General features: G+C 38.0%; 15 protein-coding genes and 1 pseudogene across 28 annotated transcripts in view; 9 read left to right on the top strand and 7 right to left on the bottom strand.

The window, feature by feature from the left end:
* LOC126603803 (uncharacterized) overlaps window positions 1-1,088 on the bottom strand; it is a 4,500-nt gene extending 3,412 nt beyond the window's left edge. Inside the window, exons 1-2 of the mRNA XM_050270763.1 lie at window positions 656-1,088; window positions 1-99 (exon numbers count right to left, since the gene is read on the bottom strand). The exon at window positions 1-99 is cut by the window's left edge and continues 204 nt beyond it. Of these exons, the coding sequence (XP_050126720.1) occupies window positions 1-99; window positions 656-823 (267 nt within the window). The 5' untranslated portion in view covers window positions 824-1,088. The remainder of the gene's footprint in view (window positions 100-655) is intronic.
* Window positions 1,089-10,460: 9,372 nt separating this feature from the next.
* On the bottom strand, window positions 10,461-13,283 carry LOC126611596 (pentatricopeptide repeat-containing protein At5g18950-like). Of its 2 annotated transcripts, none has more exons than XM_050279911.1 (2): window positions 11,169-13,283; window positions 10,461-11,081 (listed from the first exon to the last, which is right to left on the bottom strand). In XM_050279911.1, exon 1 carries the CDS (start codon window positions 12,961-12,963, stop codon window positions 11,206-11,208), a length of 1,758 nt encoding a protein of 585 aa, XP_050135868.1. In that variant the 5' UTR covers window positions 12,964-13,283; the 3' UTR covers window positions 10,461-11,081; window positions 11,169-11,205. The 2 variants fall into 2 exon arrangements, with proteins under 2 accessions (XP_050135868.1, XP_050135861.1); XM_050279904.1 differs by having other exon boundaries at window positions 10,461-11,054.
* Window positions 13,284-18,690: 5,407 nt separating this feature from the next.
* On the top strand, window positions 18,691-19,712 carry LOC126603256 (putative disease resistance RPP13-like protein 1; annotated as a pseudogene).
* A 2,734-nt stretch (window positions 19,713-22,446) lies between these two features.
* On the top strand, window positions 22,447-27,333 carry LOC126611742 (putative disease resistance RPP13-like protein 1). 2 transcript variants are annotated; one of them, XM_050280121.1, is made up of 3 exons: window positions 22,447-25,265; window positions 25,795-26,236; window positions 26,748-27,333. In XM_050280121.1, the coding sequence occupies exons 1-2, from the start codon at window positions 22,505-22,507 to the stop codon at window positions 25,818-25,820; spliced, it is 2,787 nt and encodes a 928-aa protein (XP_050136078.1). In that variant the 5' UTR covers window positions 22,447-22,504; the 3' UTR covers window positions 25,821-26,236; window positions 26,748-27,333. The 2 variants fall into 2 exon arrangements, with proteins under 2 accessions (XP_050136078.1, XP_050136076.1); XM_050280119.1 differs by having other exon boundaries at window positions 26,735-27,333.
* A 5,438-nt stretch (window positions 27,334-32,771) lies between these two features.
* On the top strand, window positions 32,772-36,899 carry LOC126611735 (putative disease resistance RPP13-like protein 1). Its single transcript, XM_050280114.1, has one exon. The coding sequence runs from the start codon at window positions 32,992-32,994 to the stop codon at window positions 36,733-36,735; it is 3,744 nt and encodes a 1,247-aa protein (XP_050136071.1). The 5' UTR covers window positions 32,772-32,991; the 3' UTR covers window positions 36,736-36,899.
* Window positions 36,900-62,834: 25,935 nt separating this feature from the next.
* Window positions 62,835-65,562, top strand: LOC126586638 (uncharacterized). Its single transcript, XM_050251552.1, has 3 exons — window positions 62,835-63,423; window positions 64,318-64,425; window positions 64,547-65,562. The coding sequence occupies exons 1-3, from the start codon at window positions 62,971-62,973 to the stop codon at window positions 65,021-65,023; spliced, it is 1,038 nt and encodes a 345-aa protein (XP_050107509.1). The 5' UTR covers window positions 62,835-62,970; the 3' UTR covers window positions 65,024-65,562.
* Window positions 65,563-65,741: 179 nt separating this feature from the next.
* On the bottom strand, window positions 65,742-68,790 carry LOC126586661 (uncharacterized). 2 transcript variants are annotated; one of them, XM_050251586.1, is made up of 6 exons: window positions 68,668-68,790; window positions 68,207-68,277; window positions 68,083-68,114; window positions 67,069-67,310; window positions 66,089-66,325; window positions 65,742-65,990 (listed from the first exon to the last, which is right to left on the bottom strand). In XM_050251586.1, exons 2-6 carry the CDS (start codon window positions 68,257-68,259, stop codon window positions 65,982-65,984), a joined length of 573 nt encoding a protein of 190 aa, XP_050107543.1. In that variant the 5' UTR covers window positions 68,260-68,277; window positions 68,668-68,790; the 3' UTR covers window positions 65,742-65,981. The 2 variants fall into 2 exon arrangements, with proteins under 2 accessions (XP_050107543.1, XP_050107547.1); XM_050251590.1 differs by having other exon boundaries at window positions 68,653-68,774.
* A 109-nt stretch (window positions 68,791-68,899) lies between these two features.
* On the top strand, window positions 68,900-71,372 carry LOC126586621 (pentatricopeptide repeat-containing protein At2g33680). Its single transcript, XM_050251531.1, has one exon. It carries the CDS (start codon window positions 68,964-68,966, stop codon window positions 71,088-71,090), a length of 2,127 nt encoding a protein of 708 aa, XP_050107488.1. The 5' UTR covers window positions 68,900-68,963; the 3' UTR covers window positions 71,091-71,372.
* A 2,493-nt stretch (window positions 71,373-73,865) lies between these two features.
* LOC126586630 (protein LNK3-like) lies at window positions 73,866-78,297 on the top strand. The gene is made up of 6 exons (XM_050251542.1): window positions 73,866-74,103; window positions 74,843-75,211; window positions 75,578-75,851; window positions 76,642-76,752; window positions 76,855-77,006; window positions 77,599-78,297. The coding sequence occupies exons 2-6, from the start codon at window positions 74,853-74,855 to the stop codon at window positions 77,954-77,956; spliced, it is 1,254 nt and encodes a 417-aa protein (XP_050107499.1). The 5' UTR covers window positions 73,866-74,103; window positions 74,843-74,852; the 3' UTR covers window positions 77,957-78,297.
* Window positions 78,298-82,888: 4,591 nt separating this feature from the next.
* LOC126586653 (protein MIZU-KUSSEI 1-like) lies at window positions 82,889-84,114 on the top strand. The gene has a single exon (XM_050251576.1). The coding sequence runs from the start codon at window positions 83,046-83,048 to the stop codon at window positions 83,790-83,792; it is 747 nt and encodes a 248-aa protein (XP_050107533.1). The 5' UTR covers window positions 82,889-83,045; the 3' UTR covers window positions 83,793-84,114.
* A 4,946-nt stretch (window positions 84,115-89,060) lies between these two features.
* On the bottom strand, window positions 89,061-90,272 carry LOC126586645 (cytosolic sulfotransferase 15-like). The gene has a single exon (XM_050251563.1). It carries the CDS (start codon window positions 90,236-90,238, stop codon window positions 89,249-89,251), a length of 990 nt encoding a protein of 329 aa, XP_050107520.1. The 5' UTR covers window positions 90,239-90,272; the 3' UTR covers window positions 89,061-89,248.
* Window positions 90,273-98,441: 8,169 nt separating this feature from the next.
* On the bottom strand, window positions 98,442-106,374 carry LOC126583059 (uncharacterized). Of its 3 annotated transcripts, XM_050247361.1 has the most exons (12): window positions 106,223-106,374; window positions 105,200-105,301; window positions 104,942-105,085; window positions 103,253-104,149; window positions 102,906-102,993; window positions 102,712-102,785; window positions 100,573-101,680; window positions 100,193-100,476; window positions 99,977-100,083; window positions 99,528-99,672; window positions 98,945-99,097; window positions 98,442-98,838 (listed from the first exon to the last, which is right to left on the bottom strand). In XM_050247361.1, the coding sequence occupies exons 1-12, from the start codon at window positions 106,271-106,273 to the stop codon at window positions 98,707-98,709; spliced, it is 3,285 nt and encodes a 1,094-aa protein (XP_050103318.1). In that variant the 5' UTR covers window positions 106,274-106,374; the 3' UTR covers window positions 98,442-98,706. The 3 variants fall into 3 exon arrangements, 1 of the variants encoding a protein (XP_050103318.1); XR_007609657.1 differs by lacking the exon at window positions 99,528-99,672 and having other exon boundaries at window positions 98,691-98,838; XR_007609656.1 differs by lacking the exon at window positions 98,442-98,838 and having other exon boundaries at window positions 98,955-99,097; window positions 99,528-99,640.
* A 955-nt stretch (window positions 106,375-107,329) lies between these two features.
* On the bottom strand, window positions 107,330-110,305 carry LOC126613830 (protein MAINTENANCE OF PSII UNDER HIGH LIGHT 1-like). The gene is made up of 3 exons (XM_050281439.1): window positions 109,975-110,305; window positions 108,795-108,929; window positions 107,330-107,843 (listed from the first exon to the last, which is right to left on the bottom strand). Exons 1-3 carry the CDS (start codon window positions 110,152-110,154, stop codon window positions 107,499-107,501), a joined length of 660 nt encoding a protein of 219 aa, XP_050137396.1. The 5' UTR covers window positions 110,155-110,305; the 3' UTR covers window positions 107,330-107,498.
* Window positions 110,306-111,824: 1,519 nt separating this feature from the next.
* LOC126613727 (probable choline kinase 2) lies at window positions 111,825-117,501 on the bottom strand. Of its 5 annotated transcripts, XR_007620177.1 has the most exons (10): window positions 117,227-117,500; window positions 116,009-116,373; window positions 115,382-115,503; window positions 115,043-115,238; window positions 114,364-114,481; window positions 114,221-114,268; window positions 114,016-114,116; window positions 113,559-113,682; window positions 112,413-112,496; window positions 112,099-112,273 (listed from the first exon to the last, which is right to left on the bottom strand). XR_007620177.1 is itself a non-coding variant. In XM_050281310.1 (9 exons), exons 2-9 carry the CDS (start codon window positions 116,357-116,359, stop codon window positions 112,208-112,210), a joined length of 1,089 nt encoding a protein of 362 aa, XP_050137267.1. In that variant the 5' UTR covers window positions 116,360-116,373; window positions 117,227-117,501; the 3' UTR covers window positions 111,825-112,207. The 5 variants fall into 5 exon arrangements, 4 of the variants coding, with proteins under 4 accessions (XP_050137267.1, XP_050137265.1, XP_050137266.1 ...); XM_050281310.1 differs by lacking the exon at window positions 112,413-112,496 and having other exon boundaries at window positions 111,825-112,236; window positions 117,227-117,501; XM_050281308.1 differs by lacking the exon at window positions 112,099-112,273 and having other exon boundaries at window positions 112,409-112,496; window positions 116,009-116,427; window positions 117,227-117,501.
* A 1,017-nt stretch (window positions 117,502-118,518) lies between these two features.
* LOC126585985 (putative RING-H2 finger protein ATL69) lies at window positions 118,519-122,997 on the top strand. 5 transcript variants are annotated; one of them, XM_050250643.1, is made up of 2 exons: window positions 118,519-119,269; window positions 122,868-122,997. In XM_050250643.1, exons 1-2 carry the CDS (start codon window positions 118,749-118,751, stop codon window positions 122,980-122,982), a joined length of 636 nt encoding a protein of 211 aa, XP_050106600.1. In that variant the 5' UTR covers window positions 118,519-118,748; the 3' UTR covers window positions 122,983-122,997. The 5 variants fall into 5 exon arrangements, with proteins under 5 accessions (XP_050106600.1, XP_050106593.1, XP_050106603.1 ...); XM_050250636.1 differs by lacking the exon at window positions 122,868-122,997 and adding an exon at window positions 119,355-119,630; XM_050250646.1 differs by lacking the exon at window positions 122,868-122,997 and adding an exon at window positions 121,464-121,521 and having other exon boundaries at window positions 118,520-119,269.
* Window positions 122,998-140,947: 17,950 nt separating this feature from the next.
* The window catches only part of LOC126584644 (probable carboxylesterase 17), a 1,216-nt gene continuing 270 nt past the window's right edge, over window positions 140,948-141,893 (top strand). The window contains exon 1 of the mRNA XM_050248983.1: window positions 140,948-141,893. This exon is cut by the window's right edge and continues 270 nt beyond it. Coding sequence (XP_050104940.1) covers window positions 141,033-141,893 — 861 coding nt within the window. The 5' untranslated portion in view covers window positions 140,948-141,032.

Raw genomic sequence — 141,893 nt, 5'->3', positions numbered from 1 at the left:
AGTGTCCTCGTGGTACCAATACAGTCCCACGCGACCCTCTCTTACTTCAGTCGGCAAGACTGAGAAGTCATTAATCATCCTTGTATAATCTCCTAAAGCCTGAAAAGATCATCAAGGCACACACATAAGGAAACCAGAAGCAGGGAAGAATCAAGAAAGTGCAAAAAAGTTAATGCATCCCACTTATAACAAATTACAAGGGAGCAGGCACTGAATAATGTATCTGCTAAATTATGTAAAGCTAGATTTTTTTCACAATAAACAGATACATCGACAATGAACAAAAATTTAAGAAAGCGTGCAAGGGCAAATGCATGCCACTTAAACTTCTATGAAAAACTCATCGAATAAAACACAAATCATGCAGTCAAGAAGCTCATTACATCCAAAGGCAAAAGAACCCAATATGCACCACAATGATAAGTCAATAAATACCAAGAGAATTCAACCCGAACAGGCAAATCGAATGCGAAACAGCTCAGAAACACATAATCCTACAAAAATGGACAAATTTTTCCAGCTTCTGCGTGTATCAAAGTTCTCGCAAAGAAAATTCACATATCAAAAACCGACAATTATGGTTTGAAGTTTCATCACAAAATCCTAAGCTAAAAAGTAAGAATCTTTAACCCAAGATCAGAGAACAATACAGCACCTTGGTGATAAAAATGACGCCGGACTCGGTCTTGCAGATGCAGCACCGGCGATCGTTGCAGATAAAGCGGAGACGAACGACGCAAGTGGAGCAGACTTCGCGATGTCCACAGGCACCGTAGGCAACCCATTCCAGAGTATCGGCACACACCGCACAGCTGTCGTCCATGGCTATCGTTCAAGCTCTGTGCGTGCCTCTGGGATTGGAGAGCGGAAACCCTAATTCGGAGGTTGATTGAAGGTGGAGGAGGGTTAGGGGATCTAGGGTTTTAATACAATTGATCGGAATTAAATTTTGGGAATGTTGTGAAATTGGTTCAGGGAAGCAAAAATTGAGTCGGTTGAGGATGAATTTGCAAAGGTTTTTGTTGAAGCCTGATGTTTTACAACTCCGCAAGAAGATGGGAAGAAGTCTTGCTCCTGCCCCCTCAAGGAAAAAACAGAGGGGGGCAAATCCGTAAGGGAAAATAATTTATTTTTAATTTTTTACTTTCCCACTTTTATTAACACATAAATTCGTAAATGTAGATAAAATTTACAAACTAAATAATATGTCTTAATATAAATGAGCATGTTTATTAATGTTTAATTAATCATCCAATTATGAGCTTCCATGTCATTTAGTTTATAAAATTTTATCTGCAAATTTAAGCTCTCTAACATTACCCTTCAAGAAAACTTGCAAAATAAAAAAAAAATTGAAAGATCAATTGAAAACATTGATGTGTTGTTTGCCAATGGGATCCGATGCTGAGAGAAATTGTGATTAGGAGTAGTGGCGGAACTATAATTTTAGCTTAGAAGGCCCAAAAGTTTTCAATCTGAAATGCTTCACTATCTAACATAAGTTACCGTGTCAATTGATAAGCAACCAATTACCGTGGTTTGGGTCTGGTATAAAGTCATGCTCATCATCATTTTCCATAAACCTAAACTCCAAGTCTCTTTGACTTTCTTCCTTTCGCTTTCCATTGATTCCCTTACCATAATCCTCTTCAAAGCTCACAAGCAAATGATTGTTTGAACTCAATAGGAGCCACCAACCTCAAATCATACCCGACGAACGAAATTAAAGTAAAAATGTCGATTTGGGTCTTGAACCTACAAAAAACCTAAAAAATTATAAGCATAACATTAAACTTTCCTGTATGAAAAAATGTCAAGATCATCTTGATCTTTTCGTGGATCCACCTTTGATTACCAATTTTTTGTATGACTTGTTAATTTATATGGAAGAAGTCCCTAAGTTGGTGTGCTAAACTAGAGCAAGGCACACCGACAGGTGAGCAGTCCACTAACCGGTGGAGAAGTATTCCTTTGGGTTCTACACGGGTTTTTGTGAGAGTCCAAGTAAATCTTTACGATCCCGAAAGAGCTTGATCAGATAAGATCCAGCAGAATCTTTAAGGATAACGAGTACGACCATTTAGAATTGCGAAGGCAGGGAGTTGAAGTTTCTTTTTCTTTTTTGGGTGGGAAGAAAACTTTGTTGACAAAAGTGGGGCAAATCTTCAATAGTTTTGGCTATTAGACGGTTCAACTTTATATTTATTAGATTGTCAAGTATAAATCATTACAGTTCATTTTTCGTGCTTTTGGATAATTGGGATCGTTTATTAAAGTAAAAGTGTGCCACTTTTTAACTAAAGAAAAATGAAAGAAAAAGAAGTTCCTTGAACCTTACGCATCTTGAAAACCCATGCCTCATATGCAAGTTTTCCTTTAATTCAAAGATGATCAACTTGTGCAAAAGATCGTGTATTTTTTTTAACAAGCGATATTATTTACTCAAGAGAGAGAATGTGGGTTTAGCCTCATAATGGGCTAGTAATAATGTGGTTCAAATTCGCCTTTAGCGAGAATCGAACTTAAAAACTTACTTACAAATAAAAAAAAATACTACTAGATCGTAGTACCAAGTGGCAAAACACCATGCATTTCGATATGAGTTTTCTTCCAAATCCTCAAATATCCCAAATTTTCTTGACCACAAAAAGAAAAAAATAAAATAAATCCCAAAATTGGGGAAGTAGTAGCACATATTTAAATGCTCTAACTGGTTTATGGATTTCATTGTTCTTTAAATGACAAGTATTTTTCATTTCTCTCAATTTGAGAAGGAGAATTTGAGATGCAACTTCAATTAACTTAATTCAAAGTCAACGAAAATATTAATGTAATCAAATTCTCTTGATTAATGATGATTAACAAGGGAAGGTTCCTGCCAGTGCAGGAGCGGGACAATATGTGTATGTAACACCCCATGTATGTGTATGTAACACCCCGTATATGTTTTCTTTGTCTATAACTTACAAACATTAGCTATTCGAATTGCAGTTTTAATACCTCATCATTTTGATTAGTTTTCCAAACGAGCTTTAAATCTTATCACATAAAATTTGAACTTGATCTTTTGTAAGATTTGTGCTTCTTCTCTATCTCATATTTCTCGACAATAGATTAGAGTGGGGATGACAATTCTAACCGTTAAACCCGATAATCGTGGATAAGCGCCCAAATGGATTGGATTTGGGTATGAAAATTCGGGTATATTTTAGGTATGGGAAAAAACCGTAAATATTATTCGGTTATGATTTTGGATATGGTTATAGGGGTTCCAAATCCATATCTGTACCCAAACCCGAACCAAATAATATATAATATTATTATATAATATGTGTATGTGTATATATATATATATATATATATATATATATATATTCATTATTCACCGAATCTTACTTTGAGAATACAAAAATTGCATTGTGTGAGTTGCACTTTGTGGCAAAGTTCAAAAGTTTTGATATGAATCAAAATCTATAAAAATTCAATGGTACTTACGGGAGATATCAAAGATCAACCAACATTATCAATGTTTAACTTTAATTTTTATACTCCACAAGATCTATTAATAAATCATTTTATACATCAAATATTTAATGATGAAATTAATATTACTAAATTATCATGCGTCAATTGGGCGAATATATTTTTTGTATTGACAAAGATGGATATAACCGTTAACCAATAGGGAATCTGTTATCCGGTGGGTATGGTTATGGATAATATCCGATGATTAATTTGCGGTTATGAATATAATTAATTTTTGTGGTTATGTGGATGAATATAGCATTTCCGTTCCATTGCCATCAGCCACCTCTAGAACTCCCTATTTTCATGTTGGATTTTGGTTCATGCATTTATTTCAATATTTTGTCTTCCTGATTTATATGTATGGTAGCAAAAATCCGTCGTCTTTAGTCTTGATGAATTTGTACCTATAAAACAATCAACAACTTTGATAAAAGATCAAAGCCTCACATGCCCATGAGGTGAATGGTTTGCCAAATAGATCTCTGATGCCTAAGTCAGTAACTCAAAGATCAAAGCCTCACATGCCCATGAGGTGAATGGTTTGCCAAATAGATCTCTGATGCCTAAGTCAGTAACTCTGAAAAAAGTGAGGGGTTTAGGGCTTGTGTGAGTAGCGAAAGTTTATGTATACATAAAGCTTCCTGGAAAATTTGGTTTCAATATTTGTCTTCCTGATTTATATGCAGATACGAATGCTAGACTGTGATGTTGTATGCTGAGTTACACTAGGCTTGAAGAGTGTACATTGCTCGAGAATTCCAGCATGCTAGTGAATTCTGGGTACTAAACTGAAATTAACTGTAAAAGGGAAATGCTGCTGAGGATTGAGGATGTACCAGTATGGAGAGACGAGGATTGAGGAAGTACTAAACTGAAATTAACCGTAGCGTTGAGGATCGAGGAAGTACCAGTTTGGAGAGACGAGGATTGAGGAAGTAATAAACTGAACGTAACTGTATAAGGAAAACTCTGTGTATGTGCTTCATGTATGCAATTAGCTCTCGAGTTGTTGAGAGTATCCGACGTTAGAGAGGAAAATCTTCCATACAGTGATACATGCTCACATTTTAACAGTTGCACCCTCATGGAAATCCTATCGATTCCAACAATTGGTTCAGCGGTCAAGATGAGAGATGGATAGGTCACATTCACACACACAACACACAAGATGTATTTGGTTTAGCAGGCTGACTAACGAGACGCTTAATCATCTTCAGTTTCGGCTAAAAATATTGAAAATATATATGTTTACCTAAGGGTTGTTTGGTAACTACTATCAAAAACTAAAAACTACCGGTTCAAACAAAGTAGAAACTGAAGATCAAAAACCAAAAATTGAAAATTAAAAACGAAATAGCTACCAAGTGGTTCCTTAGCAGCTTCCATTTGAACTGCCATGTTCTACATGCAAGGAAGTTCTGTATATTTGCATATAACATGTACAAACTGATGTCACATCTGCTAGCTCTTAAGACAAAGGAGAGGAATCGACACAATCTTAAGGAAATAGTAAATGATGAATTAATAAATGAAATTGTAAACCTAGATGGATCAATGTTAAAATGCAATATGCAGGATTGGTATGTGATTCAATCCTGGTTCTTCTCAACACAAATCAAAACACAACAAATTGAGAAAATAAACGAAGACAAGAGTATTTGTACGAAATCTCGCACGAGGAAAAAACCCTCCACACAGGAGAGAAAAACCTCAAGGCACACATCCAATTTCACTAAAAAAACTTAAGGACTTATACAAGACTCAATCGATACTTTCTTACACCACAAAAAGAAGCTTGATCAAATACTCTTGTCTTGTAGAACACGCCCTCTTCACCTTCTCTTGGATGAACACCGATTCACGGAGGTTGATGATCTTCCTCATAGGCAAAGCTTACACAAAGTTCCATGATGAATGAATGATGTGTTGTGCTCTCAGACTATCACCTAGATAAATAAAAGAACCTAATAGCCTTTTGTCTCTCCCCCTTGACCTTATAAAACAATCTCATGATTTTGATTAGAGTGCAAAAGGTGTCGTGTAAAACTCCAAGCACAACCCTTTATATACTGGGTTAACTCTTTTACCTAATAAACAAAGAGATTGGCCATATTTAAACCTCTTCCTTATTTAAGACTTTATGCAGATTTGTATAGACATCTAGAATCCCACACCAAATCAATCCTTAATAGGGAAACAAATCCTATATGAATGCAAATGATTCTTACTAGAAAAGAGCTTTGTCATGTAACATTAGTCAATCATGCTCCTCATTTAACACAAGCTCCAACCTTTGATGTTACAATTAATCCTAAGACTATGAATAACCAACTTACAGACTCTTTACATTTGCTAGGAAGTAGCCAACTTAATTACACTTTTAATCTCCCCCTTTGGCATTTCCTAGACAAAATCCCCAATAAAAAAAAACAACCGTTCCAAAGGACTTCATTTATCTGCACAAGCACAAACTACCGGTGAAGCACAAAAGATATATTTGCAGAAGATAGTAGAAGATTGACAGAACATATTCTCCCCCTGAATCTAACAAACATAAAACATATTACTACTCCACCTTTTTGTCAAGGGAAATCCAAAGAAAGGGAGAAAAAACATGGACGAGAAACAAAAATAACCAATCAACAGAGATCAAATGCAGCGGATCAGTAATCACATAGCTAAGGTATGCCATGCCAATAAATGGTAATGCAAATTGCCAATAAGGAGATAAAGAGAGAGATATGCATGAGATAAATAGAAATAAAAATGCCAATCTCAAAGTGCAGTACTAGTTCCTCTTAGGCACAACATACAAGATAGTCCATTTAGTTTAACTAAAACCACAGGAGATAAGATGAAATTTAAAAGCTAGAAAACCAATGGAAGAGTATGGGAATTTTAAACAGCTTGTGTGAGGTAGTGTAAGTGAGTCTCAAGAGTGTGGGATTAAGGAATCATAGTCAACGCCCCTTACGAACCAAAAGAGCCCATACAAACCAACTGTTTTGTCCAAACTCTGGGCATTGTAAATTTCTATTAAAGCAATGAAACGAAAGTACCAAACTAATTTACACAGATGCTATCAGTTGTCACAACGTTTAGACGTTTGCATATCCTCATTGTATGCCTTGCATTGTTTATTTGAGACACATTATTGCTAGCGATTGTCACAACAGTGAGACGTTTACATGTCTTCTTTGTGTGGCTTGCATCGTTTATTTGAGACACATTATTGCTAGCGGTTGTCACAACAGTGAGACGTTTACATATCTTCATTAATTGCCTTGCAACAATGAACTTTCTACCGCATGTCTAAGACAAGAGACCAATTGAATATTATTGTAATTGCAGTACATGCACTTTTTTTTTTTTTTGAGCAAAGTGCTTATGAACCAAAGGGGGAAAAAACAAACACTAGCGTAAGTGCCCCATTAATTAGAAATGTATGATTGATCATGAATTCATACCCTCACAAACACTTGAGATAGTGAAAAACTTGGACACAAAAAAACAAACAAAATAGGAAAAAACAATATCAGGTTCTCGATAGTCCAAATACCACCTTATATCTAATGGAGCAGTGAAAACAAAATAGAAATCCAATCCAAGATCAAAAGAATCGTAGCAACACAGAGGGATTGAAACAAAAAAACTCACAATTTCTACAGCGCTCCTTTCACTAGCCATGTCAACCACGGCTCTCTCCAAGCTTCCCTTCCATAAAGTGCATGCTTTGTTGATAACCTTCCACCGATAGTAAGCACCACCACCTTTCCTCCCACCGGCGTTACAGGATTCATGGAACTTATCAACGATTTTATCCCACAAAACCTTTTTATTTTGATTCGTGCCAATTACACCATCTTCGCTAATAGAAACCCTAGCCAAGCATAAAGCAACATCTTCCTCATAGGTTCAATTACGACCTCTAATATGCTCTCTTGCCATCTTGAAAAATTTGGAAATGGGAAGAAATGGTAGAAAGAAAAATTGGAAAAATTGTAGGAGAAAAATGAGTTTTGTGTGGATGTTTGAACAAATACATAAGTATTTATAGAGTTTTTGGGGTGAATTTTGAGTTAAATAATTTTTTAAATTATTTTAGCCGTTGGATTTAAATTTCAACCATTAGATCTTTTTTTTAACCATTAGATTTGATTATATTTGATCTCAGTCATTGGATTCAATGTATTTTAAAATTACATTTTTTAATTAAACAAAATTTGAATCTGGATCGTTGGATCAACCAACAGTCCAAATATATTAGCCGTTGGATGAACAAAAGAGTCATTGGGCTCCTGATGGTGGCTGACAGTGGGCCCCCCTGTCGGGTGCTGAAGGCTTTAGCCCGCGTGGGGCATGTGGTTGTGCCGAGACTGGGTTGGGTTTGGGCGAGTCTACGCGCATCTGGGCTAAATCCTGGATGGAATTTGACTTTTGTTTGAGTTTTAGCTTTTAGTCCACTCATTTAGGTTGCGTTGGGTTGGATTTTGGAGGGGGGAATAAAACCTAAAATTTGGCATTTAGCCCAATGTTGGGTTTGGTCTTACTAGACAAACTTTCCAATGAAATGCCATATTAATATATTATGCCAACTAAGCATCTGCTAATGGTTAGGATATGAGGACATTATGTTAATAAACTAACCAAAGTTTGAGTCTTATCAATTAATTTAAAACTCTAGAGCATTTGCTCTTGCATCGATATTTTGTGTTCAAATCTTTCTTCATTCAAATCTTTCTTCATGTAGTTTAATATAATCTATCGTATCGTTAAAATAATAATAATAATTCAAAACTCCATCAAATCATATACATGCATAAGCCAGCATAATTATTTCGTAAACATCAATTTATTAAAAAGATTGTGGATTTATTAAAAAGAATATTCCTCTTGTGTGTAGGATTCGTAAATCAGTTGGTTGTTGATTGCAGAAAAAGGTTTTTATTAGTGTTACTGTGCTATTCACACACTTACTTTTGACACATTTCTCTTAATATTCAACCATCAAATCAAACGAATTGAATAAATATAGTGCTTCTTTTGGGATCGAATTTGCAGACAAGGGTTATGATTTGTGTGTTCATTTGTGTCAAGTTAAAGGTTCAGATGGGTCCCACTCCCCGCTCACCTAAAATCCCTTTGAGTTTGAGCGCACGGATCCAATCTCTGTCAAAGAGTGTTTTGGGCAGCAACTAAGCCTAAAAAGCCGTGGCTTTTAGTTTTAGTTAAGTAAGGTTGCATTTGATCGTTATTGGCTCTAAATTTGGTTCCTTTTAGTTAATTACACGTACATAGAAAAATTTCTCAAGCTGAGCGGTTTTTGGTTTATTTGGAACACCGCTATGTGATGTTAATAATTCACAAAATCATGTTACGTGTATTTATTCTCTATTAATCCACTAAATCATGTTATGTGATTTTCAGTTTATTTGAAACACCTCCAAGTGATGATACTAGGCCACCGTAGTCTATAGCTGTATTCCAAACCAATCAAGTAGTTGCAGTGCTTGATTGTTTCGGGATACCGCCACAGCTGCATCAAGTCATAGGTCATCTCTCCATAATAGTGGAGTAAAGTGGAAGCAACATTTTAGAATAGGGTACTGATTGAGTCTGCTGTTTTTGGGTAGATTTCAGGTTCAAAGTCCTGGGTGTTGAATGAGTCCTATGGATTAGGTTAGATGCTAGAGTAAGATAATTTGGCTGTGCTAGGAAGACATATTTTAGACAACTTGATCAAATTCTCCTACCTAAGACATAAAATTGAAAGTTGGAAACTATCAACCAAATCAACTCAAACACATAAAATTGAATCTTCAATTCAGACTGCCTATACTATATAGAATAGTAGCAATAGTCACTAACATACGGAAAAAAACAGATAGCGGCATATACCAATGTTCTCAGGCATTTTCAGAACAAACAGAATACAGCAAAAACAAGCAACACTAAGCACTTCAGGTCCCTCCCTTTGCCAAATTCCAGCTCAAAGTAGAAAAAAGCTATAGGATGGCTAGAGGAAGTCAATGTCAGCACACGACAGCGAGCGCTTAATCAATAAGAATTCAAGACAAAGAAAGAGATGACAACGGGGTAGGATTGAATTATGAACTTAACCACTTAAACATCATCATGAAACATAGCAGTCCATACATTGCAAAATATAAAATTAAACGTATGATGCAAAATCTAATTCTGGACCATCGCTACCTGACCAAGAAAACCCAAACGGTGAGCAGGTTGGTTATGAATTGGGAAAATTATGTAGCCCAAAAGCAGAAACTATTTAAAAATAGGAACCTTATGCATGTTTAACAAGCCTAGCTACAACACAACAGATCCATGTCCAATGGCTACCAGATTAACTAACAGCCTTCACATAACGACGCGGTAAATATTTGCATCCTTCAAGTGACAAACAAAACCAGATAATTCTGTGAACCAGTTGAGCAGAAGATATCTGATAGCAGTTTAACGGCCATAAATGATATCTGATAGCAAGGAGACCGAAAACAGATTTCATTCTAAACATGCAAAGCTAACACAGGTTGATTTCTCTAATTCACCTGTTTAGATGTCCGGCTAATATACCAAGACAGGACTTCTGTAAACGTCGGCTAACAGACAAGTCAGTTGTTACAAACCTATCTTAAACCAGCAAAAGAGCAAAGCCAGCGTGAAGTGAAGCATTTTGGTTCAGTACGGAGCAGATTGGTTATCAAAGGGTTGTACAGCAAGAAAAGGAATGTCACTTCTTATAGCTTATCTCGTAACGAACTCATTTTACTAAAGGTTCGTGCCCCAAACATCTCCAATGAAACTGAATATTTCCTACCTTCCATTAATTAGTGCATCAAATTCGACCATATCTAACACTGTATGCCCAAGGATCATTAGTGTGGATACATGCTTAATACAGATAACTCTCATAAAGATAATAGCTTGCTTCCAATTTCTTGAACAACACACATTGTGATTCTGTGAACTGCAACTACTTAAAGCAGTTGATTTTCCTTGGTCCTAAATTTCACATTCAAATTGTTACAAAATAAACAACTTCCTATAAAACCAGTAGAACTTGGATCATTGCGTGCATTCTTCCACACACGAAACTAGTCCATTCAAATTCAACAGTTTATAACTAAAATTAAACTCGTAAAACACAAATTCGACCTGCTACCACATTTACCTCCACAGCTATATCACATAACTCTTCTGCTGCACCTTAGCTTTCTCCGCGTCGATAGTGGACTCCACCAACTTAACCGCATTGTCCAACCTCCCCTCCGCATTCACCACCACATAATCGAAATTCTTAACATGCTTCACCTCCTCCCTAGCTTGGCCTCACTCTCCGCCATCAAAAATATGAAAACAGCCGAATTCCCAAGAACCTTCCTCAGTGTTTGAGCACCCTGGATGTCAACTCTCAAAACAATGTCGTACCCTTTCCCCAATTCATCCCTAATCTGCTGTTTGGGAATCCCCAGTATCCATTAACTCAAACTTTCATTTGAGCTTTTCTGTCATAAACAAACATACAAAACAAGCTGCAAAATAATTATCAGCCGTAAAACAATTGAAAGAAAGCCACAAATCAACTTACAGAAGTTTCTAGTAAAAAAGAAGTAACTTACAGAAGTTGCAAGGAACATATCAAGATGACTTGGAACATCACTTTCCTTCTAAGATCTCCCCTAGACATGTTTCAACGAAATGGTTGTTCTCCCCGCCAAGCTTATTGACCAGAGAATAACATATGTGTTCTTCCAGTGTATAACCTGCCCTAAACATAAAGTCTAAAACAAGTAAAGAATCATCCAACCTGTCTCTTTGTGAAAGACATTCAACTAGTTTCCCAAAAGTTTTCCGCTTTGGTTTAAGCTTACTCTTTAACATGTCTAAGAACCATTCCATTCCCTCTGCAGCATCTCCTTGATCACACAATCCAATGATGATATAATCTTGAGTGCCGAAAGTTGGTTCCAAACCTCTATTCTTCATATCATTCCACAAACTTTTTGCTTCTTGTACAGCTCCAACCTGACAAAGCTTTTCAATAAGTGGGGTGTAGGAGTAAGTTGATGGTTGTAAGCCTTGAGTCAGGAGCTCTCGGAATAAGTTTGTACTTTCTACTATCTTGCCTTCCTTACAGAAACCTTGGATTAGAGTGTTGTATGTAATCAAATCACGAACAATACCCTTATGGGGCATTTCAGTGAATAATCCATATGCCTCATCGGTCCTTCCATGTAAACATAGTCCTCTCATCATTGTGTTGTAACTGACTGTGGTTTCTTTATAACCTCTATCACACATCTCCTTGTATAAGATCTTGGCCTCTTCAAAACTACCAATCTTACAGAACCCCAGAATCATTGTATTGTATGTGTACTCATTTGGACGATATCCCTCCTCAATCATCTCAAACCACAGCTTCCTAGCTTCCCCAATATAATCCATTGTGCAAAGACCATGAATCATGGTAGTATACATGACAATATCTGGGGCATAGCCCCTATCCTTAAGATCATTGAAAACCCGTAAACCCTCACGCCCCTTTCCTTTCTTACACAGCCAATTGATTACCTCCTGATACGTATAATTATCCGGGTCACGGTTCTTTGAAATCATGATGTGGAGGAGTTCGGACACTCGAGTATAATTCTTCTCCTTACAAAACCCAGAAATCAATTTATTGAAAGCAGCATTTCCAGGGACTAGTCCATCTACCAAAACCTGCCGAAGAAGCTCATATCCTTTCAAAACATTGTTATCAACACATAATGCTTGAATGAGATACCCAACAGTCTCAACATCAGCTACAACACCACATTCTATCATTTCTTGATACAATATCCAAATAATATCAGTCCTCCCCACTTTAAGGCAACCTGACAAAGCCGCATTCCAAGTCATTATAGACAGGCACACTCCAGCCCCTTTCAACCTATAAAACACATCAACCGCCTCCTGAACATATCCACCCTCGCAAAGACACCCAATATAACTTTCTAATGAAGCAGGATCAGGGCTAAAACCGGTATGTCCAAGAAGCAATTTTGCAGCATTGCAGGCCTTAGCCTCCACGAGCGCAGTGAAAAGCGCATTACATGAAACGGGGTTGGGCGAAAACCCATTCTGAGAGCTCAACCAGAAGAAAAACCGAAGCGAGAAAAACACATTCCTTTGGTGCTTCAAAAGCTCAGTGAAAAATTGGGGGTCAGTGAAATTAAAAGAAGGGTAATCGGATGGCAGAGTCTGCTCCCATCTGGGTTTTGTTCTAATAATCTGACAAATCTGTTGAGAAATTTCTGTAAAGTCAGAGTCTTTGGTTTCGGTTGTGAGGTATCTGATTTGGGTATTTGGGTTTTGCCGGGCACGGTGGTTGTGGCGGAGGAAGCTTAGGATTGACGACGGAGCTCTGGCCATGAACTATTAGCTCTGTCTCTCTCTCTCTCTCTCTAGGTAAGAATTGAATAAAAAACTCTGTGTTGATGTGGAATGAAGCTCGAAATTATTGCACAAATGGTGGAAAAAGAAAGTTCGAGTGTGAAGTTTCACTTACTGGTAGATGGGTTTTGAAACAGAGTTGTGCAGACTGTAGAAAAAATCCATGGCGGCAGTAAGAGAATCAACGAAGTTCGAAGAGGACCTGCTTTGAATCTATCGTCTCCGTCTCTGTCTCGCTCGATTGCCCAGGATGGGGGCTGACGAGTTTTCGAGGGGTTTTTGTTTCGGTTTTGTTTTTGGACGATGGGTCGTTCGGCAGCTTACACTTTTACATACGACGCATCGTATTTCGAAATTGGGCACGTCTATTTTTTTATATATTTTAAACTGTTTTTAATTTTCAATAGAAAACTATTTTAATATTTTTTTTAACAAACATAATACACTACCAGTATGTTTGGATGAAAGAAATAAACTTGTAATTTGGATAAAAGTCAGAATTTATAAATTGACATGCACCAATTCCCTTGTTTAGATTTATAAACATAGAAATATAGAATTTCTGCATGAAAAAAAACTTGGAATTTGGAGCCTCCAATTCCTAAGTTTAAATTCCATGTAAATAGGTGTCATTTCTCAATTTATATGATTGAAAGTTTAAAATTAACAAATTCGATTCTCAATTCCATTGTTCTTTTAGATTAACCAAACAAGAAAATTCACAAATTCTAGAAAATAAAATCCCGTCATTTCAATTTCCGTCATTTTAAAATTCCTTAGTTATCTTAAATTTCTTCATCCAAACATAGTGTAAGGGAGTGAGCGAGTGGCTAAGCCTCACAATGGGTGTGGTTCAAATTCACTGTTAGTGAGAATCGAAATTAACACATCTCACTTATAGGTGAAGAAGAATATGCTACTAAATTTAAATAGAAGGATTTCTTCTCATTTTTGGTGAAGTAAGTGAGTTATTTATTTTATTTTTTAGTAGAGAGATGGTGTTAATTGTTTGGGAAGGAGAATTGGTGGGAAAAACCGTATCAGGATAAATAGGCACAATTGTTTTCTATTATTGTTATATAACGTCATTTGCGCAAAGTTAGTGAGTTGTTATCTAAGAAAATGAATCTCATGGTAGTATCGTAGATCACAATATTGAATTCAAAGTTTATCAAAACATCATATTTTAACCGTAAGTGAATTTTCTAAAATAACATGAAGTGGTGAAATTCGTAGTGAAAAAGACAGAGAGCGTATACCGATACAATTACTAAATTAATGATGGTTTTTGTTGTGAAGCTAAATAGGAAGTTGGTGTCAAGTTAAAGGTTGACATCGAAATCACTAGTGTCAGCTTAGCCATGAGTACATATACGAGGATGTTGGTACTTGTCTTGGCTAGTCCCAGAATAATCGTTGACACACATCGTCGCGCAAAGTCACTTTGCGTAACGAAACTCTAAACTACGTCACGCAAAGTCACTTTGCGTTACGATTTTGTCGCGCAAAATCACTTTGCGCGACGAAAATTTAAACTTCGTCACGCAAAGTCCTTACAAAAATAAATAAAATAAAAATTTTATTTTTTAAAATCTTTGCGCGACGTAATTCAAATATTTCGTCGCCTAAACCAATTTTTTTTCGTTTTTTATTTTGTACGCATAACACTTAAGAAATTGAACGGTATATATATATTTATTAAGTAACTTTAAATTTATTATTGTAGTTCGGATCGGGCTTTTGTTAGAAAAATATATTATTGTAGTTCGGATCGAATTTTTGTTAGAAAAATATATTTTTAATTGACGATAAAATTAGTTCATTGTATTCATATAAGGTCAAGGAGTGTAACTGTAAAAAATCACCAAAATCGGAGTTGAAATAACTGTTAAATAATGATTTTTCGTTTATAACTGTTGAAAGTTTTGTCCCGTTAGCTGATATCTGAATGTTTGTTTTTTGTGATTTTTGGTGTATATGATCTCGAAGTATATACAAACAAGTTTGACGGTTGGATCGTTGAAACTAGTTTCGTAGAATGCATATTCCATCAAAACAATAGATTCACTAACACTTAAAGAGTTTATTTATATTTTCATTAAGTATAACTAGTGTAAATATTTTAAATTGAAGATCGAATTCAGTCATTGTATTCATATAGGGTCAAGGAGTGTAGCTGTAAAAAAATCATCAAAATCGGAGTTAAAATAACTATTAAATCGTGATTTTTCTTTTATAACCGTCGAAAAGTTTTGTCCCGTTAGTTGATCTCTGAATGTTTGTTTTTTGTGATTTTTGGTGTATATGATCTCGAAGTATATACAAACAAGTTTGACGGTTGGATCGTTGAAACTAGTTTCGTAGAATGCATATCCCATCAAAACAATAGATTCACTAACACTTAAAATAGTTTATTTATATTTTCATTAAGTATAACTAGTGTAAATATTTTAAATTGAAGATCAAATTTAGTCATTGTATTCATATAGGGTCAAGGAGTGTAGCTGTAAAAAATCATCAAAATCGGAGTTAAAATAACCATTAAATCATGATTTTTCGTTTATAATCGTCGAAAAGTTTTGTCCCGTTAGTTGATCTTTGAATGTTTGTTTTTTGTGATTTTTGGTGTATATGATCTTGAAGTATATACAAACAAGTTTGACGGTTGGATCGTTGAAACTAGTTTCGTAGAATGCATATCCAATCAAAACAATAGATTCATTAACACTTAAAAGAGTTTATTTATATTTTCATTTCTAGTGTAAATATTTTAAATTGAAAATCGAATTCAGTCATTGTATTCATATAGGTTCAAGGAGTGTAAGGGTAAAAAATCATCAAAACCAGAGTTGAAATAACTGTTAAATCGTGATTTTTCGTTTATAACCGTCGAAAAGTGTTGTCCCGTTAGTTGATCTCTGAATGTTTGTTTTTTACGATTTTTGGCGTGTGCGATCTTGAAATATATACAAACATGTTTGACGGTTGGATCGTTGAAACCAATTTCGTAGAATGCATATCTCATCAAAACAATAGATTCACTAACACTTATAGTTTATTTATACTTTCATCAAGTATAACATAAGATTTTGTGGTATCCACTAGTGTAAATAATTTAAATTGAAGATCGAATTTATTCATATAGGATCAAGGAGTGTAGTTGTAAAAATTCATCAAAATCGAAGTTAAAATAACTGTTAAATCGTGATTTTTCGTTTATAACCGTCGAAAAGTTTTGTCCCGTTAGTTGATCTCTGAATAATTTTTTTTGCACATATATATATATATATATATATATATATTAAATAGCTTTAAAATTATTTATTTTGTACATATAACACTTAAGAAATTGAATGGTTTATATATTTATTAAGTAGCTTTAAATATTATTGTAGTGTGGATCGGGTTTTTGTTAGAAAATATATTATTGTGAGTTTTATGTAAAAAAAAAAAAATTGAATTTGAAGGGAGTAAAGTCAAAATTTCAGTAAATTTTATTATTTATAAAAATTATTTTTATAAATTTTGCACAACGAACCAATAATTTGTCGTGCAAAATCCTTAAATTTGGACGGAGCCAAAAATGGGACGCAAGAATTGTTTTTAAAACTTTGCGCGACCAACACTTTGTCACGCAAAACTCTAAAAATTTGGGCGGGCACCAAAAATGGGCCGCGGGAATTAAAAATTTTTTTTTTAAGACTTTGTGCGACCAATACTTCGTCGTGCAAAACTTTGTGTGACCAACACTTCGTCGCGCAAAACTCTAAAAATTTGGGCAGGAAAAAAAATGGGACACGGGAACTAAAATTTTTTTTTTTTAAGACTTTGCTCGACCAATATTTCGTCGCGCAAACTCGTATCATTCGTCGTGCAAAGTGATACGGTTTTTAAAACCAAAATAACTCCTCCACAATTTTCTCAATGTTTTTGTCTACTCTTTACTCCTCTTTCTTTCCTTCTCCCCAAATCCAACCCTCTCTCTCACACTCGCTCCTCTCACTTAATCTCTCTTTTCTCTCTTCACTATCTCTCACTCTCATTCACTCTCTTATCTCTCTCTCACTATCTCCTTTAATTCTCTCACACTCACTCCTCCCTCTCATTCTCACTCACTCTCCATCTTGCCAAAATGTATATTCTCCCCAAATTTTAATTTTTTTCATTAATATGTGTTTTTGGAGTTAGTTTTGAGTTTGGTGCGGGGTTTGGGGTCGAGTATAGGATGAGGAGTGGAGTTTGGGGTCGGATTTGGGGTATACCAATTTTAGGGAAGATTATGCCAATTTTTTGTTATTATTTTGTTATTTGACCATATATATATATTTTTGTAGGGAATTGTCGAGACTTTGACAGCTAAAGTTGAGGATTAGGACGCTATCGAAACATATCCCCCGCCACTACCACCACAATAGACTTGTATTAGGATTTTATTATTGTACTTTGTTAATTTATGTGTACATTTTGAATATATTATATATATTGGATATTTGATCACTATTTTTCATATGTAATTTTATTTTGAATATGTCAATTTAAATTAAAGTAATTAAAAAATAAAATCATACAATTAAATTAAATTAAAAAAGTAAAAATTCGAAAATCTTGCGCTACCAAATATTTCGTTGTCTAAACAATTAATATAATTAAATTAATATAAGAGAAATAATAAAACAAAAAGTAAAAAAACCTTGCGTGACAAAATATTCCGTCGTGCAAAATATTAAATTAAATTATTTTAATTAAAAAAATTTAAAACAAAATTTTAAAATTTAAAATATTTCGTCTCGCAAAGCTTTGCGCGACGTTATCTTTGTCGCGCAAAGTATCTTTGCGCGACAAACTAATTCGTACGAAGATTAATTTTCGTCGCGCAAACCCTATTAACTGAGAAAATAAACCAGGATTAAAACTCCTAGCACAACCCTTTATATACTAGGTTAACTCTTTTACCTAATAAACAAAGAGATTGGCCTTATTTAAACATCTTCCTTATTTAAGACTATGCAGATTTGTATAGACTTCTAGAATCCCACACCAAATCAATATTTAATAGGGAAAACAAATCCTATATGAATGCAAATGGTTCTTACTAGAAAAGTGCTTTGCCATGTAACATTAGTCAATCATGCTCCTCATTTAACGCAAAATCCAACCTTTGCATGTTACAATTAATCCTAAGACTAGGAATAACCAACTTACAAACTTTTTACATTTGCTAGGAAATAGCCAACTTAATTACACTTTCAATAAATAAATAAATAAAAAGTCAAAAAAGGAATAAAGGGAGGGCATGAGTCATGACTGATAGGGGTACCGACCTTTTTACTTAGAAAATTAGGACTTTATCATTGCAACTTTTGTGTTAACTAGGTCGCTGAATCAATAACTAACTCGCTCTAGGTCTAGTGGACTTTGTTATTGCAATCTTTGTGTTAAACAACTCGTCAACTGAATAACCAACTCACTTTGAGTCTAGTGGTACTTCTCTTCTCAAAGTTGAAAGAGATTCCAAGTAGAGATCCCCCTTCCTAAAGATAATGGAAGAAATATAGATTTCAAACGTTTTTCATGTCTAAAATACAGCGTCTCCCACATCCAACCAACCTAAAAGGAAGTTTCCAATCATTACAACCGTCGCGTTCACGGCATTACAATGACAATGTCCACATTTACATTTCATTGAAATCCTTTGCAAAAGGAGGAATGGCTGCAGCTCTAATTGGAGAGGCTTTTCTCTCTGCTTCCATCAAGGTTTTGTGTGACGGAATTACTTCAACTGAGTTCATCGACTTATTTCGATGCAAGAAACTCGATGAATCACTCCTCGTGAAACTGAAGATAACACTGCTCGCTCTTTATGCAGTGCTTAGTGATGCAGAAGAGAAGCAGATCGTGAACCCTGCTGTCAGAAACTGGCTTGATGAGCTCAAACATGCGGTCTTTGACGCGGAGGATTTACTGGATGAGATCGATACTGAAGCTTTGCGATGCAAGGTGGAAGGTGAAGATCAAAGCGACAAATTAACTAGTAAGGTGTGGAACTTCTTCTCTACTTCTCATAATTCTTTTTATCTAAACATGAATGGTAGGATAAAAGAGTTATTTCAAAGACTAGAACAGCTTGCAACAGAGAAAGATGTTTTTGGTCTGAGAGAAGTTCATGGGGTTAAGGTTTCAATAGAACTCCAACAACCTCCTTGGTTGATGAGTGTCGTGTATATGGTAGGGATGACGATAAAAAATATTTATTGACAGTGTTATTGTCCGATGATGCCAGCGATAATGATGTATGTGTCCCTGCCATAGTTGGAATAGGCGGGGTTGGTAAGACTGCCCTTGCTCAAATCCTTTATAACGATGATAAGGTGAAAGAGCATTTTGCTCTTCGAGCTTGGGCTTGTGTTTATGAAGATTATGATGCTATTAAGGTAACTAAAACCCTTCTCGAGTCAGTTACTTCAAAACCTTGTAATCTGACAGATATGAATTTGCTTTAACTTGAACTAAAGGAACAAATTAGGGGGAAAAAGTTTTTATTTGTGTTGGATGACCTTTGGAATGTGAAATATCTTGACTGGGAGTGCTTCCGAATTCCTTTCACTTCAGGGGCAAGGAGAAGTAAGGTCATTGTAACATCACGAAGCACAAATGTAGCATCTATAAAGCAAAATGTTCCTATTCACAAATTGAAACCCTTGTTCAATGAAGGTACCACGGCGAGTTAGCCATTTTCCGGCCAAACCACGGTGAGTTAGCCGTCAAAAAATGTACCATTCTCTTTGTCTCGTCGAGAAGTATGATTTTCGTTTTTGAATCACTTTATTTCGTTGAGTATTGAAGAAGTTATGAAGATTTAAAGTTTACCCAGTTTCCGGCGAGTTTTCAAGTTTTCACTCGGACTAGTCAACTTTGAGGCTATTTTTCGACAATCTCCGGCAACCATTGGGCTTCGAAATAGGTATAATCTTATTTTACACTTTCCTATCTTCATTTTGATATATTATGAGTCGAATTTGGTTAAGAAACGATTGAGTTACGAAGCTTTGAAAATTGCCCAAACTTCTGGTCAAGAGCTCCGGGACACTTAACGGAGTTTTTTAACGGAAGGACCAAAATGATGGACGGTGGACAATCTCAGCGACCATTTTGGCGATTTACCCAAAACTGAAAACTGAAAATTAGAAACGAAATGGTTACCAAGTGGTGCCTTAGCTGCTTCCATTTGAAACTGGCATGTTCTACATGCAAGGAAGTTCTGTAGATTTGCATATAACCTGTACAAATTGATGTTACTTCTGCTACTCTTAAGATAAAGGAGAGGAATCGACACAATCTTAAAGAAATAGTAAATGATAAATAAATAAATAAATAAATGGTTTTTTAGCCAAAATGGTCTCTGAGATTTACATAACTCCTTACTTTGATCATTGAGATTTGAAATCAATAGTGAAGAGAATGGTATTTGAAAATTTATAATTAGGCTATGTTTTGGAGAAATAATATGTTTATCTATTTCTATTTGAAATGATACAAGAAACTCTTTATATAGGAGTACTGGAGTCTCACAGGCAATAAAGGCAGCATCTCCCAACTACATCCAACTACATGTAATAAAAGTTAGGCTATACAACAATGAGTGCCTATACAATAGACCCTTGACTTTGTAATCACAAAGTATGATTTTGCTTGACTTTGTATCCACAATTGAAAACTTGCTTAATTGTTATCTCCATCATTCTTATCTTCATCAAATAGAAGTGTCCATCATCAATCATTTTGGTCATTCCTTAAAAAACTTCCATTAAATAAGGATAAAATAACTAAAATACCCTCAATTTTTGTCAAATCATTTTTGCCCATTGTTTATTAAATTGAGGGTATTTTTTTCATTTAGTCATTATTTAACATAGTTTTTCAAGGAATGATCAAAATGATTGATGATGGACAAATTTCTATTGATTTCAAATCTCAGGGACCAAAGTGATAAGTTATGCAAATCTCAGAGACAATTTTGGCTAAAAAGCCTAAATAAATAAAAAGTCAAAAAAGGAATAAATGGAGGGCATGACTCATGACTGATAGGGGTACCGACCTTTTTACTAAGAAAATTAGGACTTTATCATTGCAACTTTTGTGTTAACTAGATCGTCGAATCAATAACCAACTCGTTCTGGGTCTAGTGAACTTTGTCATTGCAATCTTTGTGTTAACCGACTTGTCGACTCAACAACTAACTCGCTCTGGGTCTAATGGTACTTCTCTTTTCAAAGTTGAAAGAGATTCCAATTTCAAATCCTCCATAATGGAAGAAATTTAGACTCCAAATGTTTTTCATGTCTAAAATCCAGCGTCTCCCACGTCCAACCAACCTAAAAGGAAGCTTCCAATAATTTACACTAGCATTTGGCTACACACTTTGTGTGTATGAACACATTTTATTAGAAAATGAGAAGGAGAGAGGTTTTTGTTTTTGGTTTTTGGTTTTTTTTATTATTTTTATTTTTAATTTTAAATATTAGAGATATTTTAATATCACCTGTAGGTGAGTCTTCAATAAAAAACAGTAAAATTTAGACCTGTGAAATTACATTATTGCCCATCATTTTTTGTGTGATAGAAGACTAAGTTGTCTTTTCACCATATTTTGATTGACAAAGATATTTTTATTAATTAATAGAGATAAGTACAACTACCACGTTCAAGGCATTACAAAGACAATGTCCAAACACAATTTATAGCCAAAGTCAATGACATTGAGATATATATATATATATATATATATATACACACACACACATATGAAGCCTTTAAGGAAAGGGATCCCTATTTTTCAAAAAAATTGGGGATATCCTCTTGATCGTTAAATTTGGTTTTAATGAAATTCTGTGGCCTATGATTTAATCTTAACCACAGAATTTCATTAAAGCCAGATCTAATGGTCAAGAGAGTGTCTCCATTTTTATTTTTTGAAAAATAGGGATTCCTTCCCTTAAAGGGCCTGTATATATATATATATATATATATATTTTTATTTTTATTTTTTTTTTTATTTTTTTTGTTATAAATACGCAAATGTTAGAGAGATAACCTTTGTTAGAGACATGAATGAAGCGGATGCAAAATATCATACTATTTAGTTTTGTAACTATAACACAAAAGGATTGTAGATGAGAAGAAGAAGGGAGGGATACTGATATTAGTGCTTTCAGTTCTTTTTTTTCCTCTGTTGTGTGTGTTGATTACACACGGAGTGCTTTATTTATAAAGCCACATCCGTGACAAACAAAAGAAGGAAATCATTAGTTTCCAAAAAAAAGAAAAAAGAGGAAATCATTCCTCCTTTTGAAAACACCACACCACCACTATTAATCTACTATTATAAGGTCTTCTCTCCATTTGCCAAAAACGTGTGGGCATTGACCAGAGATATAGTTCATTACCAGAATTTGACAAATTTTTTCCAACTTCAAACAACTGCAAAAGTTACATTTCATTGAAATCCTTTGCAAAAGGAGGAATGGCTGCCGCTCTAATTGGAGAGGCTTTTCTCTCTGCTTCCATCAAGGTGTTGTGTGACAGAATTACTTCAACTGAGTTCATCGACTTTTTTCAGCGCAAGAAACTCGATGAATCACTCCTCATGAAACTGAAGATAACACTGCTCGCTCTTTACGCAGTGCTTAGTGATGCAGAAGAGAAGCAGATCGTGAACCCTGCTGTCAGAAACTGGCTTGATGAACTCAAACATGCTGTTTTTGACGCGGAGGATTTACTGGATGAGATCGACACTGAAGCTTTGCGATGCAAGGTGGAAGGTGAAGGTCAAAACGACAAGTTAACTAGTAAGGCGTGGAACTTCTTTTTTACTTCTCGTAATTCTTTTTATCTAAACATGAATGGTAGGATAAAAGAGTTATTTCAAAGATTAAAACAGCTTGCAAAAGAGAAAGATGTCATTGGTCTGAGAGAAGTTCATGGGGTTAAGGTTTCACATAGAACTCCAACAACTTCCTTGGTTGATGATTCTCGTGTATATGGTAGGGATGACGATAAAAAATATTTATCGACAGTGTTATTGTCCGATGATGCCAGCGATAATGATGTATGTGTCCTTGCCATAGTTGGAATGGGCGGGGTTGGTAAGACTCCCCTTGCTCAAATCCTTTACAACGATGATAATGTGAAAGAGCATTTTGCTCTTCGAGCTTGGGCATGTGTTTCTGAAGATTATGATGCTATTAGGGTAACTAAAACCCTTCTCGAGTCAGTTACTTCAAAACCTTGTAATTTGACAGATCTGAATTTGCTTCAACTTGAACTAAAGAAACAAATTAGGGGGAAAAAGTTTTTATTTGTGTTGGATGACCTTTGGAATGAGAAATATGTTGACTGGGATCACTTCCGAATTCCTTTCACTTCAGGGGCAAGGGGCAGTAAGGTCATGGTCACAACACGGAGCACAAATGTAGCGTCTATCATGCGAAATGTTCCTATTCACGAATTGAAACCCTTGTCCAATGAAGATTGCTGGTTTCTACTTGCACAACATGCATTTGGAAATCAAACCCATGGTTCACGCCCAAAGTTGGAAGAAATTGGCAAGCAAATTGCGGTCAAGTGCAATGGTTTGCCTCTAGCTGCAAAAACAATTGGGGGTTTGTTACGTTGCAAGATAGATGCTGAGGAATGGAATAGTGTCTTAAATAGCAATATTTGGGAGCTACCTTATGAGAGAAGTAATATCCTTCCAGCTCTATGGTTGAGTTACCATTATCTCCCAGCTCAATTAAAACAATGCTTTGTTTATTGTTCAATTTTTCCGAAGGGATATAGATTCAAAAGGGAAGAAGTGGTTTTGCTTTGGGTTGCAGAAGGTTTGATTGTGCAAGTTGAGAATATGAAAGTGGAAGAGGTGGCTGAAAAGTATTTTGATGAACTGTTATCTCGATCGTTGTTTCAAAAGTCACGGAAAATGAGTTTTAAAATGCATGATCTCATTCGTGGCTTGGCTATGTTCATGGCCAGGGGGTTTTGCTACAGCTTGGAAGGGAATGAATCACATGAAGTTCCTAAAATAGTTCGTCACTTTTCGTATGTGAAAGAAGAGTTTGATGCTGCATCAAGATTTGGGCCATTGTATGGTATGAAGTGTTTGCGGACCTTCCTACCTATGGCTTTAAGATTAGAAATGAAGTTTTATGTGAGTAACAGGATTCTGCAAGATTTGTTGCCTACTCTAACACGTTTGCGGGTGTTATCATTATCGAAATACAAAAATATCACTGAAGTACCTGATTCTATTGGCCACCTCATACACTTGCGCTATATGGACGTCTCCTATACGTCAATTGAAAGGTTACCTGATATAGTCTGCACTCTCTACAATTTGCAGACATTATTGTTATCAAATTGTTCCTCTCTTACAAAATTGCCTGCTGGAATCCCAAAATTGATTAATCTGCACCATCTTAATTTTAAAGGAACAAATATTGGAGAGATGCCATCGGAAATGGGTCGACTAAAAGGTTTGAGGACATTGACTACTTTTATTGTGGGGAAATCTACTGGTTCATGCATTAAACAGTTGAGGGAGCTTTCACATCTTCGAGGGAAACTTTCTATTTTGAAGCTGCGGAATGTACTAGACCTTGAGGATGCTGTGCGGGCCAATTTGAAGAATAAGAAGGATCTCAAGGAGTTAGAGCTGGCATGGGGTGATGAGGACACCAATGATTCCGAAAAGGAGAGACATGTACTTGACAAGCTCCAGCCTTCCGTGAATTTGGAGAAACTGGCCATCAGCTTTTATGGTGGAATCAGCTTTCCGAATTGGTTGGGAAACTCTAATTCCTTATCTAACATTCAGTTCATGCGTCTCAGTGATTGTAGTCATTGTTTATCCTTGCCAAGTTTCGGGCAGCTACCCACTCTTAAAGTACTCTACATCGAAAGGATGAAATCTGTTATGACAGTTGGCATTGAGTTCTATGGTGGAAATGGAACTCCTGTAATAAAGCCATTTCAATCTTTGGAGAAGCTAGCGTTTAAGAAGATGCCAGAGTGGGAGGAATGGCAACCAAGTTCAAGTGGAGGCCAACAACCAGACTTTCCTCGTCTCCAGGAGTTGATTTTAGACAACTGTCCGAAGCTGAGAGGCTTGCCTTATCATCTTCCTTGCTTGAAAAAACTTTCCGCGTCTGAGTGCGGGGTTCTACAAGGGGGAACGGCTACTTTCACAATCGATTGCTTAAAGCAATTGAGGATAAATGAATGCCCAGGTGTGTTAACTTTACTAGACACAAAATCCCTGTCCTTGCTTCAATTTCTTAATATTCAAAATGTAGTTGGTGTAAAGTGCTTGCCCAAGAAAATGGTGCACAGCCTAAATTTCCTTCACCATTTGGGTCTCTATAACTGTCCATCCCTGGAGTCGTTCCCTGGAGTACGTACATGCCACGACTTTAGTTTCGTTAAATTGCTTGTTCTTGAACTTAAATCAAGTATTACTTTATTCCTTCTTATTTGCCGGGGGTTTTGTAAAAGCTGTCATGGCATCTATCTTCTGATATTTCTCTTTAAGCCTGTTGTAGTTTTAACACAAGAAATCAAATAATATCCAGGCTTTAGTCTCGGGAGGCTTCTTTAATTGTTCCCTTTCGGCCTAACTTTGTGCAGTTCGAAACTTGTTAATTAGTTTAAATTATTGTAAAAACATGCAGCCATTAGGTACCGTAGATGATATTCAAATCTGTTTGCTTGTGTTCCAAGATAATATGTAGAGTCTAATCCCTTCATCTTCACATGCAGCGGCATCATGTAGAGCAGAGATGTGAAAAGAAAACACTTCCAGTTGACATTTACAGTGAATAAATATGAAGAGAAACATGCTCTTTGCAATTTGATGTGAAATCCAAGTTTAAGGAAAAGCATCAAGGTCTTTGCCTCTAACTTCGGAAGGACTCTGAATGCATTAAGCAATTGGGAGACAGTAACCCCGTTGAAGATTCAAACATTAAAGAAACTGATAGGAAACTGGACTGCGAAGTGCAATGGTTTGCCTTTAATTGCCCGAGCACTAGGGGGTCTCTTACGGGGCACAATTTCTGGCTTTGAGGAATGGCATCACATATTAAATAGCAATACTTGGGAGCTACCCTCAATTGCTCGCATACTCCCAATTTGTTTACTACAACAATTAAGGCAGAAGGGCAGAGAATCACATTAAGTACGCCACTCTGCTAGGACAGAGGTAATCCAACTTCAGTTGTTAACCAATATTTTGTTTTGCTGCATATACTATACTTTTCGTTCTTCCAATTTGAACCGTGTTCCACTTCTTTCGCTACAGTTTCTATTTAGCAATCATATCATACCTATATAGTTGATTAATGATCATAATTTTGTCCGAAATCCCATCTCCGTCAAATTTATTGATGAAAATACCATTTAGGCATTGATCAAGTGAAACTACATGTTAGTGATTTTGCTTACGGACTTCAGAATTTTCTTCGAGTTTATTACTTTTGGTGGCAATGTTTCTGTCAAACTATGTGGAGAAAATGTGATTTCGGACACAATTGCAATCCCTATCAATTGCATGGTATGACTGAGAAAACTGAAACTGGAGAGATTAAAGTGGACTCAATTTAAATTTGAGTGACAAAAATACAGTTTCGCATTTTCATTTGCACAGTTCTTGCTAGATCTCTCAAGTTTTAGATGAATTCATGACTAATTTCTTATGTAGGGATACTCAGCAGAGTGGCTCTTTCTTGTCAGTAGCCTTCGCATGGAATTTTGTCAGCCGCTTGTGTTCAGGTTTCTCCTCAAGTAGGCATCGGTATGCGTTGTTCGATGTGCTCTTGGCTATTGCAGCTCTACTCGCATATGGGAGCTGATTTACAAACGTAGGTAAAACTGTTGCGTAGAGGAAGAGGGGGTGTTACATGCTTTTTGGTTCCGTCATTGAAATTTATGGGTTAGTCGGAGCCTTCGCTCAATGTGTTTGCTCGATAATTCAATACGTATACTACATTCGGCGTGCTGATACTACTATCAAACTGTCCCTTTTGCCTGCCATCTTTCTCATGTGTTTGATTGCTACAAGATTAAGTAGGAAACGAATGCAGACCAAAGACTGTTCTAAACAATCGTATTTCCAGATTGGAAGAAGCTTTTAATTGCGGTGGCATACAAGAAATTATAGTGTGGTACAGTAATACCACGTCACTTGTGGTACCCCATTTAAAATCTGACATGTGTTCCTATTTTGGAGAAATTTTTCATTGTAACGGAAACACGAGGGGTACATTACATGTTTTTATGCAAGTAGTGAGAAATTTTATTTTTTAAGTTATTAAAATTTTAACACACATCCTACTATTTGTATAGTGACACGTGATGTACCACACCGTGTTCCGGTCACATTGAAATAATTAAATAACCTAAAAATTAAAAATTGTGAAAACCGAAGAATGAAATTTAAATAAGATAAACGGGGAGAGAGAGGGAGCAGGAAATGGGAAAATGATCCCCTCCGGATTCTTTTAGCGAGGATCGGTAATAAATCAATTATGTCCGTTTATTGTATATCGTGCGGTAAGTTTTCATTAGGTACTATTTATATTCAATTTTAAATTTAAAATTTTAAATGATTTTTAACCACATGATGTAAGATAAACGGATATGCTTAATTGATCTCCCGAATGCCACAAAGAGGATCTAAAAAGGATCATTTTCCCAGGAAATGAGACAGGAAGCAAAAGAAATCCTGGTTTATTTTTTATTTTTTATTTTTTTACCGAATATGGGCAAGAAAAGAGGTCAGGGGAAAGCCCAGAGGAGGATAATTGTTTGCCAAACTGAAGTTTGGGTCATGTTTTGCAGAAAGACACAATCTTTGAGAGACCCAAAGGAGGGGAAGAGACAGAGATCGAAATCATGGGTTGCTTTCTTGCATGTTTTGGTTCTTCCAAAAACAAAAAAAACGCAGGAGTAATAGGATGTACTCTGTGAGTATGTTCTTGCATCTTTGAGAGACCCAGAGGAGGGAAAGATAGAGATCGAAATCATGGGAAGGATGAATACGATATCCTCCTTTCTGTTTTATCATTTTTTAGATTTATTTAAAAAGTAAAAATGATATTAAATTCCACCTGTGTAAAAATAATGACCCATCGTGTTTCTCAGAACAACACGTTTCTTTAATAAAAGTATAGTCCACCAATATATATAGATTTCATCTCTATTAAAAAGATAATACAAATATTTAGTTATTTTTTTAAAGGAGGTGAAATGAATACACTGAATAGTACGTAAAACTTTTTAAATGACCATTCTACCCTCCCTTCTCTCCCTCCTAAGATCAAATCCAATTTTCTCGACTCAGTCTATTATGCATTTGTAGCCTTCGAATCTCCAATACCCAATTATTTGGACAAGATGGGATTGATTTCAATGATGAGTTTAATTTGAATTGGAATGATCGATGGATGTAAAGAGATGGGGGCAAGAGAGAAGAGGGAGTTGGTTTAATTCTAAGGTGTGTTTTATAGTAATGGAAAGATAAATTCCTTACGTCAATAAGATTACAATTCCAATATGATAATATATAGTAAAATCACTTTCTTTTGAGTGTATAAATACTCAAACAAAACGTTGCACTAAGCCTTTGATTCTCAAAGTCCTATGTTGTCTAGGACTCGGCCACGCCACTAGCAATTCATTACTGGGCCAAGACTCACAATCTCCTTTCTAAGTTGTCAACCTACATGGCCTAGTCCCTGGATTTCAGGCCAAACAACTCTACTGACTTACGAGTCTGGATAGGGGTGACCCCATGGCTCTCCTAAAGGGTATTTATCAAATATAGCAAAAAATTAGTCATTCGTTTTAAAAATATCAGTTTTTATAAAAACTTTTAAATATATTCAAAATCTTACTTAAATAAGCATAAATATCCTCAAATTTGATAACAAGATGAATTAAAGATTTTTTAACTAAATTGGTCATGAGATTGACATAACTCCTCAATTTGGTCCATAATCAAAATTATTCTGTTAGTGTGATGATCGTCGCGTGGGTCCCAAATATTTTTTTCTTCTGTTTTTTAAGATTTAAAACCAAAAATAATAATTTAAAAATAAAAACTTCATCATCTTAATCTAAGTGATGAAGACCAGATATCATCGCTTCCTTCCAATCAAAATCTTCAAATTCTACCACCACCGCCGCCTCAAGCTATCCAACTTCACGTTTCCTTCTACCCTCCACCACCATAATCTCATCCCCTTCGACCCCCTCATCACCGACATTGAGCGCCGTCGCGATTACCGCAAATTGGGAGCAGCATAATTTTAATCATGCCTTCAACGCCTTCTCTTCTTCCCACGACCCAAGTCTCTGCTCCATCGCCAATTCATGAACACATAAACTTTTTCCGAATCACATCAATTCTCTATAATCTTAGAAATAACACTAAATTTATCTCAGGGGTGTGGAAATTTGGATCGAAAGGTTGAGGATTTGGATTGCTAGAGAATGATGGTTTAGGTAGGTTAGGGTTTTTGATTTGGGCATGTCTTTTGGATTTACCCACCAAATGAAGAAGGTGACGACTTCTTCTTTTTTAATTTTTAATTTTATAAGTTTTATTTTTCTTACTATTATCTTTTTAGTTTTAAATATAAAGAAATAGGTTTTAAAGTTCATTCACATGTCACACTAACAGAGCATTAAAATATTTTTTATGGAATGACTAAAATGATTCAGAATAGACAAATTTAAGGACTACTACTATCGATTTTCATTGTTAAGGATCAGACTAAGGAGTTATACCAATCTCACGAACTATTTTAGCTAAAAAGTCTTTAATTTATTTGGTTATTAAATTTGAAGGTATTTTTATCTATTTAAATAGAATTTTGGATGTATTTGAGAGGTTGTGTAAAAATTGACATTTTTAAAATTAAAAGTTAATTTTTGGCTATGTTTGATAAATTCTCTCTCCCAGGTGCAGTTATTAATTAGATCAAGAGGAGGTTTGATAATGGATGTTTGTTCAGGTATGGATTTATTTAGTTTTCAATTATTTTTATTGAATTAAGCTAATTTTTTACTGTTTGTATTATTTAGTAATATCCTTTTTCTCTCTTTTATTTTTACCTCTTATTTTGAACAGTAGTTACAATTGACTCTGATAGAATATGTTTTCAAAATTGACTTCTTAGGAAGATGTAATCTGGAGCATTTTTTCTCATGACCATAAACTATGGTGTATGCTCACCATACACCTAATCATCTATCATGTTTCCTTTTACCTAACCTTGATTAATTTTTTTTCAAAATTGAAAAAGTAACATTTAATGTGAAAGTTAACTAGACCTAAGTGAAATGCTACGTAATAAATGATTAGATTTATGATGAGCATACACCATAGTTTATGATGACGAGCAAAAATGCTTCCTTTCATCTTCTTTCTCTTCTACTTTGGTCAAATGTGCAGATAGCCTGCTGGTATAACGACATCTATATTTGGTGTTTTTAGTCTTCTGGAATGTTAAGATAGTTTAATCATTACGTATTTTTGAGTTTGAATTGGTGCAGTGGTTGTATTCAGCACTTTATGGTTGTAAGCTAGTCGATATGTAATTTTCAATTTCTATCCCTGTGTTGTTTTTCCCTGTTTCTTTAGTAAAGGGACTATGTAATTTAATGGCAGTCCAAGTTTATTTTTTTTGGCAAATAATGGCGGTCCAAGTTTATCAAGCTTGCAAATGTAGTTTTCAATTTCAATCCCTGTGTTGTTTTCCCCTGTGTCTTTAGTAAAGAGAGTATGTAATTTAATGGCAGTACAAGTTTATTATTTTACACTTTTGGTTTATTCAGTTTTTTAAATTTTAAATTAGATTGTAAATACACAAATTACTCTGTCCCATTGTTTTTAGAGTTTTGAATGAGATCTTGGTTTCATCTACTTGGTAAAAAGAACTAACGAAAAGTTCAAAAAAATTTTAGTTTTAATGACAAATGACAAATAAATGTGTAATGAATAGTACCAAAAAAGGTAAAAATAAGATTTTTTTTATTAAAAATGAACAGTACTAAGAGTATTTCGTTAAAACTCCATAATTAGTATCGTAATTTTTTCTTCGGGAAACTTTGATTCCAGTCCACTAATTCGTATCCGTACCCATATAATGATCCATAATATAAATGGGATTGAAAAAGAAATAATTGGGCTTAAAAGACCATTAGTAAGATTGGGTTTAAAAGAAAATTGAAGAAATGGGATTCGTCTAGTCCAGAGCTTGCTTTGTTGTGACGTAAAAGGTGACCATGAATGCAGTGAGACCCAAAAATGGTCCCAACCCAACAAATAAAATCAAGAGGTTGTGAGGTGGTAGATGTTTCTGTTTGGAATATGCTATTTCCGTGGTCTCGTGTCATTGTGAATATTCATGGCATAGTATATACGACTAGTATTTCCCCGTTATATCCGTATCCGTATGTCTTTGCCTCTTATATTTTCTTACCTTATTTTTGCCATTATCCTAGGTGATATGCTTGGTCACGAAGAACTCCAAAGAGACTATTCTTCTTTCTTAAGATCTTTATTATCGTTAGTCAGAAATTCCTTAACTTTTTATACGAAAACAGGTCCAATGGATTTTTAATTTTTTTCTCAAATTTGAATATTATGAAATCTAAATAGATTTTTTATTTAAAAAAAATGTCTACAGGTAAATTATAGTAAAAAAAAAAGAAAATATTTTACATTAGAAAAGGGTAAATTTCACATAAAAAAATTGATACATTTTACATAACAAAGTAGTACATTTTTTTTTATGAAAAATGGGTACATTATAAATAAATTATCGACAAAAATTAAAAATTAAAAATAATTATGAGTACAAATAAAAGTTTTAAAATATGGGCACTAAAAGAAATTAAATATACGGGTACAAAAACTAGAAAGAAAATTAGCACAAATTTACAACATTGGTTGCAAGCAAGTGGCCATTTACCATAATGGTAAAAAAATGTTGAGTCTTTACATGATGGTGTGGATTTGAACCTCGTTAGTGGCTAATTTAACACCTAATCTAATAAAATCAATCGTTTGACAAAGAAAAAAAAAAGGTTGCAAATTGAAAATAGGTACAAATTAAAAATAAAAGTGTATGACACAAATTTTATCCATAAATATAAATATGCCAAAACACTAAATGGATATATTTATTTCGGTTGATCGATGAAATGAAAAGTTAGTTTTACAGTTTTCAACAAGAATATATTATACGTACAAATGAATGCTTTCACTACTAATATCAAGACTTTTTATGATAAAATTAACCTTGGTTTATTAAATTGTGAAAGTAATTAAGTTGAGACGATAACTTCACAAACACTCAATTTTATCTTTCACACATCAAAATTGATGTTTTGCTCAAAAAGACGCTCCTAATTAGAGTTTACGTCGTCGATACCCCTGAAAACCATGAAAAAGAACAAAAATTGTTTTGATGTATTCTAAAATTGCAAGAATAAAACTTGCACAAATTCGACCAAAAAAAAAACTTGCACAAATAATTACGTCTTGGTTAAGCTCCTCTTTATATTCGGAAATTTCCATATCCAAGTGATTAAACCTGCGGTTCTTAATCTCAGAAATAATGGGTTTCTGGGTCAATTTTCTTGTTTTTCATTGGATTACATTGGCTCCGGAAGGAGCTCTTTATATTACAAACTATACAACTAATATCTAATACCATTAACTTCATGTTCCCACCTCACCTGAAAACATTTAATGTGAGGAGTAATTAACATTGACAATTGCCATGTCCATGTTGACAGACAGCAGCTTCTTTTGTTGACACTTAACGTGTGTGGACCACTGCATTATTGATCAAAACAAGATCTAGTAGTTCCTTACTTCAATTTCTGTGATTCAAGAATTTCAAATCACTAGTTTCCAGAAAAGAAAAAGAGAAAGAAGAGAGAAAAATGGATGCAGAGGCCTTTCTCTCTGCTTCAATCCAGAGGCTCCGCAACAAGCTTGCTTCTACCGAGTTCATGGACTTGTTCCGTGGCCTAAAACTTGATCATTCACTCCTGGGGGAACTGCAGCTGTCTTTTTTGACCCTTGATGCAGTGCTTGATGATGCAGAGGAGAAGCAGATTGAGAACTATACTGTGAGAGCGTGGCTTAGAGAGCTTAGACATGCAGTCTTCGATGCAGAGGACCTAGTGGATGAGATTGATGCTGAAGGTTTGCGTCGCAAGGTGGAAGCTGAATACCAAACTAAGAAAACCCATGTGTGGAATTTTCTTTCTGATTCTCTTAGTCCTTCTTATCGAGGAGTGAATGGTAGGATTCAAAAGACTTATGAGAGATTAGATTTCCTTGCAAAACAGAAAGATGTTCTCAGTTTGAAAGAACGTGCTGTTAGAGGGAGTGTTTCGTCACAGAGTCCAACAACTCCCTTTGTTGTCGAGGATATTTTTGGTAGGGATGAAGACAAAGAGGAGTTGAAAACACTGTTGCTATCTGATGATGCAAGTAGCGGTGATATATCTGTAATCCCCATAGTTGGGATGGGCGGTGTCGGCAAGACAACCCTTGCTGAGCTTCTTTACAATGATGAAAAAATAAAAGAGTATTTTGATGTCAAAGCTTGGGCCTGTGTTTCTGAAGATTTTGATGCTGTTAGGGTAACTAAAAACCTTCTCGGGTCAATTACTTCAGAACCTCGCGAGATTTTAGATATGAGCTTGCTTCAAGTTGAACTTAGCGAACAAGTGAGGGGGAAAAAGTTTCTATTTGTGTTGGATGACCTTTGGAATGAGAACTCTAATGATTGGGATCTTGTACGGGCTCCTTTTACTTTTGGGGCGAGGGGAAGTAAGGTCATAGTGACAACAAGGTACGCAAATGTCGCATCCATTGTGCATACTGTTCCTATTCACTACATGAAACCTTGGTCAGATAAAGATTGTTGGTTGTTACTTGCAAAACATGCATTTAGAAATGAAAATTCTCGTGTGCATCCAGACTTGGAAGAAATTGGTAAGCAAATTGCAAGCAAGTGCAATGGTCTTCCTTTAGCTGCAAAAGCACTTGGGGGTCTCTTAGGTTTTAAAGTAGGTTACAAGGAATGGAGTCACATATTGAACAACAATCTTTGGATGAGATCCTATAATTTTGATTTGGAGCAGAAGACATTTGAGATAATAGATCACCTTGCAAAACAGAAAGATGTCCTTGGTTTGAAAGAAAGTGTTGTTAGAGGGAATATTTCACTACGAACTCCAACAGCTCGCTCTGCTGAGGATATTTATGGCAGGGATGAAGACAAAGAGAAGTTGAAAACACTGTTGCTAACTGATGATGCAAGTAGCGGTGATATATCTGTAATCCCCATAGTTGGGATGGACGGTGTTGGCAAGACAACCCTTGCTCAGCTCCTTTACAATGACAACAGAGTGAAAGAGTATTTTGATGTTAGAGCTTGGGTACGTGTTTCCCAAGATTTTGATCCTGTTAGGGTAACAAAAACCCTTTTCGAGTCAATTGCTTCAAAACCTGTTGGAAATTTAGATATGATATTGCTTCAAGAAGAATTTAGGGAACAAGTAAGGGGGAAAAAGTTTCTATTTGTGTTGGATGACCTTCAGAATGGCAACTATAATGATTGGAATTTTCTCCAAGCTCCTTTCACTTATGGGGCAAGGGGAAGTAGGGTCATTGTGACAACAAGGAGCACAATTGTGGCGTCCCTCGTGCACACCGTATCTATTTACCACTTACCACAACTGTCAAAAGAATGTTGTTGGTTGTTACTTGCAAAACATGCATTTGGAAATGAAAACCCCAATTCATATCCAGAATTGGAAGGAATAGGTAAGCAACTTGCACTTAAGTGCTTCGGTATGCCTTCAGCTGCAAGAACACTAGGTGGCCTCTTGCAATGCAGTACAGATGTTAACGAATGGAACCGCATATTAAATAGCTTGCAGCTAATCCACGACGATAATCTCGTGGCTCTTAGATTGAGCTACCATTATCTCCCAACTCATTTAAAGCAGTGCTTTGCTTATTGTTCAATCTTTCCACGCGATTACGAGTTCAAAAAGGAAGATGTGGCTTTACTTTGGATGGCAGAAGGTTTAATTCCTCAATCTGGAGATGGGAAAAGAATGGAAGAGGTGGCTATGCAATATTTTGATGAGCTATTATCCCGATGCCTGTTTCAAAGGTCAGGAATTAAGTCGTCAGTTTTCAGAATGCATGATCTCATTAATGATTTGTCTATGTTCGTGTCAAAAGAAATTTGCTACAGACTAGAAGCGGAGGAATCAAAGGAAGTTCCTGAACGAGTTCGTCATATTTCTTATATTAAAGAAGAATTTGATATTGCCCCGAAATTTGAGTCATTAAACAGAGCTAAGTGTTTGCGGACCTTCCTACCTTTGGAATCATATAGGCATCGGCAAAATTTTATCAGTGAAAGGATTCCACAAGATTTGTTGCCAGCAATAAGAAGTTTGCGGGTGTTATCATTGTCAGGTTATAAAAATGTCACTAAGTTGCCGAAGTCAATTGGTAATCTCATAAGTTTGCGTTATATCAATCTCTCCCACACTGGAATCAGAAGGCTACCTGATAGAATATGCACTCTCTACAATCTGCAGACTTTACTGTTATCGCACTGTTCCTCTCTCATTGAATTGCCTGCAGATATGCAAAAGTTGATTAATCTGCGACATGTTGATATTAGTGGAACTAACATAAAGGACATGCCATTGCGGATGGGTAGATTAAAAAGTCTGAGAAAATTGACCACTTTCGTTGTGGGTAAATCTACTGGGTCAAGCATCAGAGAATTGGGGGAGCTTCCATATATTGAGGGAAAACTTTCTATTTTGAAGCTACAAGATGGTGTCGATGCTGAGGATGCTTTGCAGGCCAATTTGAAGGATAAGAAAGGTCTCAAGGAGTTAACATTGGGGTGGAGAGATGATGCCCGAATTTGTAAGGAGTACCACAATGACAAAGATGTACTTGACAAGCTCCAGCCGCCCATAAATTTGGAAAAACTAACCATCAAATTCTATGTTAGAAACCGCTTCCCCAGTTGGTTGGGAGACTCGTCATTCTCTCATGTACAATTCATGCGTCTTAGTCAATGTAGTTGTCTGTCCTTGCCATCACTTGGGCAGCTGCCAGCTCTCAGAGGGCTCTTTATAGGGGGGATGAATTTTCTTGCAACAGTAGGTCCTCAGTTCTATGGCGACGGATCTTCTCTAATTCAACCATTCCAGAGTCTGGAGAAGTTGATCTTTATGGAGATGCCGGAGTGGGAGGACTGGCTACCAAGTGGAGGACAGAGTTCAGTCTTTCCTCATCTCAAGGAGCTGGTTTTAAAAAAGTGTCCCAAGCTGAGAGGAAACTTGCCTAATCATCTTCCTTCCTTGAGAAAACTATGTGTGTCCGGCTGTGGGGTTTTACATGAAAGGGCCACCACTACCTTTAATGTGGAGTTGCAACAATTTTTTGAAGAATTAACTCTAGATGGGTGCCCATTTCTGTTATCATTACTGGGTAAAGAGTTCCTGACCTCACTTCAGAAACTTGAGATTGGAAATATTGTCAATTTAGAGGGTTTGCTCAATAACATGGTGCACAACAGCAATCATCTTCAAAAGTTGGAGTATTTGGAATTGTCCATTCTTGACGTTGTTTCCTAGTGATAGGCTACCCACAACATTGACAACACTTCATTTACAAGAGTGTCCATCCCTGTTGTCGTTCCCGAGAGATGGTCTACCCAGTATGTTGAAATTACTTGAAATAACAAATTGCAGGAAATTAGAATTTCTAACCCATAAGAAGATGATACCGAAATTTGCCTACCTTGAAACTCTAAATATATCTTGTAGCTGTGATTCACTAACGTCCTTCCCGTTGGGCCTTTTTCCCCAACTGAAGAATCTTTCAATCTGGAGCTGTGTGAATCTTGAATCTCTTTCCTTTGAAGCAGTTGAAGGAGAAATCAGCCATCTCAAATCCCTTGCAGTCTTCGGATGCAAAAATTTGAAGTCATTGCCCAAACAACTTCACGCCTTCAATGACCTTCGGGAATTGAGAATATCCGCTCTTCCAAACCTTGAGTCAGTTGCAGAAGAGGGTTTGCCTCTCAATTTAGAAGTCTTTGAAGTCTGTTATTGTGATAAACTCAAGCCTTCAGCAAAGTGGAGATTGGAAGAAAGCTTTCTTCGACAGTTTTCAATTGGTGGGAGGGGAAGCGAGGATCTCTTCCAGACGTTGCTGAAGGAAAAGCTGCTCCCTACTACTCTTGAAAATCTCTACATCTATGGACTACCTAGTCTTAAATCTTTTGACGGGAAGGGACTTCAGCACCTTACTTCTCTAAAGAGGCTACAAATTCATTGTTGTGATAATCTTGAATTCCTTCCAGAAGAGGGGCTGCCAATATCTCTTTCTTTTCTAAGCATTGAACGGTGTCCTTCCCTGAAGAAAAGGTATCGGAATAAAAGAGGGGACGACTGGTCCAAGATAGCTGGCATTCCTTGCATAAAGATTGATGAGAAAGTGATCACATGAGCTTCTGGAGTACGTTTTGGTTCTCATTCTGCAAATCAAAGTCAGGTATGTAGCCTCACTTATTTAATTTTGTTGTTCAAGTGCCTATTCTTGAGCTACCTATGGAAATTTATAAATTATGTAATCCAATACTTGTATTAGATAATTTCGGTGTATGATGAAATAAAGCCTACTAAATGATCTTTAATGTATCGATTTGTTAGTTGGACATACGTGTTTCATATTCATGAAGCGTAACATTATTAGCTAAGCAACCTTTGACTCTCTGTTAGCTAAAACAAGACTCATATAGCTGAAAATCGAACTTCAGACTTCCTTGTCATTATTATTTATTACTCAGTTGAATCAACTATGGTTTCTTCAGTTTGAATTGGCATTATTGAGGCTTTTGTAGATTATGCAATATGTATCTGCAGAAATTTCACCTTGACTATTTAGACCTTAGTCACCTTACCAATATTATTATCAGTCATATTAACACTGCAATTTCAACTACTCTATCCCTTCATACATCTTTCCCTCCATTTTTCACTAAGATTCGTGACAATCTCCTGGGACTTATTTATGTGCGGGATTCATTTGTGCAGAGAACCGTGAAACTATGCAAAGATAGGTCTATCCAAGGGCAGTTGTTGTTGACATAGTGGTCCTTGAATGGTGCTCAGGCATGAATATGATTGGCCGGCCTGCATGGGAAGAGTTAACCCGGTCCCTCGATGTTATTTTTCCTCATACTGCTGTTCTTTGAATGCGGCGGCGTGCTTTCTCATCATTCTTCAATGTCACGTAGCCACTGTCATTTTCTGGTTGGTGTTGGTGTAGACATGTTTTTTCTGCAAACCTAACAGTTGAAGATTGCACCTCGCCACCTCGGCAAGTTTAATTTACATGTTGTTTTCCTTTTTCATCATTATTTAAATCGCTTTGTTGAGCGTGTGAATCCCACAGTAGGAATTAAAACCTTGCATAATATTAGGGCAGGCTATTTTTGTGTTTGGCTTGAGTGATGCCACGCGTGAAGAGGCAATTGGTTTTTGGTTGATGCCTCCCATTTTAGTAACACATAAATTTGCATTCCCTTTTAAGACATGCAACAAGTCTTCTTGTACAGTCTAGTCGGAATTTAGTTTAAAAAGCTGCAACAACTTGGTGGAAAATTCCTTTAGCAACCGGAATCACGTTTAGCTCTTTAGCATTTTGGTTGGTTGTCGTAAAACTATTATAAAACTAATGTGAATACTGGAACTGCGATGTCGAGCGGTCTGAAACTTTGACTGAACGGATTTGCTTCTGACGTGAAGGAAGCTCCATCAACCTTCTTATCGATTTCCTATGTGAGGTTCTCTGGAGGAATACATATGCATTCAGCAGGTAGGAGCTTGGAGGTCCTTTGTAAAATTCCTATGTTATTAAGAATTTAGACAGAATCATCTGATTAAAAAACATAAGTTGGAGCTTGGAGGCTTCTTTGTAATGTTGTGTACAATCATATTGAAAACGTGGGAAACAATCATTCAATGATTGTATAATATATAAATATTTGTCCATCTATATATTTAAAAAAATATACAATTGTTCAAGGATACATAAATTGTAAAATAAAACGACATAAATATAAAATATTTGAACATATTGAAAACGTGAGAAACAATCATTCAATGAGTGTTCATCCAAGTATTTAACAAGTTTTTTTACAATTTATTGAAAAAATAAAATGCAAACAATGAAAGTTATCTATTTTCTATTTAAATAAGAGTCGCGATCTAAGCGTGTGTAGACCGTACTTAGGCGCCTTTTCTTGTTTTTCAAACGGTTATAGAATAATCAGGGTGATGACCAACCGCTTAGTGCCTAGGCGGAAATTTTTAGAACAATGAATTATATACACATTTAACTCCTAAGTTCAGTAAATCTAACAATTTCACATTTTTGGTTAAAACTATTGTACAATTTGTTTAGTAAGTAAGTTGGACTACTCTTCATATTGCCAATTTGAAGTTCAATGGCACACGTGCGCCACGTCATTCGATTTGAGTTGTCCATGTGTTAAGCTTGAATTTTGCCATGTGAGGCCCATGTTGTGAGTATAAATCTCATTGGAGAAAGAATTTTTTTTTTTGCATGTGATCCAATATCCTAGTGAATAGAGTGTTGAGTTTCTACATATGTGTCTTTGGTTCGAAACTCCTCTCGCTTTGATTATTATAATAATTTAGAACCCTATTCCATCTCCTTAATAATAATAATAATAATAATAATAATAATAATAATAATAATTTATAAAAAATGTAATCCCTTGGATGCTCACCAAAAATGATGATGCTTAGATGCTCATCCTCAAATTTATCACTCTCCTCTCAAAGTGAGTACAAATAATTTGCAGATGGCTCCCACTAAGTTAGAGCAAGTCCAGCCCTAGTTTTTAGGCTGGTTCACAGCTCCCTTTTTGGCCTGGCACCCAGCCAATTCCTTCCAGCTCAGCCTAATAAGCTGGCACCTAGCCTAAGCTGGCCTATAGGCCGGCCTAGAATGTGCTGAGGCAAGGCCCAACCTATGTGATGTCATGCTGATGCTAGAGTGACGTCACATGCCGTTTTAATTTTTTTTGCACTAGGCGTGTGGGAAACACTTGCAAGTGGGCGCACGTCCTTGCCAAGATCTGGCAGTGGCGCCCGCATGCGTAGGCGCACTAAGGGTCCAAATGGAGAAGCCACATGGCTCATTCTGAGCTATTGGATTTCCAACGGCTAGTTTTCTAGACCATTGGATTTCCAATGGTAAAAAAAATTTGAATTTGAAAACCAACGACTAGTGATGTGGCGTGATCTGGGTCGTCCGATCTACAGATCAACGGTCCACATTTTTCCCAAAAAAAAAGGCACAACGGTCAGAATTATGACCATTGGCCATGTGGCTTCTCCTGGGTTGTTGGATTTGAAAAAGATTCAAATCTAACGGTCCAGATTAATTTACGTAATAAAAAATAATAAAAATTGTTAAAAATACATAAACAAATTTAAAACTTTTTTTATTTTTTCCTATAAATACCTAACCATTCATCTTCCACCTTACACCACATTTCAATATTTTCAACACTTTCTACCAAAACTTTCATATACTTTTTGTGTTAAAAAAATGGCTACGTGGAAACTCATCGAAGATGTTACATTGTGTGAATGCTGGGTTCAAATTACTCATGACCCGATTACGGGTAATGAGATGGAGTTGAGAGAAATGTGGAGTAGAATTACGGAAGCGTTTTGCGCTAGGCTTGGAAAAGACGCCAGAAGTAGTCAAGGTTTTCAAGGTCGTTGGAAAAAACTCAACATATCCTTCACTTGTTGGAAAAAACGCTCTCTCGATTGCTTCCTCTAATTTGCATAGTGGGACAAGTTTAGCGGATCAAGTGACAATATATTTATTTATTTATATGTATTCAACCCACATCAATATTTTAATTTATTCATTTGTGTTACACCCGCATTTTATAATATTGTCTTATCCCAAATTTTGTAGACACTACAAGCACAAGCATTCTACAATTCAAAGAACCACAACAAATCATTTACCAAATGGGAATGTTGGGAAATTGTCAAAGATTGTCCCAGATACAAAATTGTGCCAACAGGTTCAGCAGTTGTCATGTGCGGCGTCCCTCCACACAGTTCGCTAGAACCAGACACGACCGCACAGAAAGAAGACACATTTGACGAAGTGTCGAAAGGGACGCCAGAAGAAGTACCGGAGACCTAGCCGACTTGTCGATCTCTAAGGCCTCAGGGTAAAAATGCGGCAAAGAAAAAAAGTTCTTCCAAAAATGACTACACAAAATATATGGACGAGCTTGCTCTCCAAGGTGAAGTGAACATGGTGTGTGAAGCGGCTATAGATGAGGAAAAAGCTGCTACTATGGCAACAATATTAGAAGCTTCTGAGAGACGTGATGCGGCGGCTGAGAGACAAAGAGAAATAGTTAATCGAGAAAACGAGATGATTAGAGAAGCACTTCATCGAGAAAACCAAATGCTTAGAGAAGAAGGGATGGCTTAAGCAGATTGTGACACTATGAACAAGCCTCTAGTAGGACTGTCTTCAAATTCAAAATATTTTTGGACATCGGAAAAAAGAGACGTGGTGCGAAAAAGGCGTGCAAGAGACACGGAAACAAGTGGATGAGGTTTTAGCTACGCAAATCCTAGCAACGAAGATCCTAGCACCACATACCCTAGCTCCACAGACTTTGTATAATTTCATATTTATTTGTAGTACTTTATGTAATTTCTTATTTATTTTTAGCACTTTATGTAATTTCGTCTTTATTTGTACCTTATGTAATTTCTTATTTATTTATAGTACTTTATGTAATTTCTTATTTATTTCATCTTAATTTTTAGTACTTTTAGTAATAGATGTAATTTCTTAAATATTTGTAGTACTTTATTTAAACACACCAAATAAAATTACATAAACTCACCAAATAAACTTACATAAATTCACAAATAAACTTTACAAAACACACTAAATAAAATTACATAAAACGTCCATCCCGTTCCAATGACTCGTGTTGCACGGAATCTTTTGTGTGCTCATGAGCACAATAGATGTGTGTTCTTGAGTTGTTCATCGTGTTCGGCCCATATTCATCGACGACATCATAATCATACTCATATTCCACAATCATGTTGTGAAGGATGATACACGTTGTTGATGCACAAAACCGGAGGGGTCTTGGAACAACGTAAATTCGACCGTGAATCTGCAAGAAAGTAAAGAACACAAGATGTATCGTGGTTCACCCCAATGTTTGGGCTACGTCCATACTGATGTCCATTGTATTTCTCTATAACTGTATGTATGGATTACAAGTGTGAGGGGGAGTCCCCTAGAGAAAGAGAGAGTTTGAGAGAGCTTTGCTCTGAATATGAGAGCCTCTGTTTGGGGATGTCAGGCTTGAGGATTGTGAGGGTGAGGAGTCCCTTTTATAGACTAAAGGCTCCTCCCATTTTACATAGATCATGGGCTCAATGTTAGGAAGCCCATGTAACGAGACCCAATATAATATGGTACTAACACACGTCATCATAATGGATCGAAGATCCTAGACAACAAATATTCTGGTAGCAGCCCTGATAGTCGCCTAATGAGCTTGCAGCATACCAAAACAACGCTCCATATCATTCCTACACCCCTCTTGACATTGTGCGAAGTGTTTTTCTTTTTCACTTTGTGGATGTGGCACTGTTTTGACAAACGTTGTTCACCTTGAGTAAATGTCGTTTGCAAGGTAGCACGCTCATTCGTACATATGGTCATTGACCCAATATGTGACTTTGGGTGCTTTTCCTTGCAGCACTTCTTGGAAGACTAGAGATTGGGCAAGGACATTTAGGTCATTCTAAGCTTCTGGAACACCAAAAAATGCATGCCAAATCCATGTATCAAAAGAAGCCACCTCTTCTAAAATGATACTTTTGGCTCATTTTCTGTTGTCATAAGCTCCTTGCCACGCACTTGGACAGTTTTTCTAGGTCCAGTGCATGCAGTCAATGCTTCTAATCATGTCAGAGAAGCCTCACATCTCACCCTTCCTCAGCAGCCTTCGTAGGTCACTTGCCGTGGGTTTCCGGAGGTACTAATTGGTATAGAGGGTTTCGATTGCAGAGAAAAACAGCATCAGGGATTCTAGAACAGTTGATTTTCCCATCCTCATTATCTCATCCACTTGATCTACAGATGTTCCATATATAAGCATCCAAAAGGTAGCAGTAATTTTTTGCTCAAGAATAAGACCTAGAACATGAAAAGCATCATTTTTTTTTGCACAAAGTATGGATCGTGGTTGCAAATAGCAGTCATGATTTTTCCGAACAAACTTCGTTGCATTCTAAAACGACGTCTAAAAACATGATCAGGGAATACACAGTTGGGCATAAAATAATCTTCCAAGAGACCTTTACCTCGTCTTTCCCTCTTTCTATCCAAGTTTGCAGCACGTCTGGTTTAGGATATTTGACCCACAACTTCCATGACACGACAGGAATGTGAGGCCCTCTGCCTTCTATGTTCATCATCATCATCCTCCTCCATTGCGAAAGCCTCATCTCCACCTTCCTCGAGATTGCACAATTCTTCCTATTGTGACAACAATCTTTTCTTTTGCTCCTCAAACTGTTTCGACAATCTCCTTGAAGAAGACATTGTAAGAACTCAAGATTTAAAAACGATGAAGAAGAATTTTGAGCTAAAAAGAAGGATTGAGTTTGGTGTGTGAATGATGATGGATGTAGGGATGTAGGGTTTATATGGACAAAAAAAGAAAGGATGAGGTTCTGGACAATGCCACATGGCACTACGTGATTGGTTGAAAATTTTATCGAAATCTTGGCTAAATTATTGTAAATAGATAGTGACACGTAGCACGTCGGGATTGGTTGAAAATCTAATTGGAAATCTATCCAAAAAATAGTACATTCGAATAATGACACGTGACATGACGAGATTGATTGAAAATCTTATCGAAATCTTGGCTAAATTATTGTAAACAGATAGTGACACATGGCGCGTTGGGATTGGTTGAAAATCTTAGCGAAAATCTATTCACAAAATAGTACGTTCGGATAATGACACTTGGCGTGACGAGATTGGTTAAAAATTCTATCCGAAATTAAAACTAAATTTAAATTTTATTATTTTATAATAAAAAAATTAATAATATTTTAAATGAGCTGGGTGCCAGCCCATTTTGTAAGGGTGGAGATCGTTTGTGCCAACATATTTTTAAACTTTGTGCCAGCGCATTTTTTAGGGGTGGAGAAACATTTGGCCAATTTACTGTTCATGGGGTCTATCACTGTTTACTGAATGAATTAAATGGGCTAAGTACCAGTGCATTTTTTTAGGGGTGGACTTGCTCTTAAAGAAAGCAATTCATGGGCGCCACACGACGCACCTTGATTTGGTTTGTTACGACATAGTTCTCGCCGTCCGCTGAATTAAAGAAAGCAATTATACTCGTGTTATTCAACAGAAAACAACTTATATATAACGTTATTGATTCCTGTCAAAACGAAACAATTTGAGTATGAGTAAATGTCACATCCCGGCCCAGGCCGGATCACTTCCGGGCTCGCTCCACCACCGTAGCACGATATTGTTCGCTTTAGGCCCTGACCACGCCCTCACGGTTTTGTTTCTGGGAACTCACGAGCAACTTCCCAGTGGGTCACCCATCCTGGGAGTGCTCTGGCCCCCTTCTCGCTTAACTTCGGAGTTCCTACGGAACTCGAAGCCAGTGAGCTCCCTTTTGGGCGATGTGGGATGTTACAATCCACCCCCCTTAGGGGCCCAACGACCTCTTCGGCATATCACGACCAGGGTTAGGCTCTGATACCATTTTTCACATCCCGGTCCGGGACGGATCACTTCCCGGGCCCGTTCCACCACACTATAACACAATATTGTCTGTTTTGGGCCTTGACCACGACCTCACGGTTTTGTTTCTGGGAACTCACGAGCAACTTCCCAGTGGGTCACCCATCCTGGGAGTGCTCTGGCCCCCTTCTTGCTTAACTTCGGAGTTCCTACGGAACTCGAAGCCAATGAGCTCCCAAAAGGCATCGTGCTAGGTAGGGATGAAAATATACATTTAAGGATCACTCCCATGAACGATGTGGGATGTTACAGTAAAAGGTTTTCATTTTTATTTTATAGCAAGTCTACCCCTAAAATCATGCAAAGTTTGTACCATATAAGGATTTCTAATTTTTTTCTTTCTCAAATTTGAATATTGTGGAATCTGATTAGATATTTTTTTTTCAAAAAATAAAGCTTTATGGGTACATTATAGTTAAAAATATAATATATTTTACATTAAAAGAAAGGAAAGGGTACATTTTACATTAAAAATTGGTAAATTTTACATAACAAAGTGGTGCATTTTTTTGTATGAAAATGGGTACATTATAAATAAATTATGGGTACAAATAAAAATTATTGAAAAATTATGAGTACAAATAAAAGTTTAAAATATGGATACGAATTAAAATTAGAAAGAAAATTTGCACAAATTAGAAAAAAAAATGGTTGCAAATTGAAATGGGTATAAATTGAAAATAGAAATATATGACACTAATTTTTAGCCATAAATATGAATATACCAATGTAATGTTTTTAACATTAAATAAATATATTTAGAAAATAAATTTAAATATGTTGACATGTAAATATTTATTATGGAAATAATGACTTAGATAAAGATCAAATAATCTTGATAAACATTAAAAATAAATAAGGTTTCAATTAATAAAATAGAAAAATAAGGGATAATAACCTAATATATCTAGCAAAATCATAAGCATAATCTAATTGTGTAGACAGTGATTACGTATCGTAGATATACCAAACATGATCACCTCTAAAATGCGGATGGTTCCCATTTGTAGAGATTTATGTATCCAAGTAATTAAACCTACCTACTTACTCATTGAGTCCGACAACTTATAATATAACTCCAATCTATTAATTAACCAGGTCTAATTGCCGTTTACATGCATGATTAACATGTGGGGTCCACTGAAAGTCACCTAAATTGTTGACTTTAGGGAATAAGAAACTACTAAGAAATTGCCAGTTAAATTATACTGAATGACACTATGATTCACGCAAGGGGTTCACTACATTATTGACAAAAAAATATATCAAGTCGTCTCCTTCTAAAACGAAATTAAGCTTATACAATAAGGTGGGATATCCACACATCTTTTTTTATTTCTCACACACCTTTTATTAATTTTTGTCATTTCATATTTTTCAACTCATTTGATTCGACGATTTGAAATTAAGGTGTATGAGAAGTAAAAAGTGGGGTGTGCTATACAATAAATCTATACTAAGGAGGTGAGAGAGTGGATTAAGTCTCACAATGAGTTAACAATAATATGATTCAAATTCGCCTTTGACGAGGATCGAACATAAAATTTCTCACTTATAAGTGAAGAGAAATACCATTAAACCGTAGTACTGAATGCAAGGTTCTAAAAGTCGCTAGGCGCTAGTCGGGCGGCGGGCTAGGGTCTAGTGCCTAGGCGGCTAGGCGGGGCCTAGGCCGGCGCCTAGGCGGACTAGGCGGATTTAAGTAAATCTATTATATTTCAGGTAAATAAGTGTCTGCTTCTACTTGAAATATATATAATTTCATCATAAACTATAAAATAGAATGCATATATATCATGAAGTATTGGAACATAATGAAAACATGTGTAATAAGGATATAACGTTTGTTCGTTCAAGTATGCAACAAGTCTCTTACAATTTATTGGAAAAAAACAAAATGCAAAATGAAAGTTATGTATTTTCTATCTAAGTGAGTTGCAACCTAGGCGGGTGCCTAGGTGGTCTAGGAGGTGGGCTGGGGCCTAGGCATTAATCAGGGCGGTGGGCTGGGGCCTAGCGCCTAGGCGGTGATAGGCGGGGATTTTTAGAACAGTGACTGAATGAAACCTCAACACTTAATTGAAAGAAAGGATGTTTCAATTAAATTACTTCAATTTCCACTTAATATGCAACTGAACCGTCGAGCAGCTCAGACTGACTTGTCATTCTTATTTCTTACTCAGTTTAATCAGCTATGATTGCTTCAGTTTAAGTTTGGCATTTTTGAGGCTTTTTTAGATTATGGCATATGTATATGCAGAAATTTCCTGTGTGATTGGTAGCAAGAGTTCTCAAGAGATGTGGGTTCGTCTTCAAAACCAGTTTTTCTTACCAAGTACAAAAACCAGTATAATCAAATTATAGACTGATCTTTACAACATTAAGAAGGGATCAAATTAAATTTCCCAGTATCTTCAAAGAATTAAAGAAGCAAAGGATGGACTTTCTATTCTTGGTGTCACATTTGCTGATGAAGACTTTGTGATCATTGCGTTGAATGGACTCCCTCCAAAATACAACACATTTAAATGTGTACTCAAAGGGCGTGAGAGTATCATTTCACTCAAGGACTTTCGTGCACAATTGCTCGCTGAGGAAGACATTGTGGATTGTGCTATTGTTGAATGTGAGACAAAAGGTTCTTTATTTCCTCTCTTTAGCTCTCAATTTCATGTTGGCTTCAATGGTGGTTATCATGCTCAATCCAATTTTAGTTTGCCAATCAAGCTATGGTAATAATGTTAATAGTTATAATGAAATTCTTGGCTCACCACCATCTCCATATCTTAATTCTCTACCACCTGAATTTCCTACACATCAAATTTGTTCACAGAAATATCATTTTGATGCTGATTGTTATCACATACATAATGCTCAATCTTCAGTTTCAACCCTTGAATCATGTCAAAGCACATTGGATTAACAACTCAAACTAGTGTGTCCAGTCATCCTGCAAAATCATGACACCTTTACAGAGCAATTCTAATGTTAACATTCATACAGCTTATGATCACAAGTTTGGTTCTCTCTCTCACTTCATTGTTTCAAAAGATGAAATGTTTTTAGCTGATGCAGAAAAACAAGTTTTGGAATGTATTGACAAGGAAAGTGCAAACTCTCAGTTGATTTCAGTGGGTTTACAACCGTGTATTCAAGTCACATTTCCAGTTCTCAACTCTGACAACAAGGAGAAAATTGGTGTTCCTACTCAAACTGTTGTACATATGTTCCGAGGATTTTATATACTTCGGTTATGCAATGGTGAAACTATATTTGATATTCAGTTAGGCTACCATATGATAATTTTTGATAAGGTTGGGGGCACCAAGTTTACGATGATTTGGGTAATATGGTATACACGATATAATGGTGGTAAAATACAAGCTCCAGATGCTAGGAGGTTTTGTTATTGCAGATTATGTGTGCAACAATGACCAGGTACTCCACTCTCCAATTGCAAGGAATACTATCAAAAAAGAGTTTAGATTGCCAAAGCTCATGGTTCATGCTAAAAGCCATATTTGTTTTAAGTTTCTACTAGTGGCTGGAATAACAACAACAGATCTTCATCAACGAGTTGTCTACACTCTGCATTGATTTTTTTTGACAACCTGAATGCTTCAACCTCATGATTGGGTGCCCCAATCTTGAGTTTGAGAGGGGATGTTAGGAGTGTGGATGCAAATTTCCGCCTTCTTCTTCTTAGACAAAATTGCACCTACAAAACAATTAACACCTTAGGTCAAGGCCAAAAGCCTCACGCGCCTACGATGAATTGGGGGAGGCTTTGACCGAAGAACCTCTGATGCCAAAGTTAGAATTTAGAGAGAAAAATATTTGGAGAGTTTTTGGGAGTTTTGCAAGAGTGTGGACTTAGCTTTTTAGAAGAAATAGGGTCATATATATAGGGAATGGGGTATGGCTGACCTTTAAGTGTGTTTTGGGGTGTTATTTTGGTGATTCAATTAGTAATTAATATATTAATTAGGTATAAATATATTAATTGGCTAATTATCATAATAAAAGAAATATTTTGGGAGGTTTTTGGAGGTTATGGAATGAGGATGGATGAGACAAATTTGAACTTGTTACCTATTTTGGGTACTCCTGATTTGGTTGATGGATGATTCTCCACTGCTCGTGTGTAGGAAACCCGGTATGCCTCGAGGGTAAATTTGTCATCTTCACCCAAAAATCCATGTGTCGCTTTGTGATTATTTTTGGCTCCACAAATGCCCCCACACCTACTGGGCTACTCATAGGAAAGTGCAGCAGGTGTAGAGATCTTCTTGCTCTAGGAAACTTAGGACTGCTTCTTGTTTTGATGTAAATTCCCTCTTTAATATGAAATTAGATCCTTCTAGGAAAAGGAAATAAATTTCTCTCAAAGCCTTTTTAAGTTTACCTTAAGTGGGTTATTAAATCAACTTTGGAGAGTGATGTATTCTACCCTACAAGAGAAAGAGAGTTTAGAGGATATTTCTTCCCCTTCCTCTAGCAATCTTCCACATCTTGCCCGTGCAAAAGACCGTCTTTCGTAGCTTTCTTCTTATTCTCCGTGCCACACCAATGTAATAAAAGCTTAATTTCTTCTTGTCTTCTTCTTAGGTGGTGCTGCCACGGGGCAGTCGTTGGGGTGGTGCGGCACGTTGGCTGGCAGGGGCCAGGAGTCGGCTTGTCATGGGCCAATGAGGTGGTGTGGCAGGGGCCATTGCTTGTGCTGCTCGGCTTGATTGAAGCCAAAGATTAGCTCAGCATGGGCCGAGGAAGTAGCGTGGCATGGGCAACGGTTTAGGCTTCCATGTCTGGGCTGCTTGCCAAAAATGAGGAAACTGCTTGAGTTTGATTTCTCAGCTACCATAGATGGATCAGTCAAGGATAAAGCTGCCAAGATCGGAGTTGTTGAAGATGAAGTGTCGGATGAGTGAACTGTTAAGTGCAAAAGTGGCTGTTACCCCTGACCATTTGCTGCCTAGTTGATCTTCAAACATTCGATCTTTTAAGCTATATGGCCTTCTCGCACTGGAGAGCTTACCCAGATGGGTGTTGGGGAATTAGTTTACCCTCTCACACTGGAGAGCAATTAGTTTATCCTCTCGCACTAGAGAGTAGACTCATATGGGTGTCGGGGAATTGGTTTACCCTCTCGCACTGGAGAGCAATTAGTTTATCCTCTCGCACTGGAAAGTAGACCCATACAGGTGTCGAGGAATTAGTTTACCCTCTCGCATTGGAGAACAATTAGTTTATCCTCTCGCACTGGAGAGTAGACCCATATGGGTGTCGGGGAATTGGTTTACCATCTCGCACTGGAGAGCAATTAGTTTATCCTCTCGCACTGGAGAGCAAACCCATATGGTTGTCGGGGAATTAGTTTACCCTCTCGCACTGGAGAACAATTAGTTTATCCTCTCGCACTGGAGAGCAAACCCAGAAAAGGTTTTTAGCAGTTGTTGTGGGTAGCAGTTGAGCAAGGCTTACGAGTAATTTCTTGAATCTTCATTGAAAATAAAGAAATAAATCAATTGTGCTGGAAGGTAGAAACTGCACAACAAACTGGATAATCTTTGGCTTACGAAGCCTTGTTCGTTGAGCTGCTTGAGACTTCGAACTTATTTGGAAAAGCCCAAATGGGGTTTAGGGGGTGATGGAGACTTCCCCTGCTTGTGTAGGCTGTTTCGTTGACCTATCAAGACACTCATCGCATCGACCCTCATTTGTCAGTTTCTCAAGGTACTGCTTCCACTTTAGGTAGCCGTTGGTAGTGTGGCCTGGTCCTTGATGGAATGCGCAATACTTTGTATGATCCAGCCTGGTAAGATTGCATTTCATGGGTGGCGGCAGTTCGAACCAAGGTTCGTTCTTGAGTTTGCGGAGAATTTGGCCGATTGGAACTATGAACTTGGTGAATGTTTCAGGTCCTGAGTCTTTTTTGGTCGAGAAACGTTCCATATGCTTCTTTTCTTACTCGTTTCTGTTAGACTGCTTGGCCTCGTCCCATAATGCATGCTTTTCTGCCAAAGCATATGAAGCTGCTAGGGTCAGTTCTTCTCCCATGATTAGTTTTCCGAATAAAGGATGTTCGGTTGGAAGTCCATTTCTGAATTCTGCCGTTGCTATGTCTTCGTTGCAACTAACAATCTTGGCCTTCCCCGCTTTGAATCTCTTGACATAGTCGCGAATTGTCTCCCAATGGTCTTTTACAATGTTGAAGAAATGGTCGGATGTCATTTTGATTGAGCGGTTAGACGAATACTCCTTAGTCAAAACAAAGGAAAGTTCGTTAAAACTCCGGATCAATTGCGGCAGATGAGTGTGAAACAAGTAGTGTACCCACGATAGTGCTTGAAATGTGGCAAAAAATTTGTATAAATATATTAATTAGGTATAAATATATTAATTGGCTAATTATCATAATAAAAGAAATGTTTTGGGAGGTTTTTGGAGCTTATGAAATGAGGATGGATGAGACAAATTTGAACTTGTTACCTATTTTGGGTACTCCTGATTTGGTTGATGGATGATTCTCCATTGCTTGTGTGTAGGAGACCCGGTATGCCTCGAGGGTAAATTTGTCATCTTCACCCAAAAATCCACTTGTCGCTTTGTGATTATTTTTTGCTCCATAAGGAGTATAATGAAAAATGTGATGTATTGGGTTGTTAACACTTGTCACAATTTAGTTAGTTAGCTATGTTTGTACCATACTTGACCAATCCCGAAACTACCGAGCACCGGTCAACGTTATACCGTCAAGGACACAGAAGAGTCTCCCTCCAACCAGGAGGCCAATCACAGAGCGACATGTGTTGACATCAGAAGCCAATCATAGCGCGACACGTGTCAACATCGAAAGCCAATCATAACACGACACGTGTAAATGTCAGAACAAAGCTAGAAACTCTCTTCTATAAAAGGAGATCATTCTCCCACAATATTGACTAATGTCATTTGTACTAAATCATTCACTAGTACTCACTAAAGGAGAGCTTGAACCTATGTACTTGTGTAAACCCTTCACAATTAATGAGAACTCATCTACTCCGTGGACGTAGCCAATCTGGGTGAACCAAGTACATCTTGTGTTTGCTTCCCTGTCCCTATCCATTTACATACTTATTCACACTAGTGACCGAAGCAATCTAGTGAAGGTCACAAACTTAACATTTTCTGTTGTACCAAAGTCCTCACTGATTTTGTGCATCAACATTTGGCGCCGTCTGTGGGAACGACACTTATTCCCACACTTTTCATCTTTGCCAAGCTGATTTCCACCATTTGTACACTCTCTTTTGACCAGGCATCCCTCTCCAACATGGGGAGCAAAGGAAGCCACATCACACAGAATGACACCCCTCTTGCACCTAGTGCGAAACAACGAAAGAATGAAGGAAAAAGAGTTGCTCTTCAAGCTAAAGTTGATGAGCTAGAAGCTCAGAACAACAAGATAGCAATGAAGAATGAGGTTCTCCAACAGCAGTATGAGAAACTCTTTGAGACGCTCCACGAAACTAGGCGTACTCAAACACGCGAGCTCGTTGCCCCTGTGGACATCAACCATCATCTGGGTGCCCCTTAACACGGAGGGTCACCTCCATTCGACATGGGTATCCCTGATGAGGAGCGAGCTAATCATCAAAACATTGATCAATATAAGACTTCTCTCAACCCAGATGTTTCAACCCGAAGTAGAAGAAGTGAAGGAAGACACCTCATTGCAGAAGGGTTGGAAGAATCGAAAGTCATTTATCGTGATTGCCGATACTTCCTAAAGCAACTTCAAGTGAATCCCTTCCACATATGCTCGAAGATCAATGACTCAAGGGTTTCTGAAAGACTCGGTCCCCTACCACGACCCATGCCAGCTACCAATCTAGGGAAGGAACGACAGGTCCCAAAGGAACATGAAGGTACGGGAGACTCTGAGGTATTCCGACAGACTCGCCCTAGAAGTCAGTACAGTGAGTCCAAGAAAAAACTACACGCCCTTGCTCAAACTTTCATACTTCCAACAGGCGATGAAGACTTACGAAAGAAAATTCCAGTGGTATATGACTCCACTCAAGACCCCCTTGTCCCACAGCTCCTTGAGGAAGTAAACAAGTTGAAGGCCGAACGTCAGGCCGAGATACCTGACTGGAACCAACCCAGGTTTGGCCCTCTCACAAGAAAGATCATCGACACCCCCATTTAAGCGGAAAAAAAAAACAAAAGTTTGGTTTACAACTCTATACTGGAAGAGAGGACCCAATTGAACACCTTAACCTCTTTGAGTCCACCATGGCATATCGGATGCACACCGACGAAGAGCGATGTCTTCTTTTCCCCTCCACCCTCTCTGGCGGAGCTCTAAACTGGTATTGCTGTCTTCCACCTGAGACAATAGACTCATTTGAGGAATTGAGGAAATTGTTTGTCTCTCAACACATCTTCCAGACCGATCACTTACATTCTGCAGATGACTTGTACACTATTCGCCAGAAGTCGGATGAGTCACTACGAGAGTATTCCGGTCGCTTCAGCCATGAGTATTCTCGTTGCGCTGAGGCAGATGACAAGATAGCCTTCAAGGCCTTCACGGCAGGCCTACATGATTGTTTCTTCAAGTACATGATCAATGCCAACACTTAGAAAACTTACTATAAGGTGATGGCACATGCTTACAACCACGCCTCCGCCGAAGCAAGGATATACCAAGGGAACCCCTATATGGTTAACTCTTATCAACAAATGGGAAGTGGAAGTCAAGTTCTACCAAGTGAGGAGATATTGGCCATTCAGACACCAATTGCATCATCTCCTACCTCATTTAGCTACTCGCTAAGTCACTAAACGTATATGTCTCTTGGTAAGAGGAAGGATTTTTACTCTCAGCAAGCCCATTACAACAAGAGGGATAAAAGTTCGTATCAAGACAAACAGGGGTGAACGTACCATCGACTATTATGACTATGGGGCCAAGCCTCACTCTTTCAAATAGGAGGACTAGGTACTGAAGGAAATGCTATTATAAGAAGGCATACACATTACAAATGTTTTGACTCTCAACCGCTTGAGATCTTTTGTCACACAAGCCATTCGGCAAATATTTAAAGAAGATGGAATAACTTCTTCTGAGTCTTTTGCATTCCTAGCACTGGAACATTTGGTCTACGCTGACCTACCCTTATACTCCAACTCAGAGCTTCAACATGCGTACTTTGACACAAAGTATGTGATACTAAGTGTTACAACCAACATGGTTCACATATCAAAAACATGGATCCCTTCATGCATAGTAAAACATTTATAAGCATCACTCATATCAATCAACATAAACATTATACATTCCAACACATTTATACATAAACATCATACATTCCAACACATTCATACATAAACATCATACATTCCAACACATCCATACATAAGCCAATTGTGCTTCGAAAGGGTTCAACATACTTTGTGTCTTCGACACTTGCTACAATATGCCTCGACACCTTTACCCTTATTCTCACCAACCAGGTGATGAAATGTGAAGAAAGAACTCATCTTCATGCCACCAACCAGGTGATGAAATGTACAACCCGTACTCTAATATCATTTGGCAACTCACCACTCATGCCACCAACCAGGTGATGAAATGTACAACCCGTACTCTCCTTCATGCCACCAACCAGGTGATGAAATGTACAATCCGTACTCTAATATCATTTGGCAACTTGCCACTCATGCCACCAACCAAGTGAAAAAGTACTTTAATATCATTTGGCAACTTGCCACTCATGCGACCAACCAGGTGATGAAATGTACAACCCGTACTTTAATATCATTTGGCAACTTGCCACTCATGCGACCAACCAGGTGAAGAAGGAACTCATCTTCATGCCACCAACCAGGTGATGAAATGTACAACCCGTACTCTCCTTCATGCCACCAACCAGGTGATGAAATGTACAACCAGTACTCTAATATCATTTGGTAACTTGCCAATCATGCCACAAACCAGGTGAAGAAGGAACTCATCTTCATGCCACCAACCAAGTGATGAAATGTACAACCCGTACTCTAATATCATTTGGCAACTCGCCATTCATGCCACCAACCAGGTAAATAAGAAACTCATCCTCGTGCCACCAACCAAGTGATGAAAGGTGATGAAGGAACTCACCTTCGTACCACCAACCAAGTGATGAAAACAACTCACCATTCATTCTACCTACCAGAAGACGAGTGGTACAACTTGTACATGTGAACTCTTAACATTCACAGATAATAAAAAACCCTTAAGCTTGACAACTAAACTAGGGGAGCACTTATGCCCAACAAGAGTTATAGTCATCAACAAAGTCTTATTGCAAGCGAACAACAACTTCAGTGCATGACGTACGAAGATCAAGCTATTCAGCCCTCTTGCATCTGCTTCAGACATTTCCCCTCTATAACGATGCAAACACTATAACTCGTAGAAAACTTCACACTCTTGATCAAAACAGTGTGAAGCAAAACTAATTTATGATGCCAACAAGAGCTTCATCAATGGAGGGCAACCACAATTCTCAAAAGCTTCACACACTCTTAATCAAGATAGTGTGAAGCAAAACCAATTTATGGTGCCAACAAAAGCTTTATCAAAGGAGTTCAACCACAATTCTCAAAAGCTTCACACACTCTTGATCAAGACAGTGTGAAGCAAAACCAATTTATGGTGCCAACAAAAGCTTCATCAAAGGAGTTCAACCACAATTCTCAAAACCTTCACACACTCTTGATCAAGACTGTGTGAAGCAAAACCAATTTATGGTGCCAACAAGAGCTTCATCAATGGAGGGCAACCACAATTCTCAAAAGCTTCACACACTCTTAATCAAGACAGTGTGAAGCAAAACCAATTTATGGTGCCAACAAGAGCTTCATCAATGGATGGCAACCACAATTCTCAAAATCTTCACACATTCTTAATCAAGACAGTGTGAAGCAAAACCAACTTATGGTGCCAACAAGAGCTTCATCAATGGAGGGCAACCACAATTCTCAAAAGCTTTACACACTCTTGATCAAGACAGTGTAAATCAAAACCAATTTATAGTGCCAACAAAAGCTTCATCAAAGAAGTTCAACCACAATTCTCAAAAGCTTCATACACTCTTAATCAAGACAGTGTGAAGCAAAACCAATTTATGGTGCCAACAAGAGCTTCATCAATGGAGGGCAACCACAATTCTCAAAAGCTTCACACACTCTTGATCAAGACAGTGTGAAGCAAAACAAATTTATGGTGCTAACAAAAGCTTCATCAATGGAGGGCAACTACAATTCTCAAACCTTCGAGGCAAATTCAAGATTGTTCGAAGCAAATTCAATTTATATGGTTCATCCAAACCTTCGACTACTACAAGGTGTGGCTTGCATCACAATCTCTTACTCAACAGTGTGGAAGCAAAATTTGTATATGTTGTCTCTCCCACATTTTCAAAATTCTAGTTTCCCAAAAAAAAAAAAAACGGAACTTCAACAAAGCTTCATCAATGGAGGACAACTACAAATTCTCAAAAGCTTCACACTATCTTGATCAAGATAGTGTGAAGCAAAATCAATTCATGGTACCCAACAAAACTTCACCACAAAAGCTTCACCAACAAAAACTTCATCAATGGAAGACAACCACAAATTCTCAAAAGCTTCACACTATCTTGATCAAGATAGTGTGAAGCAAAATCAATTCATGGTACCCAACAAAAGCTTCAACTCCAAAGCTTCACCTACAAAGCTTCAACTCCAAAGCTTCACCCACCACAAAAGCTTCACCTACAATAGCTTCACCCACAATAGCTTCACCTACAAAAGCTTCAACTCCAAAGCTTCACCTACAAAAGCTTCACCCACAATAGCTTCACCTACAAAAACTTCACCCATAAAAGCTTCACCAACAAAAGCTTCAACTCCAAAGCTTCACCTACAAAGCTTCACCTACAAAAGCTTTACCCACAATAGCTTCACCCACAATAGCTTCACCCATAAAAGCTTCACGAACAAAAACTTCACCCACAAAAGCTTCACCCACCACAAAAGCTTCACCTACAAAAACTTCACCAACAAAAGCTTAACCCACAAAAGCTTCCCCCACCATAAAAGCCTTCACCCACAAAAGCTTCCCCCACCACAAAAGCTTCACACTATCTTGATCAAGATAGTGTGAAGCAAAATCAATTTATGGTACCCAACAAAGCTTCAACCTCAAAGCTTCACCTACAAAGCTTCAACACCAAAGCTTCACCTACAAAGCTTTAATATATATATATATATATATATATATATATTTTTTTTTTTTTGTTTCGGAAATTCGAAAATTCGAAGAAAAAAAAATTGCCTAGGCCTCCTCTTATTTGGGCCTAACAACTTTCATAACAAACATATATGAAGAAGGAGTTTTGGGCTACCACTTATAAAGGAAATGCCTCATTTGTCAACTTCCTCGACCGGAGACTTGGGGGACTCCTACCATATGCTACTGCACCTTGATACTCGAAAGTCTTATGACCACTCAGTGACTTGGATTTTTCAAGTCTCCAAACAAGAAGTTTTCCTCACTCGGGAAATTAAGGGAGCACTACCTCAACTTACATGCTTCACTCACAAAGCTTCAACATACAAGCTTCAACAAAAGGAAAAATTCAAACAACTTAGTGAAGAAGGCCTTGGTGTATTTAACACAATACGTTGAAATGAAGCAAAGCTTGTTTATTGATATCTCTGATAAGTTACAAATATGTACATATACATGAATCAAAATAAACAAACAAGAGGGAGCCTTCACAAAGGTTGCTCAGGAGAAGTCTCAGCAGTCGGCAGAGCCCCAGAAAGAGGAGGCACCAGAGGGTGATTATTCGGAGCCTCAATACTAGGCAGAACCCTAGAAGGAGGAGGCACCGAAGGTTGATCATTTGGAGCTTCATTACGTGGTACAACCCCATAAGACGAAGGCAATAAATGCCTTTAGAACAAACCCACAAACCTCTGATGATCAAGTAAAATCTGACCATTAGATTCCTGCAGCTGGTTGAGTTTCCTCTTCATGTTTGTAGCATAGTCATGTGCGAGCCTGTGCAATTGTTTATTCTCATGCTTGAGCCCTCTGATCTTCTGTTTGAGACTTATCATTTCAGCCGCCAATGATTCAACTTGGCGGGTTCGAGCAAATAGGCGTTGGGCCATATTAGACATAGACCCTGCACACTGAACACTGAGAGCCAGAGAATTCTTAACAGCCAACTTATCAGACCGTTTGGAAAGTAATCTGTTATCTTTGGGAGTGAGAAGGTTCCTGGCTACCACCGCAGCGGTCATATCATTCTTCATCACAGAGTCCCTAACGGTAAGAGAACCAGTAGAGGATAAGAATGATGGGTGCCATATGTTATCTTGAGAAGGCATGGCTGCCTCCTTCATCAAAGTTTAAGTCAAAACGACGGTCGGATGGGCCAGACATTCTCATAAATGATGAAGGAGAAATGAGGTGCAATAAATCTCTGAAGTAAGGGAAAAATTCGTACAAGCAATAACTCTCTGAATATACTTCTTGCACACAATTGGTGCCCTTATAAAAGAAAGGGCAACATGGTCGTTGGTTCAAAAATCGAAGAGGCACCACTCTCCGGATTCTGAAGAAGCACCACTTTCCACACGCAACATCAGCTCCTCGGGTGCCAAAGATCTATGACAAAGGTTAGACACATAAATTTTGAAGGTCTAGCTACCCTACTATTACCCACAAGAGTAAAGGAACAACACTACTGCTTGATAACTAGAAAGTCCCAATATGTGTCAACCTCTGTGCTCCGTGGCAAAGCAGACTGGCAAAAATGCCCAACCTTTACTCACATTCGAGAAAACACTCCCAACATGATTACGTGCTAAAAAATTGAAGAGGCACCGCCCTCCGAATCTCGAGAGCCAGACTCCCAACAGGATTACTTTCTCAAAAATCGAAGAGACACTACTCTCCGAATCTCAAGAGTCAGACTCCCAACAGGATTGCTTTCTAAAAAATCAAAGAGGCACCGCTATCCGAATCTCGAGAGCCAGACACCTAATAGGATTACGTGCTCAAAAATCGAAGAGGCACCGCCCTCCGAATCTCGAGAGCCAAACTCCCAACGGGATTACTTTCCCAAAAATCGAAGAGACACTGCTCTTCGAATATCAAGAGTCAGACTCCTAACATGATTGCTTTCTCAAAAATCGAAGAGGCACCGTTCTCTGAATCTCGAGAGCCAGATCCCCGACAAGATTGCTTGTTCGAAAACCGAAGAGGCATCGCTCTTCGAACTTCGAGAGCTAGATTTTCTTGGATAAAGCTTGTCTGCAATCTTCATACGTAACATCAGCTTTCCAGATACCACATACCACTTTTTCAAAGTGCTCTGACAAAGTTAAAACACGTGAAACTTGCAGCTCTCACTACATTGCTATGACCAAGAAGGGTAAAAGAATAACACTACTACTTGTTGTTAAGGAGACTCCTATATATGTCGACCTCCATCCTCCACAGCCAGGCAGACCCGCAAAATAAATAAAAAATGCTCAACTTTTCTTCACATCCGAGAGGGCACTCTCAGCAGAGTCTCTGGAAATACTCAACTTCTTTTCCTCCCGATAATACCTCTGCAAACAAGCCACACCAGAGCAAGAGTATCTCATATCATCAGGGTTAAAAGCAAGAGTATCACATATCATGCTTTTTCCCTATCTTTTTTTTTGGCCTTATTCTTATCTACAAGACAAGGAGAAAGAGAGCAATCAGTCAACACTTGGAATCAAGCTTCCAGTCAGGAATTAACTGCCTGGAACCCCTTGCCTGATTACTTACCTAGCATTGCTCTCGAGTACTCATCTTCAACATTTTATGCTTCCAGAGAAGATACCACATCTGCTTGAGGAACAGATAGGGTAAGTGAGAATGATACAAGGAAGCATGTAGAGACGTAACAGAACACGTGCCGATACATCCACTATTTTGTCAACATCAAAAGTATCTCATATCATCAGGGTCGAATGTACTCTAGATTTGATGAACTTGTTTTGACCCTCAAATTCTTGAGTCGCCCTTATACTCTGGAGGAAACCAGAAAACCCTCCAGCCCAATTCAAGAATAAACCTGTGGAAAGTTACTTCTTCAAAAACAAAAGTATCTCATATCTATATCATCTCTTCTCCATTTGCTTCTCCTTATCCTTGTTGCTGTTTACGACATAAAGAGAAGGAGAACAATCAAGCGGAAGCCGAAGTCGAACCTCCGCTCCAGGTTGCTTGCTTGGAAGTCTGATTGCTTACCTTGTCTGTTACCTCCTTCGACAAATCTCCTAGCTCGGCGACTTGGGGGACTCCTACTATAGGGTTTGTATCGCACTTGACCAAGCCCGAAACTACAAGTAAGCTTCAAGTGAAATTGATACATTACCTTGTGCATATTCATCGGTTAAAGATACCACCCTTAGATGGAGGAAAAGTACTTCCAGAGAAGATGCCACATCTACATATGAGACAGATAAGGCAAGTGAAGATGATACCACACTTCGGTACTTAGAAGTTTCATGATTACTCAGCGGTTTGGATCTTACAAGTCCCCAACTGAGGAGCTTCCCTCATTCGGGAACTTAGGGGAGAACTATTTGTACCATACTTGACCAATCTAGAAACTACTGTGCACCGGTTAACGTTATACCGTCAAGGACCCAGAAGAGTTTCCCTCCAAACAGGAGGCCAATCACGGAGCGACACGTGTCGACATCAGAAGCCAATCATAGTGCGACACGTGTCAATATCAGAAGCCAATCACAACACGACATGTGTCAATGTCAGAACAAGGCTAGAAACTCTCTTCTATAAAAGGAGATCATTCTCCCACAATATTGCCTAATGTCATTTGTACTAAATCATTCACTAGTACTCACTAAAGGAGAGCTTAAACCTATGTACTTGTGTAAACCCTTCACAATTAATGAGAACTCCTCTACTCCGTGGATGTAGCCAATTTGGGTGAACCATGTACATCTTGTGTTTGCTTCCCTGTCTCTATCCATTTACATACTTATTCAAACTAGTGACCGAAGCAATCTTGTGAAGGTCACAAACTTAACATTTTCTGTTGTACCAAAGTCCTCACTGATTTTGTGCATCAACAAGCTATATTGATTAGATTGATGAGATTGGGGTATTGAGATATAAAACTGAAGTTGTATAGCAGAGTGCTCGTTATTCAGAAATAGGAATAACAAAATATAGATTGTTCTCTCTCCCCCTCATTTCTTTCTCGTTTCTATCTTCTTCTTCAACTATCTTAACACTATCCACGGGCAGCTGTTGACGTAGTGGTCCTTAAATGGTGCTCAGGCATGAATATGATTCTCCAGCTTGCATGGGAAGAGTAAACATGGTCCTTCGATGTGACTTCCCTCATACTGTTGTTATTTGAATGTTGCGGCATGCTTTCTCATCCTTCTTCAATGTCACAGTAGCCACTATCATTTTCTGGTTGGTGTTGGTGTAGACATGTTTTTCTGCAAACCTAACAGTTGAAGATTGCACCCCGCCACGTCGGCATGTTCAATTTACATTTTGTTTTTTTTTTATCATTATTTAAAAGGAAAACTAATGAAAATTGCTTGAAATTTTGAGTTTTAACGATAAAGACAAAATAAAGGGTAAGGTGAATAGTACCAGAATTGACTTTTTAGTGTAAAAATATGGTTTTTCATTAAAGTGAACAGTATCGGGAACTTTTCGTTAAAGTTCCCTTATTTAAATCGCTTTGTTTGAGCATGTGAATCTCACATTAGGAATTAAAACCTTGTATAATGGTTTAAATGATATTGGACCTCTCCACTTATTGCTAATTGGTTTGGAGTTGGATGTTTGCATTGTATCAGAGCAGGTTATTATTGTATTTGGCTTGAGTGATGTCAATGTGAAGTTCAATGGCCACATTGCTCCACGTTATCCGATTTGTGTTGTTCATGCGTTAGGCTTGAAATTCGCCACACGAGTATGAATCTCGCATTGGAGAAAGAAGAAAATATACACATCTAATATCTTGGTGAATATGATGTTGAGTTTTTACTCATAAATCTTTAGTTTGAAACTCCATTTCTCCTTAATTATTTGTAATAGTTTCGAATCCTTTTCATCTTTTTAATAATAATAAATAAATAAAAAATAAGTTGAGATGCAAGAGTAATTTACATTTTCATTGGATGCTCACCAAAAATAAAGGTACCCAGATGGTCATCCTCAAATTTATATTTATGCCTCCTCTCAAAGTTGAGTACAAATCATTTGCAGATGTCTCCCACTAGGTTAAATAAAGCAATTTATGGGGCCAAACTACGCGTATTGATTTGGTTTGGTATGATTTAGTTCTCGTCGTCCAATGAATTAAAGAAAGTAATTATACTTGTGCCATTCGATGGGGGAAAACTTATATAAAACGTATTTATTGTTTCAAAACATTTTGATTTAGGGAACTTCAACGAAAATCTCTTGATACTGTGTATTTTAACGAAAAATCATATTTTTACATTAAAAAATCAATACTAGTACTATTTACTTTACCCTTTATTTTGTCGTTAAAACTCAAAGTTTTCAAATCATTTTCTTTAATTTTTCTTTTGATTCTAATGATATAATAATATTATTAAACAAAAACATCGTCAAAATGTAAATCCTCACCCATCCAACCAACGCTCCCACGACTTCAAGTTAGTTGACCATAAAACCAAATGAATTAAATTTAAAACCAAAAAGCACGACTACAAGTCTTCAAGTCGTCAAGTCGGTCAATTATACTGACACTATATACAAATCTCAAAAGAACGGATTTTTTTTTTTTTTGGTCGAATCAAAGGAAAGGATTTAGAGTTCACCTGAATCCTTTGCAAAGAAAACAGAAATGGCTGGATCTTTTATGGGACAAGATTTTCTCTCCGCATCCGTCCAGGTGTTGTGTGACCGGATGGCTTCAAGGGAGTTGCGCGACTTATTCTCCCAAGGGGATCTTGACTACGATTCACTTGACAGATTGAGGGGGAAGCTGTCGACTCTTTGTGCAGTCCTCAACTACGTAAAACAACAGCAAGTGACAAACCCTGCCGTGAGAGACTGGCTTGGAAAGCTTCGAGACGTCGTCTTTGATGTGGAGGACCTACTGGGTGAGATCAACAGTACTAGTACTGCACAAGTTTTACAACGACCAACTGATGGATTAACGACAAAGGTGTTGAACTTCCTCTCTACTTCTTTCAAACTTTGTGGTAATAATCGAGGCGTGAATTGTAGGATTGAAGAGCTATTACAAATCTTAGAACATCTTGCAGAACAGAAAGATGGCTTGTACGACGAAATGGTTAGAGCTCTATATTTATATGTCTTTAATTATATAAATATTATACATATTATATATATATTGATATTGTGGGCTAGGGAGCTTTGATTGTTTGGTGTTGCAGTCCAGAGATTAGAGTAATATGCGATGGAAATGATAACCACACATATTTGTTTTTGCTTCTTACGCATCGCTGTTTAATTACGTTAGTTGTTTCTGTTTGATTTATAATTTCTTTGATAAGTCAACCGATAGCAAAACCACTTTTTAGTTCTTGTAGTTCTCACAAAGTAAGTGTAACTTTCGTCCCTATATTTTGAATTTGATCGTTTTGGTCCATGTGCTTTCCAATCAGTTTCATTCCCTCATTTTCTTGTCCCGCGCGCTTCCATTCCCTCATTTTCTCTCCCCACACCAACTTTTCCTCCGAAGAGTCAAAGAGACCATTGCTGCAGAGTGTAGCCACCTCCTCCACCTTCTTGTGTGTGCGTTATAGTGAGCTACAAGCCGATAACTTGCGCTTATTATTCCTTTTAGTGAAACTTAATTCACCATTTTCTACTTCTGAAGCCTGCGCGAGGGACTTCCGAGACCCAATGAACATTTCGAATGCATGCACGACGGATTTTAAAATCACTAATTGGAGAAGTCATTAACAAATCCCTCATACATGCCTTCACAACAAAAATTTGCAACTTCAAGCCAAATTCCCTCCCCAAACCTCTCGCTTGAAGAAGTACATATCCTTTGACCAGCTCCCTTCTGCAACTTCAATGCAGATTCATCTTGCTTGAAAAATAAGAAACATCATACCTTCATTTGTCTAATTTTTAGCCACTATTGCAACACTGAGATCACACACACACACACACACACACACAATACTAATTCCATCTCTGTATTTACCAAATGTAGCCGGATCTTTGGGATGAGAGACCTGCAAGCTCTTTTCTCTTTGGTGTCGACTACGGATCAGGATCTTCACCCAACAATGAAATTTACGAGCTTAGACACGGGAAAAAGGTAATGAACACAATTGATCACTAGTCATATCTTTAAAAGAAAAGTAACCATATATAATTTCCTTTACATATTCTTGCTAGATTTTAACATTGGTTATACTTATTACTCATTTCTTTTGTAGGCTGCTTCAGCAGAATGGCCCTTTTTATTCATTAGCCTCTGCCTAGAGATTTTGTCCGTTGCGTGCGATCAGGCTTCCTCTCCAAGTAAGCCCCGGTATGCATTATTTGGTATGTTGCTGGCTATTGTGGGGGTACTCATTTGCGTCTTGGAGTTCATTTACAAAGGTATAAAAGGAAGAGTTGAACTGAGGAGGTGGGGAAAGCTATGGTGGTTTTATTATCCTCCGCCTCCCTGTTACAAGCCTCTTGGTACCGTCGTTGAAATTTCTGGATTAATCGGTGGCATTGCTCAGTGTGTTACGTCTATAATTCAATATGTCTACTTCTCTCAGCATTTGGATAGTCCTTTCAAAGTCTCCCTTTACCCTGCCATTCTTGTCATATGTTTGATTGCTTCAAGATTAAGTAAAGATCGAAGGTGGATTAGAGAAGGGGCAGGTGCCTATAAACTTACAAAGTCCAAAATGGTTGATTAAATTGTTGCACCAATTTATACTTGTGCGCTTCTCCCAGATCCCTTAAAATGCTGGAAACTGATGCAGTCAAGAGCACTGTGGATGGGAGAAGGGGCAGGTGCCTGTAAAATTTACTTTTAGCAGTGGAGTTGGCTCATCTGAAAGAGGCTCCCAACTGCGTGCATTATATATGCTTGAGCAAGACAATAAACTGGACGTATTGCTTTCATTTCATTCTTCTCAATGATTATACGGCATCTGATAAAACTCTTCATGTTCATAACTTTACCTGTCATTCCAGAGCTTTCAGCTTGCAGGGATTTCTTCGTCTGTCATTGCACGAGGAGGGTTTGCAATTTTACAGTACTATTTCTTTCATCAGTTATGTAAATGTGTAGACAAATCCTGTAATATCTGTTAGAAGGTTGATTTCATGGTCCAAAACCGAGAGCATTCGTTCTTCTCAAGAACACAACAGTTGACAATTGTAATGTGGTAATAGAACTATCGATGAACATTGCAGATGAACTGTTATTAACATATTGTTCTTTTCATCATCATTATTTCCGAAAATTTGAAGGGCCCTCCCTTCTGTTATACTGTTCTCGCTGTATCACCTCGAGGCCCAAATTTAAGAGGGAGCATGCAGAAGGTGAAAAATTGTGCAGAAATCACTTTTGGGTGCAAGGTGTAAAGCGACACTGAAATCCAAGCGGCGAACTGAGACATAAGGGGGGAATAAAACACGAAGCGGAACAACAAGTATACCATATTCAAATCAACACTAACAACAGTACTATAGGCACCATGAGTTTTCTAAAATTTAGTTACAACATTGTGTAGCAGATAAGTTCTTTAACAAAATAAGTTCGAAAAAGGGACCGGAAATAAACAAATCAAGCACATCCACAAAATTACAATCTGAAGAAGTCTCAAAATCCAGCTTCAATGGGTTCGATCCCTCCTTTGTTGCATCATATCATGCTTTCTGTGAAGCACAAACATTACAAGCAATGAGTGGACATCGAATGACATGGTACAGAACCATAATTACAGGCATTAGAAGACTGGATCAATCTAAATTACCTGCATTGGGAGGTACAACTTAAACTCAGGAGGAAGTTCCTCTTCGGAGTACAAACGGTCAGAGAAATATATCCTCCTCAGGCGGCAATTTGCATGAACCTGAACTCGCAGTGTCTCCACATAGTTTGTTCCATAGGCTCTCCTGGTAAAATCAGCCAGATTAAACTGGATTTGATTCCAGCCATCATCCATCCTCAGCGGCATAGTGCAGATATACGGCTTCACTCGAGTTACAGCCTACAAAACAAAAATAAATACATAACCTCTTGTATCTTTTATCATTTCGACATTTCTACAGAAGCACGATCACTCCAGTGCGGAGCATTATTAGTCACCGCGTTATAAATTCAAATCAGAAATCCTTCAGCAGTCAAACTAATAGCATGTAAACGTTCACCAGAACTCCTACTAGTCCAAAACTTTACATACCATTTTCAGTCATAAATCCCAAAAGACAGAATACAACACACACACACACACACACACACTATACTAAGAATCACTAAGCAACAATCTACTAGGTGACCAATGAGTTTGTATCCTCCATTGCTCAACTCGAAATAGCGGGCAATCTCCAAGGAAGCATATCAATGAGATTTTATACTCCCAGTTAGTCAACCCTGTCAATGCCACATTTATTCGCCATATTACTCTCCCACCTTGGACTGAACCTCGGGACATGATTTTCCCCAACATATTCATGACACGAATGCAACACACCAGACATTGTGGATAATATTAACAAAGAAATCAGAATGAAATATGACCAATTTTATGCCAAATGAATCTTAAAAGACAACCATAAACGCTTTAGACTTGTTTGCGAAATATAGATATCTTTGAGACAGACATAAGAAGCATTACGGTGTACCAGAATATTCCCTGAAATACCAAATGGAAAAAAGTAGAAGACAGAGAACAAGAAGATCAACCCATTACGCAGTTGATAAACATCAATAAACATGGGCAAACTTACACACTTGAAAATTGGAAGCTCGAAAACGTCGCCTGACATTCTTGTCATCCAGAATTTGAATCTCAAATGTGAAATATTTCTTCAGATTCTTCACAATCATAATCAGGAATGGAAGCTTTATACTCAGTGTAGCTGATGGGTCTGCCGGGCAGGTAATGTATGTGGACTGGATATTCGACCCAACTATTTCAAGAACATTGGATTGTATGTCTTCATCCTGTGGTCTTTTTATATGCCCATCAACAACTGCTCAACAAAACAAACACATAATATCAACCCAGGCACAAGTTACTCCATCATCATGTTGATACCTCAAAGGCATACACCTACCAATAACGCCTGAAGTAGAAAAATAGTTGTTTTCACTATAGCATAAGAAATGCCCCACAAGTCCAATACAAACATAAATCTACATACATTCCAATATGCACATGCCTCATTATTTCCTTTGTCAGGAACACACTTAAGAAACTCTCAAATTTAATTGTATATCAAAGTGTTAAGGGATCCATCCATCTGTCGATTTTTGTAGCTAATGCTCCTATCAGAAGATTAGGTGCTCAGCAGTCACCAATGTTAACAGAAATACATGGCGGAACATGGATGTAGCATCCCGAGCATAAAGACAATAAATCTCCATACTTAACTGGATTAACACAATATTAACTCAATCAGGAAACAAGGTCTTGGCCTACACATTCAAACAGAAAAGACAAACTCCTTTGACGATAAGAGAGATCGATAGCAATGACGGAGACAATATTGAACCATGATTAAGCACTTTCAGGTACCAAACTATTAAAAGCATACAAGCCATGTTGTCATTGTACTACCACTTCAAAAGTGTGATTAAGATTACTTCGTCAACTCAGCTCACAATTTAGGAGAAAAAAAATGCGAAAGACGTAAACAACACTGAAGAGTCATAATGCATCATCACACATTGATATTTGTAACAGGTTGAATTTCACAAGAATTTCAAAATTTAATCAACATGTTTAGAGTTAAAACCACTAACCTTCTTTATCCCAAATCTGCAAAGGTTTACTCCTGAATATTCAAAACAATGCACAGCTTAACATCAATGTTACAACTGCAAGGATAAGAAAACATTCCAAATACGAGAGAAAAAGACATCATACCCGAGGCTGTATAGAATGGATAGAAATCCGGATTGAAACGTATTCTTGAACATTTTTACTCCTAAGTCGAGCTGCAACCAAAGAACAACCATCTTACATTATAAATTAAAATCAAAACATTGGAATCCCACTAATTTGAGCTACACAATCAATAACTTATACAATGAAACAGAATATTAAGTATTTTCTATGCACTAAAATTACTCAAAGCGCAACTAAAGCATGATTAAACAAAGTTAATTACTTCAAAGCTAATCAATATGATTAAACTAAATTTCGAGGACGAAGACACGAACTCGGGTGCAGAGAGCTGTAGCCAGTATTCTATCAATCATAGAATATGAACCCTAGTTATTCATTCTTGCAAAGAATTTGTACACAAATCTAGAAGCTGTCTATAACCCTAAATTAGATTAGCACTACGAGAAAAAAAATTGAAGTCGGACCCAATTGCAATTTACCCGGGAAACAGTCCTCCTTTCAACACCGACGGGAATTGCAGGACTTTGCGAGCCTCTCAAAAGCCCTAACGCTCGCTCATACACCGACTGCAAATTCCTCTCCTCTCCTTCTCTTTAATCCTTTTTATAGTTTATTTCGTAAAGACTATAATACCCTTGTTGTCGACGTCCTAGTTCAAGCAATATTGAAGGACAAAATGGGAAAATTGGCTCTAGAGAAAGCCATTTTTTCAAATTTCACGAGAAAAAGACTCGTAGTAAAAACAGGACCGCCGCTCTGCCTCCGTCGGCGGTTGATGAGTCTGATTTCGCAGCTTCCATCTCAGTACCGGCCCCTGTTCGCCGCCGTCACCCAATACGCCCGCCAAAAGGACCTCCAAAAGGGCAAGTCCCTCCACGCTCATTTAATCAAAGCCGGTCCCATATCTTGCGTATACATCGCCAACGCCGTCGTCAACCTCTACGCCAAATGCGGCGACTTGCCCGGAGCCCATCTTGTGTTTGACGCTATTCCCGACAAGGACGTCGTCTCCTGGAACTCCCTCATCAATGGCTACTCCCAGCAGGGTCTCCGAGCCTCCTCCCTCGTCGTCGTCGAGCTTTTTCGGCGCATGAGGACGGAGAACACGTTTCCTAATGCCCACACTTTTTCCGGCGTCTTCACGGCGGCGTCCAATGTGTTGGACGTTTCTTGCGGCCGGCAAGTTCACGCGCTTGCTACCAAAGCTGCCAGCTTTTATGATGTGTTTGTTGGGAGTTCTCTTTTGAATATGTACTGTAAAGCAGGTCTTGTGTCGGATGCACGTAAGGTGTTTGATAGAATGCTCGAGAGGAATTCAGTTTCTTGGGCGACTATGATTTCTGGGTATGCAATACAGCGGATGGCTGGTGATGCGTTGGCGCTTTTCGGGAAGATGCGTAGGGATGTGGAGAATGAAGAAGAGAGTGAATTTGTTTTGACGAGTGTTCTTAGTGCCTTGGCGCTTCCTGAGTTTGTTGATACCGGTAAGCAAATTCATTGTCTTTCAGTGAAAGACGGGTTGATAGGTTTCGTTTCTGTTGAGAATGCGCTTGTAACCATGTATGCGAAATGTGGGAGCTTAGATGATGCACTTAGAACTTTTAAGTTGTCTGGTGATAAGAATTCTATCACATGGTCAGCAATGATAACTGGTTTTGCACAAAGTGGGGATTCCCAAAAGGCTCTGGACTTGTTTTCACATATGCATTTTGCTGGGGTTATCCCGAGTGAGTTCACTTTTGTTGGAGTCATCAATGCTTGTAGTGACATCGGTGCTCTTGAAGAAGGAAGACAAGTTCATAGCTATTCATTAAAGATGGGTTTCGAATTCCAAATATATATAATGACAGCTTTGGTTGATATGTATGCCAAATGTGGTAGCGTTAGTGATGCCCGTAAGGGGTTTGATTATTTGAAAGAACCTGATATTGTTCTTTGGACTTCAATGATTGGAGGGTATGTGCAAAATGGGGAGAATGAAGCTGCTTTGAGTTTGTATTGCAGAATGCAAAGGGAGGGAATGATGCCCAATGAACTAACTATGGCTAGTGTCCTCAAAGCATGTTCAAGTCTAAGTGCTTTTGAACAAGGGAAGCAAATCCATGCCCGTACTGTCAAGTATGGGTTCAGTCTTGAAGTACCAATTGGAAGTGCTCTTTCAACCATGTATGCAAAGTGTGGGAATTTGGAAGACGGCAATCTGGTGTTTAGGAGGATGCCAATGAGGGATGCAGTAACTTGGAACGCAATGATATCAGGGCTTTCACAAAATGGGAGGGGCATCGAGGCTCTACAGCTCTTTGAGGAGATGCGGTTGGAGGATGCAAAACCGGATTATGTTACATTTGTGAATGTTCTTTCTGCTTGCAGCCATATGGGATCCGTCGAGAGAGGGTGGATATATTTTAAGATGATGTCTAATGAATTTGGCATAGCCCCAAGGGTGGAACATTATGCTTGCATGGTTGACATATTAAGCCGTGCTGGGAAGTTAGATGAAGCCAAAGAGTTTATAGAATCGGCAACTATTGATCATGGTATGTGTTTATGGCGTATTCTATTAAGTGCTTCTCGGAACTATCGTAATTACGAATTGGGAGCCTATGCTGGCGAGAAGTTAATGGAGTTGGGCTCACAAGAATCATCAGCTTATGTGTTGTTGTCAAGCATATATACTTCCTTGGGTAGGAGGGAAGATGTTGAGCGGGTAAGGAGCCTAATGAAACTCAGAGGAGTGAGTAAGGAGCCTGGGTGTAGCTGGATTGAACTGAAGAGTCAGGTTCATGTGTTTGTTGTTGGTGATGAAAAGCATCCACAAATTGAAAATATACGTCATGTGATCCAAAGGCTACTCAGGCATATGAAGGATGAAGATGACCAACTTTCGTCTACCATCTTCTGAAGCTCATGATAACTATAAGTTATTCAGCAGGTTCCTGCATCCATTGCTCTTCAGGATTTTTGTTTTATTCTTTTTCCTGGAAATTAAATTTGAGGATAACAGGTAGCCATCTCTTTATTCCTTTTTGACTTGGAATCATAAAGAATAGAATTAGAACATGATTCAAGAAATTTCATTACAAGATGCAACTAGAGATGATTTTTCTTGCGTATCTTGACTTGTTGTGGCATTATCAAAGTCTTGATCATTATTTATGAACAGATCTGTGTGGTTATTGCAAAATCTTGATCATTATTTATTGTCAGGCATCTAAGTGAGTTTTAAGTTATAGCACAGAATGTTGAATCATGAGCCTTTTTCTCAGAAGTTCTAAACCATGGAATTATTATGATATTGGTATTAGAATCCCCAGGCTTCTCTTGTTTTGGGGGAAGTCTTATCGTGATCAAGATGATGATGATACTACTAGCGTGGACCAAGATGATATAGGTTAGTGGAGATTATATGGAGTTTTTTGCCCTTCATTGTTGTCGATATTTGGAAATTCATCATGGCATATCCTTGTCCTCTTGTAGTCTCACTCTATTTGGTTGTTTTTTGTCGTGATAGTGGACGTGATTTTTGAATTTTGTATAAAATGATTATGATGATATGAGTTTGGTGGGATCTGTCTAAATCTGCATTTTGGGTTTGGTAAGTTGGGTGGGTTTGATGTGTACTCATAATATAATATGAAGTTATTAGTTTATTAAGGTGGTTCATTTGAAATTGGTGATTGAATAAGACATTGGAATGTGAATTTTCATGCATTTTGTAATTCTAATTTGATTGTAGGAAGGGAGAGATTAAGGAAGCCAGTGGGGAGGGAGACTCTGTTTCTGAGTTTATATATATTTAAAGGATTTGGTAACACTCTGCTTCTGATAATGGGTCAGTAAAGATACCTGGAGTAGCGAAGATGAGTTGTTAATAATACCTCTCAAGTAAAGTTGAAATCCTTTAAATTAAATCCTTGCACTGTAAGAGTAAGTTGTTACGGAATAACTCAACAATGTATATCTCGTTTGGGACATAATCACTAACAAGGAAAACCATATGAGAGGTGGTTCTCCATAAAATAGAATTGAAAAATTAGCACACCTCCTCATATGCTTCTCGATAAAATTACTTAAGTGGTTTTATGGATAAACACATGTTACCGTGAGTTTGATTGATTACACTAGTGTCATATTGGTGTGAGCTTGATATGAGTGAGTTTCATATATATTAACTATGGGATCAATCTACTATATCTTCTTTTTTTTCCTACCTCTTTTCTCGTATAGAAATCACATTCATGAGTTTAATATATTGAACTAAAAAATCAAAATCACTTTCATAAAATATAAATTTTCCAGTCCATTGTAGAAGTTTGATTCCTATATTATTGATATGGCGCTCAATTTTTTGGCTCACTTGGAAGCCTTAGGCTTTCCATAGTAGTTTAGGTAAGTATGATGACTATATTTAAGAATTAGAAAGAATGAGTTTGACTATATTTAAGAATTAGAAGGAATGAGTTTGATTCGTATTATACTACTGTTAAAGTGGTTTCAATTTGATAGGGTTAAGTTCTACGTATTAAATATGAGATATCTCTACTTGTTCTTTTTTTTTCTGTGTTTACGATGTTTACATCTTTTCTCTCTCTTATATTTTGTTACATAGATACGACAATCATGATTTTAATATATTAAATTAGTTTCTATGTTTAGATGTTTACGTCTTTTCTCTCTCTTATATTTTATTACATAGCTACGACAATCACGAATTTAATATATTAAATTAGAAAAATAAATCACACTCATAGCATTCAAATTCATAGCCTACTGCAAAATTTTGACCTATGTCATTGATATTGGAAAAGGATCCTCGCCGGCTTTTTTTTCCTAGGGATCTTGCAATCGTGTCAATTTTCGTTAGGTACTATTTATATTTGAATTTTAAATTTTAAATAATTTCTGATCGCATGATGTACGATAAACAAACACAATTATGAAACCCCTAGGAAAACGATCCGGCGAATATCCTTTTCCACTAATATCACTTAAATTTGCAGTCTAGTGCGGAAAACCTTACTAAAATACCTGCTCAAAATCCAATTTAGACTCATTGTTTTTGAAGAAAATTTCACTCTGTTCAAAATACCGACCTCTATTTATATAATAATATAAACCGTACCACTCCCTATTATGAGTCACCTAAAAAATCTCTCCTTTTCTTGTGTACCAGGAATCGTGGCCCCTCATCTTCTGGTAATCTTCATCCGACTGTATCTTATCCCTATTTCCCCAAATAGACCAAGCCACAACTTTTTGTTTTGTTTGCAGTCCTCGATTCCCTCAGAAAACGCCACGTGTCATTCACTCCTCCCATATAAGGCCACGTGTCGGAGGCCCAAGCATTTCCAGCCACGTGTGTGCGTGTAAATCTATGCGGGTCCATCGAACGTGAAAGCCTTTACAGCTCCCAATGTTTAATGACCATTCGGGCCATGTACCCCACCGCCTCTTTCTTCTTCGAGACGTCGGTACTGCTAAACAAAATGGGGGTATTTCCGGAATTAAAATATCGGACGCAAGTCGCATTTCACGGCATCCCAAGCGCAATCATCCACCAAGTAATAAATCGGACCTGCTCTCGGTGGGACCAGATTCGGACACGTGGGCCACTGAGAATGCAGTTTTAGATGGAGCCCTCAGCCACAAGAAATCACAGCCACCAGCTTCTCTCTCTCTCTCTCTTATTCTCCATCTGCAAGTTGTTTTCTTTAGACTAAAATAAAATACAGAAAAGCCTGGCCACCAGAAAAACCACGGCCGCCTTGTTTGTTTTTTGCAGCTCTAACACTCCAAATCCCAAATAAACCCATCTGAATTTTCAATTTTCGAAATCGATTTCTTCATCTGGCCTAGCTTGAATCTCTGAATCACAAACTGGGTCCCGTTCAATTTCCCAAATCGTCAATCAAAAGGTATGTTTTCTCTTCACTTTGATTTATGTCACTTGTGTTAAATCTTGGGTTTTTTTTTTTTTTTTTTTGTGATTTTTATGTTTGATGTATTGGATTGACCTTGCTATTCACTGCTGTTATGATATTGTTTGATGATAGTTGATAAAGTGGCTTCAATTTTCACTTTTACTTGGTTTGATGAGTTCTGGATGGTTCAGATGCTGTGCAAGTGTAGGAAAGAAATGAAATTCTGAATTTTAAGCAATTTTAGAGATATATTGGATGCAGTCAGTACTGGAAATCAAAGAAATTGTGAAGTTAAATGGTTTAATAATTAATTACTTGGATGTGAAATTAAAAAAAAAAATTGTGTGTTTTTGTCATGCTTCTGGTTTACCTGTTTTGTACTAAAGCAGATCTGGAAACTTGATTTGAGCTCTTGCTAATTTGGTCATGCTGTTCATGTAGAAGAACCTTCAATTTTATGATTATCCAATCCAATCCAATCCTATCCTAAGCACCAAACAAGACGTCTAGATCTCTGTTTGCTTACAAGAAAATTGAGGATGTAGGGCGTTTAAAGAATAGATGAAATTTTGTTGCTTTGTAATCTAACTGTATAAGACTTGAAGTGCATAATTAGAGTGGAGAACCGACATGAAGGGGATATAGGATTTCTTCCCCTTATTTGTTGACTTGTCCTGATACAAATAAGTTATCAAAATCTGAAAATCAGAATTACCTGTTGTGATTATTTCAGGATAAGTCTCATGGATTGGTATTACGGCGTTGATGATCTTGTTGTTCCAAATGATGGACAATTGGATAGGCTTCCATCACCGGACAGTTGGTCAAGATGGGGAATAAGTCCATCTGAATATTTTCAGTCGACTAATAAATGCTTTTCAACGTATCCACAATTCAACAAAGAGTCCAACTTTAGTGGTAACAGTTTGTTTGGTGAAGTCGAGATGGAAACTTCTGCTAATGAAAAAGATCCGTCGAGCAGTTCAAGTGCATGTGAAGGATTGTCCGAGGCCTCTCTTCAGCAGACCACTCTTTCATACAATCGGGCTAATAATCAACCTGAAGACCTAGCCGGACTCGAACAGATGGATGACATTTTCCTGTACAAGCGTAACCTCTGGGATTAAGATTCTTGATGTAGTTTCTTAACTGCCTTCATTTGTCATAATCAAGTATGGCATCATAGGAAATCCAATGGAAATTGAATTGCTCCATTGTGTTTTCATGTCATATTCTGCACTATTTTATCTTGGGGGTTTGTGCCAGTACGAAAGATGGCATCGGCTATTCGGCTGCATGATACTGAATAATTTAGAGGCATAAAATTCAAACTGTTTTTCTAACACCATTCTTGGAAGGTCTTAATTTTCTTTTAGACCTATTTTAGACCCTAAAATTTTATCATTGCTGATGCACTACAGCCATTCAATATCCTTGTTTCTTAACATCTGATTTCCCCTTCATGCAGGAGTTCCTTACTTGACGATCTTCCTGGGGCAGAAAACGCACACAAATCATTCTCTTTTTGTTCTGATTCCAATGGCATGTTACCCACTGATAGTATCTCGACAAGCACGAGTTTGGAAGCACCAAGTATCTCGAGTGGTGTGCGCAGTGCAGGAAATTCAATGTATCTTCAGACTCATGCATTTTCACCAACTGTGGGTTCTGATAAACGGGTTGCCACTACTTCACAGTTTAATCAGTGCAACTCGGAGAACAAAAATTTTCTTCCAATAAAGGTAATATATTTTTTGAACCATTAGCTTGCCCTGTTCGGATCCTGGGGACAGCAGTCTTAAAAAAAATGCTTACTAACAATCTGCATGCATCTGTATGTTGAAGTGTTTAAGTGGTTATTAGTTATGTATTGCGTATAACTTAGTTGCAACTGAAAATCTGTTTTTTTTTTCGTTAACAGGAAATGCATAATTCTTTGCAGTTTCCAGAGTGTAAGATGGTCTGTATGTAGTCTTAGAAACATAAAAGTCCCGATTTTATTAAAAGTCGGATTTTTCTGGCTACGTACGTGGATGCAGACTTTGTTTAATAATTTTATTAAGAACTTCATCTTCGGGGAAAAATTTCATTAAACTACGATATGATAACTTGAATGAACTATGATATGATAACTTGAAAATTTTGATGGCCTCAATCTGATCTGTGTTGTGGCCTTGTAGTTACTCTGTAAGACAAGTAACACTACAATCTATAAAAGATCATTGTTCATGCTTTAGGTGTTTTGACACAATTTTATGGCAATGTTCCAGGTGCTGTTATGTGTTATCTGTTTTTATTGAATACTATCCTGTTTTTTGGGATTTTGTACCTTCTTATTTTCCTTGGTTTCAACAACTCTATAAAATTTAATTTAATTTTTGAAACAGAACTCCTTCTGAACGTTTCTCGCATCTGTTATTGCAGTTGATTTGTTTTAGCATCTTGAGTTTTACGTACTAATTTGTATATTTCTGCGGTACTAGTTTTCTTGACCAGTAGTACCTTATTAATGTAGTTTTGTTTATGGTACAGACAGCAAGAGTTTTTGCCCCACCCGAGCAAAGCAACAGGAATGGACTTGTTGGTGAGGAGTCATCAGTTGAAGAGTCTGTATTACATGAACTGGAAATGGTGATGAAACAGGTAAACTTAGACTTCAAAGGAAGAATAATGCACATGTTGTAAAGCACATCCATCACATTCATTTTTTGTTATGGAACCTTACCCTGTTATTTGGATGATCAGTTGAATGAGAAGACCCGAATTTGCTTTCGAGATTCCTTGTATCGTCTTGCAAACAACTCAAACGGAAATCACACTACACAGAGCCAAGATGGAGATGAAGCAATGGAAAATGAAAAACCCTCATCATGGACAGCCCAGGATGAAACAGTAAGGTATATTTTGTAATACTTGATACATTACTTCTGTCTCGTTAGAATATTATTTTGTCCATTTCATGTTAGAAAACTGGCCGTGCTGAATTGTGATGGTCAAATTAAATGCCACAGGTTTCATGTTGGTGATAGGGTGATTGTGGTAAACTATTTATATGATTCCCTTTCGGGTGTTCATTTCTGACAATGTTAAAGTTCTATCTCTGCCCGAGAGTTAAATTTGACAGCCCTGAAATCTCTTGATTGCAATAATTGCCAGAGATGCTTCTTTTGGCAGGGGAGGATACCATTTTTATGTTACTCAGTAGTGAAAAACTACTTCATTCTCCAAATATGAAATTTTCATATTTGCCCTAGTACTGCTTTGAAGTACTCTTAAGGTGTTCCTACATTGGCTTGTAGTTGCAATGTACATACCAAACTGGGCGTTGGGCGCTGGTGGGGCATTGAATCCTAGTGTGATGAGTGTTCTATACATTAGCTTGTAGTTCAGTTTGTTAATGTAGTTTAGTTTTTAGTGTTTTTGCTGTGTCCTTATCATGGTTATTGTCTCTCAAGCTCTTATTGACCAAAAAATAAATTTCATATTCAGGTCAGGGAGCAATAAAGGGACGGAATCAGAGACGAACGCCATTGACAGAGCCATCGCAAACCTCATGTTTAATGAGATGGACTTTAATGCACAGGACCTTTCTGGAGGCGCATCGTTAGACTCCAAACAAGAAGTCACTGGAGCGACTGGGCAACAAGCTGACGATGCTTACCGGCCACAAATCTCTCATTCACATATCCACTCACTTGTACCACAAGATGCTGAAGTTCCAACACTAGGTGAAATAAACATGGATGTGGCGACAGATGATGACATGCACATCAGTTTCTCGTCATGTAATGCTGGTGGGAAGCAAAAAGCTCCAATGAGGGAGTTCGAGTCTACAACTGGGTTCTAAAAGGCTATTCGACGGCATATATGGCAAAGGTTTGTGGTCAAAGAACTTTGCTCGAATTGCTTTGAGAACGTTTGTTACTTCTCTTGTATATACAAATCCCGTCTAGTTAGTGTGCAATGTTCAAAGATTTGATATATCTCTGTTCTGCTCAGTTTTGATTGACATGTGAATGAGCGAATTTAATTCAGTACCTCGTCATAGACACGAATTTACGCTTTCCTACTGAAGGCTCGTTCTAGTTATACGCTATGGTGTGTTATATTCAGAAGACTTTACATGCATCCTCAAGTGTGTGCTGTAACTTGTTTGGATTAATTATATGGCAAGTTACATTTGTGGTCTCTAGTGTCTGGGATTCGTATCACTATAAATCTCTATTTCGCTTTCGACATCATGTTTCAGTTTCTTTAATTTCAAACGGTTATGCAAGCTTTTATTTTGTGGGTGTGTTGTAACTTGCGTATAGGGATGGGCAACGGTTATGGCGGGCGGGTAATCGCGGTTATTTAACAATAACCGTTTATGTTCATACCCGTATAATCGTTTACCTGTTGGGTAATTGTCTAAACGGTTATACTCATACCCATAACTGTTTATAAACGGTTAACCATATCCATAACCGCATACTCATTTAACCGTAATCATTTTTAACCCGTTTATCTTTTTTTTTACCATTACCCTTTTTTCACCGGCTACATCTTTTTTAACAACTTGAAAATTAAAAAAAAAAATTTGTCATAATTTTTTGTTTTTTGACAATTAAACACCGTTATAGTTACATTCATCATACATTTTCGTATTTTAATTTTTTAAGTCCTTATACCATTCCAATAATTGACATAATAGTTTACAGACGATATTTTTAACTGTTACAAATGAAGGTAAGTATAATATTTGCCAAATATTATTGGGTTACAAAAATTGTTTAAAAAACATTTCTGTCAATTTCACGGTTACCCGCAAGGAATTTAAATTAATTTGATGAATTTCTTGATGATGAGAATCATCATTCGTGTAGCAATGTTATTGAGAGAATGACTGATGAATTTCTTGCTAATTTATTGGATGCTAATTATTATTAGATCGAGAACATAGTTTGTGTTAGTTTTACATATATAAAATAAATGGGTAAACGGTTACCCGTTTATAACTGCGGTTAATACCCATAACCGTCCATTTAAATTTCGTGGGTAAACGGTTGTATCTATAACTGTTTATTTATCTAAACGGTTACCCATAACCGTAACAATTTAATTTAAATGGGTGGGTAACCGGTTACCCATAACAAATGAATATTTGCCCATCCCTACTTGTGTAGTGACCGACTCGACCTCCTCTCCCTATCCTCCCCCGCCCTATGTTCGCACCGCCTGCGATGGCCCCGATTCTCAATAGAAATCGGTAGAGAAACCCATCCCAATTTTTATTGGAAATCGATGTGATGTTATAATGTTGGCACAAAGATTGACATTGAACTGTGAGCTTGGATCTCTAGCCCAATGCCATGTTCTTACCTTAATTCTTTGATTTGGGGGGCGCAGTGTAGTTTAAACTAGTTTAGGACTTGGCTATGGGGAAGTAAACGATTAAGAACATAAACAATTGCAGATGAAGAGGAGGCAGAAGACCTATCAAATGATTCAATTTGTCAACTTTGACTTTATAGTTTATAGTTTATGCTCCTCGACATGCCCTCCAATTATTCTAAAGTAAATTTATAAGACATTTTCTTCACCCTGATCCTCATTTTTCTTCATCCATAATTTACCAAGTTTCCTTACTCCACACATTTACATTTGCTCAAGTTCCTCCCATGCCCTATCTTCTCATAGTAATGTCTTCTCATAGTGCATTACTTCATACTAGTAATGACAATGAGAAGTAGACTCGATTCAATCAAAACAACAATTGATTTTAGACTCAGCATGATCCACCATAAAAATCACCGATATTACTCTAACTTGACTACATATTAATAGATGTTGAGTTTAGTTGACCATCCACATATAAGCTGTATATTATTTTGTCATATCTCAAAAAGCTTTGATGCTTTTTATAGATTTATTTAGAAGTGCTTTTAGAATGATTGAAAGTGTTTTTAGAGAACATGATTTTGGGTTTCAAAAGCACTTGAAGTGTTTTCCTAGGATGCATTTGTGTTTTTACTAAGAATTAGTTAAAAAAACATTTTCACATAAAACACTTTCAATCATTTAGAAGCACTTAAGTGTTTTTTTTTTCTTTCAGAATTCACTTGCGTTTTTACTAAGAATTAATTCCAAAAATATTTTCCCTTAAAACAGTCTTAGCCATTTTAAAAGCACTTCCAAACTAATCCAATAATGAGCCACGCATTTTCTCATATCTCAAAGTGTACCAGACTTGATTTTCAACTTTCCTCTTCGTGAGAGTTCCTTCTTTCCTTTCGTGAGAGTTCTTTCTCCCCTTGTGAGAGTTTATTTTTAATTGCTTCCTCCCTCTTCCGTAGTCGGCCCTGGCTGTGTCCAGGGTCGGTGGCTGTCTCCCGCTTCTCTTTTCCTTCTTTTATTTTCTGCATGCTCGTTGGCCTGTGTTTTGTCCCCGTTGTTTCGGCCCAATTTACCTGCACTCCTAGCTCTGATCCCCTCTTCTTCCAAACTCAATTTCCCATTCACATCCTTATTTCTCTTCCTTCACCATCCTATCCAACAAACCTTGCTTTTGTCCTTCCTCTGTCTTACTCAATTTGGGCTCTGCAGGCCATTTTTCTTCACGCGACTTGTCCCGACCTCTCGGAAGGTGCGTATAGCTCCAGCTTCGGTGGAAACACAACCACCTTCCATGTGTATGCCCTTATTGGCATTGTTACTGGTGGGATCTCCTTCCCTCTGGTTTCCTTTAATATGTGGCTCAGATCTATTTGGTGCTTAATGGAGGCAGGTTGAAGCTCTCTTTTCCACCACTTATGGGACATCGGTTGGCTATATCTCTGATATTTGCCGGGGATGGAGGTGCACGATGGTGGATTCCGATCGATGGCGGTTGTGGTGCAGGCTGCTTTGGCTTGTTGTCCTTTTTTTGTTTTCCTGTTTGGGCCCAATTCTCTGTTTGGGCTTTGTTTAGCTTGGAGGCCTTATTTTTATTTTTTGCTGGACTTGTAATTCAGCCTCCTATTTTGTATAGTTGTTGGGTTGTTAATGAAGTCACATTTGTCCCCAAAAAAAAAAAAAAAAAAAACCTTAGACTTGTTGTGCGACAACTCAAAAAACTGCCGTTCTCGAGCTACCTGACATTATCATCTTGCGGATATCTTTTGAAATACATTAAACAGTATATTCAACATCTGGAATTGAGTAAGACAATATATTCATTGAACCAGACATTATTAAAAAGGTAATCACAAGCTGGTAGCTCAATGATAAATGACGGATTGCGAGGCTTCCTTTAAATTAAAAGCGGGAGATCTTGAGTTCGAAACCTACTGTTGGTATGGAAGTCAGACTTGTGGTCAGGTGAGGTTGAAATGGTGGATAACCTTGGTTTGTCACCAGTTATCCATTTTTTTTAAACATTATGAAAAAGGTTAGCTAAACGAGAAAAGAAACCTAAAGTAAAATATATCTTCATAGTCAACTGAGGTTGAAATGGTGGATTATGAAAAAGGTTAGCTAAACGAGAAAAGAAACCTAAAGTAAAATATATCTTTATAGTCAACTGAGGTTGAAATAGTGGATAACCGTGGTTTGTTACCAGTTATCCATTTTTTTTTTTTAACATTATGAAAAAAGTAAGCTAGACGAGAAAAGAAACCTAAAGTAAAATATATCTTCATAGTCAACTGACAAGAACAAAAGTCAACAGCAGTACCGGACGGCTGATTAGCTTACCCTTCAAATATTGCGTGACAATTTAAAATGAAAGAAGAATTAAAAGCAGAAATTTTACGTTAATCATATAGGAAAAAAAACGTTGTATTGGTGTTACAATTTGTATAAAATTCGTTTTGAACAGTACCTTCATATAATAGGGCCTTTCAAATTTGAAAGGAATGATGATCAATGTTCTTCTTTTAATTAAGAATACTTACTTATCAAGTTGATCAGTAAATAAGTACTTCTGTAGAAAATTAAAGAGTGCTTCTGTGATGTAGAACAAGGTGGCAGTATGCATCCAAAACCAACCCGGCAAACGCAAATTCAGTAACAAAGTCCTTACAATGTAGATTTGGACTCCAAACTCTGATTTGGCTCTATGACTCGCCGTATCGCGTCACGAGTGCAACTCAATCTGATTTAGACCAAAATTCTTCGTTTCCTATGTTAAATTCGGATTTAAAGTTTTCAGGATGTTTCGTAATTTGCTTTCAATTGTGATTCCTAGCAAGATTAGGGTGAAGGTAGACTATGAAACCATCGTTTGTGCGGTGCTAGGGTTGGTATCTTTCTTTTTTCAATCTTAAACTTTGAGAGGTCTTTTATGGTTTCTCGTGGATTTCAGTTATCGTTTGATTTCCTTCTATTGTCAAAATGTGTCACTTTATTTCCCACCTTATGTCCATTTCTCCACCCAATTTTTATGTGAAAGCTTTAATGATAAGTTCATCATTTCGTAAACGACTTGTAAATACCTTGAGTACAAATATTGAGAAAAATGATAATTGACATGAATGATCGAACACCACTCTCAACCTATTCGATCGATTCTGTTATGGATATGGTTACTTAGACTTTGCTTATTGCTATCTTTTATATACACAATGCCTAGTGCTAAAGGTTTCCACCTGTGAGTCTTTCCAGCCTTCGAGATGTACGCAAATTGTCATAGCTTGATCACTAGCTTGTTTTCCTTTAAAAACATAAAACAATAGTTATCTATCTTTAGCTAAACCACCAAACTAAAAGCCTAACCATCCATAAACAACGAATAAAACAATCCATATCCTTAATTCCCTGTTAAACTATTCAACAATACTCGCAACGTGCACACCACAAAATCACAAACTTAAAACTCCTCTTCTTATACACCCTAGCTCATTTCCACAACCAAGCTCTCACCAAAGTCATCTCTCAAGCATTGCCGTCTCCAGCTCCACCTACCACCAGTTTTTCTTATGGCAGCAGCGGAAACACAGCCGCCACCGCCACTGCTACCAGCGTCGTCGCCACGGTCTGAAAACCCCAAACCAACTACACCAACTATGAATACACCTCCGCCTATCTCCCTCCAACCATCCACGAAAAAAGGTCCATCAAAACCTACAAAACTATTCCGGCGCTTTCGTGCTGTTTTCCGGTCATTTCCAATCATATCTCCTTCATGCAAGATTCCTGTTTCACTCCACGGAAACCGTATTGGAGATGGACACCTCCACGGAGGGACACGGATGACTGGAACCCTATTTGGGTGCCGTAAAGCTAGGGTTAACCTCGTTATCCAGGAAAGCCCTAGATGTCTTCCCATGCTTGTCCTTGAGCTTGGGATACCCACAGGAAAGCTCCTCCAAGATATGGGAATGGGGCTTGTTAGAATAGCCCTAGAGTGCGAAAAGAAACCGGGCCAGAAGACGAAGGTCGTTGATGAGCCGATATGGGTGTTATATTGCAATGGGAAGAAATCAGGGTACGGAGTTAGAAGGGAGCCGACGGAGGATGACTTGAGTGTGATGCAAGTGTTGCATGCAGTGTCCATGGGAGCTGGGGTGCTACCAAATGAAACTGAGTTGCCAGATGGTGACCTAATGTACATGAGAGCACAGTTCGAACGTGTTGTTGGGTCTAGGGATTCGGAGACATATTATATGATGAATCCGGATGGGAACAATGGCCCTGAGCTCAGTGTGTTCTTCGTCAGGGTCTAATTCGATCAAGTGAAGTCTGAGGACAATATTGCTGGGAAAGAAAAAAACAATGGTCCACATGCAAGGCACGAAGTGTTAATGTCGTTGAAAGGGTTCGAGGAAAAGTATATACACCTCCAAATTGGTCCTCAATGGAGGCAATGTTGGGATTGTAGACCGTGTATATCGCATCTTGCTTTATGTGGATAGACCCTACGTTTTGGCCCTGAAATATTGTGTCGTGTCTTTAAGTCGTAATGTTCTTTGTTTGTTCATGAGAGAAAAGACATACAATTTTTTTTCCCCTTCATACTTTGTAACATAAAGTAATTTTCGTACTAATCAGAATCAAATCAGTTGACTAAGAAGAATATATTCTGTAGTATACTCCATATGCGGATTTTGTTCCTTTTGTTTCTTTGTTTGTTCTTCATTAGTGCGCATCAATTATTGTAGCTAGTGGAAAAGATTTGTAACTCAAGTGATTAAGAGCATTCATGTTTGATAATTCACGTTAAGTGAGGATAAGGTAGGGTGGGTGGTGGAGGGAAGGAAGTTTGAGCTAAGCCACATTTAGGTCAATTGTAATAATTAGGTATCGTACTTACTATGCGTCAAACATTAGACCTCTAGCTTACAATAATTCTGAGTTATACGTAACTCAAGTCTTCAAGGTTCCTTATAGTACTTAATTGTTGCAGTCGTTTGGAAGTGCTTTTAAAATGGCTGGAAGCGCTTTTGGTGAAAATGTTTTTTGAAACGAGTCCTTAGTAAAAATACAAGTTAATCTTGAAAAAACAATTGAAGTGATTCTAGGACCTAAAAATATTTTCTCTAAAAGTGCTTTTATTCATTTAAAGCACTTCTGAACGAGCCAATATATTTAGAATGTGTTCACAATATATGAAATATTAGGCCTAGTAAAGTCCTATTTGCGCTCCAACTATGCTTTGATAGAGGGTAGGATCATGTTGAGAGTAAGAATCCCACAGGGAAAGGAAAATTTTTGCATGTGCTTATAAGTAATTGAGCCTCTCTTCATATTGCTAATTGATTTTATAGTGAAACTCCAACTTTCTTCATGGTATCAGAGTAGGTTAGGCTTGAAAATTTGCCACATGTGAGGGGGTGCGTTGAGAGTATAAATCCCACATCGAGAAAAGGAGAGACACTGCATGTGCTTATAAGTAATTGGGCTACTCTATATTGCCAATTGGTTTTATAGTGAAACTCCAACTTTCTTCATTTCTTTAAGTAATTCATCATCATCATCATCCTTAATAATCTGGGCATGGAGCTTGTAAGTGTTAAAATAGGAGCCTAGGGTTTATGAGAATATTTTTTGTTTTATATCTCCATGTGGAGGCGAATATTTTATAAAAATACAATCCTTGTAGGACAAAGAAACAATAACTCTTAACCTATTTACAAAAATAAATAAAATTCTACAAGGAAATAAATATAAAGAATATAATTACTCCTATTTTAAATTGGGCTCATGAAAACATTTCATCTCAAGTTGTTGCATAGATATCGCTCATACCCAACTTGTTAAGTTAGTATTGGAATACCTTACTTGATGCAGCCTTAGTCAAGATATCTATTAGTTGATCTTCAATCTTCGTATATAGAAGTTGACTAATATGTCCCTTCCACTTCTTCTTGATAAATGCCTATCCACTTCAACAGGTTTGTGCGATCACGTTAAACTAAATTGTAAGATATGTGAATTGTAGCCTTATTATCGGAAAACAAGTTCATAGCACAGACCTCAGATATATCTGTCTCTTCTTAAATCTGCATCAGTATATCCATCTATTCTCAAATGGTCATTCTTATAAAACATAATCTCTTTCATGGCGCAGACCTCATATATCCACAAATATGAAAAACTGCTTCATATGATCTTCACTAGATAAATTCTTTCAACTAAAACATAATGTCCAAAAACTGGCTTACAACACATACTGCATATGCGATATCAGCTCTGGTGTGCGTGACAGATTCTTCCAATTAACCTTTGATAATGATCTTTGTTTGATGTAACCTAATATGGACATTCTCCAAGGTGATGATCTAAGTGTATATGGCGGTTTACAGGGCTATTTCAGCGAACAAGTCTAAAACACACTTTCATTATGAAAGAAATGTGTCTTATTCAGAACAAGCAACTTTGATTATCAAAAAGTATTTCAATTACCAATATCCTTGATCTCAAATTCGACAGCTAGATACTTTTTTTGGTCTTGGAATCTTTTGTTGATCATGATCTTTAGTTACAATCATATCCTCAACATAAATTATGAGAGCAGTTACCTTACCCTAATGATGCTTAAGGAAAATAAATGATCCGAATTGCTATGCTTGAAACCATATTTCTTCATAGCCGCATAAAATTTTCCAAACCAAGCTCTAGGTGACTGCTTTAACCCGTACACGATTTTCTTCAATTTACACATCTTTGGATTATTAGACGCAACATATCTTGAAGGTACATTCATATAAACATCTTCTTTCAGATTTCTATGAACAAAAGCATAATTCATATCAAACTGCTGTAAAGGCCAATAGCAGCAAAAGATAAGAAAACATGAGCCTCATTGATATTTGCCGCATGAGCAAATGTCTTTACTTAGTTAATTCCATAAGTTTGAGTGTAGACCTTTGCAACTAATCTTGCCTTGTATCTCTTCACCGTAACATCTACCTTGTATTTCATAGTATACATGCATGTACAACCAACTACCTTTTACCTCTATGTAATGGAACCAAGTTCCAATCCTGATTTTTCATAATGCCTCAATCTCCTCCATCATTGCCTTTCTCTTTTTCACGGCCTTTCCCCATTTGGGACCAAACTGGATTTTCTCAACATTACTTGGAATATGAATGGTAGAAAACTGATGGACAAGTACCTTTCTTGAAGGTGAATGTCAAGAACCTTGAAAACACAACCAAGAAAAGGCAATCAATCATGATTGCGTGAAAATAATGATTTTCCTTCGTCACCATCTTCATGAAGGCATGAAGCTAAGTACCTTGGAGTGAAGGATCTTGCTGTTCTTTGGAATAATTTGGAAGAAAGATCTCTATGAAGGAAAGCATAATGCATATCAAACTGTCGTAAAGGCCAATTCAAATTACCAGCCAGAGATAAGAAAAGTCCTAAGGATTTTGAGAGCATATCTACAGGGGTTATCCCCTATTTATATTGAAGCCTTGTGAGGAGCAAAAAGGAATCATTTTCCCACCAAGACTTGGATCCCTACCTTGCGAAGAAAAGTACTAATCAAAAGGAATTGCATCTCCTTTTGTTTCCTAATTAAACACAAGTAGCTATATGTGCGGGCATTTGTGTAGACTTCAATTAATCATGCCTAATAGGTGAATGACATGTGGATTATCAATTCACTATGACTAATTTGTCCTTGACATCTTGAATAGATCATACATGATACTTCAGTGGTTAAGCATCGCCTACCCTATAGGTCTTGGGCCTTCGGACCAGGTATATATCCATACTCCTACAACTGTGCCCTTTCGGGTATATGTCCTTACTCTTCAGAATCTCCCTTAGCTGTCCCTCGGTCTGGCTAGTCCATCTGCCAAATACCGAGCCTACCAGTAGAAATATGATCAAACGGTCCGTATAGTAAGGTATGCACCATCCTAGCAAAAGTCTACTACCCTATTGTCAAACTGCATATGAGAGGTCTCTCCTATAAATAGACAAGTCAATCAAGGAGATTGGTAGTTGTTACTTACTACCTAGAATCCTCTTAGTTCAGTTTCTCTAGAATTATTTTCCTGACTTAGGCATCGGAGATCCTTTGACAGACACTCTCCCCCTTTGCTTAGGTGTTCGTCAATTAGCCTAACGATGTAAATTTATTTTGCAAGTTTTTCGTCAATCTATCCTTGATGAAACTTTACAACCATAGTTACTAATGGAACCTTGTGTTTATTTAAAAAAACTAGTTATAGTTTATTCAGAAACTAGCTCTCCTATTCTTATGGATGACCACTTCTTTTCTATTAAACAGATTTTGTTTTGAAGATAAAAGTAAAGACCTAGTCTTCCTCAACTAGGTGATCACTTCCAGATTTTTTGGCATGATTCTTAGGCCATATTTTCCTCAACCTCTTCAACGTTAACTTTGGGTTTTCTGTATAAATATAAGGACCTCTCTTTAGTCGAAAGATAAGATTTAGAAAGCTGAAAAAAAGTTAGTTAAACACTTAGCATTCTGAGCAGTTTGAGGGTGATAGTTTTCGGACTTTCCTCAGTGCAAGGGAGAGTCTAGACAGGAGGATTCTAGGCTGTTTTATCCTGGGGACAGCGTGGTGTTGTTTGAACTGCTTGCACACATTAGACAGAGCCGCGAAACGTCTTAAAGAAAGCGACATTGTCCGCGACTCAACCAAAGACAGATTTTCATTTTTATGTTCTTCATTCTATGGTAATATTGTTCCTGTTTTTATTGTGCAGCATCATTAACAGTTACAATGATCAATTACCTGATATATAAGAAAGTATAATTACAGAGAAAAATCCATAATCAACGATTCTATTCTAACAAATAGGACCGGGGTAGAGCTAAACACACTGCAGTAAGTGGTAGTCGAACCGAAGCCTTCTACTAAACTACGGTAAGTGGCTTGATAATCTCAATTTTGGCATAAACTTTTTCACTTTCATTGAGTGGCAGAGTGTCCAAAACAAGAATAAACCAACCAAATTATGGGTCGAGTTTCTGAATTTTAGAAGGCCATATTTTGCCTTCGTGGACGGCCTCTTAAATAAATCTCTTAACCCCACTGGTTTCACCTACCCTCTCTTATCCTAATTATTTCTAGGCCACCTACTGGCCAGAGCCATTGTCTATGTGCGATGTCGCCTGCGATCTTACAATTCGGATCAGTTTTCCAGTTTGGCGGTTTTACTGCCTATCCTTATTGTCTCTGTGGAAGGGAATCCCTAGGGAGTTAGTCCCAACCCAAGTGGTGAGCGTAGTGGAAGTGGGTTAGAAATATACAAAATTCAATTACCTTCCATTATTAACCCAAGTGGTGAATTAGAAAATTTTGGGGAGTGAAGGGTCTATTAGTGAGTAGAAATAATAAAAAAAATATAATCACCCAAATTAAATCAAAAGGCGACCACTAAATTCGATCCCTTGTTTCTTTCAATTTTTAACTTCAGATTTGCCCTAATAGTGGCATGCAATATATATTGATACTGATTTATATTATATTATGAAACAAACACGACAACCTGATATGGAACAATTAAACTGAAAAGATTTACACTGCATAGCATTTCATAATTAAAATGATAAATCCACTTTCTTTTTGTGACAGAAACTTGACATAATCCACCTTTTGGCTACGGTAAAATAAAGCAGACATGAAAATAGCTGGATAGATTGAATAATCGAGACCCAAAACCACTGCAACTAGCTAGGGTTCTGTAGTTCCTAGGGAAACACTTTGAATCTCAAACCTGAACCACTTAACTTGTCCTCTATGACCCTGGACAGCCTCTCCACCATCTTTGGGGACAAATAATTGACCCAATCTCCGACCTCAGCTTTTCTAAACAGGTTCTTATTCTCAAAGTTCTTAATAGAAGTACCAGTTTTATTAACCTCCAATTTCTTCATGTTTTCAAAGCAACACAGCTTCGAAATGCTTTCTATCACACCATTTTTCTCCTCTACCAGAGTAAAAGGGCAGCCCAAAAACTTGGCCAGTTTTTTGAGTTGAAAGACACCATCTTCCTTTAGGTCCTCATACTTCAAGAAAAGCACCTTTTGGGGCCTAAGTAAGCTCTCATTCCAGTACCCCAGCATGTGGTCCCAGAAGGGACCAAACCCTACTATGCCCTTGCAGTACATGTCAAATGCCTCCTCCATAGAGAGTTGAGCTTTTGATTCTGGCTTCACTTTGTTAAGGAAATGCCAAGAGGACACAAATGTGTCAAAAGGGTTCCTGCATATGTAAACAATCTTTGAGTTAGATTTTCTGATGGAGTTAGCCAGAGAAGCAAAAGGGATGTGGGTTCCAAAGAGTCTTGGCTGATCATCAGGAAGGTTGGTGGTGGTGAGATCAGGAATCTGGTTGTTTGCATAAAGCTTGTACTCGAAGAAAGGCACAAGGTCATGAGGGTTGGAAGTGAGCAAAGGGTGGCTCTTTGAGTTTGTGGTGAAACGGTGGCGGTTGACGGTGGCGAAAGCCAAGGCTTTCAGCCATGTGGTGCCGGATTTTGGTATGGTGGCTAACACTATGTCAGTGTCAGTAGCTTGGAAGTGCTTTTGGAAAGTGATTATGGACTGGATCTCAGCTGCCTGGCACCAAAAGCCTTGGAACTGATAGAGGTGAAGAGTTCTCCAACCTCTCTCCTTGGGGAGAGAAAGAAGCATTTGCTTGCACTCATCACCGATTTTTTCTTCCTCAGTGGGTGCCATAGATGTGGTTGTGGAGGTGGTAGAGGACGCAAACACCCCACGAATATATACTAGAGCTCCCACACATTCGTGCAGACACTTTGCATGTACAAGATCAACTGTTCATTTGTGTGCTCCAATCAAGCACGTGCCTTTTGAAATTGTCATGCTACTTGTAATCTTTGTACAAAATCCCGGGACCATACCTATGCAACATGTGAGTCTGTGACGTGATGGTGATATTTTACATGTTGTTGGAAGTTGGAGTTAAACAATAAAGAGAAATCGGTGGAGCGTTTCGTGAATTTCTTTTTTTTTTTTTTTTACAACCGATATGATGTTTACCGTAATTTTTTTTAACATAAAAAAAGAAATTTTAAACTTGAATGCGGAGGAGGAATACACTGTTTTAAAGTTAAGGACGAATCCTGAGGATAATATAGTAAGTAAATGTTTTAGTAAATCATAATAGTTACCAAGTTAGTTAGAAAGTTGCAAATATTCTTTTACTTTCCTTAGTTTGTAACTTTAGCTTTTCCTAAAGTGTAACTATAAATAGTTGTGTAACTTAATTATCCTTGAGATTAATGAAATGAAACATTTTCTCAATATGGTATTGGAGTAGGTTGAGGATAATATAGTAAATAAATGTGTTAGTAAATCATAATAGTTACCAAGTTAGTGAGAAAGTTACTGTTGTAAATATTCTTTTACTTTCCCTTAGTTTGTAACTTTAGCTCTCCTTAAGTGTAACTATAAATACTTGTGTAACTTATCCTCGAGATTAATGAAGTGAATCATTTTCTCAATACATACTGTTTGGTATCCTTTACAACTATCATTCACGCATATCTTTTCGAAGCCAATATTACATACGATGAAATGACTAATAATTTTATCATCATAATTCTATGAAGTTCTCACAATTTTCTCACAATTATACCAAATGTAACGTTCCTAACACTAAATGAATATATTTGAAAAAGGAACTATTATTAGCACTTTAAAAATCTCATTTGACAGTCCTTACAAATGTATTTTTATTTCTAATTATAGAAAATTTAGAGTGCACAATGAGATTTTTAGAGTGTCAATAACAATTCTCTTTGAAAAGTGTACATAATTTTTAAATATAAAATCTGAATATGTTAACAAGTAAATAAATTTGAAAACAGTAACATGGGTGCAAACCAAAAAATCTTATAAAAAGTAAAAAAAAAAAATGAAGTTTTAATCAATAAAAAAATGAAAGATAAAAACATAATTTCTCCTAATTAACACGATCAAGTTATATTCTTCCATTGCAATCGCACCAAAATTTTGGATGTTTATTGGAAGTGGAGAAGTAGGTGGGTTGATATGTATCTATAAAATATTTAAATTGCAAGGGGTCTACATACATCTCTATGAATAGGTCATAAGCATAGCGGGAGCTATATTCCTATCATAGAATATGGAAAGTGCAGTTTTGAATAATGTGTAACATATGCACCTAGGGGTGGGTTCGGTTTAATTCGGTTCGGTTTTTTGCCAAAACCGAAACCAAACCGAAATTTCGGTTCGGTTCGGTTCGGTTCATTTTTTTTTCGGTTTTTTTCGGTTCGGTTTTTTTTCGATTCGGTTTTTTTCGGTTCGGTTTCGGTTCGGTTTCGGTTTTTTGTTTTTTTTTTCTTTCAAAAAATGAAAAACATTGAAATTTTAAATTTTAACGTATCCAACACAATCATAACACAAGCATTCTAACTATAATCAAAGACAATGAAAATAAACATTTAAAGTTGAACTAAAATCATCAATCAAGTCTTCCAAAGTCCAAACTAACAACATCACAACACAAAAATCGTACAAATGACTTAGAAAAGTTAAATTGTATGATGTTGTTCAAAGATCAGGGTTGTTTGCTTGTAACTGCATGTTGACAACTTGATTAGTAAAAGAAATGCGTGGGTGGATTTATTTAGTGTGTGTTGGATTCTTTTCCATCACAAATTCCCTAAGTAATCTACCCGAAATAAATGTTTATAGATTCTGTTACATGTTATATGAGAGTAGATTTGGAAAAGAAAGCTGAGACAAAAGTAGACAGTGCTATGGAGATGGATGTAGGTACTTCAGGATGAGGTTTGGCTCCGGAACCTTATATGGGGGATAAATAATAGGTTAGGGTTTAAAGTTTTTATAGGACTTTTTTTTAATATTTTGAGCTTAAAGTTTGGCAACACATTGGGTTTAGCATATTTTAACTTACAAATTGGGTTTAGAAAATAATATCCAAAACAAATAATTAAATAAAAAAATTAATTTAATTAATTCGGTTCGGTTCGGTTTGGTTCGGTTTCTAGATCACTAAAACCGAACCGAACCAAAAGAATTTGGTTCGGTTCGGTTCGGTTTTTTCAATTCGGTTCGGTTTTTTTGTTCGGTTCGGTTTTTTCGGTTTCGGTTCGGTTTGGTTTTCGGTTTTTTTCGGTTTTCGGTTTTTTGAACCCACCCCTATATGCACCCATTCTTGGCGTGCCATTATCAAATGTTGAGAAAGAAAAAAAAATGAGAAACAAATCAATTGGGTTCATCAGGCTGCCCTGAGGATAGTTGGAGTAGGCTGAGCCAAACATTTGTAGGATTTAATTGTTTTATATAATTAATTTGTACATAAAAGGTTGAAAGTTAGATTATGTAAACTTAATTAGTGTATTTGTAATTAAAAACGCGAGGCGTATAGTATTTGATTAATGTTTGTATGTGTTTATTATTTTTAATGATATTTGATGTAGAAGAACTTAATAGCACAAGTAAACCGCTTCAGTGGTTTCGTGTTAGTGAAATAAAGACACGTGTAAGTTTTTTATTTACATGTTTTTGTTTCATTCGCATGAGACACCACATAGCAGTATACTCGTGCCATATAAGTTAATCTCGTTAGCGAGATGTTAGAAGTTTGAATTTCGTGGTTGACTTCCATTGTCTAACTTAACACAATTCTTTACCCCTTATTGTAAATACATCGTTTTATCAAAAAAAGTTCAATCACATTATCTTTTGTTGTTGAGAATTTTGTATAAATACCAATTGGATGTTCAAGATGTATGCAATTATTGCCCAAAGACATTGTTTTTACCGATGTTGCTCAAGTTTGTCTGTTTTTAGAGGCATATCTTTGTTAACATAGCTGAAGAAGAAGATAGAAGAGAGAAAGAAACGAGAGGGAGCGAGAACAATGTGATTGTTATTTGTATTTCTCAATAATGAGCACTCTGCTTTACAACTTCAGTTTTATCTCAATACAACAATCTCACCAATTTAATCAACATAACTAACCAATATCGGATTGCAACAAGGATCAACAACCCGATACATCACATTCTTCATTATTTTCCTAACAATCTTCATTTCATGACGCTAGACGATTTGGGGTAGAAAATATTTTTACAATATATAGCTCGTCACCTGGGGTGGTCAATGAGCGTCCATAAATATTTCATCATCACCGGTACAAACACCACCACTTATTACCACAACAAACATATATCTAACTTAGATGGACTTCTTCTTAGCTAAGTTGGCAATACAACATAATTCCATTGACGTTGTTTTCCTTTGGTTGATCCTCGCATGAGTACTTAAAACACAAATCTTACCCCTAAGTCATCTGTGCGTCAAGAAATTAGTAAAATAGCAAAAATGTCTTTAAAACATGTGCAGAGACATGACCCCCGATGCGATTTTATATAAAATAGTGATATTTTTTAAGCACACCCGCCCTTTATTAGATACTGTTAGGATAAAGTTGAACAAAAATATCCAAAAAGAAAATATCCAGAGAGATAAAGAGTGGAGGGTAATGCGAGAAAGATTAATTTTTTTAAAGTAAACTTGTAATTAGATGATGTGGTTATTGATGATTAGAACATTACTTAAGTATCAATTAATGTGCTTGTTTCTTATTGATAACACATTATGTTGTTTATAAATTTTATTTGAAAATTTAATCTCTCTAACATTACCGAAAATATATATCAGAAGAGTGGGGTCTTTTGTCTTTGGAGTGGTTATGTGGGCACAATTTGTTGCGTGGTGGATGTTAGGTAGCGCGTCGACATGCCTGCCGATAAGGCAGCGTACGTCAGCCATAAATAAATACTACGAGAATCGAACTGCCTATATTACTCGCCGAAATTACCGAAAGAAAAAGAAAGATTAAGGTTCTGGAGGCATCTTTATGTCATGGGGACCTTCTCACGTCACATATATTGCCGACAAAATTCCAATCGTATAGTTTATGTGTGGGAATGAAAAGTCCATAAACTCGTTGAAATTCAGATTCACGTTTATTTATCCATTTTGATATTCAGAATCTCTTGTATATCAATTAATAAAGGCTTTAAAGAAAATACCAACTTAAGAAAACTACCATTCTTTTCACATTCTATTACTTATAAGTACAGGGACATTTATATTTTTATCCCCACATGCCACCGGTCTGAATTGCCGTCGGTCACCGTCAGTGTCGGCAGAAATGTTTTCAGTTGTCGAAAATCAAGTCATTGTTCACTAGTAACTTACAAAAAGAAAAAAAACAAAAAAACAAAAAGTGTAACTTTTTCATCTTCAATTGTGTTTTATGTGTGGGTTTATTATTATTTTTAAATGTATAAAATTAGAGAACTTATGAGATAATTCATTACTTAACATGATTTTTTGAAGGTCATTGTTGGACAATGACATTGAGATCGAAAAATTTGATCAATAGAGAAAAAGTTGGCAATTCGACAAACGTGGTAGGATTGAGTGACAATCATGTAATTATTTTGAATTATAGTAGTATTTATATAATTGTTTTGGTTGACTTTTTCATTGTTACCTAAACTAAAATCATGGTATTTTAGTTTAAAGTTTTCTTAGAATTGGTATTTAAATTAAGATCCCCCCAAAAAAATATACAAAATGGCGTTAGCGTTGTTAAATAATAAAAAATAAAACATGTTAAGGTGTTTAAAGCAGGAGAAATTACACACATAGTCAAATTATAAGGCTACATTTTGGAGAGAGATACAATTTTTTATTTCTTTGGCACTTCTCTCTTTTTCTCTCTCTCCTCCTCCTCCTCTCTCTCCTACTTCTTATTCGTGCTTCTCTGTCACCTCCTCTTCTTCTTCGTATTATTCCTTAAATTTTTGAGTGTTTTTTTCTTTTATGAGATAGTATATATGGACACAATAACTATATGCTCCTAATTGCATGAATATGAACTTCAAAATCATTTTATATAACATTCTACGCCTCCCACTCATGGTTGAATGAGAGTTATATGGACATAAAGTAATGAAATAAAGTCCTGATAAATATTATGATTAGGATACGCATTGTGAATAAGAACATAATATATCATTGATATGCAAGTATGATCGAATAAGTATCGCAAATAATTAGCAAGATAAAATAGTTTATTCATGCTTATTGATTATCCCAATTGCTTCTCATATGGGACCTTTCATTTTATCTTTCGTTTTTATTCTTTTATTGTTATACGGCACTTAACAATGTAGCATTAATAACAATTAATGTTTGTAGAAAATAAAAAAAGGTTATAGGAATTAATAATCAAATTAAAGAGGAAACTGGAAACCAAATCATATGTGTGGGTGTTTCATGGTGGCAGCCGGAAAAGCAATGCACGTCTTCCCAGCTGCGGAGCCAACATGGAGCCATTAGCTGTCGCTAACCTCAACAACTTCAAGTACCACCCTTTCGAATTTGTATATGACCCCTTTAATAACTAAGGCAAATAAAATACAGAGACCATTTATTAATAATTTTTTTTAATTAAAACAAACCAAAACTACAACCTTTCCAAAATAGGGAGAGTCTTTTTAGGGATCATTACTGTGAAGAATCCACATCGGATGAGAAATCAATGTTGAACGATGACTTGGTTGTATACAATGAAAAATGAATGGAGGTCAATGGTTAAATGATAACTTGGTTATATAGAATGAAAAATGTATTTGATTCTATTGATAATGATGTTGTAATATGACGTTTCTAAAATATGAGAAGATGTTGCCAATTATAAATAAAGGTATATTTAATTTTTTTTAAACTTCTTATTCAATTTGTGACCCTATTATTATAAAATTCTAATTCCACTACTGAATTTTCCTCTATTTTTGTATTTCAGTTGTCCCGCACAACAAGGAAGTGCATAACACTTTTCCTTCCATAATAAATCTGCACGCAAGGCAGATCTGTGATTTGTCATCACAGGTATATGCACCCATATAAACGATAAAAAAGAACATTAATCCATGAGACGAATCATATAAATATAAAAACTATTAACAATAAGAAGTATGTGGATGTATATGTTATATAAGCATCTAATATGTAAAACTCCCTTGATATGAACCACAAATTCTTCGCACAGCAAGACAGACAAAAGCCATGAATGGTATGTATCAATTTGATAGCTGTGGTAGCAATCGGTAGATAATGAAAGTTGGTACAAATAAAAAAACTCGAATTGTATAAGAGTGTGTTAGAAAAAAATTATAAAAGTAAGAGACAACTCAACAAGAGAGAGACTAGAAATTTGAGAGTGATTGGGAGGAGAAATCAAAGTGTAATTTCCTTCATTTATAAGGATAAGGATAACTTGAAAGAGAAGCTCAAGTATTCTTGTTTACATCAATAACTTAAATGGGTAATCAAACTAATCCATTATATGTATGTGTGTGTATATATACACCCTTGATGATGAGAAAGAATTTAGGATGGTGCTATCCACACACCACTTATTAATTTTTGTTCTTTTAATCTTCTTCAATTTATTCAATCCACCGACAGACAATTAAAGGAGTCTATATGAAAGGTAAAAAAAAGTGTGTAGAATAGCACCATCCTTGAATTTATACCTAGCTAATTGTATACAATCAATAATACATAGTTATTTTAAACTGAAACATGCAACTTTTGTTGTGGCTCATAAACTAAGCCGAATTTGGTGAACCACATGCAAAGAATGACTCCAACAACTTCAAATATCTCCCCTTCGAATTTTTATACGATCCCTCTAATAGCTAAGGCAAACAAAATAGAAAGACCATTTATTAATATATTTTTTAATTAAAACAAAATAAAAGTGCAACCTTTCTAAAATAGAGAGAGTTTTTTTAGCGATCAATATTGTGAATAATCCACATCATATGAGAAATCAATGTTGAATGATCACTTGTTGTATACATTGAAAAATGAATGGAGGTTAATATTTAAATGATAACTTGATTGTATAGAATGAAAAATCTATTTGATTATATTGATAATAATATTATGATAGGACGTTTCTAAAATATGGGAACATATCGTTACCGATTATAAATAAAAGTATACTTAGTTTTCAAAAGCTTCTTATTCGTGTAAAATTTATCTCCGTCAATGTATCTTCCTCTATTTTTGTATTTCAATTGTCTCGCACATCAACGAAGAGCATAAACTTTTCCTTCCCTAATAAATCTGCACTCAAGGCAGATCTGTGATACATGATCGTAGGCATATGCACCCACAAAGGACGAAAAAACATTAATCTATGAGACGAATCATAAATATATAATTATTATTAACAATAAGAAGTATATGGATTATATAAGCATCTCGAATGTCTAAGACTCCCGTGATATGGACCACAAATTCTTTGTACAGAAGGCAGACAAGCTATGAATGGTATGTACCAATTTGATAGCTGTGACAGCAATCCATTGATAATGAAAGTTGGTACAAACAAAAAAAATCTCAAATTGTACGAGGACGTGTTGATAACGTATTAAAAATAAAGTTTATGGGTAAGACACAAGAGAGAGACTAGAGAAATTAGAGAGTGATTGAGAGGAGAATACGGACATCCACATGGAAATAATATTACAACAAATATATATAACACGGATTCGGAACATCACTTTTCTACACAACTTTTGACATGTTTTTGTGAGACCCATTTTTGACATACACACTCGTTTATTTTTGTATTTTAATTTTCTTTGATCCATTCGATCCAATGATCAGAAATTGAAAGAAGTCTGTGAAAAATAGAAGGAACGTGCGGAATAGCACCATCCTTGAATTTATACCTAGCTAATTGTAAACAATCAATAATATATATAGTTATTTGAAACTGAAACATGCAACTTTTGTTGTGGCTCATAAATAAGTAAGCCGAATTTGGTGAACCACATGCGAAGAATGCTGGCCGGTTCTTGTGTTTTCTGCTACAAATTATTCAATACAAAATTTAATTAAGCACCTCTAAATCGTAAACTAGGTGCTTAAGGTAGGCATTTTGAACAACTGATAAATTACAAATACATGGACACATCTACTGCCTACGGTCGCCAAACTTACGTATGTGCGGTCGCAAGCTTAGGAATCGCCATATGTGTATCCTACAAAATTACAAATACATACATCTACGACCAATGCTGTTGCAGAAACTGGTAACTTTATACATCTTCACTCACTTTTGCGGAAACTGGGATCTCTGAGATCTTAATTGTTGGTAAAGCGGGATGACCATTATCTGGAGACGGAAGCAGCTTACCTAAATACAAGCTTTTTATGATCCAGCTAGCTGGCTGCCACAGGTGACCAACTCAATTCAGAAAAAAGGTGGAAGCTCAATTTTATAGGAAAATAGCATGTGAGCCAATGTACTTGTAAAAGCAATTAATAATTACTTACCATCACTGCTATCTTCTGCTCGGACGCGCACTGCCTCAAGTGACGTGATGTCCTACTTTCACCCTCAGCAACAATGGCTCCCAAAGTAACTTTCTCTTTGTCCAAACTGTGGACTAACCACTGGAGGGTTTTAAAGACCTTCCCGCCTCCGTGCTGCACAACCCAGAAATATTAACAGAACGAATCAGACTACAGCGAAATGTATCTTCATTGGAAAGCTGGAAACACATATGATCCCACTAGATGATCCAAATGAATTGGAAGATTACAATTTTCTCCGTTCTGCATCACTTACTGACTCATAGAAATTAAACATTTAGTAAGACCGCAGAGTAAGATGCATGCCATGACCAAAATTTATGACAATGAATTTAGTTCCTGCCGAGAGTACCAATATCACAACTTTGACAGCAGGAGATACACCTTCATTCTACATTAACTCGACAACATTACATGGGGTAGGGGGAGATGGCAACTAGTGAGAGGGAGAACTTAGAAATGAAACTAAACTAACCAAGATGAACTATGTACTGTTTGAATTTCGGTGACAGATTAAGGTTATAACAACATTAATGACCCCTACCTTAATTATTTTTGCCAATTTGCTGTAGAAACTGTGCTTTCCGTGAAGCATGATTCCTACTTTTTCAAAGACATATTCGCAGTTGTGAAATGGCTCCCCGATAATGATATGCTCTGCATCAGCTCGATTCGGTAGTATCATGTATCTAATAATGATATTGATTTAGAATCATGAAACATCGAAGTATAAAAACTTACGGTACAATAAATGCCTACAATAACCAATTAACATGAGCAAATAGATCTGGAAAAAGGAGCCTAGGAAATCTATTTACTATATCACAAAAGAACAAGGCTCCTAGTGTTGCATTGTCCTGTGTCACATGTTCCAACCAGAGCTGTGAAACACAAAGCAGACGCTCCTTTCACCAATACTCTAAGAATCTAAACTGTAACCAATCCCCACGACTAAAACAGATGGTAAAACTCCAAGAAAAATGCACCACTTACTTCTCAGGTGGTAAAATACAGCCTGCCGAAATTGAATTAGTAAGCCAATCAACTTTTAATATTAAGGAGTTCACCGCACAACCATACAAAAACTTGGTGGTCTGTAGCTGCAATGAATAAAGAATAACATGTTAAGAGTAGAAATAGGGCCATTTTCAAATACATGATAACCAAGTTTGAACTTCAGTCATAAGAAATAAAGTAAGAAAAAACAACCTTTTTCATACATAGAATAACGGGAAGATGGTAGCCATTGGATCGTACGCTTCTTTTTGCCCTTAAATTTGGAGAAGGAATATCAGAAAGAACAATGCCACCATGTTTCCATATTTCTCGTTCAATGTCCTTTTCCTTCTGACTAGAAAATCCTGTAAGCAGGAAGTCTATACCATGAAACAGTAATCTCTTCCCAGACTTAAGGTGACAATTTGTACAGCTACTTCTCTCATGACTTCGAAACTTGGGATGTTTCCATCTTTTACTTACTCTAGCATTTGAGCCTATACATTTAAAGTTTAGCAACATAATAAATTAGAACGATTTGTAGAGTTCATCAATTTGGACCAAATTTTAGAGAATCAATAGGCATGGCTTACAATATTTGGTTGAAGAATCTAGCTTTTGGAGGTTCTTGTTCAGCTGAACTGCAATATCTGCTTCACAGAAATGAACTCTCTTTTTCACCAACACATCTCTGTCAAGGAAGTTCTTGCATTCAGATTGTATAGTTTGGAGTTCCTCGTTTTGTTGAAGCTTAACAACATTTTCCGGCAGCAAATCAAGTTTGAGATGTTTCTCCATAGTGGAATTGTTCATTAAAGGTTTAGAAGCCTGGATACGGAAACGTGACCTATGATTAAAAATAAGAGGCTGCCTCCTCTTTTTCAATGCTTGAATAGGTAGCTCATTCCCATTTCCTTCAGTCTCATGATAACTTCTCTTCTGATTTTTCAGTGTTCCAACAGGATTCGCATCTAAGGTAGTTTCACTGTTTCCCTCATCGTCTCTTCCAGCAGAATATGAGGATACAGTATTGGAAGGAAGCGACTCATTATAACTCCTTTTATCAGAAGATCTATTGCAGGGGACATCCTTATTCAAGGGATTCAGCCTCTGATCGAGTTCTAGTTCAAATGACTGATCACGATAAAAGCTTCCCCCATCGAAAATGGAAACAAGGTTTGGGAGAAGCGTACTATATGTCCTGAGTGAAATCATCTGCCTACGAACTGTGACTGTAGAACGCTCACCATTAATTATGGGCATAGATGGCCCGTCCTCATGGGGACATTTAATAATTGGATTTGAAGATGTGTGTGAATTCTCCACCGCAAGTTCCAGTGTGGGTCTAAAGCATTCTTCATTATGATTTTCCTTATCCTTCTGATTGTGAGCTAATGTAAGACTAGCATTTTCTGAAGAAATACTGCACGGGACAACAGAACAAAGAGGATCTACTGGAGATAGGCTAGAAGATGTCACCACATCTTGAGAGAGCATTATCCCATTGTTATCTTCGTCATGTAAGCCAGAAAAGGCTATGCTTGACTGTGATGTTCTATAAAACTTGGTGTCATGCACTTGCACAAAAGAGTTTACGTCTGGAGCAATATCTGCCGATTCTGAGAAAAAACTCGTCTCACCAGCAAAACACTTCATCACACTTTTAGTATTCTGTTTCAACTCTGGAGTAGCAGATGCATCCTGCCAAATGTATATTTGAAAAGGAACAAAAAACAAAAATATTATCAAAAACAAGAGAAGAAACTACAATAACAATGATGCTAATGATCATATAAATGTTGCATTAAATAGTAAGTATGAATGACATAACATGAACCTCACTAAAGCCAATAACACCAAAATCCAAAATAGTAAATCTGCAACCTGAATAACTGCTTACAGGAGGTTTTAATTTAACAGTGGTATGTTTAATCTTGCATATTACTGTCAGGAAGGATGGTATAATGCATACAGTAGATATGCTTAAAACAGGAAAGGAATCTTGACATGTAAAAGAAGAAAAAGTGGTCACGTAAAGCTTCAAAACTATAATAGTTCCAACTGCTAAAGAGTATTCTGTGGAGTTGAGAGGGAAAGTATATGGAACATTCAGAAAGTACAGGAAATGGAAAGTGACCCTTTGCCACAGTGGTGGAAAAGTATTGAGCCCTGTATGACGGCGTGGGTTCGAACCCCGTCAGTGACTAATCTAACATCTAATCGAACAAAATCTATCGTTTGCTACAAAAAAAAAAAAAAATGGAAAAAATACAGGAAATGTGAAGAGATAGTAGCAAAATAGAAATAAGCTTGATGATATTGGTATCTTAAGAAGCCATTGAATTATATGAATAAATGTAAGTGGTAGACCAAAACTTACCAACAGCACGGGCCTCAAAACTTAGATGCATTTAAAGAATGAAATTAAATAAACCACGTTTTAACATTGTAAAATGTAAAAGTGATGTTAGCAAATATGGTTGGATTTCTAGTCTGTATGTGATTAAGCTGTCTGAGACAAAACAAAGGGGAAATATTAAAAGCAGTGATATAAGAATAAAAATCTTTAAGGTATTCTAGAATTTTGCCAGTATCTAACGGGTTACAGCATAAGTTACTAAGCACTCATCTAGGTCTAGAATAATACATATAGAATTAACTTAATATTTGGGTAAGTGTAGATGCATAAGATTGAAACTGAATTGGGACAAATAAAAAAGTAAAGCACACACCTGGCCTGTCCAACCCCCTAACCACCGGCTCCTGAATCTGTTCGAAGCTAAGTAACTTACTGTATCTTCTCCCTCTACAGGACATAGAAAGCTTAATAAGAAGATAAATAAATAGCAAGAAATAAAGAATACACACATATGCCTAATCAAGAGTAGGGAAAAAGGAGGTGCATGGAAAAGGAAACGTTTCTCACTAGAGTTCCCTGAATCCCAAGCTTGTGGGCGGAAGTTTACATTGTTTTGATGCTGAAATGATGCTACATCCACCATAGCGCCAACTGTCTGGAAGCTAAACTTACTGAATTAGTTAACCCAATTGGAATGAGATAAAATGTCCAACATGCAGGCTGTAGCTAATCTTTTCCATATTAAGTGCACGAGAAATGACAGTCTAAACTAATTGCAATAAAAAAGATTTTTTTAGTTTTTTTCTATAACATATATATATATATATATATATATATATATATATATATAATATCAGTTTTATATATTAGATAAGAGGAGAATGGGAGATCAGAGAAGGTGAATATGATTTTACCTGCTTCATGATAAAACCATCTGAATTTTTAAGAGCTGAAGGATCATATCTGGCCACACTGATATTTGAACCCAGAACAAGCTTATCATGAAACTGTTCCCTCTCATAGTTGACGGATTCTGGATGGAAGTTCTCTCTTGATTTGAGATCCATAACCAAATTCTGTCCTAGTTCTTTTTGCATAGGGATATCATCAAACTTGACACATTGAGCCCTGAGCTCTGAAGAATCAGATAGATTTACACACTCATACAGAATTCCAGAGAGAGGGGTCTCTTTCACTTGAGAAATAGCCGAATCACATGCACACTCATCAGAAGGTATGCTCTGAGACAGCCCTACATCTTTATATACATCGGCCATGGTGAAATCATCCAAATCCGAGAGAGAATCACAATTTTCAGTTTCCTCGGCTGGGCCATCTAAGGAATCATCTAGCCACTCCAATCTTGCTTTCTTTACTTGAAGGGCTACTTCCAGTACCACTGCTGTTGGCAATACGTCCGAAGGCAACCCACTCCCCATTATTTCATTTATAACCAATGCTTCAGATGCTGCAATGGAGAGTTCAACTGCATCAGAGATGTCAGCTGCTTTCAGGTACCTGGTATCAAGCTTTTCACCAGAATGACTTGCTGATTTCTTGTTATTGGAGGGACAGGGTGGAACAGTATCCTCCCTGGGTTTTTCAATGGACTTTGGAGGTAAAGAATTTATCTCACCAACATTTAGGCCAATTTTGGAGTGGCTCTTCAATTCAGAACCCACTGAGGTGTTATTTAGTTGCACGGACAGAACTGTATTGGATTCAATATGATTTTGAGAAGCATCCAAAGGTTGAAGTGGGCTACATTGTGAATATCCATTTGATGAAAGATGAAGATGGAAATGAAGTACCTATACAATAAAACAGATGTACATTAGTGTATTATTGGTAAAGGTGGAGGCCTACGTACCCAGTTTAGGCATAGGCACAGAACTAATAATCTGCATGTTGTTTACTTTCTATGTTATTTTACTATCCTTTAACTTTTATTGTTTCGTTTTCAATGTAAGATCTTATTTTAGATCGTGTATACAGGCCATTCTTTGTACTTGAATCATAGTTTTCACATTGATTAGAGAATAGAAGATTGTAGTCAAATAAAATAGCTCTTGTTTTTCTATACTATGTTACCCTTCTCTCTGTTTTTTATCGGTATGTACTTAAAATGAAGCGAAAATGCATTGAAGAAGGGAAAATCTTAACCCTAGCCGCAGTGTGTTTCATCACGTGGTATAAGTAACCATTGACATTATGCAGCATTTTTCATGAACGATCAAATTTCTCATCTCTAGCTTCTTACCTCTAAAATATTCTTTTGATTATACAAGATAAAAGCTTCAATATTTGACGAAAGTACTGAAAGCTAATTTAATTGAAAACAGAATCCAGAATCCATCTCCTGTTTGAGAGACAATTTGTTTGATTCTAAGATTCCTCTAATAGCTCAGGTACATCTCTCAGCTAATATGTACAAAGATTTACATTTTCCAGAACATGGTTTCAAAACATGCTGTTATGTCAATATATCACAAATTTAACACTAACTTCTAAAAAAGAAAAGTGGACCGATTTGTGAATTGATAGGACATGGTTAACAACATAAGAAAAGCAAAAGTAAAATCAAGTCATCCTTAAGAGCTTACATTTCCAGGAGATGAAGCAAAACTAACTGCAGAATTGTCTTCCCCAGATAAGAATAAATGACAGCTTTTGTACCCAACTTCCTCACGTGAAAATGTATTAGCATCTTTTCCTTCACTAGTGTTTCCTTGAAAATTTCTCAAATCCTATTTAGTGCAATAAAGAAGACACATGAGAAAAGAGTTTAACCAATCCACACCTCTCGGCTTTAGAACAAGCAGTAAATGTTAGAATATGGTTGGGATGGGTCTAGTTCCAACCTTGGACGCTAGCTCTAAGTTGGTACCCTTAAGTTCGTTGGTGCATTCATCCAATTGTTCTTTCTGGTGCTGCTGAAGCCAACCAGGAAGCCAAGCTAAATCCTGTAATTAGGAGAAAATTGGACATCATCATTGATTAACATAAGTAATCTCGGTAGTGTATATAACTCATCAATGTTATCATTAAACGCAATAACTCTTATCTATCTCCAAATTTGATGCTTCTATTGCCTCTCTTTTTTCATTACACCCCGTTCTCAAAAGTTCCCTTTAACTTTCCCATGCTTCCTTAGTAAAATTTAGTTTACTCATTTTTTAACTTTAAAAATTAAAAATTAATATGAAAAAAACAAGGAAGAAGATAAAAGCAAGGGAAAATCTTAGTGCCATGGACTTGCTTCCAATCAAAATGTCTCAGACTATCAAACGACTCTCCGTAAGCCTTCAGTTGTGGTATACCTTCTACTAACAGCTCCATTTACATAACAAAACCAAAGCTTTAAGAACAAAATCCCCTCTCATGGCATCTCGAACAACATACGAAAAAAATACGCTTTCACATTCACTTCGTAAAAATCAGCACATCAATAAAACTAAATAGGAAAAATTGATCTCATTTAACATATATAATTATAAAAACTAAACCACAATTTGTGTTCTGATTGTTTCCAAACAAACTTGATATAATTTAAGCGAAACACTTGTGTTACTCGTTCTACATTCAAAATTCAAACTTTACCCAATTCATTTTACTACCAGAAAACCCAAGGAAAACAAATGAACCAAATTATAAAGCGTCAATTTTCTACGAATTAGCATCCGAAATGCCTAATTGGTCCACTTAAACTACCCTAAATCAACTAATCGACGTCAAAATTTCACCACTCCTCTCTACCTTTTCGAAAATAATAACAGTAAAATAAACTAGTTCATTATTTTGCTCCAATTTATCGGCAGCCAAACAAATGGTAAAATCCAGTCTTAGCAGAGTGGTAAATGAGGAGGAAAGGTAGAAAGACGCACCTCGGAGAACTGTGGAGAACGAAACCCTAACGTGTCGACAGAATGAGACATAATTAGCTGCTCCGCCCCTGCCGCCGCCTTGTGTTTACGCGCGCCGCTACCCCGGGTACGTCCCCTTATAACGAGAAGGAATCCTTGGCGCCAAGAGGACTCTAATTTGGCGGGTTTTGGAGTATATTTTTCCAAAGGGTAATTTTAGGGAGTTTAACTCTGAAGTGTCTTAACTTCAAGTAATTACGGAATTTTCTTTTTATATTTTTGTTAACAAACGATGTTTTATACTAATTTATATTATGAGGTGTGAGAAATTGAGTTTGTGACGCATTAAGTTCAAAATTAAGACTTTAATCATCAGGACAATTCACCACTTGCTATAATTATGAAAATTAAATAATTATAAACTTTGTAACATTCTACGGGAAGAGATCCTCTCCAGATCTCTCTCACCAAAGCCACCAAGTCCACTCATCCAAGCCTTTAAAATTTGATCCAACGGCTATAAACAAGGAACCCATTAAAAAGTTATAATAATTTAACCGTTGAATCAAATTTCAAATGCTCGAATGAGTGGACTTGGTGGCTTTGGTGGGAGAGATCCGGAGATGATCTCTTCCCACATTCTACACTCCCCAACAACTGTAAAAATTTTAGTAATTTTATTTCAACTCAACCATTTTTTCATTTTAGTGATTGAAATTAATATTTTTGTCTAGACATAACATTTGTCATTATTTAAAGGCTAAGCAGCACAATAGATCATACATGCCTCCAACCAGTGTTTTTAACACATGCTTGGAAATACTTCTCAATTTATTTTTTATTTTTTGGTTAAATCTTGGAAACACATCTCTATATAGCACTTTTGTTCATAAGCACTTTTACTCTAAACACTTTCTTTTAGAAGCATGTTGCGATTTTAAATGCTTCTTAAGAAGCGCTTGAATTGCTTCATGAGGAAGCATGTGCTTCTATAAAGCTTTCTATGTTCCACAAGCATTTTTAACTTTTCATGGCAAATGTTGGCATTAGAAGTGCTTTGAGTTACTTGAAAACGCTTTTAGCTATTTTAAAAGCACTTACAAAATCTGTCATTTCTCACAGCCCATATTCTTCCAAAATGACATTCTCCACAACTCGTGTACTTTGATTTACATTCTGCTGTTCAAAGATGTATCACAACATACATCCTAATAATTACTCAGATAAACTGGTGATGAGAAAGAAGAAAAGCTTTTAGTAAATTTTACATATCAGAAAATTACAGCAGCTTCATTGCCTAAGAGATATTGCTGACTTCGCTCGCAGAAGGCTCTGGCTGAACCTCTGACTCAACCTGAATCTGGGAGGGTTCCGGCTGGGAAGATTCAACCACACTTGGCGCCAATGCTTCGATTGTCTCTGGTTTGAACTTGTTGATGTAGTAACTAAGTGATGGCCCAGAGTAATCTACCTTCTGCACCACCGGAGGTGAGTTCTTACCCACTTGGAGGAGTATTGATGAAGCTGCAGCAACAGCAATGAGGGCAATCCCAGCTGCGATTGCTGCTGTGTTCTCAGCTCCATCGGCAGAAGACCCTGCAGTTCCTGAGCTTATCACGCTTTCTGCTACGTAAACTGCAGGCTGGAAAATGTAGACAAGCTAAGAAAGTTGGCGCACTGTAACGTGACATATACTCGAGTCTCGAGCAAATAAAAGAGGAAAAGAAACAGAACAACCAAACCCTATGAACTGATAGCCACAATATACATTAGTAGGTTTCAAACATCTCTTTTGAAGGTGTGGTTAATGAACTTTATATACCCCTCTGAAGTGTGCGCGTTACAAGAGTTATGATCAACGTTTTCAGCTTAAAGTAAACTATACTCCCCACTTCCTGAGGCAAGACTTATTTACTAGTTAAAAAAAATACGAGAAAGAGAATGACGTTCACCATTTTCTCAACAGCAACTTTCAATTTCTTCCATTCCAACTAAAATACTCGATTAAGCTAATGATCCATCAGTTTTAAGTATCGCTGAATCTCATGGTAATTCACTACACGTCTTGTCAGGAGGCAAGACTTATTTACTAGTACAAGAATATGACAAACAGAATGATGTTTACTACTATCTCTACAACAGCTCTCTAATTCTGCAATTCTATAGAAATACTCGATTAGGATAGTACATGATGCTCGGCATCAGGAAGAACTACAAGTTTACTTTCAAAATTTTCCAATATACAAAACCCAAAAAGTTTGGTCATATGAACTGAAAATTTGGTCTTGTGAAGAAGATGTCAACTGTGATTTTACATTTTCTGTTGGCATTACTTTTCTCAGGTCACCCTTGTTTTTTTATCTAATGTATCATCGCTCAACCAAGCTCTGAATAACTTTTTAGAGATTTTTTTTCTTCGTAATGATCAGTTATAATCATTCTGTCCGGTACATTCAATGTTTTTTTGGCTTCAAAATTTCAAATAAGAAATAAAACACCGATTTCTCAAAGAAAAAACAACAAAAAACAGAAAGGTAAAAAGAGGCAGGAATGCAGAAGTCTAGCAGAGTGTAAAAATTCAATATCTACTAACCTCCACAGAATATATGTTTGTCTGTCCAGCAGTGTCCTTCTCAACGTATCCAGTCCAACCCCGATTGCGGGGTGGAAATGTCCCAGAAATTTTTGTCTTCTCACCAGCCAACCATTCCACGCTCACTTTTCCAACCTATTCACACCACAAGAAAAATATCAAAATATATTTGTTCAATTATCCTTTTTCTATCAAGTAGAATGCCAATAAACATGTCATTGACCCTAGAAATCCCCCGCTCTTTAATTGTCAGTTTTCGTTCCTGGTCAGATTTGTTTTCCATGAGAAAGACAGACTCGTGTGAGGAAGAAGGATGTGGACACCACAGCTTGGAACACTAGGACCCAAAGAATAGTTCAACATTTGTGGTTTGAGAGTTTCACTCCAATATGTTTTGATTTCTTAACTGATGGTCGGAAATCTTTTCTCATCCACAGATGCCTATGGGCTACCGCTGGTCGCAGAGATTTACAAACTAACTTCTTTCCATCGCAATTATCGGTGCAAAGGGAGACTTGGATAGTATACCAACAGCTTCAAGGCATGGGTGAGGTGAATCATAACAGGACTTCTAAGGAATAACTTGCTATTAAAGTTCCAATTATGCTACGAAAACAACTAAAAACTGTATCAAATTCCAGATTCCATCAAAGACCAAGAGTAGTCGAGTTGCCTCTTCCCTTCGGGAAGTCACTTTTCAAACTGCCTAAATGCCATGGGGATGCGCGGTAGATAAGTCCACAAAACAAACACAAACACCACGCAAAAATCTTCATTTATTTGTCTTTCAGGAATCAAACATATTGGTTTGCAATGTGATTGAAATCCTGAATTAGCGTCCTAGGGAGTAACAACTCTCCCCAATTACTACAGCAAACATAACTGGAAGTGAAAAATTAATCGGGAAAATGACCAATTACATATGGTTAAACTTAATCCTAAATTAGGGTCTCTGTTTACTGTAGAATCCAATCCAGTAATCTGAGATTACCAACCCATCACGCAAAAAGCTCCAACATTGATGGGTTAAATTCAAAACTTTTGCTTGCCTTAATTAATCAATTAATTTAAGTCACAGAAAATAAACAATCTTACACCAAACACCTAGGTAGAGTTTATATGCATACATATGTATATATACATATATGTGAGAGAGAGAGAGAGAGAGAGAGAGGGTTACCTCCTTGTCAGGAGCACATTCTTCCACATTACAGTCAGCATCTTCAGTGGAAGCTCTAACTACAGTGAGATGATTAGCTTTATGAAGTTTTCTGGAGAAGAAGAAGCTCCTTTGTTGTGTAGGAAATGTGCATGTGAATGTGTTTGCTGCTGCAATCAGAGCTTGTGCTGCGGCTGCCATTGTTTGCAGAATAACACTCAGACACTCAAATGCAAAGTAAATTTTGTTGGGGAGTTTTATCGTGGAGAGGAGAGACAAAAGGGATGCAGAGGAGGAGGAGGAGGAGAGGGAAGGATGATATTTTTCCCACTTGCGGATTGGTGTCCTTTGCCTTGTGTTGGATGTTTGGTGGATACTAAGATGGCTACGTCATCTAAGATGATATTTTTTTTTTCTTAAAAATAAACTGAAACAAATTACAAACAGTGAAACGAGGATTCTCGGCGGATCTTAAAATCATACATTTCAAAATTTAACCTGGAAATGACAAAACTAGGATAATTATTGAGAATATGTAATCGATTTAAGATTTCAATTTTAATCTATGGTCATGTTAAAAAAATTTGATTGTTCGTCACATTTGTTACTGTATTTGAATTTATATATCTTTTTGTGATTTAAAATGAAATATTTGCATTTTATTCTATCTTGCAATAACAATTTTATGTTTTCCTAATTTGTATAAAACCTCAACGATTGTAATTCACACTGCACCAACAAGGAGCTCACATAACTTAAGACCAACTCAAAATGCACAACCATAATTCAATAGCCTTCGATTTAATTTTTCAATTATTTTTTTTTCCTTACAAACTCAAAATGCACAAAATAGAATATATCAAAACATAATAAACTCTCGTTTTTTGGCATCTTTCGTTGGTATAATATGTATTTTCCATAACAAAACCTATGAAATCACTGTTGCACCTCTTGAATTTTTTTTCCCCCCAAGCTTTCGCCTTCCTGAGTTACATAGGAACGTTGTGATGAATTCTTTCTTGGGATGAAAAAAATGTAATTTAGCGAGTTTTGCCACAAAGATATATATTAGATCAACAAAAGATGTTAAAAGAGGGGAGACTATTATGTTTCGATAAGACTGAATCTGCGCATTTTGAGTTTAAAAAAAACGACTAACTGAAAAAAGTAAAATTTGAGGCCATTATGTTTCGATAAGACTAAATATGTGTGTTTTGAGTTCTTATAAAAAAACAGTAACTGAAAAATAAAAATCTAAGGTTATTATATTTCGATAAGATTAAAACAGCCGCACCAACGACGAAGTTTTGGGTTTGGAGTCGTCATCATTTGAATTTTGTTCTTTAGATGATTATATTTATGGCAAGCAGAGATCTCTGACCCAACCCATACGTTTATGGAGTTAGAAATGTGTCATGGGTCGATGGAGACCGACCGGCGCGACGACGAGAACGCGGAGATGTTAGGCTCGCAAGCGCAAGTAAAGGAGGCAATGTGGCACTGCTGCATGCTTCAATGTACTGCGACATTCGTACGGTGTCAATATTTCTGGTCGTTACGATCTGAAGAGTGGCATCGAAGAACGCTTGGGGGAACCATTTGCAAAGAATCAACAGGGATGGATTCATTGAGGTTCGAAATTCATAAAGGAAGCTCTGCAGGAGGAGGACAAGGCTACTTCCGAATAGGAATCGAATATGATATTTTATATTTTTTTTTTTGTTACGTATCTGACCGTGATACGGTGAAAGTACGTAAATGCATGTACTGTAACCAAGTCCCTAAATTACTGAGTTTTGAGAAAATTTGATTTGTTTTGTTACCCAAGAAATCAGAGAAAATTTTATCCAAAAAAAGGGACAAGGCAGACAAATAGAAAAAGTATCGTCGAATGCTATATAACATAAACCAACAGTACATAATCCATCAAAGAAAACAGCACTCTCGACAACATTAAAACCTTTACGCGCTTGTTACCAAAGGGCCACTCGAACTGCAGAGGCTCCAGAAATTGCAATCACGCGGCGAATGCCAATATAAGAGAGGACGTTATGAAAGATCGATCAGACGAAGACATGATCGATCGTTTACAACCTCAAATCCCACTTCCTGCACTCGCTACACCAGTCTTATGTTACATGGTACACCACTTCATCCCATTATGCAATCCACTCGCGAATTGTCAAAACCTGAGTTTTCGTCTTTGTGAAGCTGAAATATTTCTGAAGCTTCTTCAACATACTTGGCCACTTAGCTAATGTTTTTCGGTACCCTTTTGTTTGCCTGCAAACCAAAACTCACTTTGACATAAAAGAGAAGCCTGAAGAACGTACAAGAGAAAAAGAAAACCACAGGGGAGATTAAACATGTTAAAAAAGCATACACGATAAGGTTACAAGCGAATAGAAATACGTCCCTTTTATAACTTACCATCAACCCAGAACCATAGTCACACTTACCAGAACAAAAGATGCAAAGAAGAAGAGCGTCTCCACAGCCTCACATGTGCTGTTAAACATCAGCTCGATGCATACCATATTTAACTGAAACATTTATTTTTTGTACATAAGCATTGCATAATGTGGGAAAATTCTCAAATACAAAGTATTAAAGATATGTATGGTGCAACTTCATGACATGGAGATGATGCATTTACTAAAGCACGGGATGGAGAAGCAAGAAATACAGCAATGAAATTGCAGCAGAGAAATCAAAAAGCTAGAGAGCTTCCTAAAAGGACGGGCAAGGAAACTGAAGAAAACGCCCATTGGATTCCCACACCAAAATATGCACTCTGCATTCATCAACAGAGCCCTAAAAAGAAATATAAACTTTGACGTTTACCCAAAATTTTGTGGATATCCTTTGTTGCAGTTACCAATCAATCAAACTGAGTTTTCAACCATAGCCTAATGTTTTCAGGTGCCTAGTCTCCATAACTTACAGCCCCATTACCACATTTACCACTCAGAGAGAGTGCTCCACTATCTACATGTTCAATAGTCATCTTTAACAATACACAGAAGAAGGCATTATTATGATGTAGTTATGGAAACCCTTTCACAATCAAGAGCTAAAGCTATGATTTAGCTTGGGATAAATAGAAAATTAGAACTTTTACAAGTTATGTCTTATAGCTTTGGGAAAATGAACCTGATTAGTGGTCACGACTTCAGTACTAGCCTACTAGGACTTGCAAAACAATTTCACTCGTTAAATTTCAACCGCGTTAAGTCATTTATGTTCATCCAACCAAACTCAACCTAAGGTACCTTGAACTACTCCCACGTAACTGAGCTTTGAAGATCACAATATCAGGTTTAGGCCACCTTTAGATGAATCAACAACTGAGAAAGTCATGGCACAAAATATCCATTGAAAAATATACATCACTGACTGCTCATCACATCCTTAAAACAGTACAGGATCAATCAAAAGATGATGCATCCAAGGAGACAGAAGTAAATACAGAAAACAACTTGGGGGTCTCTCCTATAAAGTCATTATCAGATAACAAAATACATTTTCTAGCCTGCAATATAGTACAATCAAAGGTCTATAGAAGGGTGAGTTGAACACACAGAAGAACTAATCAATATAGTTACCATCAGTTACAAGATTTGGAGGAGATCCAACAGAACCCAACAGCTTAGGCCTGCTTATCCAGTACTGGTGAAACCTCTGCCTTGCGTATTCCATGTAGTCAAAGTCAATTTCATTCACATGTTCCTGAAAAAATGAATGCATAATTAATATTTCCTCCAAGAAACAAATGAATGCACGATTACTATTTCCTGCCAACTTAAATATAGCCACACGAAAGTATTTCTACGCATTATGTATATCAAGTAGGAGGCAGGTAAATCCTTGATCACAATTAAAAATCAGAAAGACATCCTGTCATCAACAGGTTAGCTTATAGGATAAACTATCATATAAAAAACCTAAGGCGTTAACACTCATTATGGAAGCCACAAGAGTGCAAGTGCCTAGTCAAAGTGGCAATAGGTTTCTATGATAATAAGGTTCTAGCCACAAAGACTATGTTGAAACGACAAGTACCGAAATTATTCCCCATAAGCCCCAAAAGAGATGGCTTGCAAGGGTATAGTTCTCAACATCTTGAACCAGCTGCTCCACTTCGCTCTCAGTAGGTTGATTGCCTGCATACAAATCCCACAATTCAGAAAAAATAAAATAAATCTTCCAATTTCTTGAGAGAGAGAGAGAGAGATTACAGCATAATCAAGAAAATAATAAATATTACCAGAAAAACTCAGATACAAACAAACAAACCGCTGACGCTCCTCTGAACCTGTTGTGAGTGGCAGGTCAAGTTATAGCATGGAAACAGAAGGAAATAAAACAAGATAGATATAAAAACATGTGCCACAACAACAGATGACAAACCAGGATATTTGCTGTAGTCCAAAATATGAGGTGTATCAGTGTGATAGTCAGCTGCCATCTCACAGAAATGATTTGCTATGTCAAATGCTACAGCATTATAACTTGCATATTCATAGTCCTGGCATGAAAGGTAAATATAATATCAGAACCAAAGAATTTTATCACTGTTGTTCATGCCCTATTGCACATTGTAGATGACATACTTGGAAATTCCATATATGCCAACAAACATGGTGCTCAATTTGCTTCCCAAGAAATGAAAATACTTCCTCAGTAAATGAATCCTTCCATCGAAACATCATATGCGATGACGCTTAAACTTTAAACCTATATACATACATATAGAAACTGAAATATTATGTCCAGATGATTAATGATGATCTCAGTGCTAATCTTTTTTTCTGGTATTGTTCACAAGTTGGATTATATTGTGAATTTCACAGACATGAACTATTTGAAATACTTGGTATCCCTTCTAGTAATGACATCTCCCATACTAAAATTAGGAAATCATCTAAGCATAGTACAGATAACTAGGTATTCTATTGTTGCATGTAAATGAAACGTCTTAACTACTTGCTTAAATCGAAATTTAATGATCAAATGAAAAATAAGATTTTGCTGCCAAAATTCAGGTGAGAAAAAAAAATTGAAATTAAAAGCAGAATGAGAAACTTACGATTACGGTTATCGATTTACTCTCTTCCTCAAGCATTATATTACCATACTGTAAATCATTGTGGCAAAAACCAATGCGTTGATGAGGCCCTGAGAGCTCTTTCTCCAGTAACGGGATTTCCTTTTCAATGGAATCTAACTGAAAGGAGTTAGCTTCTTCTGGTGTAGACAATCTCTTGGCCGTACTGAGCCAATTTCTGGGGCATTTACAAAGAAGTGAGTGAAGCTATAATAACAGTAGGACCAGTAATTTATGCGACAAATTAAGCTCATTTGATTTAGACACATAGCATTATCTCAAATTTTCAGAGAATAATAGAGCAGAAACAAAGTAACGTACCGCAATCTATCCCAGAGGGTGACAACCTTTGGACCAGGCATATCAAGTTCGTGGAACTCCTTCAATTTAGAAGCTATAAGAGCAGATATATCCGGATCACGTAGATCACATGCTGAGAGTGTCTGAAAATGTACAAGTGAAAGTGGTAAAATCAGGAAACGAACAAAAAATGTTCTTCCATAGTTTGAGCTACATAACTCTTTAATTCACTTCTTATGCAATTTATCCATGTAACCCAAGAAATTAAAAATAGATGTTTTTTATCTTTCTCATGCATAACCACCAATAGAAGGAATTGTAAAACCCAAATTAATCAATTCCTGAAAAAACTATTATTAGTTACAAAAGTTGATCTTGAGCTAGGGAGGTTAGTCATAAAACACTACGACATGACAATTTAGCATGGCAATCTTAAGCACTAGAAGTATACTGAGAATTGATAGAAAAAAAGAACATGGTGCATACAATATACTCCTAAACCCAAGTAGAAATGGTGAAAGAATATTGTGTGTTCTTAAGAAATTCATCAGTAACGATCCATAGAAAACAACATTTTTTATTATTAGTTTAAGTGCAAATTATGAGATTGATAGAGAACGACAGCAAGATAAATAAACATGAAAGTACCCGTGCATGGATGAACTCTTCAATTCGGCCATTTGGAAAACGCCCAAGCAGACGAGGTCCCTGACCATTCTTTGACATGTGTTCAAATGTCCGGATCTCATTATCCCTGTCAAAGAACACCTCGACACCCTCACCATAAATCCTAACCAGAACTTTATGTGACAGTTCCCCTGTCCTTGATGGCCACTTTATTTGGAAAACCTCATTAGTCATTGCACCCTTGAGAGGGATCACCTGCAGTGCCTTTGAATCTACCACATCTTCCCACTGGGAAGCCATTGATTGTAGAATCTCCCTAGCTTCTGCTGGAATACGATCTTCTCTGTTGTTGACATTTTCCATGGTGCCCATGATAAATGATTATGCTGCACATCCACACCACGACGATGTCGATGAATGTTACCAAAGCAACCTAATATCTTGGTGTGGAAATGTTGGATCCAAGAAAAATAAGCAAAGAATGTAATACGATTGTTTGACAGACTCCCTAAAAAAACATGTATTCTTAACCGTCTAACATGACCTAAAGCCAACAAATTTAACCAGATACAAAATAATAGCTGTAAGAATGCTAATGATCACAAAATTCCGAAAGGAAAAAAAAAAAAACCAATATGACTAAACTATCTTGAAGTCAAAAACCGCAGCAACTAAACATCTGCGTATTGGAAAATCAGGCATAATTAGCACGCCATTGCAGTCTAAACATGTGTATAAAATCATTTTTGGCATCAAATTACACTAAAATTTGTGTCCATCACTCTCCGACTGCGGACAATTCATTCAATTCCATAACACATTACAAAAAATAAAATAAAATAAAACGAATGGAAGCTGCCCAAGAAGCAAGGAACCAATGAATTACCACATTATATTCTATCTTAGGCAATAACAACCTATAACATGCAATAATGCCCACAATTCTGAAACTTGCAGATTAATGAAAAGGGGAAAATTTCATTCCCTTCAACAAAACAAACAGAAAATAATCCCAAATTCACATGCAGCATGCAAGATGCAACTTTCTCATTCATTTCTCAGCAATCCAGTCCCTTTCCCACCAATTCTCCGTTACCAACACAACACAAACGAAGGAATTAGCAAGAAATGGATCCGACCCGGATTCTCAAGAACCAAATTGAAATAAAATAAAATAAAAAGATTTCCTCTTTGATGTTGCATGCAAATTATTGGGGACTATTAGAACAATAACAATACCTGGAAAGAAGAACCGGACCGCCGGACCGGAAGGAAGCTGAGGAAGAGGAACCGCACGAGAAGAGGGCACGGAAGGTGGGCTATAAGAAAGCAGAAATACCTCGAGGTCGTGCGATTTCGGGAAGGAAGGGAAGGGCGGTGGAACGGAAGCGGGAGGGGACGGTGGTGGTTTTGTTGGTAATAATTTGGGATTTGAGCGGGTTGGCAGAGGAATTTGGGCCGTTGGATTTCTGCTGTGAGGACAGAAATGATTGTTACCTTTTACTTGTGTGACGAACTGCCCAAATGCGTGTAATCAATTTCGGCACCCGGGAGACAAACCCGTCTAACAAATGTGTGGGCTAACTACCTTCATGTGATTTTTAAATTGGGCCATGAGGTTTTAGTTTTTTCATATTGCTCTGTAATGTTTTAAAAAGTTTTGTATGTTTCAACATCTAATTATTCCTTAAATTGATGAGTTTTTTAGGCTCTGTAATGTAAATGTGGCTTATATGCAAACTTAATTACTGATTTTATACTTATCATGTCATCAATTTAATAAAGATTCAAATAATTCATTAGACAAAAAAATGTAAATTAATATCATTTTAAAACATTAGGGGTAACTTGAAAAAATTGAAACTTCTAAAAATTTTCAAAATTTTAATATCCACGTGGGCCCTAGATTGACACGTGGCCGCCAGTCACTATCCATGTAAGTGTCACGTCACATGTTAAGTGCTATTTTAACAGAAAGCTTGAAGGATGTATGAAATTGTCTAAGAATTATCACTTTAGGCACCATAGTAGGATAAAAAAAACTTGATGTATGAAATGTTGAAAACTAAGAAACTTCAGGGTAGTAAACTGAGATTTATCCTTAAATTTCAAATTTTTAAAATTTTTAATTTTTTAATATCCACGTGAACCCTAGATTGATAGGTGATGCCCAATCATTGTCCATGTGGTGTCATGTCATCAATTCACGGAGATTTTGACAAAAAACTTAACGAATGTATAAAAGTGTCTCAAAATTATGACTTTAGGTAATAGATTGAAACAAAAGAAACTTGATTGTATAAAATGTTAAAAACCAAAAAAATTTAAAGTAATAAACTGATATTAATCATAATATAAATACATATATTCACATAAATAAATTTGACGTGAAATAGTAATTGTAATATTTATAAACATTACAGCAAATTCCATCATCAAATCAAATTTGACTCCGTATGCCTTGTACTTTTTAGATGTGGGATAACATAAACTCTTAATAAAACCCAGAGCACTTCAAGGCTAGTGGCATGTGACTGCACTTTCCACTCTAAAAACCAAAGTTCGGTGACACTATAAATCCCAATTAATACACCAACCAGAAAGTTGGAATCAATTTAATCCTTTCCCGCGGAGCCCGGCGGGCTTTCAGACACCACTGTCTCTACCTAAACTCAACACACACCAATAAACCCTCCTTCCTCCCTGCCCTCTTCAAATCTCACCTTTCATACACTTTTACATAATTATACATCTCTCTCTCATGTTCGCGGCGGAGCCACCTGCATCAGCCCCTGGTGTCGGCGTCGGCTACGGCATAGCCATTGCCGTCAGCATCCTCGTCCTCATCTCCGCCATCATGCTCGCTTCTTACGCCTGCGTTAAAGTCAAAGGCTCAACCGGCAGAGGCCACACAGGCGATGCCCCTTCTAACTACTACGAAGACCGCAACCGCCGCTTCTCCACCATAAGCAACTCAACGGAGCCTGTGGTGGTCCTCATGGGCCTCGACGATCCCACCATTGACTCGTACCCAAAGTTGGTACTCGGCGAAAGCCGGCGGATCCCTCAGCGCAACGACACCGTGTGCTCCATTTGCTTGTCCGAGTACAAGCCCAAGGATCAAGTACGGTGCATTCCGGACTGCCACCATTGTTTCCATGCAGAATGCGTCGATGAGTGGCTTCGCATGAGCGCCACGTGTCCGGTTTGTAGAAATTCTCCGGCTCCGTCGGCCGGTCCAAGCCCTCTGTCCGATTTGGTGCCACTGGCCTTCAATGCCAGGTGATTCTGATTCTGATTATTTTCAACTTCTTTCTTGATTAAAATCCAGGGTTTTTTTTCTAATTTACTTTCAATGGCGGGTTAGGGTATTCATCTTCAAATCACCGTGTGATCCGGATTCAAATCTTATCCTGTTCTTGTTCTTAAGAGTAGATTGGTCTAAAAGAAGTTGCTACACGAATTTTTATTTGCTTTTTAAGTTGGAGATTTTCACAAGTGACAATCTTTCGTCCTCGATGGAAGGAACACATGGGTAGTATATAGTATTAGTTGGTCCATCTTGATTTGCATTTACGTTCATGTTGGAGGTTAGACGACTTTGATTTGTTCACATTGAATACAAAGTTGTTGGATTGCCGTAGATTGCGCTTGAATTACTTACCTAAATTTTTTGTTTGATGTCAACTACTCTCTTTATTTATCTACTTGATATACTTTTGTTAGGCGGTTGGTCTGCTCTGCCCGCGGTTGTATACATTGACGCTGAATGTTATGGGTGTCAAATGAACTCATTAGATTGTTAATAGGTACCATTAAGGTCTATTTAGTTTGATTTCACATTACACCATTATTATCACTACCAATCTCACCACTACATTTATGATAATATCAAATTAAACGAGTCTTAACGAGTACCCATTAACAACTTAATGAGTTTATTTGTCACTTCTACCATGCGCAGAGAGGATTTATAGTATTGTTGGTTAAAAATATTTAATTGTACGTTCGTGGTACTCTGTTGATTCCCATTCCTTTTAGTAAAGAGCATTAGAAATGAATCAAATGATGGGATCACTGAACATGGAATTAGATCCGTTTTGGACCTTAGTATCTGGAGCTTAGGGATCCATAAATTTGAGCTACACAATTGTGTGGAAAAGAAATAGGAGTCGTTGGTTTGTGTGAGGTGGGCTAGCGGAATGAGTTAATGAGAACCGTCATATTTAATTTGTGTGTTCTAAATTTATGGATTCCTGAGCTCTGAACACTAAAGTCCATAATGGGTCCAATTCCATTGAACATTTGAGCACAACAGTTTTTCACATTGTATTGTTTTGGAATATTTAGAAAACTGAAATAACATCACAAAGAATGGCTTCGACGGATTCTAAATCATACAAATCAAACTTATCCTAAAGCAAGATTGAAAAATTAGTAAACAAGATGTATGATCGTGATTATGAACTAAAGAAGCAAATCATCTGCTGCCAAAGGTTGATCTTGGATTCAAACCTTAGGGGTCACAATGTTAGAAATTCAAGTTTTTTTACACAAAAACAACGCACGAAGTGTGCAAAAAAAAATCAGTTTGTTAACTGGGGCAATTCATTGACCACTTAGTGGACTTGTTGTCAGCTGAGTCATGTTGCGTACATATCAAAATATATAGACTATATACCGAAGCAATTTGCTTAGTGTTATCGAGAGCATATAAGAGTCGAACTCTATCGAGTGTTGTTGATGCAAGAAGTCGAACTCTATCCAGTGTTGTTGATTTGAAGAGTCCCTGAACCTTCACATATATGTTTTCCAACCTTCGGATGATCCCAGGACCATTTTGGTCCTTATGTCGATCTGTCATTGTCAGCCACCATATTCGCTTCTCGATAAATATGATTAAGAATATAATTTTGAATTTGTTGACAAGAAAACATCTTTCACTTTGTTTTGGCCAATGGAATGAACGCACAAAGAACGAAATATTATATAAGGATTTTTTGTTTGTAGTAAACTAATTCTTTTTAGAAACTTCACTTTTTCATGTTTGCCTTTTTTTCATCGTCGTCTTTCCTTTTCTTTGGAAAATTTACTACAAACAAATAAAGAAGCTATAAAAGGCTCTAGAAAAGACCAGTCCAAGTATACATACAGACAAATGCAGCAAAAGGCGCAACAAAAGGTTGAGTAAGAAGGCACTAGCTAGGCCAACGAACATTTGACAAAGCACTGACTAGCCTGGAAATAACAGCTCTGAGACTGTTAATGCCAGATATTGTGTTAGAGCAGTTCTCATTTAGGTTTAGATAATGTATTTAAATAATACAATGTTGGTTTAAATATAATCGCTACTAGTGGATTTAAATAGGGATTAAGAGATCAAGATGTTGAAGAATGCGATCTCACATTAGGGGTTGCACTCCTAATTACACTGAGATCTTTTGAGATAAAATCTAACACTTATTAGACAATACAGGTGGTTAAGTCAAGACAATATCAACACGACTATGAAATGTTGAGACAAGGATCTCTTGAGTGTGAAAAATTGGAGCTTCCTTTTCTACAGGGGAGTCCCCCATTGTTGTCCCCAATCAATGTGAAACTCATGTCATTGTTATCGTTCTTTGTTTGCTTGGATCTCTTCTGGAGTTGGCAATCTCTTATTAGCTGGAGAGGTTCTCTTATTGAAATAAAGGGTGTACTATCCACACATTTCTTTTTACTTCTCATACACCATTTGTTAATTTCTGTCCGTTGATCTTCTTCAATTCATCCGATCCGACAGCCGAAAACTAAAAAAGTATGAAAGAATTAAAAAATGGTGTGTAAATATCACATCTCTTGAAATAATTATGAAATTGGGTATTCGGATTACTTATCTGTGCGGACCCAGATGTAAAAATGACCGCATATCCCATCACTCCTAATTTAAGGCCCACCACTACCTCACAACTATAAAGCGTGAGTTTTTTCTTTGTATGGAGGCAGGAAGCCACATAACAGATGCATGGAAATTTGCAATGATTAGTGCTCAAACTCGCAATTTTCTTTTTAATAGTTTTAGATTAAGATAATATCACGCCTATATTTAACTTGGAGCACTATCCTTTTGTCTGTAACAAATAACAAACCCTTTTCGTCATAAAACATTTTCATACTCTATTTTAACAGGTTATGGGAAACCATTTTATTTTCAAATTTTTGATTTTTACTTATTATTATTTTTAATTGAAAACTTGTTTGATTATTAACTGAAATTTCAATAAAGTTGTTTTTGTATTTTAGATGAAAACTGAAAATAGTTATCAAACGAAAGAACTTGAAAAATGAAAATGAAATGGTTTTTGGATGACAACTAAGATTTTAAGTTTGTTAATTATTGATTCTAAGAGAAATGAAAATAAAAAGGGAAAATGTCAGGGAGATCATGTCTTTAGATTATGTATGTAGACAACATGATATGACGGTTGATAGCCGAATTTTTTATTTAATGATTCAAAAACAAAATTTAATTATCAACAATTACATCGTATCATATGGTTTACAAAATAAACTTCAACCAGATAGTCTCTAGTATCACTTGAAAAGAAAAGTAAGTGAGGTAAGATATAAAGTCAGCTAACACAACAACCATATTTGGAGGCGAGGCACCAAACAACCATATTTGCAATGATTTCATTTTCTTATGTATTTTTTTAGTAATGCTAGGTAGAACAAAATTTTTAAATCAAATTTATAAATTAAATGATGTGGTTATAAATAATTAGATTATTAGTTAAGTGTCGATTAACGTGCTTATTTCTTGTTGATGACATCTCATTTAGTTTGTAATTTGGTTTTAAAAATTAATATTCCTAACCTTACTCGTATATTTTGTCAGCATTTGCAACATGCCTCCGTTTTGGTGGGTTCTTTTTCGTGGTCTACCGTCACTATATATATATATATATATATTCAATTATATACTCCAGAAAAGCTATGGTTTTGAGAGTTGATTAAGACACATAGATATGTTAGTCATCTTCTCAACTTCTCCTCAAATTCCGATGACCTTCCTAGCAGTTAAAATATTGGAAAGTTGGATAGTGGTTGCCTTGGCTGGATTCAGAAAATTTGGGTCTCCACAAAAAGTGAAGTTACAAGTAGGCTCGATGGGTTCTGTAGTCAAATGGAAACATCTTCTGATATCCTAGCTATTCTTGTATAATAATTGTACGAATAAATATCCATTGTGTTAAATAGACATTTCATGAATTGGAGACATGATTTTTTAGTCAATGCAGTTTTTTTTTTTTTTAATCAGTACTCAATGCTGTTTAAGCTTCAGTTTTCTTTGTGTTTCTATAATCCATGAAGCTAAATTTAACAACCAAACAATTTAATACCCATATATGTATCATCAGTTACTGTTACGGCTTAGTGATATTTTTTTTTACTTTGTAAGTGAGTGATCTTAGGTTCAATTCTCGAGAATTACGAGTTCGAAACTAATTTTGTTCAATTCTCGAGAATGACGAGTTCGAAACTAATTTATCTCGTATCTTTTAGTGTAAATATGTCGTTATATAAAAAACACTCATATACATACACGTTTGACTTTGTACGTGCCAATTTTGAAAAACTCCCTCGCAAGTAGCTTGACCATAATTTTTTTGAGACAAACCATCAGTACTGTTAAACTTAATACAAGAAAATTAAGGCGAAGACCAAAGCAAATGACGACAATATACGTTGGATAACCAAAGAAGAAATAATACATAGATTCAAACCTTGAGAGTATCCAGGGAGTAATTAACTTCCTAGCATGATTGTAGGATTAGTAGACATGCGTATGCAATGTAAAGAAACTGGTCAGTCCTAAAAAAAATAAACTTAGTGCATGCTTTTCAATTGGCAGAAACATTAAAAAGGCCCACGAAAATTCAAAAGGTTAATCGACAAGAAAAATCGTATGCACAAATGAGTCCCAAAACGCTGTTAAATAATCAGAGAAAGGCAGAGAAACGTAAATGTAGAGGTTCAAAATGCCACGCTGGCATGTTTACTTTGTTTTTACTAGAAGCAATGGAGAGTGGTATTTCATTGAACTTTACAAAGATTACAAAGGTTTCCAATTTGGTACATAACTTCAGTGACTAAAAAATTGATCTGGAGTGTTGTGCAATAAAACAAATTACAATAAACCCCTATCCGACCACAAGCACAACCTTACCCTACAAAACATCATCAGTACAAATCTGTCACAATAACATGATAGACACAACAAACCTATACTGACGACCACATAGGTCATTGTAGAAGTGCAAGGCCACATAAAATCATCTCAAGCGAGACCACATAAAGTCCTTGTTGAAAGACTAGACCACAAACTCATCACTTAAAGCAAAGTCAACATCTAGTCATCGTAAATACAACACTTGCAGGGCGAGGCTACAAAACCAACTACACACTACTCTGAGCAAGTGGCCATCAATCAACTCATCTCAGCGACTAGGACACTAACCAAGACAACACCTTCACCACACTAGTGAGCTCCACTACATCCATGAGTAAATCAAGTTACACAAGGGCGAAGTCATCTGATGTGGTTGCACAAGGCAGTAGCGCCATCAGATTTGAATAAGGCAACGAGTAAGCTGGACCTGTGGGTGCAAGGCTGCAACCACCAAATTGGTCGAGGAGAGTGTCACCACTATGGAAACAAGCTGATAGAAGTGGAACCAACCCACTAGCAACCACAAAACCTACCCTAACCACGAATTCGCCCAAATAAAGAAAGAGAACTTGAAACGAGCATGGCCCAAATATGAGTAGAGGCTCAAAGCCATGAAAGAGCTACTCACAAAATGGTGGGGAAGAGTTAGGGAGTAGAGAGAATGAGCTACATAAGTTAAGAAGGGTAGGGGAGACATGGGGTAAGGAGGCAGCGAGGTGAATGGGAAGGTTAGTGGAAGGAATACTAGAGGTGGAGGGGTTGGCAGAGGGTTAAGAAGGGAGAGAGAGGCTAGGAGAAAGGTAGGGAGTGGCTCCATTGACCCCAAGTTAGAGCAAGGGGTCGGCGATTTAGATTGCAGAAAATCTACGGTTTTGTTTTGGGAGGGACGGTTGGGGAGAGACAAAGGGAGGTAGGGAAATTATTGAAAATTTTGAACCAAGGGCGGAGCCAAGATATTGTTTTTGGGTGGGCAGACTAAAATAATTAACATAAAGTAACATAAATTTTTTCTTACCTACATAAAATTATATAATAATACATGAATATAGAACTCTAAAATCTGAACTAATAATCCAAACTAACATAACAAGTAATACAATTTCATTTTTTCCTTAAAAAGTCTTGCATTAATTACATATTAACTTATAGTTTTGTTAATCCTAAAAACTACCAAGCCTACGTGGCATGCATGTCGAGTAATCTATAAGCTAACTACGTCCTTCGATGAATGTGGGGCGTGCCAACTCGGCCGAGGAGTAAGTTTGTTGATGTTGCGTTGGGTGCACGGCTGACTTCTGCGTCTTGCGATTGTGGCTGAGAAAGGAACACGTCTCGGCCTCTTGGGCTCTCGAACCTGAAGACAAGGTTACTATTCTTACGAAGTTCACGAATCGTCGTCATCGGATTCGGTCACAGTGATGTTATTCGTCAGAGTAAACTCACGCCGAATCGACACCAAAGTGTAGGGGCACAAATACTCAAAGCAAATATAAGTCTTGATAGTAAACGTGGTTCGGCCGTCTGAATGCCGAACTCTAAATCCCACTTGGGAGTACCCAATCATAAAATAACTCGGCGTGCAATGCGCCGAGCTCAATAAACTGTAACACCTCACTTCGCCGAGAAGGCAAATGAGATAACCTCAATCAATAAGGATCCGGAAATCCTTCTCGACCAAGACTTGGATAGGTAACCAACCATCCTCGCCGCAGTGTTGTTGATGCCAACAGAAGATACTGCGAGACCGGCTAATTCTACAATGACAGAGCTATCTATGCCGACTTAAGATATCACCGGTTGCTTTCACAGTGCTGTTGATGCCAACGGAAGATGTGTCAGCGAAAAGAGAATAAAAATCTCAAAGTTATTAAGAGAGGTTGCGCATGGCAGTTGTGTGTTGAATTGCAGGGGTCCTTGAACGATGCACAGTCTCTTCTATTTATAGCAACGGATCCCCCAAGGTCGAGTTACAACCCTATTCGGACTAGGACTTCTTCTCCTGATCAAACACTGACTCGACAAATCCTACTTCCACTATGACTGTGAACCTAGTCCTTTATTGGATCAGATTTGCTTTCGGGTTATTAATCCTGCCGAGACTCCTTATGGTATCAGGACTCGGCTTGTCTTACGTCATGACCTAGCCGACCTAGGTTTGGAAGCCCACGTACTGAACGATCCATAGTACCCTTGTCGCAAGGCTTTTCGGGCCGAGAATGATTCTATACTCGGCCCAAACTATTATTTTGGGCCTAAACATTGCCCCATCGCTTCTGAGGTCATCGGCTTGCACCATCCGGTCGAGCTCCGGCCTTGAAGAAGCGAAATTAAAACTTGAAACTCAAATGCTCTCATTCCCGAGGTGCATTTATTGCACACGATTGCACGATCTTGATTCTGCTAACCACCATTCTACGTGGCATTCGTCTATAAGGCTAATCCCTAATAATGACGTTTGGAGCGTGCAACTCCCTGAACCGTCATATCATCATGGCCTTATTGTTGAACACCACTATGCCGCCTGGATCTGCGAACCATTCAGCATCGTGCAGACGCCAAACCGTCTTTCACCATAAATCTCGCCGCCACACGCAATCGTGCGTCCCCCGAAACACGAAACCTTCGGTCTTCTCAACTGGATTTTCTGAATGTTCATAATGATTAGCAAATTTCTCGGTCGATTCTACCCTTCATTTTGAATTTCGAACGATTGCCCTTCCCTCCATCGTCCTATAAATACCGAAGGCCTCTCATTTGTACTTTTACGCGTTCAAATTTTCTGAATTTCTTGCCATTGCTCTCCAGTGCATTTCTTCCTTCCAGATTTTCGTCTTCAACCTTTACCCTAAAAGTTCTTTTCTTGTCATTCCTTCAAACCATCCGTCATGGCTTCATTTATCTCCAAACTTTCCAAGGAGTGTGACCAATGCCAGAAAATCATCGATCGAAGTTCAATCAAGACTATCCGATTTGAGAGCGACATGAGTACCCCTCATCAAATCTTGGGTCCTCTCTTTAAAGCGGCGGTACCACCAACCATTACTGGGCTTTTCCAAGAACATTGCCTATCATCTTTGCTACAAGGGTTTGATTGGTCGAAGTGGGATGCAGCACGGCCTCAAGGCTCTTGGCCTTCGACCACTACAACCTGGGCAGCCTGGGTTGTACGAATGGAAAAATTCTTCGGCGAGCAGTGGAAGGCCCTAGGCATCTACGACGTCATTCACCTCTCGTACATGGATATCATCCTAGACAAGGAACTTCTTCTAGCAACCTTATGCTTCTGGTGCTCGGCCACCAACACCATGGTCCTCCATCTCGGCCCCATTGGCCCTACCGTTCTTGAAATTACCGCTATCCTGGGGACTTCCCCGACTGGAATCCCAATCGACGCTGCCCTTTCTGGGTATCCGTCGAATCTCAACTTGAAGACGCTCTTAGACAAACGGGCCCTTGAAACGCTAAGCGGTGCCGGCCAGACACCCCCGAAAGAAGAGGTTCACAAGCTTCACAAGAACTTCTTCAACTACAATACCCTCTACCTCCATTTTGCCCGTCGAGGAGAATAGGCGCTGCGAGAAGAATAGCATGAAGCTTTCCTCTTCTATTGGTACAACAAATTTATCTGTTGTACCAAATCTAACAAGTGTCTGGTCGAGAATATGCCAGTGGTCGAATCCCTGGCTAGTGGTCACACTCTGGCACTCAGCCCGGCCATTCTCACCCATCTCCTCCGCTGCTTGGCCGAAACGACCCTGGATAAGGTCGACCCACAGCAGAATGGTCCCCTCTGGGTCTTCCAGCTCTGGCTGCAAGTCTACTTTGCTCCTCTTCAGCTGACGATTGCAGAATTCTCGTCGAATGAAGCACTCGGCTCTCAGTTGACTTTTCGGCCAATCCCCCCTCACCAAGCCGAAGAAGTGTTCCGATACTTTTTCGCTCTCGACGATCTTTCTGATGACGAATTTTTGGTCTGTCGTTGTTGGGAATATCCTTCGTCGATCAGGCTTCCAACAACAGCGTGGGGCGCGGACGAAGATGCTGACCTTTGTCAATCTTGGGGGTCTTTCGTGCTTGCCCGCGATCTGCCTCTCGACTGTGAGGGTCGTCGAGCGAGTTGGGAAGTATATCATCCCAACTTCCTCGCTCGGCAACTTAGCTACCTCCAAGGTTGCCCGGTCCCCCTTCTCTCTTCACGGTTTGTCCTAAGCCGCGGATGCGGAACTAGTTCCTCGGAGAAGGAATGTAGCGACGCCGAGAAAGAATTTCAGGAGCGATGTCAAAAATTTTACCTTCGACCGGCCACTCCAGAATCTCTTTGCACTGACACCTTCGGTGATTGGTGGGTACAGTATACCCAGGAGTTTTTTGGTGTTCCGGTCGAAATCGTTTTGGACAAGCTTTTCGGTGGTCGACCTAAGAAGGCTGTTGCTTCCCACGCCCAAGGTTACTATTTATTTCTCCCTTTTTCTTTAATTTTTTTTACTACCGTTCTGCTTCGCTGATTTGCTTCTAATTTCTCAGGTAGTTAGCCGGTGAAAAAGGTGAATGCGGTCGCTGCAGCTGCGGCCGAGAAAAAATCGGTCGTGTCTAAAAAAATAAAGCCTACCGCGCAGACCTTGTTGAGCAAACGGCTTCGTCGAGACGTCGAGCCGACTGTCGAACCCCCTCGGCCCGCCAAACGGGTCAAAAAGCTAGCGAGGAAATGAGAACGGGAGATTCACGTCATCTTCAGTCAAACCACGGGAACGACGACTCCCAGCATTTCCCCTTCTCTCCCCATCACCCAAGCCTTGGTCGAGAATCGGCCAATTCCGACCGAGGAAGCAGTCCAAGCACGGCCTGTTTCTAAGGTTGGGAAACCAGTTGTTGTTCCCTTGGTCGAGGCTGCACCTGTCTTGGAAAAGGCAGTCCCTACGACCGAGAAAACTTCTACTGCAAAACCCTCGGTCGTCGTTCTAGAGGAGAGTGAGGGGAGCAACGAAGTTCCTCTGGTGAGTCCCCCTCGTTTCCATCATCAACCTCCTCCCGTGTCCGAGGCGGCTGTCTAAGTCGGCCTTCCGACGGCCGACCATGGAAAATGACCGGCCGGAGAGCCAGCAGCGGCGACGGAAGCACCCGTTCACTCGCAAGGCCAGGACCTCCACTCTGTGCCCGAAGCGGCTGTCTGAGTCGGCCCGTCTACGGCTAACCGCGGTAAACAACCTGTCGGGGAGCCAGAAGCGTCGGCGGAAACGCCCGTTCATCCGTAAGACCAGGATCTCAATATTCCTCTGCAGGAGGTTACTTCGGCCTTTGTAAGTACCTCATACCGCCTTTTCTTGGTTAGTTTTCTGCTGTAAAAACTCTAAACTAGGAAAATACTAAATGTCAAGTGCCTGCACACTCTTTTCATCGAAAGTTCTATGCGCCGAATGGTGTTATCTATATTTCTTGGCCGCCTCAGTGGCCATCGAATGTAGATAACCTTCATCGGCCGCGTGAACTGAGAAGCAGCCTAAGACACTGGGCTCGGCCATTAACCTCCTTAGGTTCGAGCAACGATCCTGAAGACATGGCCGAAGTCTTCTCTCGGCAGGTTAAAAGAAACAAAACCTTCTTGCTATCTTTTCATGATTTCTTTGAGCTTAACCTGATTTGTGTGTACAGGCTTCGTGGGAGGTCGAATTTAAAGCTCTCTTATCCAGCACTACTGGAGGGGCTGGTCATTCGGCCGCCACAACCGAAACCACTGACTCAACTGCTCTAACTCGGTTGCAAGAGGTTTTATCCCTCTCAGTGTCGCAAGTCCTTGAGCGCAAAGGTCTTGATTTGTTGGGTGCATGTCTAAACGATCTCAGAGCCGATGGTCAACTGAGCGGCGAGGCTATCGTTCAGGCGTCATTCGCCTTGGAGCGGGTTCAGGAGACCTTTGGTGTCTTTGAGAACGCTTTTAAGGCTGAACAAGACCTGCAAGCTGCCCTGGCCGTTCAAGACACTCTTCGTCCAAAGATTGATTCTTTAAAGGTAAAAGGAGAGGCCTTGGCTGACCTCGACTGTTAAATGGCCGAATTAGCGAGACGAAGGTCGGCTATTGCTTCCGAGCTTGCGACGGACTTCGAGTTGGGCGGCAAAGCTTGTTTGATTGAGTATGCGGCGACCACAAAACGAGTTGAGCAGTTGAGAATGGACAAAAAGAACCGGCAGGCCGAGGTCATCATGGGCGAGGTGCAGTGGTTGGAGCTAAAGGCCCTGCTCGGCACTCTTCTACCTTCTTCACCCTGAATATATTAAATGTACAACTGATCGCCCTGCTCATTTTGTATACTCTTATCAATCTTAATGAAATGACTTTCTATTCCTGCATTTCCCATGTGACCGAATAATGTTTCTTCAAAAACTTCCCATTAATTGGTAACTTATGAACTAAACCGGTCCAGTCTCTAAGATGATATGCCCCATTGCCGTATACTTTATGCACAACAAACGGCCCTTCCCAATTTGGCGACCATTTGCCGAACCTAGGGTCTTTTAGTCCTACGGGCAACACCGTTTGCCAAACTAATTCACCCTCGCCGAATGTTTTCTGCCGTACTTTTTTATTATAGGCTCGCTCGGTAATCCATTTTTGTGCCACCAACAGGTTGTAAGCATAAAGTCGCGCTTCTTCTAAATCTTCCAACTCCTGTCTCATAGACTGATTATATTCGGCGCTAACCAAACTACTTTGCTCAATCAATCGCAATGAATTTATGCTTAACTCGACTGGTAACATTGCGTCGTGTCTATAGGTTAGTGCATATAGGGTAGTCCCAGTCGTCGATTGAGGCGATGTTCGATATGCCCACAGAGCCTCATTCAGCTTTAAATGCCACATATCGGGCCTTTCATTTATTATTTTCTCGAGAATGCCGATCAACACTTTATTACTTGCCTCGGCCTGCCCATTTGCTTGTGGGTAGTACGGTGTAGACTGTTCAAGCTGAATTTTCAAACTTGCCGTATACTCTCTAAACCTTTCGGCTGTAAAAATTGTACCATTGTCGGTTATGATTGTTTCTGGTATGCCGAATCTGGTCACAATGTGTTCCTCCACAAAGTCGCAAACTTCTTTGGATGTTAGCTCGACGTATGATTTCGCTTCGACCCACTTAGTAAAGTAATCGGTCGCTACTATTATCCATGCGTGCTTGGCAGCCCCGGAAGATGGTGTGATTTTGCCGATCACGTCCATGGCCCATCCTCTAAACGGCCATGGTTTAATGACCGAATGCAACGATTCAGCCGGGACCCTTTGTATAAGCCCGTGTATTTGGCACTGTATGCATCATCGTGCAAACTCGATACAATCCTTTAGTATTCTTGGCCAAAAATAGCTGTGTCGTCAAAGTAGCCATCGCATTTTCCGTTCGGATTGATGAGCTCCGCAAACCCCTTCATGTACTTCTGTGAGCGCCTGAGCACCCTCTTAGGGGCCGAGGCATAGCAGTAGCAGTCCATCCTCGCCTTTTCGGTATAACTCATTTTGATACATGACATAGTTCGTGGCGTGAACTCGTGTCTTGCGACTATGTTTGCCATTGGGATTGTCAAGGTACTGCATAATGGGCTTTCTCCAATCATCTGGTATTGCCTCGGCAGCACAAACCTCTATAGAGTCTTGTCGATCTAACAACGAAGGTAAGGACATGACCCTGGTGCGTATCATGTTGTCGCGTCAGAGGATTTGTTGGTTAACCAAGGCCTGGTGTAGCTGTCGTAACACCGGTATCTCTCGGCCTAGCTTACCCCCCAGGAGTTGTGCACCGGAGGTGATTTGAGCCAACTCGTCCGTGTCGGTATTATGGATCAGGGAAATATGCTCGAATGTAATATCGTCGAAGGATTTGGCCAAATAGATGGCAACCATGTGGTAGGGTGCTAGAGTACAACTCATGCAGCGGAAAGACCCATTAAGTTGGTTAATCACAAGTTCAAAGTCGCCGAGGACGAGGGCACGGGTGGCCCGCAAGTCATGAAGGAGGCCAAGGCCGATGATAAGGGCTTCGTATTCGGCCTGATTATTGGTGCAGTCGAAATCCAACTTGAGCGAAAAATACCAGCAATCGTGGTTAGGAGATTGAATGACGATGCTAACGCCGGCAGAGGACGAAGTACTGGAACCATCAAAATACATCGTCCAGTAGTTGTCGCGTGTTGCAACCATGCCGATTTCGACATCGGTGTCCCCAAAATCGTAGGGGGAAGGGTGTTGAGCAAGGAAGTCGGCCAATGCCTAGCCTTTGACAGCTTTCTGGGGCACGTATTGCAAGCTAAACTCGGACAACGCCATCGTCCACTTCCCAATTTGGCCTTTTACGATTGGCCGGGTAAGCATGTACCGGATAACGTCAGTCTGGGTAATGACTTGTGTAACCGACGGAAGCATGTAATGCCGAATCTTTGAGTCGGCGAAGAACACGGCAAGACAGAGCTTCTCAACAGCGGAATAATTGATTTCGGGTTGATTAAGATTTCGACTGGGGTAAAAGATAGCTTGCTCCAGCCCAGCATCGTTATCTTGGGCGAGAAGGCAGCCAATGGATTCTTCAGCCGCCGAAATATATAGTTTGATAGGTTTACCGCGTCGGGGTGGAACAAGAACAGGTGGCGTCGTGAGGGAGACTTTGATTTGTGTAAACGCTGCCTGATGCTCGTCGGTCCACTCAAACTTATCTGAGTCCTTAAGTTTCAAAAGCGTCGAGAACGCTTTCATTTTACCCGTCGAGTTAGCTATAAATCGGCGAAGAAAATTTATCTTGCTGAGTAAGGACTGCAGTTGTTTCTTCGTCGTCGGGGGTGGAGCACTGATGATTGCACGTGCTTTATTTTTGTCCACTTCAATTCCACGGTGATGCACTAGAAAACCGAGAAAATTATCGGCCGACACACCGAATGCACATTTGGCAGGATTCATTTTGAGATTATGTTGATGCATACGAAGGAAAGCCTGTCGAAGATTATCCAGATGAGTCCGCCGTTGTTTGGACTTAATACAACATCGTCGATATAGACTTCGACGATGGTTCCAATTAAATCATGAAATATGGTGTTTATTGCTCGTTGGTATGTGGCGCCGGCGTTTTTGAGGTCGAATGGCATGACAACCCATTCGTAAGTGCCGAGTGCCCCCGGGCAGTGAAAAGTAGTTTTGTGCACGTCAGCTTCAGCAATGAAAATTTGGTTGTACCCGGCATGTCCATCCATAAAGGATAAGATCGCATGATTCGCCGTGGCATCGATTAACAGATCCGAAATCGGCATTGTATACTCATCTTTGGGAGTTGCCAGATTCAGATTTCTGAAATCGATGCAAATGCGCAATGCGCCATTTTTCTTTAAAACAGGAACGATGTTGGCCAACCATTCAACATATCGAGCTGTCCGAATGAACCCGGCTTTCAAAAGCTGAACTAGTTCATCCTTGATACCGAGTTGCACTTCGGTCGAGAAGCATCGAGGTGGTTGACGGAAAGGTTTACATCCAGGTTTAATACGCAACTCATGCTCGACGAGAGTACGATCTAAGCCAGGCATTTCATGATAGCTCCAAGCAAAACAATCTTTAAATTCATTAAGCAGGGCACGAAGTTCGGCCTTCATAGGTTGGGGAAGTAAAACACTAACAAATAAAGGCTGTGGATCATCAGCCGTCCCAACATTAATTTCCTCCAAGGGATCTTTGACTTGGGGCCGATTATCTTCGAGCTCGGCCGGGGCGGCTTGAATTTTATCAAGAGACAAGACAAGACCATTATCGCATTCGACGAGGAACTCGACGAGGTTAACACCCGAATTTGGTTGTTTAGATATAGTATACCAATGGGCCAGCAGTCGTTCCATAGTAGATGAAACCGCGGCCCTACGTTTTTCCCGATTGATGTCAAGCATCGGGGTCGGGGATGAAATTAGCTAAACCGAGTCTCGCCGAATCCTGATGGACATTTTTTACGCCAACCTCGATAGCTTTTTAAACAGAAATCCTAGTCGGTCGTCCTTCGTCATTGAAACCCTGTAGAGTGATATAGCCGACGTGGTCATCATAATACCTTGCTTGGATCATGTTAGTTTCGAAGGGCTGACTATCGGTCGGGTGAACAATGACCGATTTGCCGTCCCAAAAAAACTAGCACTTGATATAATGATAAAGGAATACAGCTGGTTTGATGAATCCAGTCTCGACCGAGCAGTGCATTATACTCGGTCTTGGAGTCGACGATAAAAAAGGCGGTCATGTGATTACGGCCGGCAATATTTACCGCTAAAGGAAGTACCCCTTTGGTTTGGGATTTGTCTCCGATGAAACTGCTCATTGTGATCCCGGAGGGAATGAGTTCGTCATTGGAGTGACGTAACGCCTTCATGATGTTTACAGGCATGATATTGATCGTCGCTCCGCAGTCGACAAAAACTTTGGAGACTAGATACCTTCGATATGGGCCGTGACATACAATGGCTTTAAATGATGAAGTTTGGCCGATGATGAGCGAGGAAACAATTCGGCCAAAGCTGCTTTGATGTTGTCATCTTTTGTTGTCGAGTCGTCATCAGTAATAGTTACAAAATCAATGTGACCTGCTTCCTCGGCAATTACGTCACCATCAAGGAAACTCGGTTGAGCTGTGCTTGACTGAAAATCAGTGGGCAAAACGTGGACCATACTGATTTCCATGTTATCCAGAACTGACGGGCCCATCGGGTTAGGATCTTCTTCACTCGCCGCATCTCTTGTCTGGTCGGCGACTGTGACCCCCGCTGCCGTCAGAGTTGGACAAAGAGACTCTTCTGTTCCTTCTTCAATGGTTTGATCCTGCGGTGTCTCTTCGGCAGCCTGTTGGTTCTGCGTAATTACCTCAGGTGAGGTTGAGATCGAAAGTGTGCTTCGGGCCAGGACCCGAACTTGCTCCTGGTAATGCATCCGGGCGTCTCTGGTGTCGAGATAGGCATCCAATCGTGCAACACGTGCTATTTCATCGGCCGTAAGGCCGAAGAGAGACATAGCTGAAAATACTTCGAAGTGATATCGTAAATACTGAAGGTCCTCTATTGAGAAAGGAAGGTCAACTGCATCGATATCAGTGTATGGGTCGACTTCAAATCCAAGAACACGAGCTTCTCGTATGTGCTGGAACCTCGCTTTCAATCCTGGGTCTGAGGTCTTCTGAATGATTCGCTCGGCATCATGGCAAGTTTAGACCAGATCAATTGTGTCTTGACATGCTTTCGTCAAACCATACAGATCGTTGGTCGAATGTTTCTTATGAAACTCTCACATATATTCCAAGGCCTCCCCGAGGAATGGTGGATGCAAATTCCGTCGAATTTTGATCAAAGGCTCTTGGATGGCCGGCGAGGCTAATTTGCTTTCAGCTTCTTGCCTAAAATGCTCGAGGTGTGCCTTCATCTCCCCAGGCCGAAGAAGAAGTTTGTTCCATTTATCAGCCTAACGTGGTTTCAATATCTCGATTGACCAGTCGTTTCCCTTTAACCAACTCTGTCATAATAGCTGGAGGTAGTCGTTCATCGTCAGTGACAATTGTGTCCTTCGGTCGCCATTTAGGGACCGAAGTTTCTTGGGCTGCCCGTAAGCGGGCCATGCAATCTATCCTTTGATGCCGGCGTTTCTGAGATTTGGACAGTGCGGTGTAGACGCATTTTGAATAATGATATGTCTACCAACATTGGTTTCTAGGTTCAGGAGGTTTGAAAGTTTTTTGGCTCCGCGATGACTCCGAGCTGCTAGAGTTACGTATATAGTAGTCTTCGTCATAGAATGGGGCATCAAAATCGAGGCGTCGTCTGACTGAAAGTGTCTCTTCTACCTTTACCTTAGGACCGAGCCTATCAAAAACCCCTTGATGTTGGCCTACATTGGTTGCCTTTCGCTGGGTTGCGGCTGCAAGTTGTTCCATTATAGGTGGAGAGGACTTCTCATCTGGCTCAATGTTGACTTTTACTTTACATTTACTGCATAAAATCGTTGTTCCAGTGTCTTCATCAGTGCTGTAATCCATCATAGGCTTGACAATAGCGGGTCCCGTCAAAGCTGTAGGTGGTTCGTTTGAATGAAAATCGGCCATAAAACGTGGCTGAGAGTTTTGATTCCGAGAGTATTGCGTCGAAACAGCTTCGGCCTTCCCTTTCCCTTTGTCCTTAGGTAGGCATGCATTGACTATGTTTACTGTTGCCGTGGGGAATGGGTCAGTATCAACGCTCATCTTCTTATCTAGAAATCTCAATTTGCCATTATCAATCCAGCTTTGGACGTTGTCTCGAAACACGACGCAATTGTTTGTCGTATGTTTGCTTGAATTATGGTACTTGCAATATATCTTTCCTTTAAGCTCTTTGGCCTTGGGAATGTTGTGCCCAGGCCGAAGTTTGATGATCCTCGCTAATAGCAGTTGATCAAAAATTGCATCGGCTTTTGTAATATCAAAAGTATAAACTTTTGACGGTTTCAGTGTTCCTTCAGTAGCCGAGCGGGTTTTGACTTCCTTAGAGTCAACTTGAGTCAACGCCTTGCAAACGTATGGCTTATCTATCACTATCTCAGCTGCATCCACACTAACGCATTCATCCTCGGTCGATGCATAACTGACAGTGGGATTCTTGTAAATCGTCCCCCGAGATGGAGCTTTCGAAATCTTTTCCTCGCGGAGTAAATAATCATACTGCTCGACATGTTGGGCTAATTCATACATATCCCGAAACTTTGCCCCTAAGAATTTCTTTTTGTATTCGATGTCAAGACCGTTAAGAGTAAGTCTGACGAATTCGACTTCGGGGAGAGGTACTCGGCACCAATTCCTGGCTGATTTGAATCTGGTAAGATAATCCATTGGTGACTCGTTGGACGCCTGAGCCATCCTTGCTAGCGAGGATACTGACATTTCCATCCCCGACCGATAAAACTGCTTATGAAATTTCTCGACCAACTCCTCCCAGCTCTGGACAGAATTCGGTGGGAGATTGATATACCAAGTGAACGCTGAACCGGTCAGCGAAAAATTGAAAAGTCGCAGCTTGTGAAAGTCACTATTAACATCTCCGCATTACGCGGTGAAACGAGCTACATGTTCTAACGAGGATAAGGATGATTCTCCGGTAAAAAGGCTGAAATCCGGGATCTTGAAACCTCTAGGGTATTCGAACTGTTCCACTTAAGCTGGATACGGGTGTATAAACTTAGGGAACTTTGGCCCTTTCTTCATGGCCGAATCAATCATCCGTTGGACTTCGGTCATATCGACGGGTGTTGCTTCCACTCTCTGGTCGGATCCGTCTGACCTACTATTCAATCATCCTCCTCTTTCCAAGTTAATTGGCCTGAGCCGAGCAGGAATTGGCTCGGCCGGTGCACTTGGTAATAGATTATTCCTCGGCGGCAAATGCTGGGCAAGATCGAAAGTTCTACCATCGCTGACCTTACTAACCAATATTTCAAGTAATCTAGTTTGTGCTTCACTGGAATTGCGTATCACGTCATGAAGTTTATCGATTCCTCAACTCAACGTCTGTTCAACCGTCCGAGATTGCCCGTCAAGCCGTTTTCGAAGAAACGACCTTGTGGGTGGATCGGATCCTTCGCCACCATCTTCATCACAATCTTCTATCATTCCTTTATTGAGAACGCAGATGTTCCTGTCGGGGATTTCAAGACTGCGAAACTGACCGCCGAGATTAACTTCCCTTTCTCGGCGGGTTGCACTCGTGGACTCAGGTGTTACGGTGCTGGCGGGATTATGCGCCTGTGGCACACTGTGTCCTATGTTCTGAATCGGAAAATCGGCTGTTGATTTTCCCATAGCTGTTTTCTTTTTTACCGATCGCGTTTCAATTGGCATGAACTTCGTAGTTTTAGCACTGGGTCTCACTAGGCGTGCCAAAATGTTAATCCTAAAAACGATCAAGCCTACGTGGCGCGCAGGCCGAGTAATCTATAAGCTAACTACATCATTCGATGAATGCGGGGCGTGCCAACTCGTCGGCCGAGCTCGACCGAGGAGTAAATTTGTTGATGTTGCGTTGGGTGCGTGACTGACTTCTGCATCTTGCGATTGTGGCCGAGAAAGGAACACGTCTCGGCCTCTTGGGCTCTCGAACCTGAAGACAAGGTTACTATTCTTACGAAGTTCACGAATCGTCGTCGTCGGATTCGATCACAGTGATGTTATTCGTCAGAGTAAACTCACGCCGAATCGACACCAAAGTGTAAGGGCACAAATACTAAAAGCAAATATACGTCTTGATAGTGAACGTGGTTCGGCCGTCTGAATTCCGAACTCTAAATCCCACTTGGGAGTACCCAATCATAAAATAACTCGGCGTGCAATGCGCCTAACTTAATAAACTGTAACACATCACTTCGCCGAGAAGGCTAATGAGATGACCTCAATCAATAAGGATCCGGAAATCTTTCTCGACCAAGACTTGGATAGGTAACAAACCGTCATCGCCGCAGTGCTGTTGATGCCAACGGAAGATACTGCGAGACCGGCTAATTCTACGATGACAGAGCTATCTATGCCGACTTAAGATATCATCGGTTGCTTTCACAGTGTTGTTAATGCCAACGGAAGATGTGTCAGCAAAAAGAGAAAATAAAAAATCTCAAAGTTATTGAGAGAGGTTGCGCAGGGCAGTTGTGTGTTGAATTGCAGGGGTCCTTGAACGATGCACAGTCTCTTCTATTTATAGCAACGGATCCCCCAAGGTTGAGTTACAACCCTATTCGGACTAGGACTTATTCTCCTGATCAAACACTGACTCGACAAATCCTACTTCCACTATGACTGTGAACCTAGTCCTTTATTGGACCGGATTTGCTTTCGGGTTATTAATCCTGCCGAGAATCCTTATGGTATCAGGACTCGGCTTGTCTTACGTCATGACCTAGCCGACCTAGGTTTGGAAGCCCACGTACTGAACGATCCATAGCACCCTTGTCGCAAGGCTTTCCGGGCCGAGAATGATTCTATACTCGGCCCAAACTATTATTTTGGGCCTAAACAAGTTTTTATTAGAATTGGGTGGGGTATGTATAAGTATAATAGGTTAAAGTACGTTAATACATAGACTATTAGCAAGAGTTCAAACTAAAGCTCCCTAGGCTACTGCCAACCTTAGTCGTGGGTGTAGCTCCGCCATTGTTTTGAACTCGTTCAAACTATTGAAAAATGCTAGGATGTTTACTTATATGGAGTAATCTTTGGCTTCCCTATGTTTGCTAAAACATGAGTATTTGAATTGTTTCGATTCTTATCTTCTAATGTGTTTCCTTCTTTTCCTTCCCGATTCATTACTTACCCGAAACATGTTAGTAAAAAAGTCGAGTCTTTCAAATGAAGGACTTCTTTGCATGCACGGGCGTGTGAGGAGGGCCAAGTAAAAACTCACAAGTTTTTCGTATACATGCTTGTGTGAAATTTGAGTCTACCTTTTCTCCTACAAATCAGAAATTCCTAGGAAGTAAATAAAAAATAAAAGAGAAGAAAAGAAAATATGTGCGGAGAGCAATAATATTATTAAAATATCATTAGCATTCACGTCTATTTTCTTTATTAGAATTTTCCATATTCAGAGTACGTAACGACTTTTGGAGTGATGACAAAAGCTCACTAGCTACTCTTATTATTTCAAAGTACAAAATAACATCGTTTTGGGCACACACAGTACAAATATAAGTACACTTAACCCTTAACCCTTAATCCATGCAACAAGTTTTCTCCAGTGACCAGGCCTAACAATTAACTTTTATCCAGGGTTTATTAAAGCCTAAATCCTAATTTTATTCTACTAACTAAGCTTATTAACAACCCCAATTATGGCTATACATAATTATATATAACATGACGATCACACCACGAAACCTCAGTCAAAGTTTCCTATACATACAATCCAAAAGACATCACATCACAACCACTAACCCTAACCCTACGGTTACGTAACTGGTAATTACAGTATCAACCTAGAGAAGATATATATATATATATATATATATATATATATATATAAAAGAAGTTTTAACGAAACACTCTCGCTACTATTCACTTTTAACGAAATACCACATTTTTACTTTTCTCTGGTACTTTTCACTACACCTCTATTTGTCATTTTCATTAAAACTATAGTTTTTTTTTTTTTGAAATTTTCGTTAATTTTCTTCTAATTTAATGTGTGTATACCCTCAAATATAATACAAAACTACAAATACAGAATAGTAAATGTAGCGTACATAAGTCAATGGTGCCACACGCATAAGCAGCGCGAATGCAACCCATTGGTACATGTAATATTCCAGGAACACGCTTTTATTTACTAACAAGATCCTCTCCGGAATCCTTTTGATGAGATCATGAAAATTCATAAATTATGTCCGTTCACCGTACAATGTGCGATCAATTTTTGTCAGGTACTGTTTGTAATTAATTTTAAATAAAAATATTTAAAATGATTTCTAATAGTACCATATATAATAAACAGAAATGATTCACGGATCTTTAAAATTCTCACAAAATTGATCTGGCGAAAATCCGGATTCTTTTATTTAATCGGCGTCAATCAAGTCAACTTTTATTTTAATCGAGTTGGTGATGACCTAGTATTTTTATTTGCATAGTTTACCATTCTTGAAAAACTGAACCGCGTCGAATCTTCTTTCCAGTTTCCGACAACCTTCTCAGTTCCCACACGCTTCCAACTCCTATATAAAGGGTCGTGTCAAGGTCTCATATCCACATACTCTGACACTACCTGTAGCACTACTAAGAATTATCACGTAATCTAGATATATCCATATATATATCAACCATGGTCTGCCAGAAGGTTCTTGTTGATGAGGTGTCTGGTTGGCTGAGAGTGTTCGCCGATGGCTCAGTTGATCGGACATGGACTGGACCGCCTCAAGTCCAGTTCATGACCGAGCCAGTCGCACCACATGATGAATTCATCGATGGAGTTGCCACCCGAGATGTTTGCGTCAACGAAAACCTACGGCTACGAATTTATCTACCGGAGACAAACCCCGATGATTCTTTGAAGCTCCCTGTAATCCTTCATCTCCACGGAGGTGGCTTTTGTATAAGCCAGGCTGATTGGTACATGTACTACCAAATGTACACCAAGCTCGTACGCTCAGCCAAAGCCATTTGTATCTCTGTCTACTTAAGGCTCGCACCCGAGCACCGTCTCCCCGCTCCAATCATCGACGGCTTCTATGCGCTGCTCTGGCTTCGTTCCGTTGCACAAGGTGAATCATACGAGCAGTGGCTAGTCAGTCACGCAGACTTCAACCGTGTCTTTCTCATAGGGGACAGCTCGGGTGGAAATCTCGTACATGAAGTTGCCGCTCGAGCAGGGAAGGTGGATTTGAGTCCGTTGAGGCTAGCAGGTGGGATCCCTATCCACCCGGGATTCGTTCGATCAGTGAGGAGTAGGTCGGAGTTGGAGCAGCCAGAGTCACCTATGCTAACCCTAGACATGGTGGACAAGTTTCTGAGCTTGGCTCTGCCATTGGGGTCGACTAAGGACCATCCGATAACTTGTCCGATGGGCTCCAGAGCACCGTCTTTAGATACTCTGAAGCTGCCGCCGTTTCTTCTATGCATTGCTGAGATGGACATGATAGTAGACACAGAGATGGAATATTATGACGCCATGAAGAGGGCTAAG

Source organism: Malus sylvestris, chromosome 2 (genome assembly GCF_916048215.2).
Source record: "Malus sylvestris chromosome 2, drMalSylv7.2, whole genome shotgun sequence".
Lineage (NCBI taxonomy): Eukaryota > Viridiplantae > Streptophyta > Magnoliopsida > Rosales > Rosaceae > Malus > Malus sylvestris.
The sequence above is the reverse complement of the archived record's forward strand: the minus strand, read 5'-3'. Positions and strand labels throughout refer to the sequence as shown.

Excerpts from the sequence above, each read along its gene's own strand:
- LOC126613727 (XM_050281308.1), bottom strand. The coding sequence starts at position 116,359 with ATGGGCACCATGGAAAATGTCAACAACAGAGAAGATCGTATTCCAGCA. Across the intron at positions 115,239-115,381 it reads ACCCTCTGGGATAGATTGCG|AAATTGGCTCAGTACGGCCA; the intron begins GTACGTTACTTT and ends TAAATGCCCCAG. Across the intron at positions 113,683-114,015 it reads GCTTATGGGGAATAATTTCG|GAACATGTGAATGAAATTGA; the intron begins GTACTTGTCGTT and ends TCATTTTTTCAG.
- LOC126611735 (XM_050280114.1), top strand. The coding sequence starts at position 32,992 with ATGGATGCAGAGGCCTTTCTCTCTGCTTCAATCCAGAGGCTCCGCAAC.
- LOC126613830 (XM_050281439.1), bottom strand. The coding sequence starts at position 110,154 with ATGGCAGCCGCAGCACAAGCTCTGATTGCAGCAGCAAACACATTCACA. Across the intron at positions 108,930-109,974 it reads AATGTGCTCCTGACAAGGAG|GTTGGAAAAGTGAGCGTGGA; the intron begins GTAACCCTCTCT and ends TGGTGTGAATAG. Across the intron at positions 107,844-108,794 it reads CAAACATATATTCTGTGGAG|CCTGCAGTTTACGTAGCAGA; the intron begins GTTAGTAGATAT and ends TACATTTTCCAG.
- LOC126586645 (XM_050251563.1), bottom strand. The coding sequence starts at position 90,238 with ATGGCACCCACTGAGGAAGAAAAAATCGGTGATGAGTGCAAGCAAATG.
- LOC126586661 (XM_050251586.1), bottom strand. The coding sequence starts at position 68,259 with ATGTTCAAGAATACGTTTCAATCCGGATTTCTATCCATTCTATACAGC. Across the intron at positions 68,115-68,206 it reads TCCATTCTATACAGCCTCGG|GAGTAAACCTTTGCAGATTT; the intron begins GTATGATGTCTT and ends TTGAATATTCAG. Across the intron at positions 67,311-68,082 it reads GCAGATTTGGGATAAAGAAG|TTGTTGATGGGCATATAAAA; the intron begins GTTAGTGGTTTT and ends TTTGTTGAGCAG.
- LOC126585985 (XM_050250636.1), top strand. The coding sequence starts at position 118,749 with ATGTTCGCGGCGGAGCCACCTGCATCAGCCCCTGGTGTCGGCGTCGGC. Across the intron at positions 119,270-119,354 it reads CCACTGGCCTTCAATGCCAG|GGTATTCATCTTCAAATCAC; the intron begins GTGATTCTGATT and ends ATGGCGGGTTAG.
- LOC126586630 (XM_050251542.1), top strand. The coding sequence starts at position 74,853 with ATGGATTGGTATTACGGCGTTGATGATCTTGTTGTTCCAAATGATGGA. Across the intron at positions 76,753-76,854 it reads TGGAAATGGTGATGAAACAG|TTGAATGAGAAGACCCGAAT; the intron begins GTAAACTTAGAC and ends TTGGATGATCAG. Across the intron at positions 77,007-77,598 it reads GCCCAGGATGAAACAGTAAG|GTCAGGGAGCAATAAAGGGA; the intron begins GTATATTTTGTA and ends TTTCATATTCAG.
- LOC126586638 (XM_050251552.1), top strand. The coding sequence starts at position 62,971 with ATGGCTGGATCTTTTATGGGACAAGATTTTCTCTCCGCATCCGTCCAG. Across the intron at positions 63,424-64,317 it reads ATGGCTTGTACGACGAAATG|CCGGATCTTTGGGATGAGAG; the intron begins GTTAGAGCTCTA and ends TACCAAATGTAG. Across the intron at positions 64,426-64,546 it reads AGCTTAGACACGGGAAAAAG|GCTGCTTCAGCAGAATGGCC; the intron begins GTAATGAACACA and ends TTTCTTTTGTAG.
- LOC126611596 (XM_050279911.1), bottom strand. The coding sequence starts at position 12,963 with ATGGCCAGAGCTCCGTCGTCAATCCTAAGCTTCCTCCGCCACAACCAC.
- LOC126583059 (XM_050247361.1), bottom strand. The coding sequence starts at position 106,273 with ATGTCTCATTCTGTCGACACGTTAGGGTTTCGTTCTCCACAGTTCTCC. Across the intron at positions 102,786-102,905 it reads TTGGGATTCAGGGAACTCTA|AGGGAGAAGATACAGTAAGT; the intron begins GTGAGAAACGTT and ends TATGTCCTGTAG. Across the intron at positions 98,839-98,944 it reads AGCAGAAGATAGCAGTGATG|CCAGCTAGCTGGATCATAAA; the intron begins GTAAGTAATTAT and ends CACCTGTGGCAG.
- LOC126586621 (XM_050251531.1), top strand. The coding sequence starts at position 68,964 with ATGAGTCTGATTTCGCAGCTTCCATCTCAGTACCGGCCCCTGTTCGCC.
- LOC126586653 (XM_050251576.1), top strand. The coding sequence starts at position 83,046 with ATGGCAGCAGCGGAAACACAGCCGCCACCGCCACTGCTACCAGCGTCG.
- LOC126611742 (XM_050280121.1), top strand. The coding sequence starts at position 22,505 with ATGGCTGCCGCTCTAATTGGAGAGGCTTTTCTCTCTGCTTCCATCAAG. Across the intron at positions 25,266-25,794 it reads GAGGATAAATGAATGCCCAG|CGGCATCATGTAGAGCAGAG; the intron begins GTGTGTTAACTT and ends CTTCACATGCAG.